A 144179-nucleotide genomic window follows, 5' to 3' on the forward strand; every position below is an offset into this window, starting at 1 on the left:
TATTGGCTAGTTTTGAAATTTCTCCCGTGGAAACTTGGTTTAGAAGTAAAAGCAGATGACCTTAAATATTTTTCCATACAATATAATATAAATAGTATAAAGGTAGACATTGTATAACCAGCCTGATTAAACCATCTATTGAGCTCTAGTTTCAACCATTTGGTACACAAGCTGTCTGATCGAGCAGCTTCCTTTTCTGTACATCTCCACACTCCGAAACACAAAGTGGATAATTAATTTTCCATAGCCAAAAGGGTATTGCCTTAAAATATCCCAATGAGACTCACATAAAGTGACAACTTGTTCAGTAATAAAACTAAAGAAGCTGAAAGAAATCGGATCCCGAGATTTTTAGAGTCTCGAAAAAAGCAATAATGTTTAGTGTCCTCTCTCAAATTTAATTGCCCACTTGTTTTGTCTTACACAAAAGCTAGTAGTTGTCACAGAATGGATCACATTTGATGGAATTTTCATGGAACCGATGGTGAATTTAAGAGAGTGTATCTTAAAGGACAAAGAAGAGAAAGAGATGACCAAAGCAATATATTCCTCTCGTCTAATGGGTTGGAGATCACATGTGAGACACACACTACATGGTAAGTAGTGTGAGGCTTTTGAGTGTCTATGACTTACAAGGAGGGGCATGGAATCATGGTGTTTGTAGCGTGAACCAAAGGTAATGTCCACATTATGCATAAAAAGAATACCAAAATATCAATAAAATACTTGAGCAAAAAGGGGTTTCACAAAGGAAGAAGAAGAAGAAGAAGGAAAAAAAAAAAAAAATACATAAATTGTTTGGAATAAGAATGCAAATCCCAAAAGAAGAAGGTAGTTGGATAAAGCTTTTTATTATCATTATTACTATTATTATTCTAATTTCCTTCAATGCCAAAATTGTAGTCATTTGGTTAACTCACAAGTTGAGCATTGAGGCTCTAACTCCCTGTTTGGTTGGTGTGATAATGGACCAGCAGAAGAGAAAAAAGAAATTCCTTACCAAGAAAACATGGCACCCATTTGCTTATTACTGAAATTCTAGTTTGGCTTTGCTAAGCTCTATGTTATTTTTTTTCCCTTTCATTTCTGGTGGTTGTAAAGTTGCTCACATGTTAGGTAACACATATCTGCCTGCTAGACAAATAATAAATCTTTTTCTCCAGCGGTAGTATATGGTCGCATAGCTACCATTTGTTTGGATCATGGACTATTAATATTCCAGCACGTAGTAACAGAACCTCTTTGACTTTTCTTTTTTAAAAATAAAGTAAAATGAGACAGAAAGATAAACTAACTTCCTAAAATCCAAAGTGATCGGTCTGGGTCTTGTTTTTTCTTATGGGGTTTAAATAAACTACGATGACTTTTGTGAGAAAATCCTGCAAAAACGCATTGGCCTAATTTGCGCCACTACCCAATTGATTTTTCTGCCGATTCCTTGGTTGGAACTTGAAGTTGTCGAATGTGGAATTGAAATTTACTTTAGCTGAGGTAATTAGTGAAAGGTATTTCAAGCCCCGCTTGGCTGACTTAAAGATCTTTGTAATGAAACGAGGTAGACTTGACAGACTCATAGTTAATAAGTTGAGGCAGTTGAAGTAGGGCTGGGTATGTTGGAGTGAATTGATGGCTCTACTTGATATTTGGTCATTTTGCTGATATAACATTTATTGAAGTTATATATATATATATATTAGTGGATCTACTATAACATTTCATTTTAGTGTATAATCCAAGCACAAAGTAGATACCCTCTTGGAGGAAAGTCTTACCGTGAACTCGAAGTTAGAAAGTGATTCGTAGAAGGGGCTGAAAACTTATTCTTTTTCCATTCTTAAAAGTGATTAGTAGGACAATTGAGAGTCTTCTAACTTTTCCCTCAAGAATTTTAAGTCACTGGGGACAAGAAGGGAAAGAAACTTGACTCTGGCATTTTAATCCTTAAGCCATTCTGGTATACTTCCAACTACAAATACTTTCAAAATAGACTGGTTAGCTTGACTTAGAATTCCAAAATTAAAGGGTAATTAAAGCATCAATTTACTAGAACATGATCGTTTATTAATTTGTTTAATTAGTTCCCATCCCCGTTATTGAAAGTTTGATGGGAAAGCTCCCCAACTTCATTATAGGACAAGACCCAAAATTTCTCATCCAAACTTTTCAACGTTAATTGCTTTATAAGCTAGAAATAAAACAAGTCAGCTAGTTTGCGTCTCATAGCCGTAGATTCTTAAGATTGAGCTTTTAAAATTTAAGAGCTCTTTGGAGTCCACGGTTAAGATATTTCTTCGTATTTGTATGAACAATAATATAAGCTTAAGGCAAGAAAATCACTCCAAGATTGAAGACTAAAAGTGAAAAGAAGATGTTTGTCAATGATGATAATGATGATGATGTTAGTGTTGGTTAGAAGTTCGAAGAAAGAAAAGGAGTGGAAAAGGATCACATTGTTGACTCATTCTTTTTGATGGCCTTTCGAAAGTCATAAGACGGCAAAATTAAGGAGTGGAATTTTTATTTTCATTTTTTATGTTATTTATTTATTTATTTCGGTGTTTGTATTTTTCTTTTATGTATTTCAAAACTTCCACAACACCAAGCCCACCACCGCATTTGGGAGTATATGTGAACATGAAGTGGCACTCGCTCTCTCACAAACAAAAGAATAAAATAAAATAAAAAAAACCTTGCACTTTACCTTCTACTAGTACTAGTCCCCTCCCCCTTTTCGTCTTCCTTTTTTAATCCTTTTCAATGGAACCAAAACCGACCCACCGACTCATTTGGCCCTCTCAATTTCTCAACTGTAAAAGCCAGCCAAGCCAGCCCCAACCCCAACCTGTCCTCCCATTCCTATTATCCTACAGTTTTTGTAATGCGTTTGGCTGATTAGGTCAGCATTAAAGATAAGCACCAAAATATAAATAGTGGACAATAGTAGATACATCATGGGTAGTCTTCAATTTACCAAAAAAGAAAAATCATAGGTAGTCTTTTAGTTTATCTTCAAACTTTTTTTTTTCTTTCTTTCTTTTTCTTTTTTCACAGTTGGGAACACCCAGTGAAAATATTAGTCATGAATAGGACATTTACCTTTTTAAAATGGCATTGGAATTCAGAGGACTACTTAATTGAAGCGCATAATCCACTTAATCACTTTAGTGGAAAAACCAAAGAAAAAGAAGGTTAGTGTAAATAGATATATTCTTCGATTTGCATAGTTCTAGTTGTTGCTGTTTTTTTTTTACTTACATAAACCCACCTATTCTTTTTCTTTTCTCTCAATAAGAGAAAATAAATGGGAAATTGTTTTGGAGATGATAGGAAAGGGTCGGTTCTAGGAATATATTTTGGACATTATTCAGGGAATATTAGTATAATATAAGATCAACTGAATACAGTGGGAAATTCACGGTTCACATGAATCAAACAAAAAGTAGAATCTAACATTTGTTTACAAGGTTACTTAAACTAGTCAATATTGCTACAATTTTATTATTAAAATTTTTTGATGAATTATAGGGAGGTATATTCTATGGCGTTTTTGTCAACACCAAAGTAATTTTCGTAGCTTGTCAAAGCAAAAGTAGCGCTTATTGCTCTAAAAAGCAACAAAACCACTTTTTGGGAGCTATAGTACCGTGTGTTATAACAAAATTAGAGTCTTTTCTAGTCAATTTAATAAAAGAATTTTACTCTTTCAATCGCAACTATATTCTTATTCGATTCTTTTTTTAAAAAAAACAGAAAATTCTTTTTTCTTTACCTTCTTCTACTTCTTTTTTTTTTTTTTTTTTTTTTTTTTTTGTGGTTGGCAATAGGCAAATTAGTTGACAAATTGGATTTAACACCCCCCCTAACCAAAGGTTGTACTAATCAAAATTATATGTTACAGAGTCAATTTAGCATGTCCTACTATAATCAAAAGGTGCATGCACATAATTTTCCAATTTATTTGAATATATATGTTAATGAAATAAATATTTTTAATATTTTTTTTTTTAAATAATTTAGCTAGCCCTTGTAAAATATTTTTAATATTTTTAAAAAAATAATTTAGCTATCCCTTCTAATTAGTGAATTTCATTGTCATTGTTTACTATAGAGTATAAATAGTAATAAATAGCATGTATTTTTTCATTTTTTAAAATACATTTCAAGTACTCAACTTAATTTATTCCCCTAAACATATTCCTCGAATGACTTATTTCCGATACAATTTACACTATGAATTGAGAAAACGCAAATTTTGGTTTTATCTAACCAAAAAAAAAAAAAAAAAAAGGAGGCAAAAAATTTCAACTATTTGTTGGAGGAGTTGAAAGGAGTTTCAAGGACCTTCTAATCTTTAATGTGGAAACCATTTCATGAAACTTCACTGAAAAACAATGAGTTTTAAGTTTCTACCACAATAGAAAAGTCATGGAGCACATGGCTTGGGACAAATCTCATTATATTTAATTTGACATCTATTTAATGTTTTACACATGGTAAATCTAAATCTACTGATTTAACTATAAATAATAATAATAATAAATTATGTGGAGCAACTATAGAAGATCGTTTTGGCTATATTATCTAATTACAGCTTTATCAATTAATCATTTTTCTGTTTTTCTTTTTCTTTTTTTAATTCCCTTGGACAGTCCTTTTTGTGCTTTAATTTGCTATTAAGAAGGAAATCCAGTGTCAGAGGTAACTTTAAAAAAAAAAAAAAAAAAACTTGAAAACCTAAAACAGAAAAAAAGGAAAAATGTTGGAAAAGAAATCCTAGCATGACAGGTATTTGTCATCCTAATAAATGACAACCTCAAAGAAGATCTTGATCAAGAAGAAAAGTGTCTCATTCTTTTTATTAGAAATCGTTTAGTGATCAAACGCTAGCGATAATATTTACTCAATGACACTGATTTGGCTGTTACCTATTAAAATGATGACCACCAGTTATGCATTCTCCACCTAAACGACAGCACATTGACATGCTAGCTCTACATACTTTGTTCTTTAGCAAATTATCACTTTTTTTTTTTCTTTTTTTTCCAACCAACTAATATTTTAGCCAATTAAGCACCAATTATTAAATTGCTTGTAATAAATGGAAATTTAATCTTTTTTATTTTTGGTTTTATGGGAAAAATAACTGACTTTGAGATACTCAATATCCTAAGGAAACTTTAATTAAATGACAAAAACACCCTCATGGATATAAAAACCCAGAAATTTTTTTTTTTTTGTAAAAACTGGAATTTTTATGTTATTTAATATAAAATTAAATGAACGTGACTGAAAGTTTCCAAATATTTCCACTAGTTCTGCCCCAGCAGATACTTTGATTCACGCCAGACCCAAAAATTATATTCTCTCAGTAAAACAAGGGATTTTGCCTTTACTCGTTATCAACTTTTTCTGATTTTCCCACATATGGAAAATAAAAATTTAATGAAAAATAAGGCTCACATTCAAGGCTATTATAGTAATTCAATAAAACTTTTTTTTATTTTATTTTTTCTCTCTCTAATCTCCCACTGGTTACGCAGATCTGCAAGTATAAAGCTTTTGTAGTAGTTTCAGACAGAGACAGAATGGTACAGTAGCAGATAAGAAAGAATTAGCTTCCTCTTCATGACTGTACAATGTCCGTAATAAGGGGTGGAAGTTACTTTTCTAATAATAAAAACAATTAGGTCGATCAACTTCTTTGAGAACGACTTTTTCAAATACCGAAAGAACCTCAAAAAAAAAAAAAAAAAAAAAAAAAAAAGAAAAAAAAAATGGTGGAACAGTCAGCTAAAGACGATGTGAGGGGTAAGACAGAACCCACTAACCAGAATGCCAGTTTTTCATATTTAACAGCAAATTGCAACTAAGAAAGGAAGCAAAACTAAATAAAATATATAAAATTTGAAGTTCCTTCTTCCATTGTTGTTGAATGTTTCAGAATTAGTTTGTTACAGAAACAAAACAGAGTTTTTTTTAAAGAAAATGAATTACAGTTAGAACATGAAAGAAGAGCGACTTATAAATATAGAGTAAAATAACTTTTGAAAAAAAAAAAAAAAAAAAAAAAAAACCTCTCTGGCAGAACAATTTTGACATAATATCAGATCCAAGCATCACCGAAAAGTGTGACCAAAAATTTGTACCTTTTGAATCGAGCTAATCTGTGGGAGAAAAACCGAATGTGAAAAGCTTCATTGCCTAATGGGTTTTCACAAATTCTGCATCAGACACTGCTGAGAGCTCGATTTGGCTAATTTCATCATCATCCATAGGAGCAGGAAGATTAAGATCTATCAAACTGTCTCCTCCGAACTTAATTAAGCTTTTCACAGAATTAGTTGCTGATGAACCAGTAACATGGGATCTCTTATGCCCACCAAGAGCTTGCCCAGATGAGAAAACTCTGAAACAAACTGGGCATTCATGGATTTTCTTATCCTGGATAAAGCTCGAAGTTCCTGCATTCTCTTGCACCAATTCAGCCTCGTAAGTAGGATTTGAGAGTTTGATCTTCTTGTGGCTTGCTCTGTGCCCACCAAGTGCTTGATAAGATCGAAACACTTTCTTGCATGTTTCACACTTATACTTCCCTCGTGTTCTATTCTTAGAAGATTTGAGCTCCTCGGATTCATCAGTGTCCTCCAAGGATCTCTCACCTTCATCTTCTTGTTCTTCTTCTTGGTCTTCTTTTTCGTCCTGTTGTTGTTCTTGTTTTTTCCATTTGTCCCTTGATAGCATCATGAGACAAAAAGCAACATCTTCTTCCGTGGTTGTATCAGAAACCGAACTCACCGGTTCTGGCTCAGCCCATGACTCGGTCTTACTCAGTTTGTTGAATTTAATCTTATTGTTATTATTCATAACACCCTCTTCTTGCTCTTCAATTTTCTGGTGGTGGTGGTGGTGGTGGTATTGAAGTTCTGACATACCCGATTTTCGAGTCCTCTTGGATCGTCTCCGAGTTGGGTTCTTCGACGACTCGGTCTCACTCTCTCTGTCCTGAAGCACCACAGACCCAGCATCCACAGCAAAAGAGAACTCAGGATCTCCCAAACGAATGCTTCTCTTTGGATTCTCTCTCAGCCCATAATACGCACCAAGCTTCTCTTCATCTCCATCCTCTGTTCCTTCTTCATCGGAAGAAGATGAAGAAGATGAAGCTGACTCGGCCTCTTCAGTGAGTTGGATGGGATGTGGTTGAGGTTGTAGTGATTGTGTTTGTTGTGGTTGTGGTGGTGGTGGTGGTGGTGGTGGTGGTGATTCTTCTTCATCTTCAGGTTTTGGAGGAACAGGCAGGTTCATCATGTGAGACCTCATATGACCTCCCAAAGCTCTTCCATTAGAGAAGCTCCTCAAGCAGAGCTTACACTTATGCTTCTCCATTTACAAATACCCAAATCCCAGAAAACAGAGCAAAAACAGAGAGCACACAGAATAAGAAAAAAAAAAAAAAATACTGCCTATTTCTCTCTCTCAAAGAGCTTGTGTGAAGCTCTTTGCTTTCTCTTTCTCTCTTTCTATGAGAGAGAGAGTGGGAACTAAAAAGGAGTAGGTGACAAGCATTCCTCCACCAAGAGTGATATATACAAAGTTACAGAGGAGGAAAAAAAAAATGGTAATTAATTGGAAAACGAAAATGGTCTTTTTATTTTTATTTTTTATTTGGTGGTATTAAAACAATTTCTTTCTCTTAAAACGGCAGGAAAATAATAAAAAAATTTAAAAAATAACAATCAATTAAATTTTAATTAATAAAAAGCGTATGCATGAAGAGAGGAAGAGCGACATGTAACATGCGAACCTTGCCCGTTTCTGTATTTATTCCCACCATCCCTCCTTTATTTTTCACCTCTTTTTGTAATTTCCACAATTACCCTCCTTCCCCCGTCAATATCTTTTAATGAAATAACATTGATAATAATAATAAAGTTCATACCAAAGAGAAGATTATCTGTTTTTACTGTTAGAAAATGCTGGGTCTTTATTTAACTTGTAAAAGTTACTGTTTTAGATTATGAATGTCTTTATTATTATTCTTTTCTAGAATTTATTGTGACTAATTCTAATTTTGAAAAATTCTTGCGGGATATTTTGGTAATTAAAGGCGAGGTTACCAGAATAAACCGGTGGCTTGCTTGTCCAAGTCAAGGAAACTGCTGGGGTTTGTTGTAACGACGAAGCAGAATAAAAACACCCAAGGCGTCCAAAGGAGAAACGAACCCCACCATTACTTAAATTCACACCGCTGTGACCTGAAAATCAGTGACAGGCACAGTATATATTATATGAAAGCAGCACAAGTAACCACCGAATCAACGTGTCATCACCAAACCAGATCATCATGTGGACCCCACATGATCTACAATCAGTTCATGGGGTACGGTTACTTTTGGAGGAAAAAAAAAGCTTGCACCTCAATAAAAACGGAATCCGATTGATTTATATTTTTCAGATTCTGTGTTGCTACCTTTATACCGGTTGGTGACTTTAGCATTCGGGCTAATCTTCTCCCATTTTTATAAAATATTAAAAATAGTTTTTTTTTTTGATAATTATAGAATTAAATGGTAATTAAAAAGATAAATTAGGTATTAAATATTAGTTAGGCAGGGTGTTAATGGTATTCCTTTAAACTTGGATCTTTGGTTGAAATGTGTGATTGGAAATAAAGGGTGGGGAAAGGAGAGGGAAACTAACCTCCCCCATTGAGAACGGAGTTTTCTATGGGGAAGTAAATGCCGTTTTGTTAGGGGTTGGTAGACCCAATCCTAATCCTATGTGCCCCCCACATTTTCATTCTAAACAAGTCCGGTCCATCATCCATGTGGGTTTTTCCATTTACACATTGTTGAGTAAAGCCCTTGGACAAAAGTAAAGAAACACCCACAAAAAATTTTAAATTAAAAATTAAAAAAATATAAATTTATTAATTGGTCAATTATTGCTTAAGTACTTCTAATTGTCTTTGGAATTGCCATTGTCAACATGCCACATTTGTGACTTAATTGGTCTTTTCTTCCTATTCACTCGTTTTCTCTCCCTTGTTAAAAATCAAACCCCCAATATCCGTTTTTTCTTTTCAATTCATATCTATGTCATTGTCACTCTGTTTTTATTACAGCATTAGCATTTTAGCTAGCTAGACTAAGCATGCTAAATACTTTTTGTTATTATTAATATTCCTCAACATTAATGTATCCAACAATGGTTGTAGATTGGGTCAGTATTATGAAGACAGATTAAAAAATTTAGGTGTTCATGATCCATGTGACATGTTCATGAGACTTGCATAAAACAATGTTAGATGGTATCTTCTATGGAAATTCTCTTCAACATGTGAGATTCACCCATCACTATATGATTCTTTTTTTTTTTTTTTTGGGGTAATTTTTTATTTGTTACTCTTATTATTTTCGGTTAGAATGAGGAGGGTTATTTATATGGAAATTCAATGGAAGCTAATTACAATAATGGTGTACTATTTGATGGTAGAAGTTAAGTTACATAATTTGTACTGCTTTATAATTTCTTCTTTTTATTTCCTTTTTTATCACAGTAAGAAGCTTCCTAACATGTTGTCAAATCCCCTGTTTTTCCCCTGTTTTTCTCTCTTTGTTGTTTTCTTTTTGTAGAGTGGACTATGTATAACCTACTAATTTTTTGGTAAATAGACTATAACCTACTAAATCTCGATTCATATAAGCATTCTCGCACCAAAATCTTATAGAAAGAATAAAGTGATTCTAATAAGAAACACTGTAGTTTCTGATTGATTTCATTTTGATATACATTCTTTCTTTCTTTTTTCTTTTTTTTTTTTTTAAATTTTAAGTTGAATACAGATGGGAAAGCAATATTATTTTAATGCATTTTAACTTTTATTTTTGTTTAGCTTGTTGGCAGACGTACTACATGTAAACAGTTTAAAACCTTGTAAAAAATAAAAACGAAAGTACTAGTACAGAAAACCATGGTAGGGGGAAATTTCATGAAAAAGTGCAAAGTTAGCATCGCAATGTATGTACTAGTGCTGTTGCTAATGATGACAATAATTATTTGTTGTTATTTGTTGGTTTTGTTTTGTTTTGTTTTTGTTTTTAATTTTTAATTTTTAATTTTTTTCCATCTTCGGTCCAAAATTTCGTAGCCAATAAGATTTTTAATAATTCTCTATTTTTTTCTTTTTTTAAGAGCGATATATTCAATTTAGAATTTGATGGATTTAAAATAAATTATAGACTTTAAAGGATTTGATGGATTGTTATGGAATTCTACAGATTCCGGTAAAAATTTTGTAAGAATCCAATGAAATCTTTAAATTTATAGGTGGATTTCATATTGACAATTTTCTTCACAATTTCCCTGTTAAAATCCTTTCAAATCTATTAAAATCCATCATTTTTTAAAATCTTTTAAAATCAATGACTTTTTGAATACCACCAGATTTTAAAAGAATTCTATAAAGTCCTAATTGAATACATCTAGATTTTAATGGACTTTTATAAAATCCATTAAAATCTGAATCGAATATCATTAGATTTGTATGGACTCCTTTAAAATCTAAATCGAATACCTCAAAACTTTAAAAGACTTTTAAAATTTTTCAAATTCTAAATTGAATACCTCCCCCTAAATATCTATGGTCCGACCGTAATAAGTCAATCCCAAGATCCACTTTATAAGATTTTTTTCGTTTCTTTTATCAAATAACAAAGTTCCATTAGTGGTAATGCCTCGTAAGTTATGCATCTAAACATTACTTTGGATTTTTCTGGTGATTGTAGTACAAGATAAATCTGACAAAAGTGAAAAAAAGAAAAGAAAAAAAGTTGGTAAAAATTTTAGTTTTAGGTAACTGTTAGGTCGAACTATTCATATACATTTTGATTCATTACTTACTAATTCTAGTTCTAGTTAGATCTCATTCGAATACACAATTCTTTTCTATATAGTGTCTGGTTCTATTCCATTGGACTTGTGGCTGATAAGAATTGTGATTTTGAATAACAATCAAAATTCAGAGTCAATATTAATTAGAACTTAGTGACATGTTTTTTCTTTCTTTGCCATGTTCTGCTTTTTCTCCTCTCTGACAAGGAGGATTGTCGGGGTATTAAAGAAATGTTTTCAACCATTCAAGATGATAATAAACAAAAGCTTGAAGAGAAATTTGTATCCATGAATTGGGATTGAAAAATCGTCGACTATTTAGACAAATAATTCTATGCTTGTTCTGATTACACTTATTCTTGCTCTTTTTCTTGAAAATTTTCAAGAAGAAAAACTTGGGTAAACCTCTTGAGTAATTTCTATATATATAATCAACCCAACCCAATGAGATTAATTATGTGGAGTTGAAGAATTCCACGGCTGGAGCTTTCATAGATGTAGGAAAAATCTAAAACGTTAGCTGCAGAGAACATTAATAAGCTATACGACCCATTTGAATGCAGAAGTCAGAGAAATAATAAAGTGGGTTTTTAGACAATTGGCTAATTGTTCTGGTGCTGAACCAGAGGTCATGGCAAAGCTCGCATGAACATGTAAGGGCTGGGCTCCATTCCTGAGTATGTCCTTTTAAACGCATCGATATTCGATTTCTACACTTTATTATTATACTCTTATCAGATTTTTTGAAGCAATTTTATTTTTCATAACAGTTCTCCAAAATATGTATCATTTCTAGTGCCTCAGGAAGTGGAAGATCTTTAGTTTGTATCTGTGAGCTTTTTTGGTATGAAGCATGCCACGAAAACAACAAAATATTGCTCTCCACTGAACAACTATCGTTTACTTTATATATAATTATTTAATGCTAGTTGTTAAAAGAAGTATTAGTCTATTTCTTCTACACTGAAAAAAATAATAAACTTTAAATGGGACAAAAAATAATTTTAAAAGGGGAAAGGAGATGTGTTTGGATGGCTGAGAGGTAGAGGCGTATCATAAGGAATTATAAAAAATTCAAGACGAGAGGAGACGGTAATTTTAATTGTTGAGCATTTTATCTGTGTTTATCATAAAAATTTAGTAATTTTTATGTTGAGCACTTTATCTGTACTTATGAATATGCGAGTTTGAATTTCATAGATTTTTAAAAAAAAAAAAAAAATGAGGAGAAATTATAGGAAGGATGGATCTTGTAGTGTACTTTGCGTATCTGAATTGGTGGGTGATTGGTGAGCTTTTGACATGATGCATATGATGATGCTTTTTTTTGGGTTTCCATGTTCCAATAAAAACAGACTATCATGCTTAAACTTGGTAGTGCCTTCAGATGAAAAAATGCACTAAATTAATAATCACACTGCAAAGTTTTCAACTATAAGATTCTATATTATTACTTCATTATCTCAATTTGCAGATGGCTTCTTCCCCTAAGGACACGGGGCAGAAAATGCCCATGGTAAACTTATACCTAATAAAGATTAAAAGTTCTCAATATTGCATGATTAATCTCGATCCTAGCCTCTCAATCATCTTTAGTACTAGATGGTAGATTAAGATATCACATCCATACATATAAATCTTTTTTTTTTTGGGAGAAATCCACACCCATTATACATTTAGAGAAAGTTGGATTCGTAGAAAAAATAAAATTTGCTTCATCTTTTCAAACTTTTCTATTGGCAGGTGGGCAACATTTAAAAGAGAAGAGGAGCTTGTTGCGTAGTCGGACTTCTGCTCAAAATTTTGCATACTTGGAATTGTAGGTGGTTTATTGTTTAAAAAAATATGGAAAAACAACCTATAAAAAAAGATAATGATTTAATGTTGGGTATACAGGATATTTGATAACATTATGACGCAAAATGAAAAATATACGTATTGATAAATTATGAAATATCTTTTTGGTTGATATAAACATCACATGAATTTTTCTTGAAAAGAAAGCAAGCTAATTAATCGTCATAGAAGGCTAAACGAACGAACTTTCCTCTAATAAAGGGTCGATTCACGAGAGGAAGTCATGGAATGCCCTTGACAGTTGACAAGTTGGGCGGCTTGATGGTAATTTGGGTCAAGAATTGCCAACCTTTCATAATTTTAGATAAATTTTGACACATGCATACAAATACATATATACACACCAATATTAAAAGGACATTATAGTAAATTAATCATCATATCACATGCTCTGTATGATTATACGTATTTTTATTGCACAAGTCAAATATGTACATACGTATTACTTATCATAAACCAAGCCTTAAATTATTAATTATCTTGTAATTAACACATGAAACATAATTTATTGGCAACCAAAGACTTTATAATAAATTCATACTCTGGAAATTTGAAATAGACAAATAAAATAAGAAAAAGGAAAACGAATCAGAGAGTTTTCATTAATTAAAATGGTTTTCCCTGCCACTCTCTTAATTATATATAATATTTTACCCAAAACACAATGCACAAGAAAACTTCTTCATCTGCCACAACAGCTTCAAAAAATATTGATTAATTTTCTAATCTTAATTGTTCTGTTTTAAAAGGAAAAAAGGTAATATACGTACTTTTGGATTACCACCTTGAAATTATATTTATATATCGAAGAAGCATGAGCATCCCATATAACCTTAGAAAGAATATTAATATATATATATATATATATAAAATATATGTCTGCATTTTTCTTGGTGAAGCTCATAGGTCAATGGCTCAAACCAATAGCTAGGAGGAGAGACTACTTGAACTAGTCAACCCTCAAGAGCATATAGTTTTTCGCCTATAACATCATAAATTAATCTTTTCTATGTTTTTTTTTAATCTTTTTGTACTTTGGGTTATAAGATCAGGTCCTATAGCTTAGCTTGTTGTTGCTTGGAGGGTTTTTAGGAATAAGAAGTTTTTCCTCCAAGTAAGATAAAAAATCTAAATTCATCGGAAAATGAAAGGTGGATTAATTAAGAAAAGAAAAGTAAACAGTTTCAAAGGCTTTTGCATTAAGGTAGCCAATAGAATCGACTACAAAGCTGATGAACTTCAAGTCCACGATTGATAGTAAAAAGCAGAGTAGCACCCTCCTCTGTTAAAAACTCAAATTAAAGTTCAATCAGAAAATGAAATATGGTGAGTGGCCACAATATATCATATAACTCGCATCGTGAATGTAATTAAGGTGGTTGAGTTGTTGGCGGCCAATATAAAAAATAAAAAAATACAAAAATACAAAAATAAAAAATAAAAAAATAATCACAAGCAAGCCCTTGATAGGAACTATGTCGCTGATACACAACATTTTATTAATACTGCCAATGACGTGAACTTAATTGGTTAGTAACAGATTCTCCAATTTTTAAATGGGTTTGGAAAACAAATATTAATGAAAAATACTAATATTATGAACTTCATTTAACTAAACTGTGAGTTTAGGTACATGATGGCAATGAATAAATATATAGGAGAAGGCAAATGGGATTGCTTCATAGCGTTAGCTTTAAAAGAAGAGAAGTGGACAAGTTGCATAGTCATGGGGTTTTAATGGCAGGCAGTTTGTAGGAAGATTCTAATTAAAGATTAGGACCCTTTCTTTGCCTTTTGCCTTTAAAAAATGGAGGATGGGAAATCCTTTCATCTCTCTCTCTCTCTCTCTCTCTCTCTCTCTCTCTCTCTCAAAATGATTAAGCTCTAGAAATTAAAGTTAAAAGCATAAAACTAAAATACAAAAACTCCACGCTATATATGATCTTAAAGTGAATGAGTAGTTTGGTTGGGTTGGAATGTGATTGGATTCTGTTACCAATTGCATTTTTCTAGTTCAGTCGGTGGTAGAAGATTGATCTTCATTCATAAAGCAGCTGGTACTGTAGGAAATGGAGCTTAAAGACACATGCATATTAATTTGTAACTTTTTTATGCAAAATGTGCTCCACAAAGTCAAAAATATGGGGCGCTGGTTTTGCTATTCATCTGTATAATTTCAAAGATATTATGCAAACTTTTGTGTGTTTAATTCTGTATTATCGATTAAAGGCAAAATATAATTTTCACTTTTTATTCATGAATAAAAATGTGAAATATTTTGAATATTTGTCGTGCAACAACTATGTATAGATTCTCTATAGCTTTGCTTCCTTTGCTTTTTAGCACTGGGTATATTTCTGGCCCATCTGTCAACTCCACAAGAACTTAAGAAGTAAGTTTTCCCATAACCACAAAAGTTTTTGCAGTATCACTTATTCAGTGAATTTCTATCTAGTTTAAATTCTATCACTCATTTTTCTTTATTTTGGTTTTGATTTCTCAATTCTTGATTTTAAAAATTTAATCAATAATCACCTTGATTAAGAAAACTTTTAAAATACTTTATTTACAACATTAAAACTCTAAAGCTCAAAATGGTTTAGAACAAAGGTTTTAGAAAATTGTAAACATTTTGAGAAATTTGAACTTACAAATATAAGTTTTAACAATATAACTATTTGTGAACATTAATTTGAAAATCAAACCTTTAGAATTTTGAAATTTGATAAAAATGGTTTAGAACCAAGGTTTTAGAAAATTGTAAAGATTTGGAGAAATTATAAACATTTTAAAAAATCTGAACTTACAAATATAAGTTTTAACAATATTAAATATTTCTAAACACTAATTTCAAAATTAAACCTTTAGAATTCTTCTTTTAGCATCAAGTGTCACGCTGTTATCAATTATCCAAAATATTATGCAATCAAGTTAGAATTATACATATATATATTTTTCATATAAAGACTCATTATATGTCCTTTGCACGTCATGTTGAGGAAAGTGCTAACAAGTTTTCAGAAAGGCAATTTATAAATATATATATATATATATATATATATATATATGTAAAGTTTTCAGAAAGGCAAATTCCAATTTTTAATCGTACACTTTTTTAGTCAAACTTTTGACTAATTGTCGTTAGTCAATGCCAGCTTCTGATTCATGAACTCTCTACGAGCCTGAACTCATTCTGAAATTGCTATGCTGGGCAGCCCCTGCTCCACAAAGATTCAGAAATATATAAGCAAATATTCTGTCTTAGGTCTGTATCCTGCCAATTTACCCACTAAAAAAAATAATAGTATATGTATATATAAGAAAATAATCAATGAGAGCCTAAAAGATTCAAAACTCAGTTTGCCATGGACAACTACTCAAATTTACTTAATTCAACTTAATTAGTTTCAAATACTAATTAATTAAACTATGTCTCTTTAATTCAAATTTGTTTGGATGCCTCTGCTTTCAAGACGATATTGAAACTTCAATTTATATCAAATTAATTAATAATTTAATATCAAGTTAAATTAATATCTGAAATTCCTCATGGTTTTGAGACTAAACTATAAATATTATATCCTCATATTGTTAGGGAAAAGCTGGCTAAATAACGTTTTAGCCAAAAAAAAAAAAAAAAAAAAAAAGAAGCTGGCCAAATAACGTAGTTCACCATTCGACCAATGACTGGTACCCACGTAGTCATTTTTTTTTTTTTAAAGATAGAAGTAGTTTGGGATTGAATCAATAGGATCTTAAAACGTGGCAAGATCTAACCCACGGCTGAGAACGCCCTTTGATTGTTACTACCACCAATGCCAACCTGGTGCATGCTGGTCCCACATAACCTGTTGAATCGCCGTACATTTCTCTTTTTTATTTGAAACTAAATCATGATATTAAAAAAAAAGTGTCAGATAAAATTTATACTAAAATGGCGACACTACTCATTTATGTTGTGGCAGTTTAATAAGCTCCTAATTTAATTGTCAATGGAGGATTTGCTCGTAGGTGGCACTAAACAACTTAATTAATTGTTTCTTGTTATTTATCTTGTCAATATTAATGGAATTAATATATCACTTAATGCAGTACATGCATAAAAGAAATGAATCAGTTTAAGCAGATTCACGTCATACGAAGTAAACTGACTTGATTTATGATAATTATGTAAGGTAGGAGTGTTGTTTCATGTCATTTATTAGATTGCTGTAAAAAGACGAAATGAATTTTCTAATTCGTGAAGGACAATAGCGTCTTTTCAGTTACAGCCACAGACCAAGTTTGGTTGTACAGTCAACAGTGTTTATACCTCCGACCGAAGTTGGCCATTAAAAGCTAGGCAGCAGACGACACGTGTCAGACTTTTTGGACTGCATTGTTCTGTATTTTGTCTGTCAGTTTGCTCTGATAAATCAGGAAAGCAATAAGAGTTCAAGGAATTGGGTCGGTCCCTCATTTAAGTCTCGGCATACTGGAGACAAAAAATGCCTCAGATATCACGCTTGATGTTCTACTCTTAAGACAGATTTTCCTTGTTTCTAGCTTTTTTTTTTATTATTATTTTTTAATAATTATTATAGCAAGAGTTCGATGCTTAAGGGAACTGAACATTATAATATTGGTTTAATTTATCTGCATTTTAAGAGAAATTCACACTTACAGTTTTTAAAGATAGTAACTCAAAACCACACTTTGACCATGAGTTATGGCAATCAGTCAGTACCATGTTATATTCTCTATCTTGATGCAACATTTAAAGTTGATTGTTAGCTCTTTAATAATTTAAAATTTCATTTTGAAAAAAACTTAAAATATTAACAATAATTAACTAATTCATTTTTAATTTTGTTTTGCTTTTTTAGGTTATGTTTCCTTAATAGTTGAGATTTCAACAATAGTAGTGGGTCATGGAATTGCACTCTTACTCACTATTTCAAATATTAGTCAGCAAATTCTTGGTTAAGCAAGGACATTGCTTCTGTCAGTAAAGTGGGATTAGTCCGTAATTCAATCATTTCTTCATTCTTGCTTTCGTTCAAAGCATTCGCAAAAGGAACTACTGGCTTTGAGTAGCTAGAGAGAGTGAAGAGTGTAAACAAGCTAGCATCTCACTTTGTGAAGCAACCCCAGTGTACTGAAACCGCTAAATTAAACTCCTAATTTAAAAAGTTGGATCGTCCATTAATCATTATTTGAATGATAAACCCACCCTACATTTTTATTTTATTTTATTATTGAAGCTCAAATTATCTAATCATTTCTCTGATATTTCTTGAGCGTGACAATATTAATCAATAATTTTGTTTGCTAAGTTTGAAGTTGGTCCACTACTTAAACTAGATATATATTTTTTATTAGTTTGCAAATTAGGCAGTTCTTAATTAATTTATGATTGTTTTATAGGAATATGCTCTTAATTAATTATATTACCAATCCAATATACATGCATGCTCTGCTGGTCATTTCTTATTTCAGAAGCTGGTTTGTGATATATAGAATTAATCATAATAATTGAGGATCAAATCATTTTAATTTTTCTATTAGACCCGTTTTAAAAAAGTTATTCTCAATTATATGGTTGATCATCAATATTTAAATAGAGTAAATGGTGGAAAACTTAGAATCTAATTAAATTTAGCCCACAATAAATTAACTTTCAGCTGAATTCAGTAAACTCATGAAGCCTTCTCGACGATTAAACATACATAAAAATTGATGATGGACCTCTCCACATCTATATGATATATAGTGATATATATATTGGAACAACTTGATTAAAATATATTATATATAAATTGGAGCCCATTGATTTCCTAACCCATATTTCGGATACCTAGTTTGCTATTGAAACAAAATAAATGAATGTTATTGCTGTTTGCAAGAAACAAGGACAAATAAAATCAACATCGAGTTATCAAGGCAATGGTCCAACAACTCCTAATTAATCAATATTTAAGGTCTAAAAGCAAATTGTATTCATATGTTTAATATAGTGATTAAAGTCCTTAAGGATACTTATAGATCCAAGTTCAAATTGTGATATGGATGGAATGTCCTCTACCCCAATATCGGCTTTAAGTGTTCGTTAACTATGATGCTTCTTCAACATAAGAATTTATCAGAATTAACATATATGTTTCTTTCTAGATCTGGATCACCATCAAATTTGAACCTTATATTCTTACAAACCCAAGTCACACCCAAATAACTTACATGCGGTTGCACCTAATAACAAATTTATATTGAAATATCATATGATTGGGCTCAAATTTGAAAAATCTAAAAGAAAATTAAAATAAATTTTGTGATATTATAATAATTTTTAATTTAAACACTATGATTTGGTACAATTTTAATCAATGAATCTATCGCGTATAGATGGCATAGAATGATTTATTAAAATTTAGTTTTTTCCTCCCCATAGAATTACATACAAAAAAGTATCATTATATTAGTTTAGTGGTGAGAAAAAAATATAACTTCTAATTATAAAAAAAAAAAGAGAAGAAAGAAAAATCTAAAATAAATTTGGAATTACTTTAGTACATAACAATAATATTTACTTGAGACCATATATAAAAACTAAAAAGATAAACAAAAATAATAATAATAATAATTCATCTAACATTAGTAATAGCAATAACAATGCATCAATCGAAATCGATTCTTTGCAATCACAATCCTTTGAGGATGAGCACACTGCAACGAAACCAAAGCAAAGCCAGAAAATTGATAAGCTTATGTGGGACAACAAATGTTAAACCTCTAAGTTGCCAACTTGCTTAAAGTGGAAATGTTTGAGTAGCAAATATGTGGGGTTTGTGCTCCCTCATCCCATAAAGAAGTGAGACACTAGACGTGCAGCTCACCTCTTTGTGAATGAAGGGAGTATAGCTCTCAGAAATACTTGAAAATGTTTTCCAATTTGAAATAGGCCCAGTGTCCCTCAGTCTTTCCCTTTTGAATAATTTAATACTATATGTTTTAGTTATTTGTTTTTTTCCACTACCAGTGTAACAGTCCATTCCATCTGCATGAGATATTATCCGCTTTGACACTGAGGAATCCTCTTACATCCTAGCCCTCACGGGTTGAAAATGCATCTCAAGGGAAAGATATCCATAGCCCTTTATAAGGTATGCTTCGTTACCCTTTCCAATCGATATGAGACTTCACAATCCACCTGCATGAGATACTATCCGCTTTGACATTGAGGAATCCTCTTATACCCCAGCCCTCACGGGTTTCCACTACCAGTGTAACAGTCCATTCCACCTGCATGAGATATTATCCGCTTTGACACTGAGGAATCCTCTTACACCCCAGCCCTCATGGGTTTAAAATGCATCTCAAGGGAAAGATATCCATAGCCCTTTATAAGGTATGCTTCGTTCCCCTTTCCAATTGATATGAGACTTCACAATCCACCCCACTTGGGGCCGAGCATCCTCGCTGGCATACCGATCCGGATACTGGCTCTGATACCAACTATAACAACCCAGTCCACCCGCATGAGATATTGTCCGCTTTGGCACTGAGCAATCCTCTTACAACCCAGCCCTCACGGGTTTAAAACGCGTATCAAGTGAAAGGTGTAACACCCTGTCCCGAACCATGTCGGAAATTTTTGCACGTTGACCGAGGTTGACTGTTGACCGTTGACCAAGGGGTCAAAAGTTGACTTTTTGATCCGGTTGGAATTCTAGGTTGACTGAGGTACCGTTACGGAGTACACGTTGGCACGAGTTCGTAGACTGGTAGCACGTTGAAAACGGAGCTACGGTTTGAAAGTTATGAGCAAAACAAGTTGAGGTCCAAACTGTCCAAGGGGTGCCGGAGTTGACTTTTTATTCATGCAAGGTTGAGCTTTGACTCATGCATGGTTGTGAAGTGCTCGTCGATACGAGTTCGTAGACTAGCGGCACGTCCGATTTGGACATGTGGTTTGAAAGTTATGGACCTGTAAAGTTTTTCAAATACTGTATTATTTTAATATTATTTCTACACGCATAACGAGGTGCCACGTGTGACTCAATGAAGTTGGCCATGTGTCACCATGGTGAAATGCCACATGTCAACCATGTGAAAAAATCAAATTATTTTATTATTTTTGAATAATAATATTATTATTAATATTATTTAATTATTTCTTTTTTATTTCTTTTTCTTTTTTTTTCTTTTTTCCTTCTTCTTCCCCGAAATACACACACACACGCAGCTTTTCTTTCTTCTCTCCCGACCGTCCCTCTCTCTCCTGTATTTCAAATTCCGGCCACCCATAGCCCTCACGCGCCAGCCACCAAGGAAGCCCGCCACCTCGCGAGCTTGGCCGCCAAGTTTCACGGCCAGCCACCGCCGGACGCGCGCCGATCGGGCCGGAGAAGCCGCCGGCCGGCCAAGTTTCTCTCTCCTCTTTTCTTGTGTTTTCCGGCCAGCCCAGTCCCAATTGAGCCTCCTATCCCCCTATTTTGGGTCCTCTGAATCCAAAAATGGCCTACAATCCCAGAAATTCGAAGCGGTTTGCGAGATATGGGGAAGTGAACACCGGCCGAAACTTTCCGACCAAATTCCGGCCACCTCCGGCGGAATTGGGGTCGACGGAGACCGGATTGGTGATCCTCGTTCCACGAGCTTCGATTCGGTATATCATTCGACCATTTTGGTTAAAGTTTGTGTTTGAGCCCCCGGGTACCGGGTATTATTTACCCGAATAAAATATTAATTTATTTGACTGTCTGTGAATTTTGTTCTAGGAGCACCGGTGAGTCGTAGAATTGATCCCGTAGTAGATCGTGGGTTAATTACGTGCTCCAGGTGAGTGACCCACCTTTAAAAATATTTTTGGGATAATTAATTGTATTTATGTGGTATTAATTTGATATTTGTAATTTCTGCTTATGTGGTGTACTTTAAATATAATCGGGAAAAAATATTATTTTATATATATTTATCCATTGGTAATAAATGGAAATTTTGGGGTCATTAAGAAATTCCCGATTATTATTTTATTGTGGTTTAATTTATTACTATGCATGAGCGAAGTGGATTTCGGTATTAATTGTACATGATTTTAAGTAATAATTTCCGGGCATAATTGGGTTAAATATTTTACGAAAATATTTGGTTTAATTTTATAAATTATGCCCGCGGTATTTCAATTGTTGAATCTCGTATTACGAGAAAAGGTATGGTTTTATCTGTTATCGATGTTTTCGTACCGGGTTGTTGAATAAAAATATGTGGGATGGTGTTTTGTGAAAATTTGGTATACTTCCCACGGTAATTTTGTAAAACGGTACGGTTGGTTATTATTGTTTATTTTTAGACGCACTCATACAGTATTGGTGTTCTGGTGTATGGTGTATGGACACGTGGTAGTGCGCGGTTATTATCTGGTTTAGCGCACGGTTATTACTTCACCCGTGAGTTGCCATTGGACCGTGGGCAGGCAAGGTTATTGTTGTGCACAGCCGCCCCCCTCCTTGGCCGGGTTGATGGTTTTTAGCAGTTGGTACTGTCGGGACGCCGAAGTGACCGCTGCAGGTTTCTCTCTTTAACCTCCCGCCAGTCGGTGCTCGGGACGCTGGGTATCGGAGGGCATCACCGGTATATGGTGTGGTGCGTCAGGTGTAATTGTCGGTGTAAATTGCAAATAATGTTTAAACCCCAAAGGTGTTCAAAAAATTATTTACTATAATTTATTATAGTTTATTTATATTTGGGGTATTTATTTATTTATTTGTTGTTTGTTAAATTATTTGGTCCCTTGGTTTTCGGGAAGTACGTATATCGGGTTTTGTGAAAATGTTTTAAAAATGGGAACTTTTCCAACGGAGTGACTAGTGAGGATTTTGAGAGAAAGTATTACTTCAATTGTTTATTTATTTATTTATTTAATTGTTCGGTATTGCTTAATTAAATTCCCTTATTTTTATATTATTATTATTAAAGGTGTTCAGTAGTTAGGGTCACTCACTGAGATGATTAGCATCTCACACTCTTAAATTCCGTTCCCCTAGGTTCAGGTTGGAGACGTTGATTGTCCGGGGCGAGCCCGACGTCTCAGTTCGTTGCCGAAGGTTCAAGAAGTTTTTCTTCCCTTTTTCCTCTCTATCTTGTATTACATTCTTATCTGTTATTTTTATAAATTCCACATTTGTTGTATAATGCTCTGTGTACTGTATTGGACGTGTGGTTGTTCTTTATGCACTGGGTTGCTGCTGTTATTTTATTTTTGAAGTGCTGCAATTTGTGGAAACAATTTGTAGTTTGTGAGAGGAATAAGGGGATGTTGTTAGAAGTATGTTTTCAGTGCAGGTAATTTGTGGTAAGTAAATCCCTTAGGGGAGGCTCTGCCGGATTTTCCGTTGGAGGGTTCGGTAGGGTTTCCCTGGGATCAGGGCTGTCTAGGGTTCCGGGGAAGGAATTCTGGACGGGTCCTGACAAAAGGTATCTATAGTCCCTTATAAGGCATGCTTCATTCCCCTTTCCAACCGATGTGGGACTTCACAATCTACCTCCCTTGGGACCCAGCGTTCTCGCTAGCACACCGATCCAGGTATTGGCTCTGATACCAACTGTAACAGCTCAGTTCATCCGCATGAGATATTGTCTGTTTTGATATTGAGGAATCATCTTACAACATAGCCCTCACAGGTTTAAAACACGTCTCAAGGGAAATGTATCCACGGCCCCTTATAAGGTATACTTCGTTCCTTTTTCCAACCGATGTGGGACTTCACATATATTTGTATGAAAGCCATATGTTGAATTCTAAGAAATAGAGAGTATAATTTTATTAAATTATTGTTGATGTTAATTGCGGGTTATTCATGATTATTTCAAATGTATTATATGAGTTTATGCACTTGTGGATTTCTATGCGGATTTCAATACGGTTTTATTTGTATTAAATTTGGAGGATGTGAAGAAAATATTTATTTGAATGTTATCACGCATTGAAACAATGGTTGGAAAATTATTTTATGGTATTGAAAAATATTGGATATATATATACCATTGGATATTAAGATGATGGATTATTTGATGAATTGAAGTTGTGGGTGTTATCCCTTATTTTATAAAAATTGGAAATTGGTATATATATATATATGGTTTTTTTTAGACGCACCCATACAATACTGGTGTTCTGTAGTTGTGGATGTGATTAGAGCGCTAGTGGAGTGTGATGAGCACGTAGGTTTATACTCTCCCGTGGTTGTCATCGGATCGAGATCAGGCAAGTTAGATATTGGCCATAGCTACCCCCTTCCGTGGCTGGGATTGAGTTTTTAGCATTAGTGCTGCTGGAACACCGGGGCGGCCTAGATGCAGGTTTTCTCTTTATAACCTCCTCGCCAGACAGTGCCTTGGGACGCTGGGCACTGTAAGGCAGTACTGGTATATAGTATAGTGCATTAAGTTATTTTTCTCCCACCTGATTATCAAAGTTAAATGTTTTTTCAAAATGGTAATTGAAATAAAGAATGTATATTGTGTTAAATCCTGCTTGGTTAATTTGATTGTGCTGAATTCTTCTAATATGAAATTTGTTATTTATTTATTCATTTATTTAGATGCGATCTCATTTATCTTGTGGTAATTTATTACAAATTCAATTAATTGTTATTAATATATTCTTAAGGTAAATTTCAATTCTTAATATTTGTTGCTGTTCGCATTTATTCATTTATGATGTCCTTACTTTTCGGGGTATATAAATGTTGCGTTTTGTGAAATGCTTTAAAAAGGAAACTTTTCCAACTGAGTGGGTTGTGAGAATTTTGAGAGCAAGATCATCTTCAAATAATTACTATTATTATTATTCTAGCATTATTAATATTATGGTATAGTAGATCGGATCACTCACTGAGATAATTAGCATATCACGTTTTTAAATTCGTTCCCCTAGGCCCAGGTTAGTAGACGTTGATGTCCAAGGCGAGATCGACATCTTTCCGTTGTGGATAGTTCGAGGAGTTCTGTCTTTCTTCATTTTTCTATTTCCTGTCCTATAATATTTCTTTCTTTCTCTGTTGTCACAACTTTTATTTTCGTGTTATAACTCAAATGTTCTGTATACTATATTGGACATTATTAAATATTGTATTGCATGGATCCCTTGTTTATTATTTATGAAGTGCTGTAAATTGGTGGAATGAATTGTACTAAGGTGGGAGGAATAAGGGGACATCTTTAGAAGTTCGCTTTTCGTATAGGGAATTTTGGAGTAAGTTCAACCTTTAAGGGAGATGCTGTTGGATTTTCTTGGAAGGTTCGGTAGGGTTTTCCTGGAATTAAGATTTGTTTAGAATTCCTGTGAAGAATTTTGGACGGATCCTGACAACCAGAATATTAATATACAAATTTGTGCCTCTAAAACTTTTTTATTTTAAAATAATTTAATATTTTGTATTTTTAATTATTGTTTTTTTAGTCCCTTTATAATTTAAATTATACAAATGTTTTCCCTCTCTTCTTTCACCTTGTCCAAAGTTATTTATTTTTTCCATTTATTTTGTTGGTTTAATACTTTTTTTTTTTTTACTTATTTATATAATTTTTTGGTTTATCTATCACTGCTCTCCAATTAAATTATTTTATCTAATAGTAATGCTTATCTACAATTTCATACTAGTATAATAATTATTTTTTATATGATATAAATTATATAATTGTTGCTTAATTATTATTTGTATAATATATATTTATATATAATTATAATCATTACAATTAGTTAATAAAAAGGAGTAATATAATTAAAACAAAAATATAATTATTTGTTTTTTTTAATAATTTTTAATTTATTTTGGTTGATTACTTCCTAACAAAACTAAGAAATTTATATATATTTTTTAGAGTAATTTGAAATGAATTTTTGTGACTATCCTAATTAGCTACCCTATGATATATATATATATATATATAAAGCATTTTTGTGTATTTTTATACATATAGCATACACAAGGATGCCGGCCTCACTGTGGATGCAATAATACAAACGATCAAATCCATGATCAAACGATCAAAAATAGTATGTCTTTGAAGTGAAGTGACATGTCCATAGGCTTGTTCTTTTATAATTTTCATCAACTGAACTACAAACACACACAATCTTCCTTTTTTTAAGGAAACTGAATTTTCATTGGTTAAAAATATATAATGGATCCAATTAGGTTCATTTGAAGCCAAAATCCAATATGCTCTCTTAAACGATCATCGTTTTAATTGTCCGCTAATCGTGATACTTATTAGGTATAGAAATTGATTAAAATCAACATTTTATGTGTCTTTTTGCTGGATATCTGGACCACCCTAGCTCACTATTTGAACCCCAAATAGTATATCAACATTCTTGATTATTTGCTGGAGTAAATTTATGTAATTATTATATTCAATATTGATTTCAATTTTATTTATATAATATTTAATCTAAACAATAGAAAAAACATATAAAATTTAATCATATATCTTTTTCATTTATGTGCTTCGTATGGTAATGCATTCATAAGAGGGTTTAAAATATGATATTGCATTCTTGCTATATTCTAATATTTTATAATAAATTAAAATATTCTAGTCTTTAAAATATTATTCTTTTTTTATTTTGCTTTGATATTATATTTTCTTTTAATATAATTAAGCTTGTCATATATATATATATATCTATTTATACCGTTATTTTTAATTTTTATGATTCTAATTTTTTTCTTTATGATATTTAATTATAGTGCTGAAGATCATGGATAATGATAGTTATGTGAGTAAAGATATTAATATGTCATTGGAAGATGAAGATAAAAAAGATGAAGGAAACCTAACTGGTCAAGAAAAAATAGAAGCGATTCATTCTAAAATTTTGGATGAAATGATACCAAAAGTTGGAATGGAATTTAAAAGTGAAGATGAAGCTTATAACTTTTATAATGCTTATGCTTACAAGGTTGGTTTTGGCATTCGAAGGAGTAAGGGACATAAAGATCAAAGTGGAAAGATGAAAAATAGAACTTTTTGTTGTTGTTGTGAAGGCTTTCGGGAAAAGGATAAACGAAATATTAATGTTAAATCTCATCGTGCTGAAACAAGATTTGGTTGTTTAGCTAGAATGAAAATAAATTTGGATCAGACTGGTAAATATCGTATTACCGATTTCATTGCCCAACATACACATGTGACATCAACTCCCAGTAAAAGTCATTTGCATAGGTCTTAGAGGAAGTTAACTTTTGTCCAAGCAGCTGAAATAGATATAGCTGATAGTTCAGGAATTGCTCCTAAAGCAAGTTTGGAGTTAATGGCTAAGCGAGTAGGTGGATATGAAAATCTTGGATTTATTCGTGATGATTACAAGAATTACTTGAAAACGAAAAGAACAATTCAAATGAAGGTAGGAGAGACAGGTGGTGTTTTGGAATACTTACAATCTATGCAATTGGAAGATCCTTACTTTTTTTATGCAATACAAGTGGATCAAGATGATTTGATAAGTAATATTTTTTGGGCAGATGCAAAAATGATGATTGCGTACTCTCATTTTGGTGATGTAGTTAGCTTTGATACAACTTATAGGAAAAATCAAAGTGGTCGACCTTTTGCTATGTTTCTAGGGGTGAATCACCATAAGCAAACTACTATATTTGGAGCTGCATTATTATACGATGAAAGTGCTGAAACATTTATCTGGTTGTTTGATACTTTTGTAAAAGCAATGTCAGGTAAAAAACCAAAAACTATTCTTACTGACCAAGATCCAGCAATGGCAAAAGCATTAACTTCTCAATGGCCAGTAACATGTCATCGGTTGTGTATATGGCACTTGTATCAAAATGCAGCAAAACATCTTAGTGGAGTTTTTGCCAAATTTCGAGAGTTTGCCAAAGATTTTAGTAGCTGCATATATGATTACGAAGAAGAACAAGAATTTTTTCTAGCTTGGAATGCAATGCTTGAGAAATATGTCTTAAAGATAATGATTGGCTTATACGAATGTTTGATTTGAGAAAGAAATGGGCATTGGTTTATGGAAGAGAGACTTTTTGTGCAGATATGACTACTACTCAACGGAGTGAGAGTATGAATAATGTGATTAAAAATTATGTCAGCTATCAACATAATTTATTGAGGTTCTTTGAGCATTTTCAGAGGTTAATTGAAGATCGTCGTTATGAAGAACTAAAGGCTGATTTCAAAGCGACTCAAAGTACTCCATCGTTATCATTTCCAGTTGAAATTCTAAAAGATGCAGCAAGTATTTACACCCCAACAGTATTCAAGGTGTTCCAAGATGAGTTATGTAAGGCTTATGATTGTGCTATGCAAATATTTGATCATATTGGGACAGTGACGGAGTACAAACTTACCAATCATAAAAAACAATTTCAGCATACTGTTAGATATGATTTTTCTGATAACACAGTGATTTGTAGTTGTAGAAAGTTTGAGTTTACAGGAATTTTATGCTCCCATGCTCTTAAAGTTCTTTCTTCAAAGGATATAAAGAAAATTCCTATACAATATATATTGAAACGATGGACAAAATCTGCAAAGTTAGGAAATTCTGAATTTGTATTTGCAAATACAATAAATGAAGACCCTAAAGTAAGTTTGGCAAGACATTATAAAGATCTGTGTAGATTGCAAACTCAAGTGGCAACGAAGGCAGCAGAAACAGAAGAAACATATAAAATTGCAAGAACTGCTCTTGCTAAGATTTTAGAAGATGTGGATGCATATTTAAAAGACAATAATATTGGAAAATCCATTTCTAAAATCGTAGAGACTACAACCGTACCAAGTGCTAGTGAGAAGATTAAAGGAATTAAAAATAAGAAAAGAGTACGGGGAAAATCTACAAGGCCAAGAAATGCTCTTGAAAGGGTGCGAAAGAAGAAAAATGTTGCACTTGGAGAACCATCTCAGCAACAGTCACATGCTAGTGAAATAGCAGATAATGATGTAAGAATTCACGTTCAATTCAACAAACTTAGTTATTTCAATATTCCATTCAATGCGGTTATAATTATTATTAACCAAAATTTTATCTGCGTTATTTATATTAATATTTAATATATTGGCATATATTTTCACTTGCAGGTTTCTTCTAATTTTAATAGTCAAGATCTATTAAACTTGCCATTCAACATTGTGCCTGGATACCATGATGATCAAGTAATACTATATTTTTAATTACATTTCATCTTTGTGGTTCATGTTTTATTTTTTTTATGGTAAAAATTATTAATATTATTTTATTTTCTTGTTTTTTATATATATTAAAATATTAAATATACTAGGTTCGTAGTCATGTTGCTTCAACAAATTTGATTCAGAATACAAGTATGTTGAATCTATTAGAACAGGTATTTCAAAAGATTATCAAATATATATATATATAATTTTTATTTTTTATTTTAAAGTTTGCATTATTTTTATAGGAAATGACATGTATTTGTGTGTCTTTCTGTAGGTGCATGCAATCCCCCAAGAGCACTAATGTTTCGGATTCAATGACAATTATATCATTGATAATAACAAGAATATATAGAAGTTTGACACAGGGATATAGAAACATTGAAAATAAGTTTTATATTATTTGTTTTTACTATTGAGAATAAGTTTTATATCATTTGTTTTTACTATTTAAAGCACTTTAGAAACATCTATTACATTTTTTAAGAGTTAAAAATAATATTCTTTTATATATATATATATATATATATTTTTTGATGAATAAAGTATTCTTTTATATTCGATGATAGATGTGTTTTGTTAAAATTGTAAATTGATATTTTTTTATATATAACATAACAGAAAGAAATTGCTGCAGTGCCTGGTAGAAAGAAAAATAGAGAAAGAAGCCTTAATGGCTGCTGCTGCTGCACGGTAGAAAAAAAAAAAAATAATTAAAAAAAGTATAATAGTTAGAGTGAAGACTAGCAGGGGATTGCACAAAAAATAAATAAAAAATAAAAAATCAGAAAAAAAGAAGAATGATTTAGGGCTTTTTTGAAACTTTAATGAGTGGGATTCTTTTGGTATAATAATAATTAAAAAATATACAAGTTATAGTTAAAGGGGAGAAGAACGGCAAGAATGGCACAATAATAATAATAAAAAAAAAGAACAGAAACAAAAAGAAAAAGAATGGTAGAGGATTTTATTTTTAAATTTTAATAAAGTGGGCCCAATTGGAGTTTTGCAGCCACAAGAAAACTTCTGTTAGTATAACTTAACGGTGAATAACGTGAAAATAAAAGAAAATATATGATAATATTTTAAATGAAGTGTAACATCCCACATCGGTTGGAGAGGGGCACGAAGCGGTCTTTATAAGGCTGTTGATACCTCTTCCTTTAGGACGCGTTTTGTGAGCAAAACCTTGAGGTCAGGGGGGAGAGAGGGTGTGAACCCTGGGCCAAAGAGGACAATATCCTGATGCGGATGGTCTGGGCTGTTACAGTGGTATCAGAGCCAGTACTCGGATTGGTGTGCCAGCGAGGATGCTGGGCCCCAAGGGGGGAGGATTGTAACATCCCACATCGGTTGGAAAGGGGCACGAAGCGGTCTTTATAAGGCTGTGGATACCTCTCCCTTCAGGACGCGTTTTGTGAGCAAAACCTTGAGGCCAGGGGGGAGAGAGGGTGTGAACCCTGGACCAAAGAGGACAATATCCTGATGCGGGTGGTCTGGGCTGTTACATGAAGTGTCAATTTTTTATTAGTGGGACAGAATTGGGGACAGAGTTTTGGAGACAGAAGATCTGTATCCTATATATATATATATGTATATATCGCGTACCCGATAACAAGCTCCACAACCATTGCCGTTATTGTATAAAGAAGGGCCTCTGCTGATAGCATTTTGTAGAAAAGGGGATTCTCTACGGCATAACTAAACCCACAAGCTCCTCCTACACAACATTTATAAAATTAATAATATATACTTTCAGATTTATTAAAAAGAAAAAAAAGAAAGAAAAAAAAAGGTTAATTACCATCACTAGGAAAAAAAAGGTTAATTACCATCACTCCCTCCACCACTTGGGCTTCCATACCACGTAGCTCCGCCCTACAACCACTGCCTAAACGCTTGATCAGCATTTGAGATATTAAGAAGCTTGGGATTGAAGCCTTTGCACGATCCAAATAAAGAAAAAATAAATGTTGCAAAAATAATAAAAGAGAATGGAGATTGAAGAAGACGAGCCATATGACGACCACAGTCCTCAAAATATCGATAATTAATTACTTGTGGAATATATGTGTGCTAGTACTGTGTGATATTTATAGAGTGAGAGATATGGCAGTTTGTACTGCTGATTAATTGGTTTCAAGAATGGCATTTGTCATTAGATATTTTGAGATCGATTTTAATGAGGAAACCAACCTATATTTCTAGAATTTTCAATTCGATAATTAAAATTAACCCAAAATAATATGAGAGAAACATTCTCGATCATATATATATATATAGAGAGAGAGAGAGAGAGAGAGAGAAGCTTTGACAAAATGCATCACATTTAAGACTTACCATGCATAGGTATAAAGGAAATGTATTCAATGCGAAGTTTAAAGAATTTAAAAAAAAATTTAGATTTTAGAAGAATTTATAAATCTTTATAAAATTCAATAGGTTTTATATTGTATTTGTGAATATCTAATGAAATCTATTATATATTTCTAAGATTTTTCAAAGAATTTAAGAATTTTTTTTTTATTTTAACAAATATTTAAGATTTTTTTATTTTTATTTTTAACATGGTTACAATGTATTTTAATTTAAAAAGGACAGGATCGTACCAAAATCTAATCTAACCAAAGATGTTAAAAAATACTTGGTGATGTATTATTGGTGGTTTTACAACTAAATCAAGCCAATGAATGCATCAAAGTATCTAAGATTTGATGTCCCATATATATTTATTATCATCGTCCATTTTTAGTTAATATTAGTAATAAATTCAACTGGAATATTGCTTTGTATTAATTAATTAATGTAAGCACAACAGCTATAATCCCATAGCCATATTCATAGTCATAATACATGCTCCTTTTTTTCTACTTTTTTGGCTGAGGAACATTGTATATACTTGCAAACAGAGTTTAACTTTGGCCGCACTAGTAATTTTTTGCCATTTTAAGTATTTTTTTAATGGACAACCACATCACAGTCCTTCCTCAAACTCGGATCCATGTAACTCAAATCTTTTTCTGTGAAAAGGGCTTCTACTTTTGGCAGAGACGTGAGTTTCTATGAACGCCAATATATCAGCTTTTCATTTCATGAAGCTAATGCTTTAAGCTGGTTTTGGGTTTTGACAATTCAGGATAAATGCATCGATGAATAAGAAATGGATAGAGAAGAAAGTGAGGGCTAAGGGCAAAATTGAAATTGCAATGCTTAATAGCCGTGGCAAAATTGAAACTCTGCGTGGCAACAACGCTATTTACGGTATATTTTCATATTCGATCGGGGCCCACATGCTCAGTTCCATTGGATCCATTTGCATAGCCGCATGTGTGTTATATGACTATATCCTTTTGCGTGGACATCATATTCTCCAAATTAAAATAAGGTTTTGGAATGTTTAATTGGCAAGGTAAAAAATAAAAAAAAATAAAAAAAAATTAATGAGCAAAACTGTCTAGAATTTTATTCTTTTTAATCTAATTAGGAATTTAGGAGTAGTGAGAGAGATTTTAAACTAAGTATTAAAACTTTATTAGATAAAGAATAATTCATTTATTTCTCAATTTCATTATTATGATATTATGTCATTTAATAATTTTAGTTAATTTGAATTTGTCTTCTAATATCTCATTCAGTCCATGTTACGTGTTAACAATTTTCCCAAATTAATAAATAATGATTAGATAATGTACAAAGGGAAGAAAAAAAGAGGCATGTTAGGACTCGTCCAAAATTACTCACCGGAACTCTAGATAAACCCTGATCCCAGAGAAACCCTACCGGACTTTCCAATGGAAAATCCGGCAGAACCTCCCTTAAGGGTTGGACTTACCACAAATTTCTTGCACTGAAAATACACTTCTATATACATTCCCTTATTCCTCCCACATTACTACAATATAATTCCACAAATTTGCAGCACTTCAAAATAAATAACAGTAAATTAGTGCATAATTAATAACTAAATGTCCAATACAGTATACAGAGCATTATACAAATAAATATAAAATTAATACAATGTCAGATCAGGAAGCAATACAAGATGAAGAGGAAAAAGGGAAGAAATGCTTCTTAGACTTTCGGCAACGAACTGAGACGTCGAGTTCGCCCCGGATGATCAACGTCTCCCAACCTGGACCTAGGGGAACGGAATTTAAAAATATGAGATGCTAATTATCTCAGTGAGTGATTCTATCTACTGTACAATTATAATATTAATAACATAACAATAAAAGAAACTTAATTAATCGATATCAAACAATAAAAAAAAAATAATAATAATAAATAATAATTAATTGAAAATAATATTTTATCTCAAAACCCTCACGATTCACTTGGTTGGAAAAGTTCCCCATTTGAAACATTTTCGTAAAACCCAATCTTTTATGCCCCACAAATCAAGTAATAATTAATTTAATAAATAATTAAATAATCCAAATACCAATAAAATATAATGAAATATAATAAAATAAATTTGGAATACTTGCATGAAAGAAATATAACATAACGGAAAAACTTTCAATATATCTAATTCATAAAATTTGATTTAACAAACTAAAATAAACAGTATCAGAAATATAATTTAGATAATCATAAATAAATGATAAAATTAAATGCACTTAATTTAATACAATTTTTAAAACCTTTAGGATTTGAAATTTTTATCTGAAAATTTATACTTGACGCACCACACCATATACCAGTATGCCCTCCGATACCCAGCGTCCCGAGCACCGTCCGGCAGGAGGTTAAAGAGAGAAACTTGCATACGGTCACTTCGGCGTCCCGACAGCGCCGCTGCTTAAACCGTCATCCCGGCCATGGAGGGGGGAGGCTTATGTGCACCATATAAAACTTGCCTGGCTTCGGTCCAATGGCAACTCACGGAAGACATTATAACTTGCGCGTTCATCAACATATACAGTACAGAACACCAATACTGTATGAGTGCGTCTAAAATAAATAATCAAATTTTATTATAAAAAAATACGTAATTTTTCCAAAATTCACCGTGGGAATTATACCATTTTTCCGAACTCAACCTCCCACATTTTTCTTTAACATTTCCAGCATAAATCCACCGATAATAATATACAAACAATTTTCTTCCAAAATCATAAAATCAATCAAATAATATTCCAAGGCATAATTATACAATTTGAAACCACCAAACTTAAACCAATATTTCCTTGAAATATTTAAAATCAAATCATGCCCAAAAATAATATTAAAATCCAAATACAATTAATTAAATGAAAACACCTTGCTCATGCGTAATAAATACAATTAAATCACAATTTCTTTTAAATCCCAAATATATTTTTGACACCCAAATATATATTAAAACAACATACATTGGCAATATAATTTAGATGGAAATTTCTCTTAATATCAAATACATAAATATATTTACCAAATATTTAATTATGAAATATTTCGACAATGAAATTTGATAATAATTACCAAAATCTCAAATTCCTTAAAACCAAAATATTTTATAATGCATAAATATTTAATTCCATTCAATTTTGGCACCAAAATTCAAAATATAAATTTACTAAATATTCAACACATCAAACATATTTTTCAAACAACCAATTTACACAAAATATATATATTTTAACATCCCAAAATAATTTTGAAGGTGGGTCACTCACCTGGAGCACGCAATTAACCTAAAATCCTCCATGGGATCAATTCCACGACACACACGTGCTCCTAGAACAACAATTCACACACAGTCAAATAAAATAATATTTTATTCGGGTAAATAATACCCGGTACCCGGGGGGTTAAATACAAACGTTAACCAAAATTAACGAATAATATACCAAATCGAAGCTTGAGTGACGAGGATTACAAATCTGGTCTTACTTCCCGGAGATCAGACCGATGGTGGCCGAAATTTTGCCAGAAAACTCTCGGCCTTTAGAGCCTCGATTCTCCCAAACCGTCGCAAATTGGAGGAAAAGGACTCCGGATCTGAGTTCAAGGGGTCAGAATTAGTGGGGAGCGACCGGAGACGTGACTGGATACTCGCCGGAATTGGATTTTCCGACGAGCCGCAGAGACCTACAGGAAACCATTGCCTCCGGCGGCGCGTCCGATGGCTGATGGTTGAGATTTTCGAGAGTTTTGTAGGTTGAAGAGAGAGGGTCTCAATGGGACTGACGATGACAAGAATGGAGGCTGGAATGAGAAGATTTTGGCGGTTGAAGAAATCGGCATCGCCGCCGAAAAAAGCCCCGATCCGGGCGCGTCGCCGGTCGGTTGGCCGTGAGATTTGGGTGGCCGGTCGGAATTGAGGAGGCGGAGGCAGTGGGGTGGCGCGTGTGGCCCTCCGGTGGCCGGACGATGGCCAACCGGTGGTGGTCGATTTTTCTCCCCCGCTCTTGTATTAAATCCACATTTATTTGTATAATTCTCTGTATACTGTATTGGACATTTAGTTATTAATTATGCACTGATTTACTGTTATTCATTTGGAGTACTGCAAATTTGTGGAATTATATTGTAGTAACGTGGGAGGAATAAGGGGATGTATATAGAAGTGTGTTTTCAGTGTAGAAAATTTGTGGTAAGTCCAACCTTAGGGGAGGTTCTGCCCGATTTTCCATTGGAGGGTTCGGTAAGGTTTCCCTAGGATCAGGGCTTGTCTATGGTTCCGGTGAGGAACTTTGGATGAGTCCTGACAGATTGTAACATCCCGTCCCGAAGTACAACGGAAATTTTCCAACTTTGGTCGAGGTTGACCGTTAACCGTTGATAGTTGACCGAAGGGGGCAAAAGTTGACTTTTGACTCGGATGAAATTCTAGGTTGATTGAGGTACCATTACAAAGTACACATTGGCATGAGTTCATAGACTAGTAGCACATTGAAAACGGAGCTACGGTTTAAAAGTTATGAGCAAAACAAGTTGAGGTCCAAACTGTCCAAGGGGTGCCGAAGTTGACTTTTTATTCATGCAAAGGTGAGCTTTGACTCATGTATGGTTGTGAAGTACTCATCGATACGAGTCCGTAGACTAGTGGCACGTACGATTTGGACATGTAGTTTGAAAGTTATGGACATGCGAAGTTTTCCAATTACCGCAATATTTTATTCTATTTTCGAATTATGCATAGTACATGAACAGTGATGCCACATGTTGACATCTTAGAAGTCCACGTGGGTGAACAGTGCCACCCATGATGGCCTTAATCCGGTGTGAAAAGAGGGGAGGAGAGAGAAAGAGAGAGGAGAGAGAGAGAGAGAGAACCACCGTCCGCCGGAGTTGCAAACTTTTCCGGCCGAATCTTGCCACACGCGCTGGCCAGGCAGGAGCGCCTCTCCATTTTCGGCCAAACCCCAAAATTTCACGGCCAACAGACCGGTGATGCGCCCGGATCGGGGCTTTTTCCAGCGGCGACGCCGATTTCTTCAACCGCCGAGATCTCCTCATTCCAGCCTCCATTCTTGTCACCGCCAGTCCCGTTGAGACCCTCTCCCTTCAATCTACAAAACCCTCGAAAATCTCAGCCATCAGCCACCGGAGGCGCCGCCGGAGACGACAGTTTTCGGAGAGTCTCCGCAGTTCGCCGGAAAATCCAATTCCGACGAGTACCCAGTCACGTCTCCGGTCCCTCCCCACTAATTCCAACCCCCTGAACTCAGATCTGGGGTCCTTTTCCTCCAATTCGCGACGGTTTGGGAGAATCGAGCTCTAAAGGCCGAGAGCTTTCCGGCGAGATTCCGGCCACCACCGGTCCGATTTCTGGGAAGTAAGACTAGATTCATAATCCTCGTCACTCAGGCAGCTCACCAAAAACTCCACAAAGGAAAAAGCCCTATTTTTTATTTATATTTAATATCATATTGCGTGAAGACAAATCCAAGTCATGCTAATAATTTGACTTTTTTAAAGTTAACCATGAAGAGCAGACTGTAATTACCTACAAATATATATAGCAGAACGACGTAATTTATGTAGCAAAGTTGATAAATGTATTACATAATCCAGTGGGGGAATATCTAAACAACGCTAATGCGTGATCCACTGCAATTTGAACAGGCTACATTTTATTTAATTTGTTAGTTTATTTATTTGTTGTTATTTACATTTGATGATTTTATATATATATATATATATGTGCTTTAAGAGCATACTGTAATTACCTACAAATATGTGTGTGTATATATATATATATATATGTAAAATAGAGAGACATAATTTAGGTAGCAAAGGTGACATCAGATGTATAAGTTTCACCAGGCTTCCAACCATCGGGAATCACGTTGTTGGCCACAATGGTGTTGCCGGAGTCTAACCCCGTAAGGCGAATCGAGTAGGGGGCCTGTAAAGCGAAACCAGCGTCAAGTTTCCAAACTTCACCCCATTACTGCTGCAAGGGAAGCCATGAGTCTGAGTCACCGGCTTGTTTCAACTCCACTGAACCAAGGACACCGTCTCCGTCTACATATTTTATGAAAGCAGCAACGTAGTATGGGTTAGACCCTGCGTCCACTTGAAAGGTTATCTTCTTATCGGGATAGCTGCATTTTGCTCTGGACATATTTATATATATACGTGTATCGTTAGACACACCATAAATTTTAATTTTTAATTGGGCAAAATGAGATAGAAAATTCTGAAGATATAAAAATCAAATCAATAACTCTTTGTTGGAGAATGAAACAGTGAAAAAATCAAAATTAAGCATAATAATAATAATAATAATAATAATAATAATAATAATATTCATGCATTCCAATTAAAAAAAAAAAATGACAATTGGCATCTTAAGGTTGAAATATTTGATAATAGGGTACAGTAATTACATGGGCTCACTCTGGTAAACGCCCCATGTATGTGAAACATCTTCTTGTTAAAAGGTGTTAATTAATCATTAATAAAAAGAAATCATTTTTTCATCTCCCTATCTACAAACAAAAAAATACTTGCATATAATGGTGGCGTTATGTTATCCCTTACCATTTGTATTAATCACGTAGATACCAAATTAACTTATTTATCTATAATCATAAATAAAATATAATAATAAAATGAAACAAATAAGCTATATAAAATATTTATTAAATATTCATTTATAAATAGTATGTTATACCACATCATTTACATAATATGATAATTATATATAAATTTTTGCCCAATGTATAAATTACCTTTGGTACTGAATCTCCAGGACTCCAGCATTGCGTAGTTGATCAGCCTGGCCAGGAAGCGCCATGGCTCCAAAGGCAGTACCGCTTAAATCAAAATGAACAGCCCCCGAAACGCAACCTGGGCACTCATCGGTTATAATCACTATCACCGGTAGCTCCAAGCATGCTGCGTTAACACTTGCTGTGCATTTCACCTGAAATTCGGGCCGCACACCCATATATATATATATGTATGTGTATATATAGTTATATATATATATATATATATAACACCAAGTTAATTACTCTTGCCTTTCTCATTTGAAACTAACAGAGTTTATGTTACAAAATTAATGAAGTATTGCACCTGGTAACAAGCTCCACATTCTTTGCCAGATTTGAACAACGACGGACCTCCACCCGTTGTGAATGAAGAGAACGGTGCTTGCTCTACAGCATCTCCATATCCACAAGCACCCTATATTTACAAATAATTAATAATATATACAAATAATTAATAATTTAATTAATTAAAAATTATAATAGAACAAGTATATATAGGCACATATATATATATATATATATATATATATGAGGCTGGTTAACAGTTGAAGAATATGGATAAGTATATTTTGTGTCCATTATGGAATTACCGTTACTTCCAGCACCGTTGGCGCTTCCATACCAGGTTGCCCCGGCTGGGGACCAAGTGGATTGAGACTCATTTAAGACATTATAAAAGAGCTTGCGTTTGAAGCAAGAACCAGGGTTATAAGAAGAAAAGACAAAGCTAGTAGCGTAAGGATAGACCACGAATGTGAACGCGCAAGAGCCATAACTAGTCAATCACTAGTGCTAATTCGGAGACAACTGTAACTGGAGCCTGTGGCAATTGTCTTGCTGCAGGCTATTTTTGTTGATGAACTTGTGGATAAACAGGTTGGTATTTATAGAAGGGAGAACGTGAGACTTCATTACAATGCCTCCAATCATTTAAAGCCACGTTCCTTTTTCCATATCTCAAGCCAATCGATATTTAGGTCTTTTTTATTATTATTATAATATCGAAAAGAGAATTTTAGTTTCAATTTCCAATTATAAGCATTCCCCTTAAAGGATTTTAATATCTTAGCTGAATCGATGGTAAATTTGCAGATATTCTTTCCTTATGTTCATTAAATTCCCTCACTAAGCGTGCCTTATAGATTCACATCTTTAAAATCAATAATGCTAGATTGATTAAAATATGAACCAAATTTATTTAAACAAATAATATAGTAATATTTAATTGTTTATATGTTTTAATTAATTTATCTATCTAAAAGTTTATTTATTAATGTCTAAATTATATTAAAACGTCCAACAACAATATTATGTGTCATTTAATAAATATTTTGATGTTAGTAGCATTACTATCTCAATATTAGCTAAGGCCGAGGGTTAAATATGTGGACCTATAGTAAAATACATTCATTGACATTAGATAAGCAGTCCTAGATCTCTCTCTTCTTTTTTTTTTTTTTTTTTTTTTTAAAAGAAAAATCGTATATATAATATCATGAATATTACTTTTTTATCTTTGAAAATAAATTTGTGACCCCTTTCAGGTTGTAAATTCCTTATACAGCTTTCTCCATTTTTGACTTTATTTTATCATTTAGATAGGTTGTGGTTTCCTTTTAGATTAAAAATTGTTGTGATTAAAAAAAAAAAAAAACTTAAGTGATTCTATCCAATCCAATAGCCCAAATAATCTCTACTAAAAATGGTATAATTATTTTTATCATTGATTGGTAAACTTTCATACTTTAATTTTCATTTTTGTTTAAATTTTCACTTCTATATTTGTATTTTGAATTAAAATTGTGGTTAATAAATATAGTTAACTAAAATCTAAAATTTGAAAATGTTTTAGTTGAATAAGAAAAGAATTATTAATAGCCTTTACATGTCATGTAAGTAGTTAGATTTTGTGTCTATCATGTGTATATAATGGCTGTCTTCTCGATATGTTTTCTAGATCTATTATAAATTAGTACATATTCTTTCCTTATGTTTAGGAAAATATTTTAGGAATGTAAATCAGGTTAGATTTAAATGATTTACAACAGACCATGTGAGCAAATGTAAATTAGGTTAGATTTAAATGATTTACAACAGACCATGTGAGTGTCCACAACATAAGGAAAGAATATATACTGATTTATGCAAATGAATTAGTACATAAGGATACTTACATGGACATGTTCATTTAAATCAAACATGGTTTGTTGTATATGAACTAATCTAAATCTAACATGATCTATTATAGATTTAAGAATATGGACACGAAAAAAGAATATACTAACAAATCTGTTATAGATTTAAGAATATGGACATGAGAAATGAATATGTACTGATTTGTTATATTTAAATCAGTACATATGACAATAGAATAAACTGTCTACTAAATTCAAAAGCTGTGATAGTTTTTTAGTTAAGTTATATTATGCACAGCCTATCAATGGAAATATGCTTGTTTTTTACAAGATCTCAACTCTTAACATCGTTGACGTATTCTTCACCAGGATGTAATGGATGAGTATAATTATGTGTGGTACTGTAACATTTTTTTTTTTCAAAAAGAAAAAGAAAGAAAAAATTAGTTCAATACTTAACCAAATTTCTGGAATGTTTTACATACATAAAATATCTTTTTAATATATAAGACCAAATTTCAGGAGCTCAAAGTACAAAATTTATTTTTCATATAAATTGAAATTGCATGAAATGCTCATTGGTAGCATGGCATGCTATGTATATATCAAGTTAGATATTGTGAAAATTTATAGAGATAAACTGTGAATGAAACTTTATGGAGATAAACTGTGAATGATTGTTTTATAGTTCCTCTTTATAAATTTTTATATTATATTAAAAATGTACAACAGATACATACATATATATATATATATATATATATATTTATATATATATGTAATATCCTGTCCCGAAGTACGCCGGAAATTTCTTAAGTTGACCAAAGTTGACCGGGTTTGATCGTCGTTGACTGAGAGGAGTCAAACTTTGACTTTTTGACTCTGCAAGAATTCTTGGTTGACCGAGGAACCGTTGCGAAGTACGCATTAACCCGAGTTTGTAGACTAGTAGTATGATGAAAAAGAGTTACAGTTTGAAAGTTATGAGCAAAACAAATTGAGGTCCGAACTGTCCGAGGATGTCGGATTTGACTTTTTATTTTTGTAAAATTCAGCTTTGACTCATGCATGGTTGTGAAGTACTCATTGATATGAGTTCATAGACTATCAGCACGCCTAATTTGGACATTTCGTTGAAAAGTTATGGACCTGCAAAATTTTTCTAACACTGTAATATTTTATATTATTTTATGCTTGTATAAAACGTATGCATAGTATGTGCCACGTGTCAAAATCTGGCCACCCTATGAGTGCACAATGACACCCACGGGAGGCATTTTGATTGGGCAAATGGTTGTGTGGGGCGTGTGAGGAGTGAGGTGGAGGAGAAAGAAAGAGGAGGGAGAAAGAGATGAGAGAGTGTCACCACCGGCCACCACTGATCCATTTTTTTTTTGCCACCCCCGATCTACACGCGCTGGACCACCTTGAATTCAACATAAAAACAGGCCGGCTAGCCAAAATCACGGCTAACCGACTGCCGATGCGCCCAGATCAAGGTGATTTCCGGCGGTGGCATCAATTCTTTCTCCAGTCTATTTCTCCCAAACCAGATCTCTATTTGCCTCATCGCCGTTCCTGTTGAGTCACTTGTCCTTCGATCTATCTTTCCACCAAAAATCATGGCTAGTGGCACCCACCGGATGCATCGACGGAAGTGATTGTTTCCGATGACCATGGCGGCTTGTAGAGAAACTAATTTTTGGCGAGTTCCTGATCACACAGCCCACCTTTTCCCACTAATCCAAACCCCCTAAACCCAAATGTGAGGACAGTTTCCTCCAATTCGGGCGGTTTGTGAGATCCGAGGACCTAAAGACTGAAACATTCCCAGCTAGAATCCGGCCACCTTGGGTCAGATCTCCCGAAGGTAAGGGTCAATCCTTAATCCTCATGTTGTAAGCTTCATTTCGATACATTATTTACAAATTTTGGTTAACATTTGTATTAGATTCTCCAGATAACCGTGTATAATTTATCCGATTAAAATATTATTTTAATTGGTTTGTGTATTGTCAATGTTCTAGGAACAAGTGTGAACTGTAGAATCAATCCTATGGAGGATCTTGGTTGAATTGCATGCTCGAGGTGAGTGATCCGCCTTCAAACTTAATTTTAGGTGTTTAATTATATGTATTTCATTATAATTGATTATTTGAAGATGTAATATTTCATGTGTTAATTGTTTAGAAAATTATAATTGAAATTTTATGCCAAAATTGAAGGAAATTAAATTATTGGTGTATTATACGTATTTTGGGTTTTAAGAATTTTCTTGAATTTGAGGTTTAATTTAATAATTATTGAATTTTGTTATTGGAATATTTTATAATTATATATTCAAAAAATATGTTTTACATAATTAATATTAAGAGAATTTCCATCTAAATTATAGTGCCAATTTATGTTATTTTAATAAATGTTTGAGTGCCAAAAATATATTTGGGAATTAAAAGAAATTGTGATTTAATTATATTTTGAATTTTGAGAAATCGAAAGAATATTTATTTTAAATTATTGTTAATTTCATTGATGGATTTATGATGAGGATTTAAGAGAATGTGGGTTTGAAAAATGGTATCATTCTCATGGTGAATTTTTGGAAAAACTTGGTATTTTAATAATAAATTTAGTAATTGATTTTAGATGCACTCATACAATATTGATGTTCTGTACTGTATATGTAGATAAGCATGCAGGTTGTAATATCTCCCATAAGTTGCCATCAGACAGAGGATAGGCAAGTTTGATATTGGCCATAGCCATCCCCCTTCATGGCCGGATGACTGTTTAAGCAGCAGTGCTATTGGGACGTTGAAGCGACCATATGCAAGTTTTTCTCTTTAACCTCCCGACAGATGATGCTCAGGATACTGGGTATCGTAGGACATTACTGGTATATACTGTGGTGCGTCAAATATTTTTCAGATATAAATTTCAATTCGTAAGTCTTATTTAAATTAAGTGTATTTAATTTGTTGTATCACCTATTTCCAATTAGTATTTTTTTAAAATGTGTTTATTCATATTTTATGTCAATTATTTTAAATCAATGTTTCTAAAATGCATTTTACCTTGATTTTTACTATTTAAATGGATTTGGTGTTTAAATGTATTTTACCACGTTTTTATTATTTGTTTTAATTCGAGATTGTAACATGAATTTTATTTATATTTCATAATCTATTTCAAGTTGAAGTTTAAAATTAATTAAAAGTTTTCTTTGATTATTCCATGGATTTAACTAATAAATTTTATAATTTATATTTTGAGTTTATTTTTGTTTTATGCCAAATTCCTTCAATCCAAGTTTATTTATGCTTTTATTTATTTTATCTAATGATATCTTATTCTAAATTTAATAATTGGATTTTTAAAATGTTTTCAATGTATATATTGAGTGCTAAATTAATATTTGTATTTTATGTGCATTTTAAATTATTGCATTCCATTTAATTTGATATTTCTTTGATTATTTTTTATGTAAATTTATTATGATTTTGCTTATTTTACTTATGACATTTTGTGTACAATTTAATAATTGTTATTAAAATTATTCTTGTTTCTTATTATATATTCTAGATCTTTAATTTAATGTATTTTATTTCTAATTTATTTAATTAATTATTCCTTGATTTTTGGGGTACAATTATTGGGTTTTGTGAAAATGTTTTAAAAGGGAAACTTTTCCAACTGAGTGAACTGTGAGGGTTTTGAGAGAAAACAATATTTCAACTACTTATTATTTATTTGATTATTTTGTATTAATTAATAAAGTTCATCTTTTCGTTATATTGTTATTATTATTATTATTATTATTATAATTTTGTCGTAGTTAGAGTCACTCACTAAGATGATTAGCATTTCATGTTTTTAAATTCTGTTCCCCTAGACCTAGGTTAGTAGATGTTGATCGTCCGGAGGCGAGTTCGATGTCTTGTTCGTTGCTGAAAGTTCAAGGAGCCTTACTTACTTCTCTTCACTATCTTGTATTGTTCCTTTTATCCTTTGTTGTATTAAATTTCAAATTTAATTGTATCTTGACAAAGCTTTATATATTGTTTTGGACGTTTATATATTAAATTATGCACTGATTCTCTGGTATTTATTGAAGTGCTGCCACTTGTGGAAATAAATTGTAGTAAGGTGGAAGGAATAAGGTGGTGTATTTAGAAATATGTTTTCAGTGCAAGAAATTTGTGGTAAGTCCTATTGTAACATCCCGTCCCGAAGTACACCGAAAATTTCTCAAGTTGACCGTCGTTGACCGAGAAGGGTCAAATTTTGACTTTTTGACTCGGTAAGAATTCTAGGTTGACCGAGGCACCATTGCGAAGTATGCATCGACTCGAGTCCCCAGACTAGTAGCACGTAAAAAATGGAGCTACGGTTTGAAAGTTATGAGTAAAACAAGTTGAGGTCCGAACTGTCTGAGGGGGCCAGAGTTGAGTTTTTATTCTTGTAAAATTGAGCTTTGAATTATGTATGGTTGTAAAGTACTCGTCGACATGAGCTCGTAGACTAGCGGCACGCCCGATTTGGACATATGGTTAGAAATTTATGGACCTGTGAAGTTTTTCCGAGACAGCTATTACTGTTTATCGATATGTAAGTGTGCGTGAACAGCGATGTCACATGTAGCATTATAGAGGGTGCCATGTGTCACGACAAAAAAATGCCACATGTCAGACAATTAAATATTACATTATTTTATTATTATTATTATTGTTTTATTATATTATATTATTATTATTTTATATATTTATTTATTTATTTTCTTTTGGTTTTTCTTTTTTTTTCTTCTTCCCCACGTGGGAAGAAAAAACACACCCCCCCTCCCCCAACCCACCGATTCCTTCTTCTTCCTTCTTCTTTCTTCCTTCCCTCTCACTCTCGCCAGTCCCTCTCTCTCTCTGCTGCACCTCTATCGGCTGTCGCACAGCCACATGTTTTTGACGATGTGGTGGCCCACGGCTGGATGAGCTCGGGCATCGAGTCCCCTTCGGCTGGCCAGCAGACGCGCCGAGATCGATGCCAAAGCCGACGATCGGCGAGGTGGTGGGTGGCCAATTTTTTGGTGGCCACCAGTCCCGAGGTTGGTCCCTCCCCCTAGTTTTTGATCCCCTGATTCCAAAAATGACATCCATTTGCCTAAATTCCAAGCCATTGGTGAGATGAGTGGAGGGGGAGTCCGGCCGAAACTTCCTGGCCATTTTCCGGCCAACTCCTATGGTTCCGAGTCGAACGAAGGTTAGCTTTACACTCATCGTCTCCTTAGCTTTCATTTGGCACCTTATTTGTGAATTGTGATTGAGTATTTTGAAAGATGCCATTTTTGGATAAAATAATATTATTTTAATATGGTAATCTGAAAAATGAATGTTTGATGTTTAAATAATTGCTATTTATATTGATGATGTCCAATTGTGTTGAATTGCATAAATATGGGTTGAATTAATGTTTCTTAAATTTGGAAAGCTGTACATTTTAAACTGCTGTTAAATTATTGTTAACTTTACTGTGAGGTTACTATGAAGTTATGACAGCTAATAGAATGTATCTTTATATGCTTAATTATTTGTGGAATTGTATGTGGTTCTATTGACATTTAGTATGAATTAATTTCAAGGTTTGCGGAATTGATTATATTGAAATATTGTGATCGAAAATATACTTATGTGTTTAATTATTTATTTATGCATGAAATTTTGTGAATTTGATAAAAGTGCAAAAATTTAAGTGTATCATATAAAAATTCAAATTTTATAATATTATATTATATTTAAAAAATATATAATATTATAAAATATTTTTATCGGTTTTCGATGCACCATACACGTATCGGTGTTCTGTAGTTGTGGATGTGATTAGCGCGCAGATTGTAATGTCTTCCTTGAGTTGCCATCAGATTGAGGGCAGACAAGTTTGATATTAGCCATAGCCGCCCCCCTCCATGGCTGGGATAATGGTTTAAGCAGCGGCGCGGTGGGATGCCACGCGTTCGTATGCCGGTTTCTCTCTTTAACCTCCTCGTCAGACGGTGCTTTGGGACGCTAGTGTTAGGACCCGTCTAAAATTCCTCACTGGAACCCTGACAAGCCCTGATCCCAGGGAAACACCACCGAACTTTCCAACGAAAAATTCGGCAGTATCTCCCCTAAGGGTAGGACTTACCACAAAATTCCCTGCACATAAAACACACTCCAATAAACACCACCTTATTCCTCCTACCTTACTACAATTTGTTTCCACAAATTTACAGCACTCGAAAATAATAACAGGGAATCAGTAAGCAAAACCAATGTCTGTCCAATCGTACACAGAGCATTGTACAAATAAATATGAAATTAATACAATGACAGATGAAGCAATACAAGATGGAGAGGAAAAAGGGAGGAAATGCTTCTTGGACTTTCGGCAATGAACTGAGACATCGGGCTCGCCTCAAACGATCAACGTCTCCCAACTTGGGCCTAGGGGAACGAAATTTAAAAATATGATATGTTAATTATCTCAGTGAGTGACCCTATCTACTGTACAATTATAATAATAACGACAATTATAGTCATTTGATTAATTAAGAATAACTAAGAAAAATAAATAATAATTAATTGAAAATAATATTTTCTCTCAAAATTCTCACCATTCACTTCGTTGGAAAGGTTTTCCTTTTTAAAACATTTTCGTAAAGCCCAATCTTCTATGCCCCAAAAATCAAGGAATAATTAATTTAATAAATAATTAAATAATCCAAATACGAATAAAATATAATGAAATATAATAAAAATAAATTTAGAATACTTGCATTAAAGGAATATAACATAAAAGAGAAATTCAATATATAATGCATAAAATTTGATTTAATAAACTAAAATCAACAGTTTCAAAAATATAATTTAAATAATTATAAACAATCCTGTAAAATAAGTGGTAGAAAAACACTATAATATTCATTTTGAAATATTCAACTAAACCATATAATATTTTTATGGCAAGATGCATTTTAAAAACATTAATTTAAAATAAGTGACATAAAATATGAATAAATACATTTTAGAAAATACTAATTGGAAATAGGTGATAAAACAAATTAAATACATTTAATTTAAATACGGCTTTAAAACTTTAGGATTTGAAATTTATATCTGAAAAATAATACTTGACGCACCACACTATATACCAGTGATGCCCTATGATAACCAGAGTCCCGAGCACCATCTGGCGGGAGGTTACAGAGAGAAACTTGCATACAGTCGCTTCGGCGTCCCGACAGCGCCACTGCTTATACCGTCAACTCGGTGATGGAAGGGGGCGGCTTATGGCCAATATCAAACTTGCCTGCCTTGGTCCGATGGCAACTCACGGGAGACATTATAACTTGCGTGCTCATCCACATACACAGTACAAAACACCAGTACTGTCTGAGTGCGTTTAAAACAAATAACCAAGTTTATTATTAAAATATCCAATTTTTCCAAAATTCACCGTGGGAATTATACCATTTTTCAAATTCACAATCCCACATTTTTTCTTTAATCCTTATCATAAATCCATCACTTTAAAATCCATCAATTTCACCATAAATAAATCAATTCCATAATATTTAAATGCATAAAAATATTTTTGAAGCATAATACTTTTAAAATAAATATTTTTCTTCAAATCCCTAAAATCAAGTTGTGCCAAAAATGATATTACAAACTATATCAAATTCGAATGCAATTAAATTCACATAAATCACCATCATAACGCCAACATTAAACTTAACAATAATTTAAATCAAACTTTAACCCATGAATCTTAAGTCCCAAAATATATTTTTGCACCAAAACACATATTAAAAAAATTATCACAAATTGGCAATATAATTCTATACAGAGATTCTCTTAATATCAAATACATAAACATGTTTTTGAAATATTCAATTATGAAATATTCTCTTAATATATAAATATTTTGATTCACTCAATTGAGCATCAAATTTTCAAATATAAATCTACTAAATATTTATCACGTAGAATATCAATTTCAAATATTCTAATACAAAATATTCATAAATTTTATTCCCGAAATTAATTTGAAGGTGGGTCACTTACCTCGAGCACGCAATCCAACCAAGATCCTTTATAGGATCCATTCCACGACTCACACGTGCTCCTAGAATAACAATATTATACAACTCAAATAAATTAATATTTTATTCGGATAAATAATACCCGGTACCCAGGGGTTTAACACAAACGTTAATTAAAATTTGTGAGTAATATACTGAAATGAAGCTTATGGAACGAGGATCGCATTACCGGCCTCCATTGACCCCAATTCCATCAATGGTGGGCGGAATTTGCCCAGGAAGTACCGGCCGAACTTCACCTCCTCATAACTCGCGAACCACTTCGAATTTAAATAATTGGAGACCATATTTGAACTCAAAAGATCCAAAATAGGGGACAAGGGGTGGAAGATCGGACTGGACTGGCCGGAAACGCCGAGAATCGTCGAAAAACTCAAATGCACCGCCACCGACTTCACTGGCCCTATCTGGGCGCTTCCAGCGGCGTTGGTGGGCAAAATTGGAGGTTGGCAGTGCTGGGGAATGGGCTCCTTCCCTGGCCGGCGCGTGTTGCCATCCGGCCACTGAAATCCGACCAAAACGATCGGTCAAAGAGAGAGGGGGAGAGAGTCAAAGGAGAGAGAAAATCCCTGTGTGTGTTTTGCTGTGCTTGACGGGCTCGGGGAAGAGGGAGAAGGGAAAGAAAGGAAAAGAAAAGAAAAGAAAAGTGTTTTCCCACGTGGGGAAAAGGAAAGAAAAAAAGAAAAAAGAAAAAAAAAAGACAAAAACAAAAAGAATAAATAAATAAATATTAAAATCATAAAATAATAATATATAAAATAAAGATAAAATAATATAATATAGTATTTTCTTATTGCTAACATGTGTCACTTCTAAAATATTACACATGGTGCATCCTACTTGGTGACACGTGGCATAACTATTCACATTTTTAAAAATAATATTAAAATAATACTGTATTTGAAAAATTTTGCAGGTCCATAACTTTTCAACAAAATGTCCAAATCAGGTGTACCACTAGTCTACGGACTTGTATTGATAAGTACTTCACATATGTACATGAGTGAAAGCTCATATCCCTAAAAATAAAAAGTCAACCTTGGTACCCTTGGACAAATTGGACCTCAACTTGTTTTACTCATAACTTTCAAACCGTAGCTTCGTTTTCGACGTACTACTAGTCTATGAACTTGTGCCAACGTGTACTTCGTAATGGTGCTTTATTCAATGTAGAATTCTATCCGAATCAAAAAGTCAACATTTGAACCCTTCAATCAACAGTCAATGGTCAAACTCGGTTAACCTCGATCAAATTTGAGAAATTTCCGATGTACTTAGGGACGGGGTGTTACAGCTGAGCATCGTAGGACACCACTGGTATATAGTATGTGCATCAAGTATCTTTTGTATATATATATATATATATTATATTTGTATGTATCACACCGTACGAGGACAGCGATTCGATATGGTCCATAAAGAGTTAGCCTCGTAACTATATTGCCTACTAGTTTAGGGGATTGGACAGTTAATCTAGGTAACCACCCCGGATTGTATTGGTAGAAAGGTGCTGGCGACAGCTGGAATCATGGATTGCGCAACATGTTGGAGGGTATCGTTTGTACCACTGATACGAGTGTATATTTGATAATATCTTTTTGAATTTTAAATTATTATTTGATCTCGTATTATTCTATCTATTTATAACCTGATTTTCTAGAATTATACTTAATTGCTTTCATTGTCATTATTATTATTAATATTATTCTCGTTATTAATATTACAATTATTATTTATCAGAATTATGTTTACAATTATTTTCATTATTACTAATATTATCATCATCATTATGATTATTATTATTGCCATTATTTATTTTTATTTTTATTATTTTTATTATTATTATTAGCATATGATATATCCGGACAAGTATCATAGCCTACGGGCAAGAAAGATAACCATTGGACGAATATAATAGTCCTTGACCAAGTGGTAGCCTTTGGATAGGTGAGATAGTCCTTGGGACAGCTGTGATAATGTGATAGTTCTTAGACAAGTGATTACCTTTGAGTAAATATGATAGATGATATTAGTACTATTGTTATCATGAAAATGATTGCTATAATTATTATTATTGTTGTTGATGTGATGATTGTTTTACTTTTCTTCTTATATTATGCATCGATAGATTTTGTAACACAATATTTGAAATGTACGGCAATCAGTGGGTGGTGTGGGTGGACGTGAATGATTAAAGGTATAATTGGTTGTTTATTTAGTTGATTATTTCTATTGCATATATATATATATATATTATATAATATATATATATATATACCAATGTGTTTTATATATAAATTGTTATCGAAGTGCTGCCACTGTGGAAATTATTGTAGTAAGGTGGGAGGAATAAGGTGGTACCATATAGAAGTGTATCTTTGTGCAAGTAAATTTTGTGGTAAGTCCTTCCCTTAGGGGAGATGCTGTCGGATTTTCCATTGGAAGGTTCGGTAGTATTTTCCTGGGATCAGGGATTGTCCAGGGTTTCGGTGAGGGGTTTTGGACAGATCCTGACATCTATCTTTAGGGGAGATGCTGTCGGATTTTCCGTTGACAGATTCAGTAGTATTTCCCTGAGATTAAGACTTGTTTAGGATTCCAATGAAGAATTTTGAATGGATCCTGACATATATATATATATATATATTATTTGGTCGCTTCCACAGAATATATGCTGTGTTAGTGTGTTAGGTTACATTTAAGGCAGATAGTTAACATGGGGTCCAATCGTAGGCCATATGTGTTAATACCCTTTTATTTAGTCATCATATGTCATCATATTCTAGAAATTAAAAATAAAGTTTTAGAATGTCTCATTTGCAAAGTAAAAATCAATAACTGATAAAAAAAAAAAGAAGTAAAAATTAATAAGCAAATTTACAATTTTTTTTTTTTTTTTTGGTTGGAATAAGGTTACACTCTTATTGGTAATATATTTGTACTCTTTATTTTTCTTTTTTTTTCTTTTTTTCTCTTACATACTTAATTCATGAACAAGAATTATAATTTAAATAATGACTGATTTGTTATTCTTTAGATATATGAAATTAATATTCGTAGGCTTAATCTAATCGTAAAAATCATTAATAATACACTTTTAAATCCAAAACGTAAACTTTAAATTATAGAAAAATAATAATAAAATGGACATTGTCATTAAATTGATCCTGCAAAGACAATAGTGAGAGATTCAAATTAAAAATTATTTGATTGTAATACTTTATTAGGTGAAGTGAAGAATTTATTTATTTAAAGGTTTCTTTTTCTTTCTTTTTTGCTAAAATTATTTAAAGGTTTCATTATTATGATATCACCTCATTTAATATTTGGTGTTAATTTGAATTGGTCATACAATACCTCATTTGGTCCATGTTACACCTTACTAATGTTGCCAAAATAAATAAAAATATATATTTATATATCTATATATTATGATTATATAATGTACGAAGGGTAGAAAAAAACACGAAGAGTAAAAGAGGCAATGCACACATATCTTTTTTTTTTTTTTTTTTTTTTTTTTTTTTTTTTTTTTTATTCCCTGGAAAAGAAGGTTTATAAAAAACCAAAAGAACCCAAATACACAACTAAGCACAAGGAGATGGCTATCCGCCAAAAATCTCCTCCTGGGCAATGCACACATATCTTTCCACAAAGGAGAGCCCTACTTTTTATTTATATGTAATTTTATATTGCATGAAGACAAAGCGCAAGTCATGCTAATAAGTGGACTTTTGTAATTAAGGATAGCCTTCAACAGCATAATTCCATATAGAGTTTAGGTAGCAAAATTGACAACAGATCTATAAGTTTGACCAGGCTTCCAACCAGCCGGGATCACATTGTTTGCTACGATGGTGTTGCTGGACTCTAACGCCGTCAGGCGAATCGAGAAGGGGGCATGTAAGGTAGAACCAGCGTCAAGTTTCCAGACCGCACCCCATGACTGCTGCATGGGAAGCCATGAGTCCGAGTCAACTGCTTGTTTCAGGTCCACTGAAGCAAGGTCACCATCTCCATCTTCGTATTCGATTAGAGTTGCAAAGTAGTTCGGATTAGACCCTGCGTCCACCTTGAAGGTTATCGTCTTACCAGGGTAGTTGCATTTTGCTCTGCATATGTTTATACAAGACAAAATCAATATTAAACAAAAACTATTTTTATTCTGATGGTAATTAATAGATACTAATTAATAATAAAACTATTATTAATTATAGCATGGTTAATAATAATTAATTATTATTAATTCGATTCAGGTATTGACTTTGATATCAACTGTAATAGATTAATCCATTCGCATGAGGTGGTGAGTCCAATCCTACCCCTCACGATTTTAGGTTTTCTGTCGGCTTCTTTGGGCTCTTTTGGGAAAGATCTCTAAAAAAAAAGGTATTTATACTTTCTTATAAAATATGTTTCATTCTCATTTTCAATTGATGTGGGATCTCACTCAAAATATCTGAAAATAGAGTAATAATTACATGTGCTCCTTCTGATAAAACCACAATATATTAATTAATAATAACATTATTATTAATTATAGCATGGTTAATAATAATTAATTATTATTTATTTTACCATGTGTTAAAATATCTGAAAATAGAGTAATAATTACATTTGCTCCTTCTGATAAAACCACAGGCATGGGAACATAAATTATGAAATCTCATGACTCTTCTAGTTAATGGGTATTAATCATGCTTAGTCTGTGCTTTTTTTTGTTTTCTTCTTTTTTCTTTTTTTTTTTTTTTTTTTTTTTTTTTTCACTTTCTGGATAGTGAAGATTAAGTACCTTTGATATTTAACCTGCAGGACTCCAGCATTGCGTAGCTTATCAGCTTGGCCAGGAAGCGCCATGGCTCCGAAAGCGGTGCCGCTTAAATCAAAATGAACAGACTCCGAAACACAACCAGGGCACGCATCGGTTATAATCACTGTCACCGGCTTCCCCGAGCACGCTGCGTCAGCACTCGATGTGCATTTTACCTAAAATTCAGGCCCATGTTTACAAATATCACCCACCAAGTTAATTGTTTGTGCAATTTACTCTTCTGAAACTAACAAAGTTTAATTTATGCTGCATAATGAACTGCACCTGATAACAAGCTCCACATTCTTTGCCAGATTTGTACAACGACGGACCCCCAGCCGTGATCATTGAAGAGAATGGTGCTTGCTCTACAGCATTTCCATATCCACAAGCACCCCCTGTATATATATACACAAACAACAATTTAATTAATTAAAAATCTTAATATAACAATAGTGTATACATATATATATATATATATTTCAGTGTGACATTTGAACAATATTGATAGATATATTTTTAGTGTCCATTATGGCATTACCGTCGTTTCCGGCACCGTTTGGGCTTCCAAACCAGGTTGCACCGGCTGGGGACCAATTAGAATGGGATTCATATTTTGAGCCATTGTAAAAGAGCTTGGGTTTGAAACAAGAACCTGGGTTTATAAGAAGACAAGACAAAACTAGTAGAGTAAAGATAGACCACAATTGTGGACGAACAAAAGCCATAACAGTCACGAATGCTTAGAAGACAACCGCAACTGGAATCTGTGGCAGTTTGCCTTTGCTGGAGGGCTATTTTGTGTTGTTGATGAATTTGTGGATAAACCAGTCGTTATTTATAGAGGGAGAACGAGAGGGCTTGCATTCTAATGCGTCCAATTGTTTATAGCCACGTGCCATTTTCCCTATCCCTTGCCAATCGATATTTATGTAGATCTTTTTGCATTTAATATAGAAACATGAGATTTTAGTTTCAGTTTCCAATTATAAGTATTTTCCTTGACGTAGTCGCAAGGTGCGATGGACGGGTACAATTTTATAATTTGGTTTTCAAACTTACAAGTTAAAAAGAAATGGGCTATTTCTTGTAATTATTGATCTCCATGAGTCATCAACAAATATAATAGAAAATGGTAGTAGGCCCAACATATTGTTAATGTCATGTTAGATCTAAATCTAGTTTGATTACTTGAAGTTTACTCTGTATTATATACTGTCCGGAAATGAAAACGAATTATAGTTTGATTCCTCTTGTATTACAAGATTTTTTTATATAAAAAATAATACTAATTGAGAAAAAAATTAATCCAATCCTTAAACAATTTTCGGATTTTAAATTCATAAAAGAACTTGTTGGTGTGTATGACCAAATTAAGGAGCTCAAATTAGAAAATTCTACTTTTCATATAAAATTTGTTGTAGCGAGGAATTGTCGGAATGTGGAAATCTTTTAGAAGTTCCCCCCACCATCAGTGCATGTACAGAAAAATAGATTTGGGGATCATTCAATATATGTTTGTAGGTTGAAGATTAGCCGTAGGCTAGGCCTCCAAGGTCATCTCATTTTCCCTTTTCTTAATAATCAATATTATATTTTTTTTCAAAAGGAAAAAAAAAAAAAAAGTCTCGGATCACAGAGACATTATAATTATGCTTTTACTGGAAAAGCAGACAATTTGCTGCTGATGCAATTGTCTCGTGAAGACTAAAATGTTGTGCAAATTCTTTGCCATATGTGGCGATGGAACTTAGAGATGGAGACCGTGACCGACGTAGAAAAAATTTCAGGGGCACCACTATAAAATAGAATAAATTATGTTTTTGATTTTTGTTTTCGAGCAATTTAAATATATAGTGAAACGAGATATTGTTTGTTATATCATAATCAAACTAATTATAAAATAGTGTAAATTGTTTTCAATTTTTGTTTTGAGCAATATAAATATATAATAAAACGAGAGATTGTTTATTATATCGTAATCAAACTAATTAGAATTTTGACTAAACAGGTAGGCTAAAAAAAAAATACTTTTTTTTTTATTCTTTTTATGTCAAAAATACAAATATATATATATATATATAATTCAAATGCTTTGGCAATCATAAATTGATTAAATTTTAATAAAAAAATTAAACATTCTCCTCGAAGCAAAAGAAGGAGGAAAAAAATTATTAGGAATTAATTAACCAAAGTAATTTGAAACTTAGAAAAAAAAAACAAAAACATAAATAAATAAAATAATCAGCTTTTTTTTTTTCAGTTACAAATAATTTAAGCTAAAAAAGTATTATATTAAAAAACACTAATAGATTAATATTTTAATTATATTAAACAGTTAATATTGAAGAAAAGTAAGAGATAAAAAGTAGATAATTGAAACAAAATATTTTAAAAATATATATATAAAAAATTAGCCAGGAAATAATTAATTAAAAAAATCTATCGTGTATAGATGGCATATCATTAAAAATATTTTTTAATCAATGAATCTATCGTGTATAGATGGCATAGAATGATTAATTAAAATTTAGGTTTTTCCTCCCCATAGAATTACATACAAAAAAGTATCATTATATTAGTTCAGTGGCGAGAAAAAAATCTAACTTCTAATTTAAAAAAAAAGAAAAAAGAAAAAAGAAAAATCTAAAATAAATTTAGAATTACTTTAATACATAACAATAATATTTACTTGATACCATATATAAAAACTAAAAAGATAAACAAAAATAATAATAATAATAATTCATCTAACATTAGTAATAGCAATAACAATGCATCAATCGAAATCGATTCTTTGCAATCACAATCCCTTGAGGATGAGCACACTGCATCGAAACCAAAGCAAAGCATGAAAATCGATACGGTTTTGCGGGACAACAAATGTTAAACCTCTAAGTTAGTAATAGCAATAACAATGCATCAATCGAAATCGATTCTTTGCAATCACAATCCCTTGAAGATGAGCACACTGCAAGGAAACCAAAGCAAAGCCAGAAAATTGATAAGCTTATGTGGGACAACAAATGTTAAACCTCTAAGTTGCCAACTTGCTTGAAGTGGAAATGTTTGAGTAGCAAATATGTGGGGTTTGTGCTCCCTCATCCCATAAAGAAGTGAGACACCAGACGTGCAGCCCACCTCTTTGTGAATGAAGGAAGTACAGGTCTCAGAAATACTTGAAAATGTTTTCCGTCTGAAATAGGCCCAGTGCCCCTCAATCTTTCCCTTTTAAATAATTTAATATTATATGTTTTAGTTATTTGTTTTTTTCCACCACCAGAATATTAATATACAAATTTGTGCCTCTAAAACTTTTTTATTTTAAAATAATTTAATATTTTGTATTTTTAATTATTGTTTTTTTAGTTCCTTTATAATTTAAATTATACAAATGTTTTCCCTCTCTTTTTTCGCCTTGTCCAACGTTATTTATTTTTTCCATTTCTTTTGTTGGTTTAATACTTTTTTTTTAAGTTTTTTTATATAATTTTTTGGTTTATCTATCACTGCTCTCCAATTAAATTATTTTATCTAATAGTAATGCTTATCTACAATTTCATACTAATATAATAATTATTTTTTATATGATATAAATTATATAATGGTTGCTTAATTATTATTTGTATAATATATATTTATATATGATTATAATCATTTAATACAATTAGTTAATAAAAAGGAGTAATATAATTAAAACAAAAATATATTTATTTTTTTTTATAATTTTTAATTTATTTTGGTTGGTTACTTCCTAACAAAACCAAGAACTCTATATATATATTTTTAGAGTAATTTGAATTGAATTTTGGTGACTATCCTAATTAGCTACTCTATGATATATATATATATATATATATAAAGCATTTTTGTGTATTTTTATATATGTAGCATACACAATGATGCCGACCTCACTGTGGATGCAATAATACAAACGATCAAATCCATGATCAAAAGATCAAAAATAGTATGCCTTTGAAGTGAAGTGACATGTCCATAGCCTTGTTCTTTTATAATTTTCATCAACTGAAATAAAAAACACCCAATCTTCCTTTTTTTAAGGAAACCGAATTTTCGTTGGTTAAAAATATATAATGGATCCAATTAGGTTCATTTGAAGCCAAAAGCCAATATGCTCATCATCGTTTTAATTGTCTGCTAATCGTGACACTTATTCGGTATAGAAATTGATTAAAATTAACATTGTATGTGTTTGTTTGCTGGATATCTCGATCACCCTCACTATTTGAACCCCAAACATATTCATAAAGCCCAAGCACTCATACATGTCCTATTGTAGGGAAAGAGCAATGACAGTGAATGACAAATTTGTGTTGCTTTAATTAAGCCTTCAACTTCTACTTATAATATTATAGGGAAACTTGTGGCGGTGAAATGTAAAAAAAGAGCGAGAAAAAATAAAAATAGAAATAGAAAAAGAAAGAAAAAATGAAACACATTTTTCCAAATTTGGTCTCAAATAGCAACTTTATTTTTGTGTATTATTTTATTTATATGGCAGTAAATCACGTGCAACATTAAATGAGTCAGGTTTTAAAATTAACCCGAGATCGGTAAGTTTGGCCGGGCTGCCAATTGAAGGGAATGACATTGTGAGCCACAAGAGTGTGATGCAATGTGAGAGTGGTTAAGCGGATGGAGAAGGGAGGCTGTAACTGTGAACCTAATTTGAGCATCCAAGTTGCACCCCAACTATGCTGCATGGGATGCCATAACTCCCGATCACCACCGCTCTGTTTGAGTTCAACGGCACCCAGGTCACCGTCACCGTCCTCGTATTCGATTATCATAGCAAAATAGTAGGGGTTGGATCCGGCATCAACAAGGAATGCTATTGTCACACCAGGATGTTTGCATTTAACTCTGCCATATGCATCATTACCTCTTCTTTATTAGGGCACTTAATTTTAGATATATATTATTTTGTTTATTAAAAAACAAAAAGTATCCGCCTAAAAAAAGAAAGGAAATGAAGAAAATGCTCATGATACTAAAATTAAATAAACTTTGCATTAAATGGAAGATATATGTATGTATTATATTTTTATATATATATATATGTAAGGTTTCTCATGAAATTAGAAACAATTAATGTTGTGTGACTTAATTAATTAAATGAAAGGAAAAGTACCTTCTAAACAGAAGTTGCAGGACTCCAGCATTGCGCAAATTATCAGCTTGACCAGGCTTAGCCAGGGCTCCAAAAAGCAGTACCGCTTAGATCAAAATGAAATGGCTCGGCAACACACCCAGGGCATTCGTCTGTTATAGTTATAGTCACGGGTCTCCTGGAGCATGCTTGGTTATTTGTGCATTTCACTTGAAATAATTTGTTATTACTTTATAATATTATCAATTTAATTTTATCTAAGAAAATATTGATGATGGAATTAATTTTGGTCTTTCATGACCAAACAAAAGTCGAATTTCTACTAAGGTTTTTAACAATATAATAAAATAAGCAAGTAATCAATAAAAAGGACAATAAAAACGCACCAATCTTATATGTAATTGGTGAAAATTATGGTACGGTCTTATAATAAAAATCGAAGAGATGTGGCTTAATGTTTTGTTTATCTGGTGCCGTGAGTTATATATATATATATATATATGTCAGGATCCGTCCAAAATTTTTTATTGGAACCCTAGACAAGCTATAATCCCAGGGAAACTCTACCGGACCCTCCAATGGAAAATCCGGCAAAACCTTCCCTAAGGGTTGGATTTACCACAAATTTACAGCACTCCAAATGAATAACAGTAATCCAGTGCATAATTAATACATAAATGTCCAAGACAGTGTACAGAGCTTCATGAAGTACTATTAAGTATAGAAATTATACAACAAGGATGAAAGAAATATTACAATTGAAATAAATGAAGACAAAGGTAACTTCTCAAACTTTGACAGCGACGGAGATTAGGTTCGCTCCGGAAGAACGTCTACCACCCCTTGCACCTAAGGGAACGGAATTTAAAAATATGAGATGCTAATCATCTCAGTGAGTGACCCTATCTACTATACACTCTTAATATTAATAATATAACAATAAAAGGAGTTTAATTAATCAATACCAAACAATTAAATAAATAAATAAATAATAATCATTTGAAAGTAATATTTTCTCTCAAAATCCTCACTAATCACTCCGTTGGAAATGTTCCCCTTTTAAAACATTTTCACAAAACCCGATTGTTCTTATGCCCAAAAATCAAGGAATCGTTAATTTAATAAATAATAATTAAATGATCCAAATATAAATAAAATGTAATAAAATATAATAAATAGCTTTAGAACACTCTGGGGTTTGAAATTTCTATCTGAACATTTATACTTAATGCACCACACCATATACCAGTGATGCCCTCCGATACCCAGCGTCCCGAGCACCGACTGGCAGGGAGGTTAAAGAGAAAAACTTGCATACAGTTGCTTCGGCGTCCCGACAGCGCCGCTGCTGAAACCGTCATCCCAGCCACGGAGGGGGACGGCTATTATGACCAATATCAAACTTGCCTTCCCTCGGTCCAATGGCAACTCACGGGAGACATAATAACTTGCACGCTAATCCACATATACAGCCAGAACACCAGTACTGTATGAGTGCGTCTAAAATAAATAACCAAATTTTTCAAAACTTTACCATGGGAATTATACCATTTTTCAAATTCACCATCCCACATTTTCCTTTAACACTTCCGGTACAAAACTATCGATAATAATATACAAATAATTTTTCTCGTATCACAAAGTCCATCAATTAATATTCCACGGGCATAATTATCAAATTTGAAACCACCAATATAAACCAATATTTTCCTTGAAATTTTAAATAAATCAAATCATGCCCAAAATAATCTTAAAATCCAGATACAATTAATTAATGAAAATACCTTGCTCATGCGTAATAAATACAACTAAATCACAATAATAATAATAATCGGGAATTTCTTAATAATCCAAAATTTCCGTTTAGCATCAATGGGTATATATATATTAAATAATATTTTTTTCTACAATTATATTTAAATTCCACCACATGAGCATAATTCCAGATATCAAATTAGCACCAAATAAACATAATTAATCACCCCAAAATAGTTTTAAAGGTGGGTTACTCACCTTAAGCACGTATATCAATTTCGATTCTCTCAAGCCATCACGAATTGGAGGAAAAGGACACCGGATTTGGGTTCAGGGGGTCGGAATTAGTGGGGAGGGACCGGCGGTGCAACTCGGTACTCGCCGAAATAGTGATTTCTTCGGTGAGCCGTCGCGGTCACCGGCAATCGTCGCCTCCGGTGGCGCGTGCGGTGGCTGGTGGCCAAGATTTTTGAGGGTTTTGTAGATCGAAGGGAGAGGGTCTCAACGGGATCGGCGGTGACAAGAATGGAGGCCGGAATGTGGAGATCTCGGCGGTTGAAGAAATTGGAGCCGCGGCGGGAAAAAGTCCCGATCCGGGCACGTCGTCGGTCGGTTGGCCGTGAAATTTTGGGGGTTGGCCGGGAATGGAGAGGCGCTCCTGCCTGGCCGGCACATGTGACAAGATTCGGCCAGAAAAGTTTGCAACTCCGGCGGCCGGTGGTTTTCTCTCTCCCTCTCTCTCTCCTCTCTCTCTTTCTCTCTCCTCCCTCCCCATTTTGCCAAAATAAAAGCCACCGTGGGTGACACTGTTCACCCATGTGGACCTCTCAGATGTCGACACGTGGCATCACTGTTCACTTAAGCCAGATATATTAAAATATTACGGTATTCAGAAAACTTCACATGTCCATAACTTTGTAACCAGATGTCCAATTTAAGCGTGCCGCTAGTCTATGAACTCGTATCGACCAATACTTTACAACCATACAAAAGTCAAAACAAAATTTTACAACCATAAAAAGTCAACTCCCAGCACCTTTTGGACAGTTTGAATCTCGACTTGTTTTGCCCATAACTTTCAAACCGTAGCTCCGTTTTCGACATGCTACTAGTCTATGAACTCGGGGCATCATGTACTTTGCTACAGTACCACGGTCAACTAGAAATTTCAGCTGGAACAAAAAGTCAACTTTTGACCCACTCGGTCAACGGTCAACCTTGGTCAATGTACAAGAATTCCGATGTAGTTTAGGACGGGGTGTTACATATAGATATATATAGCATACCTGATAACAAGCTCCACAACCATTGTCGTTATTGTACAAAGAAGGGCCTCTTGATGATACCATTTTGTAGTATCCCATCCTGAACAACATTGGAATTTTTTTCACGTTGATCGATGTTGATCTGTTTTGATCACTGTTGACCGAGAGGGGTCAAAATTTGACTTTTTGATCCGGATGGAATTTCTCTTTGACTGGGGTATCCCTGCAAAGTATGCATCGATCCGACTCCATAGACTAGTAGCACGTTGAAAATGGAGCTACCGTTTGAAAATTATGGGAAAAACAAGTTAAGGTCTGAACTTCCCAAGGGATGCCAAGTTTGGCGGCTGGCCAACCGGTGACGCGCCCAGATCGGCTGATGAAGCCGGTGGCGGCCCATTTCTATTTTTCGGCGATTTCGTTGTTTTTCGACCAATCCATCCCGATTTCATACCCTATTCCCTCTATTTTATACCTCCTGAGCTCGATTTTGAGGTCCATTCAGCTCAATTCCTTGCTATTTAGGAGACACGACAAGTTGAAGTTCGCTGAAAGCTTCCGTTCACTTTCCAGCTACCTCCGGTCGAGTTGAGTCCAATGGAGATTGGTAACGTATTCCTCATCCCCTTAGCTTTCCGTTGATACCTTATTTGCAAATTTTGGTTACCGTTTGTGTTAGCTCCCCCAGGTACTGGATATTATTTATCCGAATAAAATATTAATTTATTTGACCCTGTGAAATATTGTTGTTTTAGAAGCACGTATGAGTCGTAGAATTGATCCTATGGAGGTTCTTGGTTGGATTGCGTGCTCGATGTGAGTGACCCACCTTCAAACTTAATTTTCGGGTGTTAACTTATATTTATTTTGTGATAATTAAATGTTTGGATTTAATATTTATGTGTTAAATATTTAGTAAAATTATATTTGAAATTTTGATGGCACATTTTGAATAAATTGAAATGTATATGTGCATTTAAGCATATTTGATTTTGATAAATTATGAAGATTTTATTTTTATGAATTCCAATTTTAAAGAAATTGTAAATTTAATTTTATTTGAATTGTTGTTGAATTTAATTGTGAATTTATTTATGTTTTATAAAATGTATTTATATATTGATGAATTGTGGAATTTAAATATATTTTGAATTTTGAGGAATTGAAGGAATATTTGTTTTAAATTATTGTTAGTTTCATTGATGGATTTGAAATTGATGGAATTTATTGGATGGATTTATGACGATGAATTATAAAGGAATTGTGGAAAATTTATGGGTTTAATTGGATGGAATAAACCCGGTGGTATTTATGAGATTTTGAGATTTGGAAATAAATATATTGATTTTATGATTTTTAGATGCGCCATACACGTTCTGGTGTTCTTTATATATGGATATGATTAGTGCGTGGGTGGATGTGGTTAGTGCACAGGTGGGTGTGAGTAGCGCACAAGTGATTATGGGGTTGTCCTGTGGTTGCCATTGGATGAGGGTAGGCCGTGATAGGACCTGCCCCGGGGACCCTCTCAGGACCTCCCGGGTGATCTCGCCTAGTGAAGTCCAACTGAACAATCTTTAGAAAATATCCAATGGAACCTCACCTTAAAACATAGATAGTCAACACCAGCATTAACATTAATACCTCCAATATATAAATATATATATAAATAAGTCCACAACCGGCCTACTGTACTACAGGCCATAACAACACACATGAGTACTATGGTTTCTACTGAATTCCATATTTAAAATCAGAGCATTCTGAGAGTGTCAACAAGGTCTATGAGTACAAATAAGTAATAAATAAGTCCAGAAGATAACAATAGGTAAAGAAAGGATAAATACGGCTGCTGTAGTGGAAGGGAACAAGTGGTAAGCTGTGCACGAGGTAGACTGCTACTAGCCGTCTGGGCCTAGGGGAACGAATTTAAAACAATAAAACATGAGATAAACAATCTCAGTGAGTGGCATAGTATAATAGAAAAATAATGATTTATTTCTGAAATATCTTTCTCTCAAGACCTCTCATTCCACTCTTTTGAAAAGTTCCCCGTTTAAAATCATTTCACCAAAACCCAAACTTGTACCCCAATTAATATCATAAAAATTGATGCTAAAAAATATGAATGAACGATCATTGTAATATTATGAAATATCTCAAATCAAGATATAAACATTTGAGCATACACTATAATAAATACAGTTCCACCAAATAAATATGAAAATGTAGGAATCATACGATATACCAATCTGTAAACCGTGGGATACACCCATCTCACGACCCTCAATATATGAACGGTGTCGTGGAAATAATAAATAACGATCGAGATGTACCCAACCTCACGGTCCGTGGCAATAATAAACCGTCGGATAAACTCGACCTCACAGTCTGTGGTAATAATAGATAACCGCTGGATGCAACCAACCTCACGACACCGTGGTAAACCCAGCGCGCGATAATATAATATAATGTAATACTGATCCAAGGTATTGGCATTACATGGTACATCAATTTAAAAATAACCAATATAGTATATATGAAACAATCTTGTAAGATTATAAATATACTTTTCCAAAGGATACTGTATCATAAATCATAATTTAACATTTAAACTTCCACCGCTTAATTAAATACTTTAACATCTCAAAACATCATTTCATACGAAAACCAGAAATACCACAGTGAAATATATTCACCATAAACCAATTTTAAGTACATAAAATTATAAAATATTTGATCGTGCTTAAAATTATATGATTTTCAATTTGGTTTCTCAAACCAAATAGTTTCCAAAATGATTTAAAATCTCAATTTAATTACCAAGATATTTACCACAAGTCCATTTATGGACCCATTAAAATTGAAAATCACTTAAAATATTATCAAAAGTCATATAAAATGATAACACATATATGTGAAAACAAATATTTATATATGCATAAAACAACATTTCAATCAAATGATATATACGTAAAATATTTAAACCACATATATATATATTATACTATATGCCCAAAACATTTAAAAATAACATAACCACTCACAGTACTGTAGATGCTCATGCCTGCTCCTTTACAGGATTGCCTCCAGGCTCAACTCGAATGCCTGTAATATAATAAAATATTACTCAGGCTCCAAACAACTAAACCAGAGACACTTGTATAACCCAAATGTCTCAAAATGATTTACAGTACTACAAAATTGCATAAATTGGACACCGGGCAGTCCAATTATACTACGTGTCATTAGGACCCGGTATCCAAAATTGAGGATTTTAACCCGAAGCCTAATATTTCAAAATTGAACCACCTAATGGGTCCTAATAATATCCAATTTTTCTAATTCAACTCCAATTTTAACTAATTTGACCAATTTTGTCCAAACACAGTCCCCAACTTATCTGAAAATTAACTAATTGATCCAAAAACGGAAAAATTATCAAACGACCTTCAAAATTTACAAACTTTATATTGGCGGAAAGCCCAAGAGACAAGAAGTTCACCAGTGGTCTTACCTTGGTCCGGTGACTCCTCCGGTGACTGAATAATTGACGTAAAGGTTCGGCCGAACTTGAATTTGAGAGATCTCTCAAATGGTGGGGATTTTGGGCAATCTAACCATGGAAATGGACTCAAAGGGGTCAAAAATGGTGGGAGAGAGGTATGGGTTAAGTTGGGTTGGCCCAACAACACAAGAAAAGAGGAGAGAGAAAATTTCTGGCCGTTAGGCTTCTCCGGCCCGATTTGGGTGCGTCCGGCGACCCGTGGCCGTGAAATTTTGCTGCCAAGCTCGCCTCCATCCCCCGCTCCTCTCTGACCAACGAGTGTAGCAAGGTGGTGGCTGGAGATGGGTCAAACGGCGTAAACCCGGTTGGAGGTAAAAAAGGTCGGTTCGGGCCCGTGGGTCTGGGGTGTTTTTCTCGGGTTTTGGAGAGGAAAATGGGTATTTTTGGGCTTTTCTTCCTATTTGGCACACTTACCGAGGCTTATATTGAGTCTAAATCACTAACAGATAAAAATTGGGGACTAGTTTGGACACTGATATAAAATTTATGTTTAAAACTTCTCAGGACCATAACTTTTTATCCGTAACTCGGAATTTGGCGTGCCGTCAGTCTGTGAACTCGTATCGACGAGATCTATAAAATGGTACCTCAGTTAAACCAAAAATATTGGCTATTGAAAAAGTAAACTTGAACCCATATATTATTCACTTGGTCAAATTTAGTCAATTTGGTCAAACTTGTTTAATCATGTATATTTTTTTGTATGGGGTGTTACAGGCCACCCTTCCATGGCCGGGATGCCTGTTTGCAGCGGCTCGGTGGGATGCCATGCGATTGTATGTTGGTTTCTCTCTTTAACCTCTAGTGGGTGTATCAAATGGTTTTCACGATGTGATTTTAATAATAAAATATTCTAGAAATTTATTTAAATTAAAATGTTTTTAATAGTGTTTTATAAATTAAATTATTTTGGTATTTTAAATTGAGTTTTATTGTTAATTATTTGGTTTTATTTTATTTATTTAAATATTTCTTGTATCATTTTTGTTAATGTAAATTTTATTGTGTTTTCGTATTAATTGTTTACAATACTTTATTTCCAATTTAATATTTGTCATTAGTCTTATTTTTTATAATTATTTCTCACTAAAATTTTTGAATTATTAATTTTTTGTCTTTTATTTGCAAATTATTAGTTAAATGTTTTTCTAGATTTTTGGGGCATAAAATGTTGGGTTTTACGAAAATATTTTAAAAAGGGAACTTTTCCAACTGATTGAATTGTGAGGGTTTTGAGGGAAAATATTAATTTTTTTTAACTACCTATTATTTATTTACTTATTTCTTATTAATCAATTAACTAAGTTATTTACCCTTTTATTATTATTATTATATAGTTGATTGGGTCACTCACTGAGATGATTAGCATCTCACGTTTTTAAATTCCGTTCCCTTAGGCTTAGGTTAGTCGACATTGATCGTCCGGGAGTGAGCTCGACGTCTTGGTTCGTTGCTGAAAGTCCAAGAGGCTTTTCCTTTCCTTTCTGTCTTGTATTATTTCTTTTTATCTTATATTGTATTAAATTTCATATTCAATTGTACTAATAATGCTCTGTATACTATTTGGATGTTTATTTATTTAATTTTGCACTGGTTCCTTGTTAATTATTGAAGTGCTGCAAACTTGTGGAAGTAAATTGTAGTAAGGTGAAAGGAATAAGGTGGTGTATATAGAAATGTGTTTTCTGTGTAGGGAAATTGTGGTAAGTCATACCCTTAGGGGAGATACTGTCGGATTTTCCGTTGGGAGATTCGGTGGTGTTTTCCTGGGCTTAGGACTTGTCTAGGGTTTCGATGAGGAATTTTGGACGGGTCCTAACAATTTTGTAGAAAGGGGGATTCATTACAGCATAACTAAACCCACAAGCTCCTCCTACACAACATTTATAAAATTAATAATATATACTTTCAGATTTATTTTTTAAAAAAAAAGGAAAAAGAAAGAAAGAAAGAAAAAAAATAGTTAATTACCATCACTTCCTCCACCACTTGGGCTTCCATACCACGTAGCTCCGCTCTGTAACCACTACCTAAACGTTTGATCAGCACTTAAGATATTAAGAAGGTTGGGATTGAAGCCTTTGCATGATCGAAATAAAGAAAAAATAAATGTTGCAAAAGTAATGAAAGAGACTGGAGATTGAAGAAGACGAGCCATATGATGACCAAAGTCCTCAAAACATCGATAATTAATTACTCGTGGAATATATGTGTACTAGTACTGTGTGATATTTATAGAGTGAGAAATATGGCAGTTTGTACAGTTGATTAATTGGTTTCAAGAATGGCATTTGTCATTAGATATTTTGAGATTGATTTTAATGAGGAAACCAACCTATATTTCTGGAATTTTCAATTGATAATTAAAATTAACCCAAAATAATATGAGAGAAAAATTCTCGATTTAATATATATATATATAGAGAGAGAGCGAGAGAGAGAGAGAGAAGCTTTGACAAAATGCATCACATTTAAGACTTACCATACATAGGTATAAAGGAAATGTATTCAATGCGGAGTTTAAAGAATTTAAAAAAAAATTTAGATTTTAGAAGAATTTATGAATCTTTATAAAATTTCATAGGTTTTATATTGTATTTGTGAATATCTAATCAAATCTAACGAGACTCATTTTAGACATTATAAAAGAGCTTGCGTTTGAAGCAGGAACCAAGGTTATAAAAAGAAAAGACAAAGCTAGTAGCGTAAGGATAGACCACGAATGTGAACGCGCAAGAGGCATAACTAGTCAATCACTAGTGCTAATTCGAAGCCAACTGTAACTGGAGCCTGTGGCAATTGTCTTGCTACAGGCTATTTTTGTTGATGAACTTGTGGGTAAACAGGTCGGTATTTATAGAAGGGAGAACGTGAGACTTCATTACAATGCCTCCAATCATTTAAAGCCACGTTCCTTTTTCCATATCTCAAGCCAATCGATATTTAGGTCTTTTTTTGTATTATTATAATATCGAAAAGAGAATTTTAGTTTCGATTTCCAATTATAAGCATTCCATTTAAAGGATTTTAATATCTTAGCTGAATCTATGGTAAATTTGCAGATATTCTTTCCTTATGTTCATTAAATTCCCTCACTAAGCGTGCCTTATAGATTCACATCTTTAAAATCAATATTGCTAGATTGATTAAAATATGAACCAAATTTATTTAAACAAATAATATAGTAATATTTAATTGTTTATATATTTTAATTAATTTATCTATTTAAAAGTTTATTTATTAATGTCTAAATTATATTAAAACGTCCACCAACAATATTATGTGTCATTTAATAAATATTTTTGTTAAATATTTTGATATTAGTAGCATTACTATCTCAACATTAGCTAAGGCCGAGGGTTAAATATGTGGACCTATAGTAAAATACATTCGTTGTTATTAGTAGCATTACTATCTCAACATTAGCTAAGGCTGAGGGTTAAATATGTGGACCTATAGTAAAATACATTCATTGACATTAGATAGGCAATCCTAGATCTCTCTCTCTCTCTTTTTTTTTTTTTAAAGAAAAATCACATATATAATATCATGAATATTACTTTTTTATCTTTTAAAATAAATTTGTGACCCCTTTCAGGTTGTAAATTCCTTATATAGTTTTCTCCATTTTTCACTTTATTTTATCATTTAGATAGGTTGTGGTTTCCTTTTAGATTAAAAATTATTGTAATTAAAAAAAAAGAAAAGTTTAAGTGATTCTTATCCAATCCAATAGCCCAAATAATCTCTGCTAAAAATGGTATAATTATTTTTATCATTGATTGGTAAACTTTCCTACTTTAATAGAACTTTCATTTTTGTTTAAATTTTCACTTCTATATTTGTATTTTGAATTAAAATTGTGGTTAATAAATAACAGTTAACTAAAATCTTAAATTTTAAAATGTATTAGTTGAATAAGAAAAGAATTATTAATAGCCTTTGTGAGATCCCACATCGGTTAGAAAGGGGAATAAAGCATAGCTTATAAGTGTGTGGATACCTTTCCCTTGTAGACGCGTTTTAAACCCGTGAAGGCTGGGTTGTAATAGTATTCCCCAGGCCGAAAGCGGACAATATCTACATGCGGGTGGTCTAGGCTGTTACAGATGGTATCAGAGCGGGACTCGAATCGGTGTGCCAGCGAGGATGCTAAGCCTTAAGGGGAGAGGATTGTGAGATCCCACATCAGTTGGAAAGGGAAATGAAGCATGGCTTATAAGCGTGTGGATACCTTTCCTTTGTAGACGCGTTTTAAACCCTTGAGGGCTGGGTTGTAAGAGGATTTTCTAGGCCCAAAGAGGACAATATCGCATGCGGATGATCTGGGCTGTCACAACTTTTATGTCAAAACTCGTCCAAAATTGCTCACCGGAACCCTAGACAAGTCCTGATCCCAGGAAAACTCCACCGAATCTCCCAACGGAAAATCCAACAGTATCTCCCCTAAGGATAGGACTTACCACAACTTCCCTGCATTGAAAACACACTTCTAAATGCACCACCTTATTCCTCCCACTTTACTACAAAATATTACCACAAATTTCAGCACTTAAAAAATTAACAGGGAACCATTGCACAATTAAATAAATAAATGTCTAAATAGTATGCAGAGCGTTATCCACTACAATAGAATATGAAATTTAATACAATACAAGATAAAAAGAAATAATACAAGATAGAAAAGAAAGGAAAAGCCTCTTGGACTTTCGGCAATGAACCAAGACGTCGAGCTCGCCCTGATCGAACAATGTCTACCACCTGAGCCTAAGGGAACGAAATTTAAAAATATGAGATGCTAATCATCTCAGTGAATGACCTAATCTACTAATCAGGAAAATAAATAATAATATTATAAACTTGATTAATGAATAATAAATAAGTAAGTAATTATTTATTAAGTATTTGAAAATAATATTTTCTCTCAAAACCCTTACGCTTCACTCAGTTTGAAACGTTCATTTTTTAAAACGTTTCACAAAACCAGATATTTTAAGCCCCAAAACCCAGAACTTATTTAATTAAAAGGCAATAAATTAACAATCCAAAATTTATAGTGAGAGGTAAAAATATAAAAATAATGCTAATAACAAATATTAAATTATAAATAAGGTATCATAACAAATAATACAAAATCACAATAAAGTTTATACTAAAATGATCCAAGGAATATTTAAATAAATAAAGTAAATCAATTTATTACTAAAAGAAATGTTTAAAATAAATCTAAAATATCTGTTTAAAATATAGGGTAAAAATAAAATAAGCCGATAAATTTTATAGAATTTAATTTAAAATACCAAAATAATTTAATTTATAAAGCACTATTAAATACACTTTAATTTAAATAAATTTCTAAAACATGTTATGATTGAAATCATGTCGTGAAAACCATTTGATGCACCCACTATATACCAGTGGCGCCAACGATACTCAGCTTCCCAAGCACCGCCAGACAGGAGGTTAAAGAGAGAAATCGGCATACGGTCGTGTGGTGTCCCACTACGCCTCTGCAAACAGGCGTCCCGACCATGGAGGGGCGGCCTACCCTCATCCAATGGCAACCACAGGACAATCCCATAAATCACCTGTGTGCTACTCACATCCACCTACGCACTAACAACATCCACCTGTGCGCTAATCATATCCATATATAAAGAACACCAGTATGTGTATGGTGCATCTAAAAATCATAAAATTCATACATCTTCAAAATTTCAAAAATTTCATAAGTACCACCGGGTTTATTCCATCCAATTAAACCCGTAAATTTTGCACAACTCCTTTATAAATCATTCTCATAAATCTATCGCATAAATTCCATCAATTTCAAATCCATCAATGAAATTAACAATAATTTAAAATAAATATTCCTTCAATTCCTCAAAATTCAAAATATAATTAAATCACATAATAAACATAACAATTATAAAAGGAAATTGAAATCACAATTTCTTTTAATTCCCAAATAAATTTTTGGCACCCAAACATTTAATAAAATAACACAAATTGGCAATATAATTTAGATGGACATTCTCTTAATATCAAATACATAAAACATATTTTTTCAAATATCTAATTGTAAAATAGTCCAACAACAAAATTCAATAATTAATAAATTAAACCTCAAATTCAAGAAAATTCTTAAAACCCAAAAATATTCATAATACACAAATAATTTAATTTCCTTCAACTTTGGCATAAAATTTCAATTATAATTTACTAAACAATCAACACATGAAATATTACATTTTCAAATAATCAATTATCACAAAATACATATAATTAAACACCCAAAATTAAGTTTGAAGGTGGGTCACTCACATCGAGCACGCAATCCAACCAAGATCCTCCATAGGATCAATTCTACGACTCACACGTGCTCCTAGAATAACAATATTACACAGGATCAAACAAATTAATATTTTATTCAGGTAAATAATACCCGATAGGGGGTTTTAACACAAACAATGTCCAAAATTCGTAAATAAGGTATCAATGGAAAGCTAAGGGTACGAGGATCACATTATCGATCTCCGTTGGACTTAACTCAACTGGAGGTGGCCGAAAAGTGGACGGAAGGTTTCGACCGAACTTCCCCTTCTTCTATCTCACAAACGGCTTGGAACTTGGGCAAATGGAGGTTATTTTTGAAATTAGGAGGTCAAAATCTACGACGAAGGACCAACCACAGACCGGTGGTGGCCAGAAAACCGGCCAACCACCACCTCACCAACTGCCGGCTTTGGGCACCGATCCCGGTGCATCCACCGGCCAACCGACCGGCGACTTGGTGCCCGAGCTAGCCCAGTAGTGGGCCACCATGCCATCCAGCTGGTGTAGCCATGTGGCGGCCGAAAGAGATGCAGCAGGGAGAGAGATTGACGGGAAGGAGAAATGAAGATAGAAGGAGAAGAAGGAAGAAGAAGAAGAAAGGAAGAAGAAGCCCGTGGGGGCATTTTTCCATGTGGGGGAAAAAGGAAAAAAAAGAAAAAGAAAAAGAAAATATATATATATATATATAATAATATTAAATAATACTATATTAAAAAAAAACTTTGCAGATCTATAACTTGTAAACCACATATTCGTTTTGGGTGTGCCACTAATCTATAAACTCGCATCGACGAGTACTTCATAACCATGAATGAGTCAAAGCTTGACTTTGCACGAACAAAAAGTCAACTCTGGCACTCCTTTGACAGTTCGGATCTCAACTTGTTTTACCCATATCTTTCAAACTACAGCTCTATTTTCAACGTGCTACCAGTCTATGAACTTGGGTTGATGCATACTTTGTAACGATATCCCGGTCAAAGAGAAATTCCATCCGGATCAAAAAATCAAAATTTAACCCACTCGGTCAACGTGCAAAAATTCTGATGTACTTTGGGATGGGGTGTTACACTTTACATGTCATGTGAGTAGTTAGATTTTAGGTCTATCATGGGCATGTAATGGTTCCCGTCTCGATACATTTTCTAGATCTATTATAAATTAGTACATATTCTTTCCTTATGTTTAGGAAAATATTTTAGGAATGTAAATTAGGTTAGATTTAAATGATTTACAACAGACCATCTGAGTGAATGTAAATTAGGTTAGATTTAAATGATTTACAACAGACCATGCGAGTGTCCACAACATAAGGAAAAAATATGGACATAAGGAAAGAATATACACTGATTTATGCAAATGAATTAGTACATAAGGACACTCACATGGACATGTTCATTTAAATCAAACGTGGTTTGTTGTATATGAACTGATCTAAATCTAACATGATCTATTTTAGATTTAAGAATATGGACACGAGAAAAGAATATACTAACAAATCTGTTATAGATTTAAGAATATGGACATGAGAAAAGAATATGTACTGATTTGTTATATTTAAATCAGTATATATGACAATAGAATAAACTGTCTGCTAAATTCAAAAGCTGTGATAATTATTTAGTTAAGTTATATTATGCATAGCCTATCAAATCAATGGAAATATGCTTATTTTTTAGAAGATCTCTTCTCTTAAAAATGTTGACGTATTCTTCACCAGGGTGTAACAGACGAGTATAATTATGTGTGGTACTATAACATTTTTTTTTTCAAAAAGAAAAAGAAAGAAAAAATTAGTACAATACTCAACCAAATTTCTGTAATGTTTTAAATACATAAAACAGCTTTTTAATATATACGACCAAATTTCAGGAGCTCAAATTACAAAATTTATTTTTAATATAAACTGAAATTCCACGGAATGCTCGGTGGTAGGGTGGCATGCTATGTATATATCAAGTTAGATATTGTGAAAATTTTATAGAGATAAACTGTTAATGAAATTTTATGGAGATAAACTGTGAATGATTGTTGATAGTCTTTTATAGTTCCTCTTTATAAATTTTTTTTATTATATTAAAAATGTACAATAGATACATACATATACATATATATATATATATAAATATATATTATTTGGTCGCTTCCACAAAGTATATGCTGTGTTAGTGAGTTAGGTTACATTTAAGGCAGATAGTTAACATTGGACATTGTCATTAGATTGATCCTGCAAAGACAATAGTGAGAGATTCAAATTAAAATTTATTTCATTGTAATAATTTATTAGTTGAAGCGAAGAATTTATTTATTTAAAGGTTTCTTTTTTTCTTTTTTTACTAAAATTATTTAAAGGTTTCATTATTATGATATTACCTCATTTAATATTTGGTGTTAATTTGAATTGGTCATACAATACCTCATTTGGTCCATGTTACACGTTAATAATGTTGCCAAAATAAATATATATATCTATATATTATGATTATATAATGTACGAAGGGTAGAAAAAAAACGAAGAATAAACGAGGCAATGCCCACATATCTTCTTTTTTTTTTTTTTTTTTTTTGGCTGCAAAATAAGGTTTATAAAAAACCAAAAGAACACAAATACACAACTAAGCACAAGGAGATGGCTATCGGCCAAATATCTCCTCCTGGGCAATGCACACATATCTTTCCACAAAGGAGAGCCCTACTTTTTATTTATATCTAATTTTATATTGCATGAAGACAAACCGCAAGTCATGCTAATAAGTTGACTTTTGTAATTAAGGACAGCCTTCAAGAGCATAATTCCATATAGAGTTTAGGTAGCAAAATTGACAACAGATCTATAAGTTTGACCAGGCTTCCAACCAGCCGGGATCACATTGTTTGCTACGATGGTGTTGCTGGACTCTAACGCCGTCAGGCGAATCGAGAAGGGGGCATGTAAGGTAGAACCAGCGTCAAGTTTCCAGACCGCACCCCATGACTGCTGCATGGGAAGCCATGAGTGCGAGTCAACTGCTTGTTTAAGGTCCACTGAAGCAAGGTCACCATCTCCGTCTTCGTATTCGATTAGAGTTGCAAAGTAGCTCGGATTAGACCCTGCGTCCACCTTGAAGGTTATCGTCTTACCAGGGTAGTTGCATTTTGCTCTGGATACGTTTATACAAGACAAAATCAATATTGAACAAAAACTATTTTTAGTCTGATGGTGATTAATCAATATATATTAATTAATAATAAAATTATTATTAATTATAGCATGGATAATAATAATTAATTATTATTAATTATACCATGTGTCAAAATATCTGAAAATAGAGTAATAATTACATGTGCTTCTTCTGATAAAACCACAATATATTAATTAATAATAAAATTATTATTAATTATAGCATGGTTAATAATAATTAATTATGATTAATTATACCATGTGTCAAAATATCTGAAAATAGAGTAATGATTACATGTGCTCCTTCTGATAAAACGACAGACATGGGAACATAAATTATGAAATCTCATGACTCTTCTAGTTAATGGGTATTAATCATGCTTATTGAAAATTGAGAAAGGAAAAAAAAAAAAAAAAAAAAAAGCTTGACTTTTCTGTGCTTTTTTTCTTTTCTTTTTTTCACTTTCCGGATAGTGAAGATTAAGTACCTTCGATATTTAACCTGCAGGACTCCAGCATTGCGTAGCTTATCAGCTTGGCCAGGAAGCGCCATGGCTCCGAAAGCGGTGCCGCTTAAATCAAAATGAACACAACCAGGGCACGCATCGGTTATAATCACTCTCACCGGCTTCCCCGAGCACGCCGCGTTAGCCCTCGATGTGCATTTTACCTAAAATTCAGGCCCACATTTACAAATAACACACACCAAGTTAATTATTTATGGAATTTACTCTTCTGAAACTAACAAAGTTTAATTTATGCTGCATATAATGAACTGCACCTTATAACAAGCTCCACATTCTTTGCCAGATTTGTACAACGACGGACCCGCAGCCGCGATCATCGAAGAGAATGGTGCTTGCGCTACAGCATTTCCATATCCACAAGCACCCCCTATATATATATATATATATATGCACAAACAACAATTTAATTAATTAAAAATCTTAATATAACAATAGTGTATACATATATATATATATATATATATGTTAGTGTGACATTTGAACAATATTGATAGATATATTTTTAGTGTCCATTATGGCATTACCGTCGTTTCCGGCACCGTTGGGGCTTCCATACCAGGTTGCACCGGCTGGGGACCAATTAGAATGGGATTCATATTTTGAGACATTGTAAAAGAGCTTGGGTTTGAAACAAGAACCTGGGTTTATAAGAAGACAAGACAAAACTAGTAGAGTAAAGATAGACCACGAATGTGGACGAACAAAAGCCATAACTAGTCACGAATGCTTAGAAGACAACCGCAACTGGAATCTGTGGCAGCTGCCTTTGCTGAAGGGCTCTTTTGTGTTGTTGATGAATTTGTGGATAAACGAGTCGTTATTTATAGAGGGAGAACGAGAGGGCTTGCATTCTAATGCGTCCAATTGTTTAAAGCCACGCGCCATTTTCCCTATCCCTTGCCAATCGATATTTATTTATATCTTTTTGCATTATTATAATATAGAAATATGAGAATTTTAGTTTCAGTTTCCAATTATAAGTATTTTCCTTGACGTAGTCGCAAGGTGCGATGGGCGGGTACAATTTTATAACTTTCAAACCTTAGTACAACTTTATAAATTATTTTAAAATAAAAAAGTTTTAGAGGCACAAATTTGTATATTAATATTCTGGTGGTGGAAAAAAAAACAAATAACTAAAACATATAATATTAAATTATTTAAAAGGGAAAGACTGAGGGGCACCGGGCCTATTTCAGACCGAAAACATTTTCAAGTATTTCTGAGACCTATACTCCCTTCATTCACAAAGAGGTGGGCTGCGCGTCTGGTGTCTCACTTCTTTATGGGATGAGGGAGCACAAACCCCACATATTTGCTACTTAAACATTTCCACTTCAAGCAAGTTGGCAACTTAGAGGTTTAACATTTGTTGTCCCACATAAGCTTATCAATTTTCTGGCTTTGCTTTAGTTTCGTTGCAGTGTGCTCATCCTCAAGGGATTGTGATTGCAAAGAATCGATTTCGATTGATGCATTGTTATTGCTATTACTATTGTTAGATGAATTATTATTATTATGATTTTTGTTTATTTTTTTAGTTTTTATATATGGTCTCAAGTAAATATTATTGTTATGTATTAAAGTAATTCTAAATTTATTTTAGATTTTTTTTTAATTAGAAGTTAGATTTTTTTCTCACCACTAAACTAATATAATGATACTTTTTTGTATGTAATTCTATGGGGAGGAAAAAACTAAATTTTAATTAATCATTCTATGCCATCTATACACGATAGATTCATTGATTAAAAAATATTTTTAATTATATGCCATCTATACACGATAGATTTTTTTAATTAATTATTTCCTAGTTAATTTTTTTTATATATATTTTTAAAATATTTTGTTTCAATTATCTACTTTTTATCTTTTACTTTTCTTCAATATTAACTGTCTAATATAATTAAAATATTTATCTATCAATATTGTTCAAATGTCACACTAACATATATATATATATATATATGTGTACACTATTGTTATATTAGGATTTTTAATTAATTAAATTGTTGTTTATGTATATATATATATATATATATATATAGGGGGTGCTTGTGGATATGGAAATGCTGTAGCGCAAGCACCATTCTCTTCGATGATCACGGCTGCGGGTCCGTCGTTGTACAAATCTGGCAAAGAATGTGGAGCTTGTTATCAGGTGCAGTTCATTATGTAGCATAAGTTAAACTTTGTTAGTTTCAGAAGAGTAAATTGCACAAATAATTAACTTGGTGGGTGTTATTTGTAAATGTGGGCCTGAATTTTAGGTAAAATGCACATCGAGTGCTAACGCAGCGTGCTCGGGGAAGCCAGTGACAGTGATTATAACCGATGCGTACCCTGGTTGTGTTTCGGAGTCTGTTCATTTTGATTTAAGCGGCACCGCTTTCGGAGCCATGGCGCTTCCTGGCCAAGCTGATAAGCTACGCAATGCTGGAGTCCTGCAGGTTAAATATCAAAGGTACTTAATCTTCACTATCCGGAAAGTGAAAAAAAAAAAAAAAAAAAAAAAAAGCTTGAAAAGTCTGCGCTTTTTTTTTTTTTTTTTTTTCTTTCTCAATAAGCATGATTAATACCCGTTAACTAGAAGAGTCATGAGATTTCATAATTTATGTTCCCATGCCTGTGGTTTTATCAGAAGGAGCACGTGTAATTATTACTCTATTTTCAGATATTTTGACAGATGATATAGTTAATAATAATTAATTATTATTAACCATGCTATAATTAATAATAGTTTTATTATTAATTAGTATATATTAATTACCATCAGAATAAAAATAGTTTTTGTTTAATATTGATTTTGTCTTGTATAAACATACGCAGAGCAAAATGCAACTACCCTGGTAAGACGATAACCTTCAAGGTGGACGCAGGGTCTAATCCGAACTACTTTGCAACTCTAATCGAATACGAAGATGGAGATGGTGACCTTGCTTCAGTGGACCTGAAACAAGCAGTTGACTCGGACTCATGGCTTCCCATGCAGCAGTCATGGGGTGCGGTCTGGAAACTTGATTCGCCTTCTCGATTCGCCTGACGGCGTTAGAGTCCAGCAACACCATCGTAGCAAACAATGTGATCCCGGCTGGTTGGAAGCCTGGTCAAACTTATAGATCTGTTGTCAATTTTGCTACCTAAACTCTATATGGAATTATGCTGTTGAAGGCTATCCTTAATTACAAAAGTCAACTTATTAGCATGACTTGCGGTTTGTCTTCATGCAATATAAAATTACATATAAATAAAAAGTAGGGCTCCCCTTTGTGGAAAGATATGTGTGCATTGCCCAGGAGGAGATTTTTGGCGGATAGCCATCTTCTTATGCTTAGTTGTGTATTTGGGTTCTTTTGGTTTTCTATAAACCTTCTTTTCCAGGCAAAAAAAAAAAAAAAAAAAGATATTGTATGACCAATTCAAATTAACACCAAATATTAAATGAGGTAATATCATAATAATGAAACCTTTAAATAATTTTAGTAAAAAAAGAAAAAAAAAACCTTTAAATAAATAAATTCTTCACATCACCTAATAAAGTATTACAATCAAATAATTTTTAATTTGAATCTCTCAGTATTGTCTTTGCAGGATCAATTTAATGACAATGTCCATTTTATTATTATTTTTCTATAATTTAAAGTTTACGTTTTGGATTTGAAAGTGTATTGTTAATGATTTTTACTATTAGATTAAGCCTATGAATATTAATTTTGTATATCTAAAGAATAACAAATCAGTCATTATTTAAATTATAATTCTTTTTCATGAATTAAGTATGTAAGAGAAAAAAAAGAAGAAGAAAGAATACAAATATATTACCAATAAGAGTGTAAGCTTATTAATTTTTACTTCTTTTTTTTTATCATTTATTGATTTTTACTTTGCCAATGAAACCTTATTTTTAATTTCTAGAATACGATGACATATGATGACTAAATAAAAGGGTATTAACACAGCCTACGATTGGACCCCATGTTAACTATTGGACCCCATGTTAACTATCTGCCTTAAGTGTAACCTAACACACTAACACAGCATATACTAATATATATATATATATATATATATATCAAGACCCGTTAAAAATTTCTCATCGGAATCCTCAACAAGTTCTGATCTCAAGGAAACACCATCGAATCTTCCAACGGAAAATCCGACAGCATCTCCCCTAAAGGTAGGACTTACAACAAATTTCTTGTATTGAAAACATACTTCTAAATACACCACCTTATTCCTCCCACTTTACTACAATGTATTTTCACAAATGGTAGCACTTTAATAAATAACAGAGAATCAGTGCATAATTAAATATATAAACGTCCAAAACAGTATACAGAGTTTTATCAAGATACAATTAAATTTGAAATTTAATACAACAAAGGATAAAAGAAACAATACAAGATAGCAAAGAAAAGTAAGTAAGGCTCCTTCAACTTTCAACAACGAACAAGACATCGAACTTGCCTCCAGACGATCAACATCTACTAACCTTGGTCTAGGGGAACGGAATTTAAAAATATGAGATGCTAATCATCTCAATGAGTGATCCTAACTACGATACAATTATAATAATAATAAAAATAAAAATAAGAAACAAGAATAATTTTAATAACAATTATTAAATTGTACACAAAATGTCATAAATAAAATAAGCAAAATCATAATAAATTTACATTAAAAATAGTCAAGGAAATATCAAATTAAATGGAATGCAATAATTTAGCATGCACATAAAATACAAATATTAATTTACAACTCAATATATATATTGAAAAAATTTTAAAAATCCAATTATTAAATTTAGAATAAGATATCATTAGATAAAATAAATAAAGTCATAAATAAACTTGGATTGAAGGACTTTGGCATAAAACAAAAATAAACTCAAAATATAAATTTTTATTAGTTAATCCATGGAATAATCAAAGAAAACTTTTAATTAATTTTAAACTTCAACTTGAAATATATTATGAAATATAAATAAAATTCATGTTAATATCTCGAATTAAAACAAATAATAAAAACATGGTAAAATACATTTAAACACCAAATGTAACACCCCGTCCCAAAATACATCAGAAATTTTCACGTTGATCGAGGGTTAACCAAGTAGGTCAAAATGTTGACTTTTCTGTTCAAAGAGAATTTTGCATTGACCAAGGTACCATTGCAGAGTACGCATCAACCCGAGTCCATAAACTAGTAGCACGTTGAAAACGGAGCTGCGGTTTGAAAGTTATGAGTGAAACAAAATACTATCTGGACTGGTCAACGAGCTTGGAGTTGACCTTTTATTTACATGGATTTCGATGTTGGCCCATAGATTATATGAAAGTGCTTGTCAATACGAGTCTGTGGACTGGTAGCACGCTTAAATCAAACCTACAGTTGGAAAGTTATGGGTTTGTAAAGTTGTGATTGTGTTTTCCAAGACTGGTTTTACTGAGTAGCAAAATACTTGAAGGAGTCCTTAAAGTTGCACCATGTGTCACCATTTGAAAGTTGCCATGTATCATAGTTAAAAAGAACCACGTGTCACGATGGAATATTATTTATATTATTATATTATTATTTTAGTATTATTTTATTTATTTATTTTTCTATTCTTTTCTTCTCCCCACGTGGGGAAAACACACCCACATGCCTTCTTCCTTCTTCTTCCTTTCCTTCCCTTCTTCCTCCTTTCTTCTCTCCCTCAGGTCCATCGGCTTTCATCATTTCTGGCCACCCACTGCTCAGATGCACTGGCCATCGGCATAGCTCAGTCACCGGCGAGCTTGGCTGCCAAATTTGGTGGCCGATCGGCTGGCGACGCGCCTAAATCGGGCGGTGGAAGCGGCGGCAGCTGTGTCTCTCTCCGGCCAAATTCGCCGTGTTTCGGTGCACCCAAGCTGCATCGACTACACCATCTGGCAGCCCATCATGTGAGCTTCATCGAAGTTTGCTCTGATTGCCGGGGAAGCTATTGATGGGCCGGGAAACAGCCATGGAAGCCAGGGACGGCACCCTGTCTGGTCACCAGATTTCCATCATTTTCGACTATGTTCTCGGTCCTTTCCCTTTAATTTGGTTCCTCTGAAGCTAATGGTGACCTTCGTTTGCTCCAATTCGAGCTCCTTCATGGCGTACAAAGGAGGGGTAAGTTGATAGTGGCTTCCAACGAAATTTCCGACCACCGTCGGTAGTTTCAAGTTAATCGAAGGTTAGAATTGTATTCTCCATATCTTTAGCTTCGCATTGATATCTCATTTGTAAATTATGGATATGTATTTGAGAATTTGTTATTTTTGATTAAATTATTAAATTAAATGTGAAAAAAAAATGAAAATTTAAATTAAATTGTATATATATATGTGTGTGCTTTTCTATATACATGTGTATGGGAATGTTGGTAAATACATGCATTTTATATATATATATATATATATATATATGTTTAAATATGTATTGTTGAAGCCTTTGTTTATGCATACCAAAAGAAATGTATACATACGTATGTGGACATTGCGCTTGTTAAATTGTTTGTTAAAGGTTTTACATGTATATATATATATATATATCTAAATGTATGAACATATAGATATGTGAATATGCATAGATATCTATGGATGGCATCTAATAAAATGTATTTCTATATCTTTAATTATATGTGAAATTGTATGTGGCCTTGATGATAATTTTGGTATAAATTGATTTAAATGTTTGAGGAATTTACTATATTAAATTATTGTGATCAAAATTTTATTTATGTATTCAATTATTTATTTAAGCATGGAATTTTATATATTTGATAAAGCATATTTATTCGACTATATTTTATCAAAATTAATTATTTTATAATATTACAAATTTATAGTTTTTGAGATGCACCCATACATGTACTAGTGTTCTGTAGTTGTAGATGTGATTAACGCGCAGGTGGAGTGTGATGAGCGCGCAAGTTGTAATGTTTCCCGTGGGTTGCTATGGACCTGAGGGCAGGCAAGTTTGATATAGTGGGCCATAAGCCGTCCCCTTTCATGGCCAGGATGACGGTTTTAAGCAGCGGCACTGTCGGGACGCCGAAGCGACCGTATGCAAGTTTGTCTCTTTAACCTCCCGTCAGTCGGTGCTTGGGATGCTGGGTACCTTCGGACACAACTGGTATATGGTGCATCAAGTATCTTTTATATGTACGTATATATATTTATATGTTATATTATTTGATATTATATTGTATATACCATACCATACGGAGGTGGCAAACCAATGTGGTCCATGTATAGCTAACCTCATAACTATGTTGCCTACGAGTCCAGAGGATTGGACGGCCAATATGGGCAACGACCCTGGTCTGTATTGGTAGCAGAGTACCGGCGACAGCTGGAATTATGGATCACGTACAATACGAACCTAGGACGACCTGCTCCTAAATCCGTATTATATTAGCCCGGATCTCAATTAAGTTCAAGTTCTAATGGAATGGACCTCAACCCCTAACCAACCTGTGGTTAGAAACCTTGGTATAATGTAGACGCCACAATAGGGGATGGAAAACCTATTGATAAGTTAAGCTAAAACAACAAATTCTCTAATGGTGTTTTAGGTGTTCTCAAAGAACAAAGAGATAATTAATCTCACAAGTATTTTCTTTATCAAATCAAAGTTGTATTCATATTGAAAACTAAGCCTTTAAATAGGCTACAAGGCCAGGAAATAAAACCCTAAAAACAAAGGGAAAACCGGCCATACAAAGTAGTTTCCTAGGATGGCCGAAATTCTCACTCCTTTCCTAATCTAATTTGGATTAATTAATTCCTTTATTTCGAGTTAGGAATTAATTAATTTACAATGAAAATAATAAAATAATAAATTTCCTAAACTTATTGTTCCAGAAACTAAATAAATAAAAACTAAAAAGTAATGGTAATTTCCTAAAACAAACGGTAGAATCAAATTAGGAAACTATAATACTAGCTTTTTGACTAAGTTGATTTTGACCATTCTTTGACCAATTTGAGCTCCAAATAAGCTGAATATGAAGTCCCACACGTTTCCCATGCTTAGAAGAGGAAGAAAAAGCCAACTCAGCAAAATACAGTAAAGCCTGCACAAAATACAGTAAAAAACAGGCCAAATTTGAAGCTGTCCGTACAACCCCTTTTTGAATGCCTTTGAAGCTGGATTGACTTGATTCCATATCCTCTTAGACATATGTATTGAATCCATAAAGAGTTGGAACCATTTCATGCTGCCCGTTGTCCATATTTGCACCAAAACTGCTACCCGGCTTCCACCACTTGGATGCTTAGAATAGGCTTTGTATCTTCAAGTATGGACAAACTCTGTTGAGATTGATTACCCCCTGTATAAATTCTCCCAGTTTGTCCTTAAATCTCTTAATTTGAGCTCTTGTGATTGGCCTAGTCTTCATCTGTGTCGGATCAGCACCCCAACGGGTTATCGGTTGAGCGGGCTTGGGCGAAATCACATCAACGTAGCATGTTAGAGGGTATCGTATGTATCTCTGTTATGAGCATGCATATTTCATTATATGCTATGGATTTTAAGATATTATTTTATGTATTTATGTTATGTTATCTATTTGTGATTTAATTTCTTACTAATATTCTTAATCGATGTTATTATTTTCTTATTACTATTAATTGTAGTTAACTATTTATTTAATCATTATTGTCACTGTTATCGAGATTGTTGTTATTATTTATTATGATTATTTATAATTTTTGATCCCTTTCTTTATTATTATTATTATCATATGGTACCTTAGAACAAGTATCACAGCCTACGGGCAAAAAAGATAGCCATCGGGCAAGTATAATAGTCCTTGGGCAAGTGGTAGCCTTTGGACAGGTGAGATAGCCCTTGGGCAGGTGTGGTTATGTGATAACCCTTGGACAGGTGATCGCCTTCGAATGAGTATGATAGCTTTCGGGCATATATGTTAATATGTTAGCCCTTGGGCAAGTTACTGTAATACTATCATCATTAAAACGATTGTTATTGTTTATTATTGTTAATGTGATGTTGTTTTCCCTTTCTTTCTATATTACAAATTGGTATGTTGGTCAAACGATATTTGAAGTGTATTTGAAAATGTATGGCATTAAGTGGGTGGTGCGGGCGGACGTGAATTTTTAAAAGGTATATTTTGGTTATTTAGTAAATTATATCTATTGTATATGTGTGTGTGTGTTTCATATGATTTGTTATCAAAGTTTTTTCATTTGTGAAATTTAATTGTAGTAAGGTGGGAGGGATAAGGTGGTACAATATAGGAGTGCATTTTTGTGCAAATAAATTTTTGGGCATACTTTACCCTTAAGGAAGATGCTGTCGGATTTTCCTCAGGACGGTCCAGTAGGGTTTCCCTTGGGATCATGGTTTATCTAGGGTTCCAAGGAAGGATCCTGGATGGGTTCTGACACCAAACCCATTTAAATAGTAAAAATCAAGGTAAAATGCATTTTAGAAACATTGATTTAAAATAATTGACATAAAATATGAATAAAAACATTTTAGAAAAATACCAATTAAATACACTTAATTTAAATACGACTTTAAAACTTTAGCATTTAAAATTTATATGTGAAAAATACTTGACGCACCACACTATATACCAGTGATGCCCTATTATACCCAGAGTCCCGAGTACCGTCTGGCAGGAGGTTAAAGAGAAAAACTTGCATGCATTCGCTTCAGCGTCCCAACAGCACCGCTGCTTAAATCGTCATCCCGGCCATGGAGGGTGGTGGCTATGGTCAATATCAAACTTGCCTGCCCTCCATCCAATGGCAACTCAATGGAGACATGACAACCTGCGCGCTTATTCACATATACAATACAGAACACCAGTACTGTATGAGTGTGTCTAAAATCAATTACTAAATTTGTTATTAAAATACCTAGTTTTTCAAAAATTCACTGTGGGAATTATACCACTTTTCAAACCCACATTCTTTTAAGTCCTCATCATAAATCCATCGATATAAATTCCATCAATTTCAAATCCATCAATGAAATTAACAATAATTTCAAATAAATATTGCTTCAATTCCTCAAAATTCAAAATATAATTCAATCACAATTTCTTTTAATTCTCAAATATATTTTTGGCACCCAAACATTTATTAAAATAACATAAATTGGCAATAAAATTTAGATGGAAATTATCATAATATTAATTACATAAAACATATTTTTTGAATATCTAATTATAAAATATTCCAACAACAAAATTCAATAATTATTAAATTAAACCTCAAATTCAAGAAAATTCTTAAAACCCAAAATATGTATAATACACCAATAATTTAATTTCCTTCAATTTTGGTATAAAATTTCAATTATAATTTTCTAAACGATTAACACATGAAATATTACATTTTCAAATAATCAATTATCACAAAATACATATAATTAAACACCCAAAATTAAGTTTGAAGGTGGATCACTCACCTCGAGCACGTAATTCAACCAAGATCCTCTATAGGATCAATTATACAATTCACACGTGTTCCTAGAACATTGACAATACACAAATCGATTAAATTAATATTTTAATCGGATAAATTATACATAGTTATCTAGAGGATCTAACACAAATGCTAACCAAAATTTGCAAATAATATGTTGAAACGAAGCTTACAACACGAGGATTAAGGATTGACCTTTACTTTACCTTCCGGAGATCGGATCCGAGGTGGCCGGAATCTCACCGGAAAGATTTCGGTATTTAAGTCCTCGGATCTAACAAACCGCAGTGAATTGGAGGAAACTGTCCTCTGATTTGGGTTCAGTGGGTTTGGATTAGTGGGAGAAGGTGGGCAGTGTGATCGGGAACTCGCCGAAAACCAGTTTCCCAATGAGCCGCCATGGTCACCTGAAACCATTACTGCCGGTGGCGTGTTCAGTGACCCGGTAGCCATTGGTCGTGATTTTTTGTGGGAAGATAAATCGGGGGATAGGTGACTCAATGGGAACAATGGTGAGGCAAACAGAGGTCTGGTTTGGGAGAAATCGACCGGGGAAGGAATCGACACCGCCGCCGAAAATCACCTTGATCTGGGTGCGTCGGCGATCAGTTGGCCGTGATTTTTGAATGGCCGGTTGGTTTTTAGGTTGGCTTCACGATGGTTCGGTGCATGTAGATCGGGGGTGGCCGAGAAAGGATGCATCAGTGGTGGCCGGTGGTGATGCTTTCTCATCTCTTTCTCCCTCTCTTGCTCTCTCCTCTATCTCACTCCTCACACGCCCCACACAACCATTTGCCCAATCAAAATGCCTCTTATGGGTGACACTGTGCACTCACAGGGTGGCCAGATTTCGACACGTGGCATGTAGTGTAAAATAATATAAAATATTACAGTGTTAGAAAAACTTTGCAGGTCCATAACTTTTCAACGAAATGCTTAAATTAGGCGTGTCACTAGTCTATGAACTCGTATCGACGAGTACTTCATAACCATGCATGAGATAAAGCTCAATTTTACAAAAATAAAAGTCAACTTCGGCACCCTCAGATTGTTCGGACCTCAACTTGTTTTGCCCATAACTTTCAAACTGTAACTCCGTTTTCATCGTGCTACTAGTTTACAAACTCGGGTCGATGCACCTTGCGACTATTTTATAAATTGTACTAGTCTACGAACTTCATTCGATGACCAAATAAAACTCTAATTTTTACTAAGGTTTTTAACAATATAAATAAAAAAAGCAAGTAATCAATAAAAAGGACAAAAAAAACGCATTAATCTTACATGAACCATATAAAAAAGAAGAAAATTGTAAGAATCACACAAAATATTATATGTAATTGGTGAAAATTATGGTATGATCTTACAATAATAATCGAAGAGTTGTGGTTCGATGTTTTGTTTATCTAGTGCCATGAGTTATATATATAAACATATATATATATATATATATAGCATACCCAATAACAAGCTCCACAACCATTGCCTTTATTGTATAAAGAAGGGCCTCCTGCTGATACCATTTTGTAGAAAGGGTTCTCTACGGCATAACTAAACCCACAAGGTCCTCCTATACAACATTTATAAAATTAAAATATATACTTTCAGATTTATTAAAAAAAAAAGAAAAAGAAAAAAATAGTTAATTACCATCACCTCCTCCACCACTTGGGCTTCCATACCACGTAACTCTGCCCTGTAACCACTGCCTAAACCTTTGATCAGCACTTGAGATATTAAGAAGCTTGGGATTGAAGCCTGAGCATGATCGAAATAAAGAAAAAAAAATGTTGCAAAAATAATAAAAGATAATGGAGATTGAAGAAGACGAGCCATATGAAGACCAAAGTCCTCAAAATATCAATAATTAATTACTCGTGGAATATATGTGTACTAGTACTGTGTGATATTTATAGAGTGAGAAATATGGCAATTTATATAGCTGATTAATTGGTTTCAAGAATGGCATTTGTCATTACATATTCTGAGACTGATTTTAATGAGGAAACCAACCTATATTTCTGAAATTTTCAATCGATAATTAAAATTAACCCAAAATAATATGAGAGAAACATTCTCGATTATATATATATATATATATATATAGAGAGAGAGAGAGAGAGAGAAGCTGTGACAAAATGCATCACATTTAAGACTTACCATGCATAGGTATAAAAGAAATGTATTCAATGCGAAGTATAAAAAATTCAAAAGTAATTTTAGATTTTAAAAGAATTTATGAATTTTTATAGAATTCCATAAGTTTTATATTGTAATTTTGAAAATCTAATGAAATCTATTATATATTTCTAAGATTTTTTCAAAGAATTTAAGAAATTTTTTTTAATACAAATATCTAAGATTTTTTTCTTTTTAACATGGTTACAATATATTTTGATTTAAAAAGGACAGGATCGTACCAAAATCCAACCAAAGATGGTGAGAATACTTGATGATGTATTGTTGGTGGTTTTACAAGTAAATCAAGCCAATGAATGCATCAAAGTATCTAAGATTTGCTGAAAATAAATAAATTTTGATAATCGATCTCATTGTGTACAAACATATTGTGCATAAAATCAATAATTATTCCTAGATATTATTTTTATATATGAATGGTTTCATAATCATGTATAGGTGTCCAATTATGCTGCAATGACCTAGCAAATATCAAGCATAATAAACTATGATTTATTTGTTCACACTCAAAAATTTATATATTGATTTGTAAAAGTGATTCCACGCAATATTCCAAACGATTTTATTTGGAAATGCTATATTTGAACTATAAATGCTGATATCAACTGTAGTACGAAACTTTCAATTTATATCAATATGTGAACCACAATTTCATCCTAGCTAGAGTTAGCATGAAATTCACAATTCCTATATATATAATAAAAACATAGATAGCAATGGATAAGCTTATAGACATGCTCAAAAACAATGTACAAATTTATCCAGTTAAAAAAGGAGCACAAAGATACCTTTAATTATTCACGTCTGACCACATCACCCACTTATTACCGTACATTTCAAATACCGTGTTACGAAATCTACCAATGCATAATATAGGAAGAAAAGTAAAACAATCATCACATCATCAACAATAATAATAATTGCAGTCGTTTTCATGATAAAAATAGTACTAATATCATCCATCATATTTACTCGAAGATAATTACTTGTCCAAGGACTATCTCACTTGCGCGAAGGCTACCACTTGTTCCAAGGATTATTATACTTGTCCAATAGCTATCTTTCTTGTCCATAGGCTGTGATACTTGTCCGGATGTACCATATGATAATAATAATAATAATAATATAAATAATACTAATAATAAAAAAAATGAAAAAAAATAAATAATGGCAATAATAAAAAAAATAATAATAATCATAATGATGATGATAATATTAGTAATAATGAAAATAATTATAATATTAATAACAAAAATAATATTAATAATAATAATGACAATAAAAGTAATTAAGTATAATGTTAGAAAATCAGGTTATGAATAGATAGAATAGTACGAGGTCAAATAATATTTTAAAATTAAAAATATATTATGAAATATACATTTGTATCAAGGGTACAAATGATACCCTTTAACATGCTGCGCAATCTATGATTCCAGCTGTCACCGACACCCTGCTACCAATACAGTTCGGGATAGTTGCCTAGATTGGCCATCCAATCCTCTGGACTCGTAGGCAACATAGTTACAAGGCTAGCACTTCATGGACTACATCGGATCTCTGTCCCTGTATGATATGATACATACAAATATATAAATATATATATATATATATATATACAAAAGATACTTTATGCACATACTATATACCAATGGTGTCCTACGATGCCCAGCGTTCCAAAACACCATCTGACGGGGAGATTAAAGAGATAAACCAACATACAGTCACGTGGCGTCCCACCGCGCCGCTTCTAACAGGTGTCCTGGCCATGGAGGGGGATGGCTGATGCTTATTGTGCATTATACCCTGCCTACCCTTGATCCGATGGCAACCACAGGACAATCCTATAAATCAACCTGCACGCTAATCACATCCAAATCTACATCCACATATGCGCTAATCACATCCACAACTACAAAACACCAGTACATGTATGGTGCATCGAAAACTGATAAAAATATTTTATAATATTATATTTTTTTAATAATATAATATAATATTATAAAATTTGAATTTTTATAAGATACACTTAAATTTATGCACTTTTATCAAATTCACAAAATTCCATAAATATAATTTTGATCACAACAAGTCAATATAATCAATTCCTCAAACCTTCAATTCAATTTATATCGAAAATATTATCAGTGAAGCCATATAAAAAGTTATATATAGTTAAATACATAAGATTAAATACTATCCAATAAATCATATATTTTCAAATATCAAAATCTCATAGACACCGCTGGATTAAATACTTTCTTTCAAATTTATATAATCCACATATATATAATTATATATTTTCATATAAAAATCACACACCTCCATATATATATATATATATTATATATATACCCAAAGCTTTAACGATATATATACACACACATATATATATATATATATATGAATATACATACATATATGCATCACATGTTCACAGTACATGTATATATGTATCAATCTATACACATGCTAACTATAATTTTCGTATAATAATTCCAATCAACCACAAGTAAACTCACAAAAATCTATAACGATCCTTTCACACCTTCTGCTTAATAATATCAACATTGTCCATGCTAATTTGATAAAATACAAGATGAACCCGTATGGCCTAAACTGCAAATTTGGGATTTTTCAGTATCTTGACAATTAATTCAAATTGATCATTTCTTTAACTCCCAACAATCATCAATAACTTAATTATAGTAACAATTAGTAAAAACTTGCTCAATTTCTGTCCAATTTCAGCATAAACATAACTTAGCTTCAGCAGTGGCAACTTTCTAAATACTCAACTATAATTCACATTCTAGCTACCAATTCGAAGCTTATGGTGAGAGCAGCAAGAATATACCTTCAATTGGTTCAACATACGCCGGAGGTCGTAGGAATCCTACCGTGAAGTTACTACCAAAATGGGCTCTTGTCATATCTTGTGAATGAGCAAGATTTGAGCCAATTCAACATTTGTGGGAAAGGACCCATCACATGGCCTATAGTTTTCATAAAACCAGCCAACAGGGAGGACACAGTTCGCCGGTGTTGGGCGCCGATCATAGCGTGTCCATCGGCCAACTGACTGGAGATTCGACGGTCGGGCTCGCCTAGCCGTGGGCCATCCTGTCGCCTGGTGCGTGTGGCTGTCCGATGGCCTGAAGAGATGCAGACAGAGAGAGAGGGACCGACGGGAGGGAGAGAGGAAGAAAGAAGAAGAAAGAAGAAGAAGAAGAAAGGAAGGAGAAAGTCCTGTGGGTATTTTGTCAGGACCCATCTAAAATTCCTCACCGGAACCCTAGACAAGCCCTGATCCCAGGGAAACCCTACCAGACCTTCCAATGGAAAATCCGGCAGAACCTCCCCTAAGGGTTGGACTTACCATAAATTTCCTGCACTGAAAATACACTTCTATATACACCACCTTATTCCTACCACATTACTACAATTTAATTCCATAAATTTACAGCACTCCAAAATAATAACAGGGAATCAATATATGATTCAATAAATATGTGTCCAATCAGTATATAGAGCATTATATAAATGATTGTAAAATTAATACAATGACAGATGAAGCAATACAAGATGGAGAGGAAAAAGGGAGGAAAAGCTTCTCTTGGACTTTCGGCAATGAACTGAGACGTTGGGTTCGCCCCGGACAATTAATGTCGACTAACTTGGACCTAAGGGAACAGAATTTAAAAATATGAGATCTAATCATCTCAGTGAGTAACCCAGTCTAATATACAATTATAATAGTAATAATAATTATAGTACACTTGATTAATTAATAATTAATAATTAATTGGAAATAATATTTTCTCTCAAAACCCTCACCATTCACTCCGTTGGAAAAGTTTCCCTTTTAAAACATTTTACAAAACCCGCTATTTGTATGCCCCGAAAACCAAGGAAAACAATTAGTCAATAATTTTCTAATAAAATATGATAATTCAAGAATCCAATTTATAATGAAATAAATTGAAATAAAAATAACTTATAACAATTACTAAATAATTAATCCATGTCATAATCTCATAAATATCACTGGGTTTATTCCATCCAATTAAACCCGTAAATTTTCCACAATTCCTTTATAAATCATCGTCATAAATCCATCAACTCTCAGTTCCATCAATTTAAATATCCAAATTTTCCAATGGCACAAATATTTTTGAAACATAATAAATTAAATCAATATTTCTTTCTCAAATATTTAAAAACCAATTGGAATCAAATATGTCATTTAATTCTCGTAAAATCCACAATAATCAAAATTCTCATAAATATACATTTCAAACACATAATAAATCCATCAATGAAATTATCAATAATTTAAAATAAATATTCCTTCAATTTATCAAAATCAAAATATGCTTTAATGCACATATACATTTCAATTTATTCTAATTGTGCCATCAAAATTTCAAATATAATTTTGCTAAATATTTAACACATAAATATTAAATCCAAACATTTAATTATCACAAAATAAATATAATTTAATACCCGAAAATAATTTTGAAGGTGGGTCACTCACCTCGAGCACGCAATCAACCCAAGATACTCCATGGGATAAATTCCACGACGCATACGTGCTCCTAGAACAACAATATTACACAACTCAAATAAAAATTAATATTTTATTCAGGTAAATAATACCCGGTACCGGGGGATTTAACACAAACGTTAACCAAAATTTATGAGTAATATACCAAATCAAAGCTTGTGAAACGAGGATTACGAATCTGATCTTACTTCCCAGAGATCGGACCCGAGGTGGCCGGATTCTCGTCGGAAAGTTCTCGGATTTCAAGTCCTCAATTCTCTCAATCCGTCACGAATTGGAGGAAAACGACCTCAGATTTGGGTTTAGAGAGGTCGAATTAATGGGGAAGGATAGGTGGGGTGATCGGAAACTCACAGGAATTGGGTTTTCCGGTGAGCCGCCGTGGTCATCGGAATCCGCCACCACCGGCGGCGCGTCCGGTGGCCACTGGTTGTGATTTTTGGTGGGAAGGTAGATCGAGGAATGGGTGACTCAACGAGACCGGCGGTGACGCAACCGGAGGTCGGAATGGAGAGAAATCTAGGTTTGAAGTAATCGGCACCGCCGCCGGAAAAAGTCTCGATGCAAGCCCTTCGGCGGTCGGTTGGCCGGCCAGTTTTCAGGTGGGCTTCAAGCTAGGATGGCGCGTGTACTGTTCTGGTGGCCGGAAATGGGTGAACGACAGTTGGCCGGTTGGGTTCCTCTCTCTAGCTCGCTCTCTCTCTCTCTCTCTCTCTCTCTCTCTCCTCCTTCTCCTTCTCTCTCCTCCTTCCCCTTCTCAGCCAATCAAAATGCCCGTGGGTGCCACTGTGCACTCACGGGTGGGTCCACTTTTTTGACACGTGGCACCACTGTTCACACACATATAGATCCATGAATAGTAAATACTGTCTCGGAAAAACTTCACAGTTCCGCAACTTTCAAACCACATGTCCAAATCGAACGTGCCGCTAATCTATAAACTCATATCGATGAGTACTTCACAACTATGCATGAGTCAAAGCTCAACTTTGCATGAATAAAAAGTCAACTGGGGCACCACTTGGACAGTTTGAACTTCAATTTGTTTTGCTCATAACTTTCAAACCGTAGCTCCGTTTTTGACGTACTACTTATCTATGAACTCGTGATAACGTGTACTTTTTAACGGTACCTCGGTCGATGTAAAATTCCATTAAGAACAAAAAGTCAACATTTGATCCCTTCTCGATCACCGACGGTCAAACCCGGTCAACCTTGGTCAAATTTTAGAAATTTTCGATGTACTTCGGGTCGGGGTGTTATATATTTTCCCACGTGGGAGAGAATAAAAGAAAAAGAAAATAAATAAGTAAATATATAAAATAATATTAAAATAATAATAAAACAATGTAATATTTAATTGTCTGAAATGTGGCATTTCCTTGTCGTGACACATGGCATCCTTTATAATGCTACACATGGCATCCCTGTTCACGTATACTCACAGATCGATGAATAGTAATAGCTGTCTCGGAAAAACTTCACAGGTCCGTAACTTTTCCACCACATATCCAAATCAAGCGTGCTGCTAGTCTACGAGCTCGTATCGACACATACTTCATAACCATACATAAGTCAATGCTCAATTTTAGAAGAATAAAAAGTCAACTCTGACACCCTCGGACAGTTCGGACCTCATCTTGTTTTACTCATAACTTTCAAACTGTAGCTCCTTTTTTTACGAGTTACTAGTCTACGGATTCAAGTAGATGCGTACTTCGCAATGGTACCTTGGTCAACCTAGAATTCTTACTGAGTCAAAAAGTCAAAATTTGACCATTCTCAGTCAACGATAGAAATTTCCAGTGTATTTCGGGATGGGGTGTTACATATGTGCTTTTCTCCAACTGGAGTATACAACTAGACTTCCACTTCACGTATGTCCCATATATATTTATTACCATCGTCCATTTTTAGTTAATATTAGTAATAAATTCAACTGGAATGTTGCTTTGTATTAATTAATTAATGTAAGCACAAAGGCATACTTATAATCCCATAGTCATAATACATGCTCCTTTTTTTCTACTTTTTTGGCTGAGGAACATTGTATATACTTGCATACAATTAGACCTTGGTAAATACTTTGCTCATTCACCGCAAACGTACAATAGTAAGTTGATAATGCCACGCAGAGTTTAACTTTGGCCACATTAGTAATTTTTGCCATTTTTGCCATGTTAAGTATTCTTTTAATGGACAACCACATCACAGTCCTTCCTCAAACTCGGATCCATGTAACTCAAAGCTTTTTGCTGTGAAAGGGCTTCTACTTTTGGCAGAGACGTGAGTTTCTATGAACGCCAATATATCAGCTTCTCATGAAGCTAATGCTTTAAGCTGGTTTTGGGTTTTTCACATTTCAGGCTAAATGCATCGATGAATAAGAAATGGATAGAGAAGAAAGTGAGGGCTAAGGGCAAAATTGAAATTGCAATGCTTAATAGCCGTGGCAAAATTGAAACTGCGTGGCAACAACGCTATTTACGGTATATTTTCATATTCGATCGGGGCCCACATGCTCAGTTCCATTGGGTCCATTTGCATAGCCGCATGTGTGTTATATGACTATATCCTTTTGCGTGGACATCATATTCTCGAAATTAAAATAAGGTTTTGGAATGTTTAATTGGCGAGGTGAAAAAATATATATATATATATATATGAATGAGCAAAACTGTCTAGAATTTTAGTCTTTTTAATCTAATTAGGAATTTAGGAGTAGTGAGAGAGATTTTAAACTAAGTATTAAAACTTTATTAGATAAAGAATAATTTACTTATTTCTCAATTTCATTATTATGATATTATGTCATTTAATAATTGTAGTTAATTTGAATTTGTCTTCTAATATCTCATTTAGTCCATGTGACGTGTTTTAACAATTTTCCCAAATTAATAAATAATGAGTAGATAATGTACGAAGGGAAGAAAAAAAGAGGCAGCTCACCAAAAACTCCACAAAGGAAAAAGCCCTACTTTTTATTTATATTTAATATCATATTGCGTGAAGACAAATCCAAGTCATGCTAATAATTTGACTTTTTTAAAGTTACCATGAAGAGCATATAGCAGAACGACGTAATTTATGTAGCAAAGTTGATAAATGTATTACATAATCCAGTGGGGGAATATCTAAACAATGCTAATGCGTGATCCGCTGCAATTTGAACAGGCTACATTTTATTTAATTTGTTAATTTATTTATTTGTTGTTATTTACATTTGATGATTTTATATATATATATATATGTGCTTTAACAAATATTTATGTTCTCTTTGAAGTAATTTTTTCCAACATAACCCTTAAGAGCATACTGTAATTACCTACAAATATGTGGGTGTATATATATATATATATATATGTAAAATAGAGAGACATAATTTAGGTAGCAAAGGTGACATCAGATGTATAAGTTTCACCAGGCTTCCAACCATCGGGAATCACGTTGTTGGCCACAATGGTGTTGCCGAAGTCTAACCCGGTAAGGCGAATCGAGAAGGGGGCCTGTAAAGCAAAACCAGCGTCAAGTTTCCAAACTGCACCCCATGATTGCTGCAAGGGAAGCCATGAGTCTGAGTCACCGGCTTGTTTCAGCTCCACTGAACCAAGGACACCGTCTCCGTCTACATATTTTATTAAAGCAGCAAAGTAGTATGGGTTAGACCCTGTGTCCACTTGAAAGGTTATCTTCTTATCGGGATAGCTGCATTTTGCTCTGGACATATTTATATATATATACGTGTATTGTTAGACACACCATAAATTTTAATTTTTAATTGGGCAAAATGAGATAGAAACTTCTGAAGATATAAAAATCAAATCAATAACTCTTTGTTGGAGAATGAAACAGTGAAAAAATCAAAATTAAGCATCATAATAATAATAATAATATGCATGCATTCCAATAAAAAAAAAAAAATGACAATTGGCATCTTAAGGTTGAAATATTTGATAATATGGTACAGTAATTACATGGGTTCACTCTGATAAACGCCCTATGTATGTGAAACATCTTCTTGTTAACAGGTGCTAATTAATCATTAATAAAAAGAAGTCATTTTTTCATCTCCCTGTCTATAAACAAAAAAATACTTGTATATAATGGTGGCGTTATGTTATCCCTTACCATTTGTATTAATCACGTACATACCAAATTAACTTAATTATCTATAATCATAAGCAAAATATAATAATAAAATGAAACAAATAAGCTATATAAAATATTTATTAAATATCCATTTATAAATAGTCTGTTATACCACATCATTTACATAATATGATAATTATATATAAATTTTTGCCCATTGTATAAATTACCTTTGGTACTGAATCTCCAGGACTCCAGCATTGCGTAGTTGATGAGCCTGGCCAGGAAGCGCCATGGCTCCAAAGGCAGTACCGCTTAAATCAAAATGAACAGACTCCGAAGCGCAACCAGGGCACTCATCGGTTATAACCACTGTCACCAGTTGCTCCGAGCATGCTGGGTTAACACTTGCTGTGCATTTCACCTGTGTGTGTGTATCTATATATATATATATAACACCAAGTTAATTACCCTTGCCTTTTCTCATTTGAAACTAACAGAGTTTATGTTACAAATTAATGAAGTATTGCACCTGATAACAAGCTCCACATTCTTTGCCAGATTTGAACAACGACGGACCTCCAGCCGTTGTGAATGAAGAGAATGGTGCTTGCTCTACAGCATCTCCATATCCACAAGCACCCTCTATTTACAAATAAGTAATAATATATACAAATAATTAATAATTCAATTAATTAAAAAGTATAATAGATATATATATATATATATATATATGAGGCTGGTTAACAGTTGAAGAATATGGATAAGTATATTTTGTGTCCATTATGGATTTACCGTTACTTCCAGCACCGTTGGCGCTTCCGTACCAGGTAGCCCCGGCTGGGGACCAAGTGGATTGAGACTCATTTAAGACATTATAAAAGAGCTTGCGTTTGAAGCAAGAACCAGTGTTTATAAGAAGAAAAGACAAAGCTAGTAGCGTAAGGATAGACCACGAATGTGAACGCGCAAGAGCCATAACAACTCAATCACTAGTGCTAATTCGGAGACAACTGTAACCGGAGCCTGTGGCAATTGTCTTGCTGCAGGCTATTTTTGTTGATGAACTTGTGGATAAACAGGTCGGTATTTATAGAAGGGAGAACGTGAGACTTCATTACAATGCCTTCAATCATTTAAAGCCACGTGCCTTTTTCCACATCTCAAGCCAATCGATATTTAGGTCTTTTTTTGTATTATTATAATATTGAAAAGAATTTTAGTTTCAATTTCCAATTATAAGCATTCCCTTTAAAGGATTTTAATATCTTAGCTGAATCTATGGTTAATTTGCAGATATTCTTTCCTTATGTTCATTAAATTCCCTCACTAAGCGTGTGCCTTATTGATTCACATCTTTAAAATCAATAATGCTAGATTGATTAAAATATGAACCAAATTTATTTAAACAAATAATATAGTAATATTTAATTGTTTATATGTTTTAATTAATTTATCTATCTAAAAGTTTATTTAGTAATGTCTAAATTATATTAAAACGTCCACCAACAATATTATGTGTCATTTAATAAATATTTTTGTTAAATATTTTGATATTAGTAGCATTACTATCTCAACATTAGCTAAGGCCAAGGGTTAGTAGAATACATTCATTGACATTACATAGGCAGTCCTAGATCTCTCTTCGTTTTTTTAAAGAAAAATCATATATATAATATCATGAATATTACTTTTTTATCTTTTAAAATAAATTTGTGACCCCTTTAAGGTTGTAAATTCCTTATACAGTTTTCTCCATTTTTGACTTTATTTTATCATTTAGATAGGTTGTGGTTTCCTTTTAGATTAAAAATTGTTGTAATTAAAAAAAAAAAAAAAAAAAAACTTAAGTGATTCTATCCAATCCAATAGCCCAAATAATCTCTACTAAAAATGGTATAATTATTTTTATCATTGATGGGTAAACTTTCCTACTTTAATAGAACTTTCATTTTTGTTTAAATTTTCACTTCTATATTTGTATTTTGAATTAAAATTGTGGTTAATAAATAACAGTTAACTAAAATCTTAAATTTTAAAATGTTTTAGTTGAAAAAGAAAAGAATTATTAATAGCCTTTACATGTCATGTAAGTAGTTAGATTTTGTGTCTATCATGTGTATGTAATGGTTCCCCTCTCGATATATTTTCTAGATCTATTATAAATTAGTACATATTCTTTCCTTATGTTTAGGAAAATATTTTAGGAATGTAAATTAGGTTAGATTTAAATGATTTACAACAGACCATGTAAGTGTCCACAACTTAAGGAAGGAATATGGACATAAGGAAAGAATATTTACTAATTTATGCAAATGAATTAGTACATAAGGATACTCACATGGACATGTTCATTTAGATCAAACATGGTTTGTTGTATATGAACTGATCTAAATCTAACATGATCTATTATAGATTTAAGAATATGAACATGAGAAAAGAATATACTAACAAATCTGTTATAGATTTAAGAATATGGACATGAGAAAAGAATATGTACTGATTTGTTATATTTAAATCAGTACATATGACAATAGAATAAACTGTCTACTAAATTCAAAAGCTGTGATAATTTTTTAGTTAAGTTATATTATGCTTAGCCTATCAATGGAAATATACTTGTTTTTTAGAAGATCTCTACTCTTAACATCGTTGACATATCTTCACCAGGGTGTAACGGATGAGTATAATTATGTGTGGTACTATAACATCATTTTTTTCAAAAAGAAAAAGAAAGAAAAAATTAGTTCAATACTTAACCAAATTTCTAGAATGTTTTAAATACATAAAACTGCTTTTTAATATATACGACCAAATTTCAAGAGCTCAAATTACAAAATTTATTTTTCACATAAATTGAAATTGCATGAAATGCTCGATGCTAGCATGGCATGCTATGTATATATCAAGTTAGATATTATGAAAATTTTATAGAGATAAACTGTGAATGAAATTTTATGGAGATAAACTGTGAATGATTGTTGATATTATCTTTTATAGTTCCTCTTTATTACTTTTTTTATTATATTAAAAATTTACAATAGATACATACATATATATATGTAACATCCCGTCCCGAAGTACGCCAGAAATTTCTCAAGCTGACCGGGTTTGATCGTCGTTGACCGAGAAGGGTCAAACTTTGACTTTTTGACTCGACAAGAATCCTAGGTTGACCAAGGAACCATTGCAAAGTACACATCAACCCGAGTTCGTAGACTAGGAGCATGATGAAAACGGAGTACGGTTTGAAAGTTATGGGCAAAACAAGTTGAGGTCCGAATTGTCCGAGGGTGTCGGAGTTGACTTTTTATTTTTGTAAAATTGAGCTTTGACTCATGCATAATTATGAAGTACTCGTCGATACGAGTTCATAGACTAGTAGCACGCCTAATTTGGACATTTCGTTGAAAAGTTATGGACCTGCCAAATTTTTCTAACACTGTAATATTTTATATTATTTTATGCTTGTATAAAACGTATTGTAACATCCCGTCCTGAAGTATGCTGGAATTTTCTCATGTTGACCAAGGTTGACTGGGTTTGACCGTCGTTGATCGAGAAGGGTCAAACTTTGACTTTTTGACTCGGCAAGAATTCTAGGTTGATCGAGGCACCATTATACAGTACGCATTGACACGAGTCCGTAGACTAGTAGCACGTCGAAAACGGAGCTATGGTTTGAAAGTTATGAGCAAAACAAGATTGATGTTCGAACTGTCCGAGCATGCCGGAGTTGACTTTCTATTTTTTTGAAATTTAGTTTTGACTCATATATGGTTGTAAAGTACTCGTCGATACGACTTTGTAAACTAGTGGCACATCCGATTCGGACATATGGTTTTAAAGTTATAGACCTACAAAGTTTTTTCAAATACCGTATTATTTTAATATTATTTTTAAACGTGTGAACAGTATATGCCACGTGTAACTTGGTTAATGGTGCCGTGTGTCACAATAAGAAAATGCCACCTGTAAGCCACAAGTAAATATTATATCATATTATTTTTTTATTATTTTATATATTATATTATTATGATAAAATTTTATTATTTTAATATTATTTATTTATTTATTTTTAATTCTCTTTTTTTTCTTTTTCTTTATTTTTCTTTCTTTCCCCACGTGGGAAAACACCACGGTGGCCCCTCGTTCTTTCTTCTTCTTCTTCTTCCTCTCCTTCCTTCCCCTTCGTCGAACCTCTCTGTCACTACCTATTTAAATTTTTTCAGGTACCATTAAGAGACACGCACAGGCATCGGTGAATCCCAATCACCGGTGAGCTCGGCCACCAAATTTGGCAGCCAGTCAGCCGGTGATGAGCCTAGATCGGGCCTCCGTCATTGGCGACGGTAAATTTGGTTTTTCTGGCGATCCAATCATCATCCGGTCAAATTGATACTCCTTTCTAATATTTTTGGACCCTCTGAGCTCAATTTTGAGGTCCATTCAGCTCAATTCCTTATTGTTTGAGAGATATGAGATGTTTAACTTTGACCAAAAATTTCAGTTCATTTTCCGATCACTGCCGATCGATTTGAACCCAACGGAAGTTGGTAACGTATTTCTCGCCTCTTTAGCTTTTTATTGGTATCTCATTTGCAAATTATGGTAGAGTATTTTGAAAGATGCCATTTTTGAATAAAATATTATTATTTTAATAGAGTAGTCTGAAAAAGGTCTATTTAATATTTAAATAATTATTATTTATATTGTAGATGTCAAATTGTGCTGAATTGAATAAATGTGGTTTGAACCATATTTAGTATGAATTGATTTGTAGGTTGAGGAATCAATTATATTAAATTACTGGGATAATATATATATATATATATCTGTGTGTGTTTAATTATTTAATTATTTATGAAATTGAATTGTTGTGGAAGAGATTAATTTTATGAGATTATAGTTTAATATTTACTAAATCTATTGTTGATTTAAATGTTGAGATTTTAATATGTATGAATTTTTATGCATCTTTTATTATTAATTTGGTGTAAATCAATTTTATGGATTTGAAGGAAATATTTAATTAAAAGATATTTAAAATGTATTTATGTGTTAATAATTATGTATGCTAGGACTTGGTATTCTTGTGATAGGAATTGAAATATCTAATCTGATGTATTTGATGATGGATTACAAGAGAGCATGAAATTTTATGAAATTGGTAAGGGTGTATGATTTGATTATATTTTATCAAAATTTTATATTTTATAATATTATAAAATATTTTTATCGGTTTTCGATGCACCATACACGTACCGGGTGTTCTATAGTTGTGGATGTGATTAGTGCACAGGTGGATGTGGATGTGATTAGCGCGCAGGTTGTAATGTCTCCTGTGAGTTGCCATCGGTCCGAGAGCAGGCAAGTTTGATATTGGCCATAGCCGCCCCCCTCCATGGCCGAGATGACGGTTTAAGCAGCAGCACGGTAGGACACCACGCGACCGTATACCTGTTTCTCTCTTTAACCTCCCCGTTAAACGGTGCTTTGGGACGCTGGGCACCGTAGGACACCATTGGTATATAGTATGAGCATCAAGTAACTTTTGTATATATATATATATGTTATATTTGTATGTATCACACCTTACGGGGACAGCGATCCGGTGTAGTCTATGAAGAGCTAGCCTTGTCACTATGTTGCCTACAAGTCCAGGGAATTGGACGGCCAATCTAGGCAACCACCCCGGACTGTATTGGTAGCAGGGTGCTAGCGACAGCTGAAATCATGGATTGTGCAACATGTTGGAGGGTATCGTTTGTACCCCTGGTACGAGTGTATATTTGATAATATTTTTTTTTTGAATTTTAAATTATTATTTGACCTTGTACTATTCTATCTATTCATAACCTGATTTTCTAACATTATATTTAATTGCTTTTATTGCCATTACTATTATTAATATTATTCTCGTTATTAATAGTACAATTATTATTTATCAGAATTATGTTTACAATTATCTTCATTGTTACTAATATTATCATCATCATCATCATCATGATTATTATTCTTATTATTATTATTATTATTATTTTTATTATTGTCATTATTTATGTGAAATCCCACATCGGTTGGAAAAGGGAACGAAACACTCCATATAAGTGGGTGTGGATACCTTTCCCTTACGAGGCCTTCCCATGAGGGAACGTAAAACAGTGCAGGCTGGGCCCAAACCGGATAATATCATGATTGGACCTGGAAGCCCGTGCCAATGGGACTAGTAGGTAGGGGTTGGAAGAGGATTTCCCAGGCCCAAAGAGGACAATATCGCATGGGGGTGGTCTGGGCTGTCACAGATGGTATCAGAGCCGAACCCGGATCGGTGTGCCAGGGAGGGCGTTGGGCCCCAAGGGGGGAGGATTGTGAAGTCCCACATCGGTTGGAAAGGAGAACGAAACACTCCATATAAGTGGGTGTGGATACATTTCCCTTGAGAGGCTTTCCCATGAGGGAACGTAAAACTGTGCGGGCTGGGCCCAAAGCGGACAATATCATGATTAGGTTTGGAAGCCCGTGCCAGTGGGACTGGTAGGTAGGGGTTGGAAGAGGATTCCCCCTAACCATTGCGAGGCTTTTTAAAACCTTAAGGGCGGGGTTGGAAGAGGATTCCCCAAGCCCAAAGAGGACAATATCTTATGCGGGTGGTCTGGGCTGTCACAATTTATTTTTATTTTATTATTATTATCGTGATTTTCATATTGTAACGTTGAACAAGTATCACAACCAACGGGTGAGAAATATGGCCATCGAGCAAGTATGATAGTCCTTGGGCAAGTGACAGCCATCGGGCGAGTATGACAGCCCTTGGACAGGTGTGGTTATATGATAGCCTTTGGGCATGTGGGACGCCTGTTGATAGCCTCGGACTAGTTATATTAATATCATTATTAGCATTAAGTGGTTGGTATTATTATTATTGTTGATATAGCGGTTAATTTATCTTTCTTTCTATATTACACATTGGTATATTTTTAAAACGATATGAAATGTATTTTAGATTTGTAGCACTAAGTGGGTGGTATGGGCAGTCATGAACCTATGATGGTATATTTTGGTTGATTATTTAGTAAATTATTTCCATTGTATATATATATATATATTTTATATCTAATTTGTTATCGAAATACTACCATTTGTGGAATTTATTTGTAGTAAGGTGGGAGGGATAAAGTGGTAATATATAGGAGTGCATTTTAGTGCAGGTAAATTTTGGGCATGTTTTACCTTTAGGGGAGATGCTGTCGAATTTTCCATAGGACGATTCGGTAGGGTCTCCCTAGGATCAGGATTTGTCTAGGGTTTCGAGAAGGGATTTTGGACGAGTCCTGACACGTATGCACAATACGTGCCACGTGTCAAAATTTGGCCACCCTGTGAGTGCACAGTGATACCCACAGGAGGCATTTTGATTGGGCAAATGGTTGTGTGGGGCATGTGAGGAGTGAGGTTGAGGAGAGAGAAACAGGAGGGAGAAAGAGATGAGAGAGCTTCACCATCGGCAACCATTGATCCTTCCTTTTCTAGCCACCCCTAATCTACACGCGCTGGACCAGCATGAAGCCAACCTAAAAATCGGCCGGCCAGCCAAAAATCACGGCCAACCGACTGTCAACGTGCCCAAATCAAGGTGATTTCCGACGGCGGCATCGATTCTTTCTCCAATCTATTTCTCCAAAACCAGACCTCTGTTTGCCTCATCGCCATTCCCGTTGAGTCACCTGTCCCCTGATCTACCTTCCCACCAAAAATCATGGCCAATGAACGCCACCAGACATGCCGACGGAAGTGACGGTTTCAGATGACCATGGCGGCTTGTCGGGAAACTGATTTCCGGCTAGTTCCCGATCACACCGCCCACCTTTTCCCACTAATCCAAACCCCCTGAACCCAAATCCGAAGATAGTTTCCTCCAATTCAAGGCAGTTTGTGAGATCCAAGGACCTAAAGACTGAAGCCTTCCTGGCGAGATTCCGACCACCTCGGATCCGATATCTGGAAGGTAAGGGTCAATCTTTAATTCTCATGTTGTAAGCTTCATTTTGATATATTATTTACAAATTTTGGTTAACGTTTGTCTTAAATCCTCCAGGTAACCGTGTATATTTTATCCAATTAAAATATTAATTTAATCGGTTTGTGTATTGTCAATGTTCTAGGAACATGTGTGAATTGTAGAATCAATCTTATGGAGGATCTTGGTTGAATTGCGTGCTCGAGATGAGTGATCCACCTTCAAACTTAATTTTGGGCGTTTAATTATATGTATTTTGTGATAATTGATTATTTGAAGATGTAATATTTCATGTGTTAATCGTTTAGAAAATTATAATTGAAATTTTATGCAAAAATTGAAGGAAATTAAATTATTGGTGTATTATACATATTTTGGGTTTCAAGAATTTTCTTGAATTTGAGGTTTAATTTAATAATTATTGAATTTTTTTGTTGGAATATTTTATAATTAGATATTTGAAAAACATGTTTTACGTAATTAATATTAAGAGATTTTCCATCTAAATTATATTGCCAATTTATGTTATTTTAATAAATATTTGGGTGCCAAAAATATGTTTGTGAATTAAAAGAAATTGTGATTTAATTATATTTTGAATTTTGAGGAATTGAAGGAATATTTATTTTAAATTATTGTTAATTTCATTTATGGATTTATGATGAGGATTTAAGAGAATGTGGGTTTGAAAAATGGTATCATTCTCATGATGAATTTTTGGAAAAACATGGTATTTTAATAATAAATGTAGTAATTGATTTTAGACGCACTCATACAATACTGATGTTCTATATTGTATATGTGGATAAGTGCGCAGATTGTAATATCTCCCCTAAGTTGCCATCGGACCGAGGGCAGGCAAGTTTGATATTGGCCATAGCCACCCCCCTCCATGCCCGGGATGACGGTTTAAGCAGCGGCACTGTTGGGACGCTAAAGCAACCGTATGCAAGTTTTTCTCTTTAACCTCCCACCAAATGATGCTCGGGATGCTGGATATCATAGGGCATCACTAGTATATAGTGTGATATGTCAAGTATTTTTCGTATTTAAATTAAATGCATTTAATTTGTTTTATCACCTATTTCCAATTAGTATTTTTCTATAATGTGTTTATTCATATTTTATGTCAATTATTTTAAATCAATGTTTCTAAAATACACTTTACCTTGATTTTTACTATTTAAATGGATTTGGTGTTTAAATGTATTTTACCATGTTTTTATTATTTGTTTTAATTCGAGATTTTAACATGAATTTTATTTGTATTTCGTAATCTATTTCAAGTTCAAGTTTAAGATTAATTAAAAGTTTTCTTTGATTATTCCATGGATTTAACTAATAAATTTTATAATTTATATTTTGAGTTTATTTTTGTTTTATGCCGAATCCCTTCAATCCAAGTTTATTTATGATTTTATTTATTTTATCTAATGATATCTTATTCTAAATTTAATAATTGGATTTTTAAAATGTTTTCAATGTATATATTGAGTTCTAAATTAATATATGTATTTTATGTGTATTCTAAATTATTGCATTCCATTTAATTTGATATTTCCTTAATTATTTTTTTATGTAAATTTATTATGATTTTGCTTATTTTGTTTATGACATTTTGTGTACAATTTAATAATTGTTATTAAAATTATTCTTATTTCTTATTATACACTCTACATCTTTACTTTAATATATTTTATTTCTAATTTATTTAATTAATTATTTTTTTATTTTTGGGGTACAATTATTGGGTTTTGTGAAAATGTTTTAAAAGGGGAACTTTTCTAACTGAGTGAACTGTAAAGGTTTTGAGAGAAAACAATATTTCAACTACTTATTATTTATTTGATTATTTATATTAATTAACAAAGTTCATCTTATCGTTATATTATTATTATTATTATTATTATTATTATCGGCCGGTGGTTCTCTCTCTCTCTCTCTCTCTCTCTCCCTCTCTCCCTCTCCTCTCCCTCTTTCTCTCTTCTCCCCCCTCTTTTCACACCGATTTAAGGCCACCGTGGGTGGCACTGCTCACCCAGGTGGACATCTAAGATGTCGACACGTGGAATCACTGTTCATACACTGTGCATAATTCGAAAATAGAATAAAATATTACGGTAATTGGAAAACTTCACATGTCCATAACTTTCACACCACATGTCCAAATCGGACGTGCCGCTAGTCTACGGACTCATATCGACGAGTACTTCATAACCATGCATAAGTCAAAGCTCAACTTTGCATGAATAAAAAGTCAACTTTGGCACCCCTTGGACAGTTTGGACCTCAACTTGTTTTGCTCATAACTTTCAAACCGTAGCTCTGTTTTCAACATGCTACTAGTCTATGAACTCATGCCAACGTGTACTTCGTAACGGTACCTCAGTCAACCTAGAATTTCATCCAAGCAAAAAGTCAACTTTTAACCCCTTCGGTCAACGGTCAAAGTCAATGGTCAACGGTCAACCTCGGTCAAAGTTGGAAAATTTCCGATGTACTTCAGGACGGGGTGTTACAATCTTCCCCCCTTACAAAAATTTCATCCTTGAAATTTTATACGTCACAGAAACGCATAAGAATATTGGTTGCGGATTTATGCCTCGAGCTTCCACGTCGCTTTCTCGACTAGATTTATTCACCACGAGACTTTTAACTTGAGAAAATAGTCTTATTGACCCATACGCATTCTTCATGACTTAAAAATCTGCACTGGTCGCTCCTTACATGACAGGTCTTCGATGTCCTTTCGTAGCAACAATACGTGAATTACGCTACATACCCATGTCTGCTTTCCCAAAAATACTAACTTGCATGCCACAAAACCAATTCTTCCAATAACCTCGTAGAAACTAAGGTAACAAGAACTCCCGAAAATACTAACTTGCATTCCACAAAACCAATTCTTCCAATAACCTCGTAGAAACTAAGGTAATGAGAACTTAACTTTCCTTATCAGCCAAAGCTTACGACTCTCTCCTACGGAGGTAATTTCAAAAAAAAAAAAAAAAAAAAAAACTCAATCTCGGACTTCAAATTCAAGATCTTTTCCATGCATGTCGGCTTAACTCATTGTTGATCCTGAGCGGTCTTCAAACTCTCTCAGATGACCTTCACCTTATTCATAGTCATCCGTAGGTGTTCGCATCCAATTGAGGTTGGTCATCGTGTGGTGCTTCTCCTTACCTACTTCACTCCAATATAGTGGGGTTCGGCGTTGTCCCCTATATAGAGCTTCGTACGAAGACATTTCAATACTCGCTTGGTAGTTAATATTACAATGGACCTTATCAACGGCAATTGCTTATTCCCACTTCATTTGACATTACATAATGCACGGTCTTAGCATAACTTCCAAAGTATAAATTCTACACTTCGCTTGTCCAATACCTGTGATAGAAGGCTATACAGTAGTTAAGTCTCACTCCAAATGTATCTGTTAATCTTCGTCATAGTCTTGAAGTAAAGCTCTAATCTCAATTAGACTTAATGGCGATTGATGCTCTATGCAGACTCATAATACGCTTTACGAACAGCTTGGCCGACTTGTCTCAGTGAGAACCACTCTCGTACCAGTAAAAAGTTTGCTAACATTTCTACTTCCCACTTCCACTGGTCGGCACTTTACGTACCTTGATTCCAATTTGGCAACTTCCTTTATCGTGCCAATCCACCAATAATACTGAGTGAGCATTCGATATATCTTTATACCTTTAGGGTGTATCACATACATCGAATCACGTACTTCCTTTAGGATATCCTACTTTGGACTCTCGATTGGCGATACTTAAACCTTAAGCCGATCTTGGAAAAACCATAACATAAAACAAATAATAAATATATTTTTCAAATATACCATCAACATAAAATATATACAATTCATCAACCCAACTTAAATTTCCAAATTTCCTCAACAATCAAAATATAATTTATGAAATTTACTTAACTAAATCAATGAAATAATAATTAATAAGAAAATTATTTTAATTAGTTTAAAATACCTTAACTTGCATAGGCAATTGTTAAAATTCCACATTGGAACAATGATAAAAACATGAATAAATGCATTTTAATAATCATTTTAAAATAACTAAAATGAATCGATTAAATAATAAAAGAAATATTTAAAACATGGATTTAAAATAAGAGTAACAATCTAATAAAATTCATTTTAAGTCATCCAATCAATTTAAATAATAAGATCATAGTGAAATGCACTTTAAAACATTAACTGAATAAATAATAAAAACACATATTATGTAACCTCTCATAATTAAGGTAAATTGTAAAACCATGTCAAAGTATATTTTAAATCACAACTTTAAATAAAACATTAAAATCAATGTAAATGAATTTCATGCTAAAACATCCATTTAAATAAATAATAAAAACATGAATAAAATACCTTTAATTTCAAATATCACTTTGAAAAGCATTTAGTTTTTGATAATCGATCGGAAAAAATATCTTGACACCTTGAGGTTGATCGACACGCATTTATACTCGACAACAAGTATCGATTATGGGTGGTGACTTGTTAAGTCGTTGGTAGCTGATACACACCCTTAGGCAATCATCCTTCTTCTTCATGAACGAAACAAATGCCATTCACGATGATAAGCTTGATCTAGTGAAACCTTTATTCACCAAATCTTGCAGCTAAGCCTTTAAGTCCTTTAACTTTGATAGAGTTGCACGGTATAGCGATACTGAAATAGATCAATGTCCAAAGCCAATTCAATGGTGATTTGATATCTGTTTTACGATCGTAATCCAGATAACTTGTGGGGAAAACGATTTCGAATTGCTTCCCACTATGAGCAGTTTAAACGCTCACCATCTACTCAGGCATCAACCACATGGGTCAAATACCCTTGACAACCATTCTGCGATAGCTCATTGGAAACGAGAATAGAAATTAACCACGGTAAAAAAACTCTTAACTCCTCCACGGAGCATGTAACACCCCGTCCCAAATCGCACCGGAATCCGTGCACGTTGACCGAGGTTGACCGTTGACCAAGGGGGTCAAAAGTTGACTTTTTGACTCGGTGAGAATTTTGAGTTGACTAGGGTACCGTGGCGAAGTGCATGACGCCCTGAGTTCGTAGACTAGTAGCACGTCGGAAACGGAGCTACGGTTTGAAAGTTATGGGCAAAACAAGTTGAAGTGTAAATTGTCTAAAAGGTGCCGGGAGTTGACTTTTTCTTGTGATGTAATTGTGAGTTGACTCTTGTATGGTTGTAAAGTACTCGTCGATACGAGTTCATAGACTAGCGGCACGCTTAAATCGGACATGTGGTTAAAAGGTTATGGACGTTTGAAGTTTACCGGATACCGTATTATTTTAATGTTTTTGGGTCGTGAACAGTGAAATGCCACGTGTCAGCTTCTGAGTGGTCCACGTGGCATGAACAGTGTCATGCAGGGTTTTAATTTTGAAAAACTCTCGGGGAAGAGAGAGAAAGAGAGAGAAGAGAGAGAGGAGAGAGAAAGAGAGAGAGAGGACCCGCCGGCCGCCGGTCATTTTCACGTTTTTCCGGCCTAGTTACTGTACACGTGCCGGCCAGCCAGATTGCCCACCTCATTTCCGGCAAAACCTCCAAATTTCACGGCGAACGGCCGCCGGACGCGCCCGAATCGGACGTCCGAAGTTTGGCGGCGATTTTTCCCCCTCCACCGCCGGCCACCGCGAATCGGCACTATTCCGGCCGATATACAGTACACGCGCCATACACCCAGCATCCTCTCCTCAAGTCCGGCCTACCCACCAAAAATCACGGCCATCGGACCACCGACGCGCCGGGATCGGAGCGTTTTCCGGCGAGGGGTCGAAAATCTTCAAACGGTGATTTCTCCGCCGTCCGACCTCCGTTTTGCTCACCGTCGGTCCCGTTGGATTGCTCTCCTCACGATCTACAAATCTGCAAAATTTCACAGCAAACGGCCACCGCCGGAAAATACTGTTCCGGCGACGGTTGCCGGTGACGTGGCGGCCCGCCGGAAAATACTGTTCCGGCGAGTACCCGAAAATTCCGGCCAGCTCCAGTCCGCAGTGTTCGACCTCCTGAACCCAAATCCGACTTCCGTTTCCACCAATTCGCGACGGTTTGGGAGAATTGCAGAGCCGAAACCCGAAAAGCTTCCCGATAAAATTTCGACCCCGTCGGGTACGATCATCGGAAATTAAGACCGGATCTGTGATTAGCATCACTCGAGCTTCGATTCGGTATATAATTCGTAAATTTTAGTTATCGTTTGTGTTTTGACCCCCCGGGTACCGGGTATTATTTACCCGAATAAAATATTAATTTATTTGACTGTCTGTGAATTTTGTTCTAGGAGCACCGGTGAGTCGTAGAATTGATCCCGTAGTGGATCATGGGTTAATTGCGTGCTCCAGGTGAGTGACCCACCTTCAAATTAATTTTGGGGAATTTAATTGATGAATATATTATGTGTGAATTAAATATTTGGAATTTAATTTCTATGTGCCAAATATTTATTGGATTTATTGTAGAATTATTTATGAATTTATTGGATTTAAGAAAATGCGAATTCTACAAATTTATGCCGTGTGGAATTATTTTATGGTTTTGAGGATTTTGAAATTGGTGTGGTTTTAATGGTAAATTGGGCACGATTTGATTTTCAAATATTTCAAGGAAAATATTTGGTTATGTTGGTGATTTCAATTTTTATGAAATATGCCCATAAAATATTATGGGATTTGATTATGATATTTCGAGAAATTATTTATGCTTGAAAAAAAAAATGTGGATATTTGAATTGATGGATTTGGGAGTTGGTGGATTTGAAAATCATGGAATTTATGGTATAGATTATAAGGAAATTGTGGAGAATTTCCCGGTTCAAGCGGATGGATTATGCCCGCTATGCTTATGAAAAATGTGAAAATTGTTTTATGATTTAAATTTATGGATTTTATAATTTTTAGATGCACCGTGCACGTACTGGTGTTCTGATTATGTGATATGGTTAGTGTGCACACGGTTGTGATTAGCGCGCAGGTGGGTGTGATTAGCGCGCAGGTGATGTGATTAGCGCGCAGGTGGGTGTGAGTAGCGCGCGGTTGATATTATGAGGGTGTCCTGTGGATGCCATCGGAGAGGGCGGCCACCCCCCTTTGGCCGGGACACCAGGTTAGCAGCGGCGCTGTGGGACGCCACGCGACCGTATGCCGGTTTCTCTCTATAACCTCCTGTCTGGCGGTACCTTGGGACGCTGGGTACTGTTGGCGCCACTGGTATATAGTGGGTGCATCAAATGATTTTCAGAACTGTGTTTTAAAAATAAAATGTTTGGAAACTGAATTGGAATTAAAAATATAATTGTTACCGCTTCTGGTATTTAATTGATGTCTTGGTTTTCGGGGAATATGGATAAAGGGTTTTGTGAAATTGTTTTAAAAAGGGAACCTTTCCAACTGAGTGAATTGTAAGGGTTTTGAGAGAAAATATTATTTCCAAATAATTATTATTTATACTTATTACTGTGATAATATATGGTATAGTAGTAGGGTCGCTCACTGAGATGATTAGCATCTCACACTCTTAAATTCCGTTCCTCTAGGTACCAGGTTGTCGGTGTTCACTCGGAACGGACTTGATCTTCCTCGCTGTTTTAGTTCGGCAGTACCCTGTTATTCTTTTATTGCAGTTGTAATATTTCTTTCACTCTTGTTGTATTTATTTTGCACTGGATTACTGTATTTATTTTTTTTTAAGTACTGCAATTTGTGGAACCAATTTGTAGTTTGTGGGAGGAATAAGGGGATATTTTTGAAGTGTGTTTTCAGTGCAGGTAAATTTGTGGTAAGTAAATCCCTTAGGGGAGGTGCTGCCGGATTTTCCGTTGGAAGGTTCGGTGGTATTTCCCTGGGATCAGGGCTGTCTAGGGTTCCGGAGGAGGAATTCTAGACGGGTCCTGACAGTTGGTATCAGAGCTCTAGGTTCTAGTATTCCTAAGGGACTGTGCATTGTTGTGCATCCTATCCGTGTTTAATCTCTCGTTTTACCCGTGTGAAAGCGTTCTTTCTGTTTGTCTCGAAGTAAATTCGTTGCCCGAGTTTGAATAACTCTAATCTTCGAGGGTGTCAATTAGGATCATCTAGCCTAACGGGAAATTCCTATGGCCTAGTCGATGGTCGAGGATGCCTTTTCTTTTTGAAGGTCAAGCTTATCATCGTGAATGGTATCCGTTTCGTTCATGGAGAAGAAGGATGATTGCCTAAGGATGTGTGTCGATCGATTTCAAGGCGTCAAAATATTTTCCCGATCGATTATCATAATTTAAATGCTTTTCAAAGTGGTATTTGAAATTAAAGGTGTTTTATTCAAGTATTTTTGGTTTGTGTTCGTACATGTATTTGTATGTTATATCGTTTGATATTATACTGCACCATATGGAGGCGGCGAACCAATGTGGTCCATGTAGAGCTAGCCCCATGATCATGTTGCCTACGAGTCCAGGGGATTGGACGGCCAATATAGGCAACCACCCTGGTTTGTATTGGTAGCAAAGTGTCGGCGACAGTTGGAATCATGGATCACGTAGTATGTAGACGGTGTCGTACATACCTCCATTACAAACGTGCATATTTTATTTTATGCTATGGATTTTAAGATATGATTTTCAATGTGGAGTTTTAACAATTGCCTATGCAAGTTAGGTATATTTGAAAATTATATTTTATTATTTGTTTTATGTTATGGTTTTTCCAAGAGCGACTTAAGGGTTAAGTATCGCCAGTCGAGAATCCAAAGCAGGGTATCGTTGAGTTCAAAAAGCAGATCTTAAAGGAAGCACGCGATTCAAAGTATGCGATACACCCCAAGGGTACCAAGACGTATGGAATGCTCACTGGATGACATGGTGGTTTGGCACGATAAAGGAAGTTGCAAGATCTGAATAAAGGTACTTAAGTCACCGACAAGTAAAGTAGGGAGATGTAAATATGGATTTCGTGCTTAAACTATCGTTCACAAAGAGAAGGTACGACAGCGTTTAGAGAATCAAGCAAGCTCCGGATAGCGACTAAAGTTCTATTTGGTGGTTGATGAGGTTAATGAGATGAGGATGATTCCTTAGGCATGGTTGGATGTTTAAGCATGGTTATTTTCATTCTAGAAGCTAAGATCTTGATATCTTATTTCCTTGGAGATTTAAGGTTCGTATTGGTGGTGCTTTATCGATTCAAGGTGGTTGATATTGTTGGTGATAATTTACAATGATAAGGAGTATGATTTTTGGGACGGAGTTAGAATTTAAGAAGTGTGGAATACTTTATTGGGTTAAGGATCTAGTGATTTGTTCATAGTATTGGTGGTGATGCTAGAATTAGGATTTAAATTTCTTATTGCTTGAGGTGTGGATTCATGGAATTTATTTGAAATAAGGGAAACTTAGGGTTTTCAAGAATGATATTTGGATGTTGAGAATTTTATTCATGACCTTGATGAATTTAGTTAAAAGAAAGATTGATGTTTGTCGAGGTTAAGACTATTGGTTAATCAATGAGGAGCAGGGGCTTTATAATTGTAAGTACTAGGAGGGTAATCGAAGATAAGTGAATTAATCTCAACCTTAACTTGGTGATACCAGTATTTGAGGAAATTAGACTTAAGTTCTAATCTAACCTTTTAAAGTGCTGATCGAGTCACGAGAGTTGGTTGTTGGTTTAAGGATGCATGCTTTAGAAGCACCTTATGGTTAGCGTTCGACTATGACCAAGACTTGTAGATCGTGTTCTCGTGGACCAATTTGACTATCCTTAATTAGTGGGCATGAGAAGGAAAGTTGCACAAGAGGGAAGTTAAAGTCACTATTAGGCGAATGTAGTGGCAGATGCTTTGAGTAGGAAGGCTACTGGATCCCTTGCTCACATCCAAGTCATCCAACTACCTCTCATGGTGGAGTTGAAGAAGATGGGGGTGTTAATGCATATGCATCCTTCAGGAGTTCTCATGGCTAGCTTCCAGGTACGACCGGTGTTGGTGGATCGTATAGTAGAGACCCAAATGGAAGATCCTAAGTTGAGGACAATTAAGGGCAAGGTACAAGAAGGTCTTGATCCGGAATTTTCCATAAGGAGGGATGGAGCCCTCGTGTATAAAGGACGACTTTGTGTTCCGGATATTCCAGGACTCAAGAAGGAGATTTTAGAGGAGGCGCATAGCTCGATGTATGCGATGCATCCGGGAAGTACCAAGATGTACCGGACGCTTGTTAAGTATTATTGGTGGATTGGTATGAAGAGAGAAGTGGCAGACTTCGTATTAAAGTGTTTGATTTGTCAACAAGTGAAAGCAGAAAGACAGAAGCCTTCGGGACTACTCCAACCTTTACCGATTCCCGTGTGGAAGTGGGAAGAACTCAATATGGACTTCGTATTCAAGCTTCCTTCCACACCTAGAAGGTACGACGGCATTTGGGTAATCATTGATCGTCTCACCAAGTCGGCACACTTCCTACCAGTACGAGAACATTTTTCACCCGAGAAGTTAGCTTAGTTGTTCGTGCAACGCATTGTAAGTCTTCATGGAGTACCGTTAGCCATCGTCTCCGATCGAGATCCGCGCTTTACTTCACGACTATGGCGGAAATTGGCTGATGCACTAGGAGCAAGACTTAACTACAGCACCGCTTTTCACCCGCAATCTGATGGACAAGCAGAGTGCACAATTCAGACATTAGAAGACCTGCTAAGGTCTTGCATTATGCAGTTTCGTGGTAGCTGGGATGAACAACTGCCATTGATAGAGTTTTGTCCTCCTGCGTACCGTGAGGCGAGAAGGAGAGAGTTCGAGGAACTGCGACAGGGGAACATGACAGTGACCGAGTACGAGAGGAGATTCCGAGAACTATCAGGATTCTGCATGCACCTGATTCCCGACGATCACACGAAGAAGGTGAGGTTCATAGACGGATTGAAAGAGAGCATCGGTTACACCCTTTCTGGATCAGTACATCCCACCTATCAGTCCGCCAGGGATGCAGCGCTCGAGCTAGAGAGACAGGAGGAGATACACAGACCCTCGAGGCGCAGATCATTCGAAGGATCGTATAGCGGAGTACCTCGACAGGGGGCAGCTAAGAAGAGCCATAGCTCAGGCTCAGACAGTGATGGGTTAAGCCCACGAGGCAGATTCCAGAGGAGAGATAGTTATCGCATGCCCCAGCCAGCTCGCCATTCGATCATTGTGGATGCAAGCTCGTATCAGCAGTCACGCATTGGTTCTCCGCGGATTTGTCCACTTTGTAGGGGGAATCATTCTGGGCAGTGTCAGATGGATGGTTTATGCTTTCGGTGTGGGCAGCCAGGCCACATAAGGAGGGATTGCCCTTATGGTAGCGGCAGTGTGCTAGAAGCAGGTCGACGGACACAGCATACGGGGATATTTCTAGGACAGAGTTCCCAGGGAAGTCAGCCAGTAGGAGTTTCTTCGGGATCAGTCCAGCCGTCTGCAGGATCGAGTCGAGGTAGAGGAAGGAGACCCCAGCAGACAAGTCAAGGCCGGGTGTTTGCTATGACGCAGCAGGGAGCCAGGACTACGCCCGACGATTTCACAGATCAAGTGATGGAAGCAGACCTGATCCTGTTGGATCTATCCAGACTTGAAGTAGTGTTGGGCATGGATTAGTTGGCAAGGAACTACTTAGTCGAGGAAGCGACATGGGAGCCTGAAGCGCAGGTGCGTGATCAGAACCCTTGTTTGTTCCAGTGACGCGTGGAAATTTCGAGGACGAAATTTTTGTAAGGGGGGAAGGCTGTAACACCCCGTCCCAAATCGCACCGGAATCCGTGCACGTTGACCGAGGTTGACCGTTGACCGTTGACCGAAAGGGGTCAAAAGTTGACTTTTTGACTCGGTGAGAATTTTGAGTTGACTAGGGTACCGTGGCGAAGTGCATGATGCCCTGAGTTCGTAGACTAGTAGCACGTCGGAAACGGAGCTACGGTTTGAAAGTTATGGGCAAAACAAGTTGAAGTGTAAACTGTCTAAAAGGTGCCGGGAGTTGACTTTTTCTTGTGATGTAATTGTGAGTTGACTCTTGTATGGTTGTAAAGTACTCGTCGATACGAGTTCATAGACTAGCGGCACGCTTAAATCGGACATGTGGTTAAAAGGTTATGGACGTTTGAAGTTTACCGGATACCGTATTATTTTAATGTTTTTGGGTCATGAACAGTGAAATGCCACGTGTCAGCTTCTGAGTGGTCCACGTGGCATGAACAGTGTCATGCAGGGTTTTAATTTTGAAAAACTCTCGGGGAAGAGAGAGAAAGAGAGAGAAGAGAGAGAGGAGAGAGAAAGAGAGAGAGAGGACCCGCCGGCCGCCGGTCATTTTCACGTTTTTCCGGCCTAGTTACTGTACACGTGCCGGCCAGCCAGATTGCCCACCTCATTTCCGGCAAAACCTCCAAATTTCACGGCGAACGGCCGCCGGACGCGCCCGAATCGGACGTCCGAAGTTTGGCGGCGATTTTTCCCCCTCCACCGCCGGCCACCGCGAATCGGCACTATTCCGGCCGATATACAGTACACGCGCCATACACCCAGCATCCTCTCCTCAAGTCCGGCCTACCCACCAAAAATCACGGCCATCGGACCACCGACGCGCCGGGATCGGAGCGTTTTCCGGCGAGGGGTCGAAAATCTTCAAACGGTGATTTCTCCGCCGTCCGACCTCCGTTTTGCTCACCGTCGGTCCCGTTGGATTGCTCTCCTCACGATCTACAAATCTGCAAAATTTCACAGCAAACGGCCACCGCCGGAAAATACTGTTCCGGCGACGGTTGCCGGTGACGTGGCGGCCCGCCGGAAAATACTGTTCCGGCGAGTACCCGAAAATTCCGGCCAGCTCCAGTCCGCAGTGTTCGACCTCCTGAACCCAAATCCGACTTCCGTTTCCACCAATTCGCGACGGTTTGGGAGAATTGCAGAGCCGAAACCCGAAAAGCTTCCCGATAAAATTTCGACCCCGTCGGGTACGATCATCGGAAATTAAGACCGGATCTGTGATTAGCATCACTCGAGCTTCGATTCGGTATATAATTCGTAAATTTTAGTTATCGTTTGTGTTTTGACCCCCCGGGTACCGGGTATTATTTACCCGAATAAAATATTAATTTATTTGACTGTCTGTGAATTTTGTTCTAGGAGCACCGGTGAGTCGTAGAATTGATCCCGTAGTGGATCATGGGTTAATTGCGTGCTCCAGGTGAGTGACCCACCTTCAAATTAATTTTGGGGAATTTAATTGATGAATATATTATGTGTGAATTAAATATTTGGAATTTAATTTCTATGTGCCAAATATTTATTGGATTTATTGTAGAATTATTTATGAATTTATTGGATTTAAGAAAATGCGAATTCTACAAATTTATGCCGTGTGGAATTATTTTATGGTTTTGAGGATTTTGAAATTGGTGTGGTTTTAATGGTAAATTGGGCACGATTTGATTTTCAAATATTTCAAGGAAAATATTTGGTTATGTTGGTGATTTCAATTTTTATGAAATATGCCCATAAAATATTATGGGATTTGATTATGATATTTCGAGAAATTATTTATGCTTGAAAAAAAAAAATGTGGATATTTGAATTGATGGATTTGGGAGTTGGTGGATTTGAAAATCATGGAATTTATGGTATAGATTATAAGGAAATTGTGGAGAATTTCCCGGTTCAAGCGGATGGATTATGCCCGCTATGCTTATGAAAAATGTGAAAATTGTTTTATGATTTAAATTTATGGATTTTATAATTTTTAGATGCACCGTGCACGTACTGGTGTTCTGATTATGTGATATGGTTAGTGTGCACACGGTTGTGATTAGCGCGCAGGTGGGTGTGATTAGCGCGCAGGTGATGTGATTAGCGCGCAGGTGGGTGTGAGTAGCGCGCGGTTGATATTATGAGGGTGTCCTGTGGATGCCATCGGAGAGGGCGGCCACCCCCCTTTGGCCGGGACACCAGGTTAGCAGCGGCGCTGTGGGACGCCACGCGACCGTATGCCGGTTTCTCTCTATAACCTCCTGTCTGGCGGTACCTTGGGACGCTGGGTACTGTTGGCGCCACTGGTATATAGTGGGTGCATCAAATGATTTTCAAAACTGTGTTTTAAAAATAAAATGTTTGGAAACTGAATTGGAATTAAAAATATAATTGTTACCGCTTCTGGTATTTAATTGATGTCTTGGTTTTCGGGGAATATGGATAAAGGGTTTTGTGAAATTGTTTTAAAAGGGGAACCTTTCCAACTGAGTGAATTGTAAGGGTTTTGAGAGAAAATATTATTTCCAAATAATTATTATTTATACTTATTACTGTGATAATATATGGTATAGTAGTAGGGTCGCTCACTGAGATGATTAGCATCTCACACTCTTAAATTCCGTTCCTCTAGGTACCAGGTTGTCGGTGTTCACTCGGAGCGGACTTGATCTTCCTCGCTGTTTTAGTTCGGCAGTACCCTGTTATTCTTTTATTGCAGTTGTAATATTTCTTTCACTCTTGTTGTATTTATTTTGCACTGGATTACTGTATTTATTTTTTTTTAAGTACTGCAATTTGTGGAACCAATTTGTAGTTTGTGGGAGGAATAAGGGGATATTTTTGAAGTGTGTTTTCAGTGCAGGTAAATTTGTGGTAAGTAAATCCCTTAGGGGAGGTGCTGCCGGATTTTCCGTTGGAAGGTTCGGTGGTATTTCCCTGGGATCAGGGCTGTCTAGGGTTCCGGAGGAGGAATTCTGGACGGGTCCTGACAGAGCACCACTTCAGGTAAGCTGAATCACTTTAACTTTACTCCTTTATGCTAACGGTCCATAAACATAAGAACTACTCAATCCATATCTAGGACCACTTCGAATCCCAAAAAGATTCACAAAATTGGATCTGCCCCCATTACTTGACCTTTGATAAAAAAAAAGGCAATCCTCGACCATTAACTAGGCCATAGGAATTCTCCGTTAGGATAGATGATTCTAATTGACACCCTCGAAAATTAGAGTCATTCAAACTCGGGCAACGAATTTGCTTCGAGACAAGAGAAAGAACGCTTTAAGATGGGTAAAACGAGAGATTAGACGCGGATGGGACTCACAACAATGCACAGTCCCTTAGGAATACTTGAACCTAAAGTTTTGATACCAACTGTCAGGACCCGTCCAAAATTCCTCACCGGAACCCTATACAAGCCTTGATCCCAAGGAAACCCTACCGGACCTTCCAACGGAAAATCCGGCAGAACCTCCCCTAAGGGTAGGACTAACCAAAATTTTCCTGCACAGAAAATACACTCCAATAATATCTCATTATTCCTCCCACCTTACTACAATTTGTATCCACAAATTTTCAGCACTTCAAAATAAATTCAGGAAAATAAATGCATAATTTAATAAATACCAATCCAATCAGTATATAGAGCATTTTGATAAATTCAATAAATATGAATTTAATACAATAATAGAATAAGAAATGATACAAAATGGAGAGGAAAGGAGTGAAATGGTTCTTGGGCTTCAGCAACAAATCGAGAAGTCGAGCTCGCCCCGGAAGATAAACGTCGACTAGCTCGAACCTAAGGGAACGGAATTTAAAAACGTGAAATGCTAATCATCTCAGTGAGTGACCCTATCTACTGTACAATTAAAATAGTAATGATAATTATAGTACACTTAATTAATTAAGAATAAGTAAGTAAATAAATAATAATTAATTGAAAATAATATTTTCTCTCAAAACCCTCACGATTCACTCGGTTGGAAAAGTTCTCCTTTTAAAACATTTTCACAAAACCCGTTATTTGTATTCCCCGAAAACCAAGGAAACAATTAGTTAACTAAATATCAAATAAAATATAATAAATCAAGCATCCAAAATTTATAATGAAAATAAAATAGAAATAAAAATAAAAATAATTTCGTAACAATTACTAAATGATTAATAAATGTCATAAACAAATAATACAAAAATATTAATGAAACTTACATTAAGACAATTCAGGAAATAATAAAATAATTAGAATGAATCAATTAATTGAACAATTAAATAAATGAATAATTAAACGAAATTAAAACCTCCATTTAACATAAATGGTAAAAACATAGTAAAATCGCTTTAAAATCATCAAATCAATATAAATAGTGAAATAAATCATTTAATTAATAAAAAAAATACTTAAATCAATTAAATCATATATTTGAAGTAAATGATAAAACTATAAAAGAATTTATTTGAAAACCCCAATCCATTTAAATAGTAAAATAATCAAGGTAAAATGCATTTTAGAAACATTGAATAAATAAATTATAAAAATTCCATGAGATACCTTTTTATTTTAGATACTCTTTAAAAACATTATTATTTGGAAATAATATCGAAAGCTACTTGACGTACCACACTATATACCAGTGATGTCTCACGATACCCAGCGTCCCGAGCACCGTGTAACGGGAGGTTGAAGAGAGAAACTTGCATACGGTCGCTTCGGCGTCCCGACAGCGCCGCTGGTTAAACCGTTATCCCGGCCATGGAGGGGGGCGGCTTATGGAAAATATCAAACTTGCCTACCCTCGGTCCAATGGCAACTCACGGGAGACATTATAACTTGCGCGCTCATCCACATACACAGTACAGAACACCAGTACTGTATGAGTGCGTCTAAAACAAATAACCAATTTTACTATTAAAATACGCAATTTTTTCCAAAATTCACCGTGGGAATTATACCATTTTTCGAACTCAACCTCCCACATTTTTCTTTAATATTTCCAGCATAAATCCACCGGTAATAATATACAAATAATTTTCTTCCCAAATCATAAAATCAATCAAATAATGTTCCATGGGCATAATTATAAAATTTGATACCACCAACTTAAACCAATATTTTTCTTGAAATATTTAAAATCAAATCATGCCCAAAAAATAATATTAAAATTCAAATACAATTAATTAATGAAAACACCTTGCTCATGCGTAATAAATACAATTAAATCACCATAATAATAATCGAGAATTTCTTAATAACCCAAACTTTCATTTAGCATCAATGGGTATATATATATATATATAATAATAATATTTTTTCCACAATTATATTTAAATTCCATCACATGAGCATAATTCTAAATATCAAATTAACACAAAATAAATATAATTAATCACCCCAAAATAGTTTTAAAGGTGGGTCACTCACCTGGAGCACGCAATTAATCCAAGATCCTCCATGGGATCAATTCCACGACGTACACATGCTCCTAGAACAACAATATTATACATCTCAAATAAATTAATATTTTATTCGGGTAAATAATACCCGGTACCCGGGGGGTTTACCACAAACGTTAACCAAAATTGACAAGTAATATACCGAATCGAAGCTTGAGTGACGAGGATTACGAATCTGGTCTTACTTCCCGGAGATCGGACCAGTGGTGGCCGGAATTTCGCCGGAAAGCTCTCGGCCTTTAGAGCCTCGATTCTACCAAACCGTCGCTAATTGGAGGAAAAGGACCCCAGATCTAAGTTTAGGGGGTCAGAATTAGTGGGGAGGGGCTGGAATTGGATTTTCCGGCGAGCCGCGGAGACTCACCGGAAACCGTCGCCTCCGGCGGCGCATCCGGTGGCCGATGGCTGAGATTTTCGGGCGTTTTGTAGGTTGAAGGGAGAGGATCTCAATGGGACCCGCGGTGACAAGAATGGACGCCGGAATGAGGAGATCTCGGCGGTTGAAGAAATTGGCGCCGCCGCCAGAAAAAGCCCCGATCCGGGCACGTCGCCGATCGGTTGGCCGTGAAATTTTGGGGATTGGCCGGAAATGGAGAGGTGCTCCTGCCTGACCGACGCATGTGGCAAGATTCGGCCGGAAAAGTTTGCAACTCTAGCGGCCGGTGGTTCTCTCTCTCTCTCTCTCTCTCCTCTCTCTCTCCCTCCTCCCCCCTCTTTTCACACCGGTTTAAGGCCACCGTGGGTGGCACTGTTCACCCACGTGGACCTCTAAGATGTCGACACATGGTGTCACTGTTCATACACTGTGCATAATTCGAAAATAGAATAAAATATTACGGTAATTGGAAAACTTCACATGTCCATAACTTTCAAACCACATGTCCAAATCGGACGTGCCGCTAGTCTACGGACTCGTATCGACAAGTACTTCATAACCATGCATGAGTCAAAGCTCAACTTTGCATGAATAAAAAGTCAACTTCGGTACCCCTTGGACAGTTTGGACCTCAACTTGTTTTGCTCATAACTTTCAATTCGTAGCTCTGTTTTCAACATGCTACTAGTCTACGAACTCGTGCCAACCTGTACTTCATAACGGTACCTCAGTAAACCTAGAATTCCATCTGAGTCAAAAAGTTAAATTTTGACCCTTTTGGTCAATGGTCAACGGTCAAACTCGGTCAAAGTTGGAAAATTTCCGTTGTACTTCAGGACGGGGTGTTACAAACATATTCTAGAAATTAAAAATAAGGTTTTAGAATGTCTCATTGGCAAAGTAAAAATCAGTAAATAATAATAAAAAGGTAAAAATTAATAAGCAAATTTACAATTTTATTTTTTTTTTGGGTTGAAATAAGGTTACACTCTTATTGGTAATATATTTGTATTCTTTATTTTTCTTTTCTTTTTCTTTTTTTCTCTTACATACTTAATTCATGAACAAGAATTATAATTTAAATAATGACTGATTTGTTAATCTTTAGATATACGAAATTAATATTCATAGGCTTAATCTAATAGTAAAAATCATTAATAATACACTTTCAAATCCAAATCATAAACTTTAAATTATAGAAAAATAATAATAAAATGGACATTGTCATTAAATTGATTCTGCAAAGACAATACTAAGATATTCAAATTAAAAATTATTTGATTGTAATACTTTATTAGGTGAAGTGAAGAATTTATTTATTTAAAGGTTTCTTTATTTTCTTTTTTGCTAAAATTATTTAAAGGTTTCATTATTATGATATTACCTCATTTAATATTTGGTGTTAATTTGAATTGGTCATACAATACCTCATTTGGTCCATGTTACACGTTACTAATGTTGCCAAAATAAATATATATATATATATATCTATATATTATGATTATATAATGTACGAAGGGTAGAAAAAAAACACGAAGAGTAAAAGAGGCAATGCACACATATCTTTTTTTTTTTTTTTCCCTGGAAAAGAAGGTTTATAAAAAACCAAAAGAACCCAAATACACAACTAAGCACAAGGAGATGGCTATCCGCCAAAAATCTCCTCCTGGGCAATGCACACATATCTTTCCACAAAGGAGAGCCCTACTTCTTATTTATATGTAATTTTATATTGCATGAAGACAAACCGCAAGTCATGCTAATAAGTTGACTTTTGTAATTAAGCATAGCCTTCAACAGCATAATTCCATATAGAGTTTAGGTAGCAAAATTTACAACAGATCTATAAGTTTGACCAGGCTTCCAACCAGCCGGGATCACATTGTTTGCTACGATGGTGTTGCTGGACTCTAACGCCGTCAGGCGAATCGAGAAGGGGGCATGTAAGGTAGAACCAGCGTCAAGTTTCCAGACCGCACCCCATGACTGCTGCATGGGAAGCCATGAGTCCGAGTCAACTGCTTGTTTCAGGTCCACTGAAGCAAGGTCACCATCTCCATCTTCGTATTCGATTAGAGTTGCAAAGTAGTTCGGATTAGACCCTGCGTCCACCTTGAAGGTTATCGTCTTACCAGGGTAGTTGCATTTTGCTCTGCATATGTTTATACAAGACAAAATCAATATTAAACAAAAACTATTTTTATTCTGATGGTTATTAATATATACTAATTAATAATAAAACTATTATTAATTATAGCATGGTTAATAATAATTAATTATCATTAATTATACCATGTGTCAAAATATCTGAAAATAGAGTAATAATTACATGTGCTCTTTCTGATAGAAAAACAGGCATGAGAACATAATCAAGGTTTTATTTATTTATTTTTTTTCACTTTCCGGATAGTGAAGATTAAGTACCTTTGATATTTAACCTGCAGGACTCCAGCATTGCGTAGCTTATCAGCTTGGCCAGGAAGCGCCATCGTTCCGAAAGCGGTGCCGCTTAAATCAAAATGAACAGACTCCGAAACACAACCAGGGCACGCATCGGTTATAATCACTGTCACCGGCTTCCCCGAGCACGCTGCGTTAGCACTCGATGTGCATTTTACCTAAAATTCAGGCCCACATTTACAAATAACACCCACCAAGTTAATTATTTGTGCAATTTACTCTTCTGAAACTAACAAAGTTTAATTTATGCTACATAATGAACTGCACCTGATAACAAGCTCCACATTCTTTGCCAGATTTGTACAACGACGGACCCCCAGCCGTAATCATTGAAGAGAATGGTGCTTGCTCTACAGCATTTCCATATCCACAAGCACCCCCTATATATATATATATACAAAACCAACAATGTAATTAATTAACAATCTTAATATAACAATAGTGTATACATATATATATATATATGTTAGTGTGACATTTCAACAATATTGGTAGATATATTTTCAGTGTCCATTATGGCATTACCGTCGCTTCCGGCGCCGCTGGGGCTTCCATACCAGGTTGCACCGGCTGGGGACCAATTAGAATCCGATTCATATTTTGAGACATTGTAAAAGAGCTTGGGTTTGAAACAAGAACCTGGGTTTATAAGAAGACAAGACAAAACTAGTAGAGTAAAGATAGACCACAAATGTGGACGAACAAAAGCCATAACTAGTCACGAATGCTTAGAAGACAACCGCAACTGGAATCTGTGGCAGTTGCCTTTGCTGAAGGGCTCTTTTGTGTTGTTGATGAATTTGTGGATAAACCAGTCGTTATTTATAGAGGGAGAACGAGAGGGCTTGCATTCTAATGCGTCCAATTGTTTAAAGCCACGTGCCATTTTCCCTATCCCTTGCCAATCGATATTTATTTAGGTCTTTTTGCATTATTATAATACAGAAATATGAGAATTTTAGTTTCAGTTTCCAATTATAAGTATTTTCCTTGACGTAGTCGCAAGGTGCGATGGACGGGTACGATTTTATAATTTGGTTTTCAAACTTACAAGTTAAAAAGAAATGGGCTATTTCTTGTAATTATTGATCTCCATGAGTCATCAACAAATAAAGTAGAAAATGGTAGTAGGCCCAACATATTATTAATGTCATGTTAGATCTAATTCTAGTTTGATTACTTGAAGTTTACTCTGTATTATAAACTGTCCGGAAATGAAAACGAATTATAGTTTGATTCCTCTTGTATTACAAGATTTTTTTTATATAAAAAATAATACTAATTGAGAAAAAAATTAATCCAATCCTTAAACAATTTTCGGGCTTTAAATTCATAAAAGAACTTGTTGATGAGTATGACCAAATTAAGGAGCTCAAATTAGAAAATTCTACTTTTCATATAAAATTTGTTGTAGCGAGGAATTGTCGGAATGTGGAAATCTTTTAGAAGTTCCCCACACCATCAGTGCATGCACAGAAAAATAGATTTGGGGATCATTCAATATATGTTTGTAGGTTTGAAGATTAGCCGTAGTCTAGGCCTCCAAGGTCATCTCATTTTCCCTTTTCTTAATAATTAATATTATATTTTTTTTCAAAAGAAAAAAAAAAAATGTCTCGGATCACAGAGACATGATAATTATGCTTTTACTGGAAAAGCAGACAATTTGCTGCTCGTGAAGACTAAAATGTTGTGCAAATTCTTTGCCATATGTGGCGATGGAACTTAGAGATGGAGACCGTGACCGACGTAGAAAAAAATTTCAGGGGCACCACTATAAAATAGAATAAATTATGTTTTTAATTTTTGTTTTCGAGCAATTTAAATATATAGTGAAACGAGATATTGTTTGTTATATCATAATCAAACTAATTATAAAATAGTGTAAATTGTTTTCAATTTTTTGTTTTGAGCAATATAAATATATAATAAAACGAGAGATTGTTTATTATATCGTAATCAAACTAATTAGAATTTTGACTAAACAGGTAGGCTAAAAAAAAATACTTTTTTTTTATTCTTTTTATGCCAAAAATACAAATATATATCTATATATATATATATATATATCTATATAATTCAAATGCTTTGGCAATCATAAATTGATTAACTTTTAATAAAAAAATTAAACATTCTCCTCGAAACAAAAGAAGGAGGAAAAAAATTATTAGGAATTAATTAAACAAAGTAATTTGAAACTTAGAAAAAAGAACAAAAACATAAATAAATATAATAATCAGCGTCTTTTTTTTCAGTTACAAATAATTTAAACTAAAAAAGTATTATATTAAAACTAGTAGATAAATATTTTAATTATACTAAACAGTTAATATCGAAGAAAAGTAAGAGATAAAAAGTAGATAATTGAAACAAAATATTTTTAAAATATATATAAAAAAAATTAGCTAGGAAATAATTAATTAAAAAAATCTATCGTGTATAGATGGCATATAATTAAAAATATTTTTTAATCAATGAATCTATCGTGTATAGATGGCATAGAATGATTAATTAAAATTTATTTTTTTCCTCCCCATAGGATTACATACAAAAAAGTATCATTGTATTAGTTTAGTGGTGAGAAAAAAATCTAACTTCTAATTATAAAAAAAAAAATTAAAAAAAAAAAGAAAAATCTAAAATAAATGTAGAATTACTTTAATACATAACAATAATATTTATTTGAGATCATCTATAAAAACTAAAAAGACACTATGAGAAAATAGCAATTTAGCGACACCAAGCTTGTGACGTAATAAAAAATGTACGATAAAACGTCGCTTAATAAGACAATAAGTGATGCACTTTTCACAGCGTCGCTAGATACAAGAAAATGGAGATCTGGCGACATAAAATTAACGACGCTACGAAACAAAATGAATTGAAGATCGCTGAAAAACAAAAATAAGCAACACTGATTTTTGACGTCGCTGTATATATGACTCAACAACTTCAACTTTAGTTGTTTTATTTATTGTTTTTTTATTTTGTTAGTTCCTTAATTGTGTTTCAACGACAGTTTATTTGATTTTAAAAGTTGCAATCCTCTTCAATTTTTATTATTGTTCTCTAATTATTTTATTTCTCAAGTACAGTTTATTTTTTGTTTAAATTTGCAAATCTTTAAATTTTATTTTAGATTTTTTTTTTTAAAGTGAACAAATTAAAAAAAAAAAATTGGAAAAGACAATGCAATTTCCCCTGATTGTGTCGCCTGTTGACTTTTATGATTATTTTTATTGTTGTTCTCTAATTATTTTGTTTCTCAAGTACACTTTATGTGACAGCCCAGACAACCCGCATGCGATATTGTCCTCTTTAGACCTGGGGAATCCTCTTACAACCCAGCCCTCAAGATTTCAAAAGACCTCTCAGTGGTTTAGGGGTCTCATCCCTTCACCTGCCAGTCCCACTGGCTCGGGCCTCCCAGGCCCAACCAAGATATTGTCCACTTTAGAAGCTAGGTGGTGAGCCTAATCCTACCCCTCACGGTTTTGCTTCCTCACAAGAAGGCCTCTCAAGAGAAAGGTATCCACACCCGCTTATATAGAATGTTTCGTTCCCCTTTCCAACCGATGTGTGATTTCACAATCCTCCCCCCTTGGGGCTTAGCGTCCTCGCCGGCACATCGATATGGGTCTGGCTCTGATACCATCTGTGACAGCCCAGACCATCCGCATGCAATATTATCCTTTTTGGGCCTGGAGAATCCTCTTACAACCCAGCCTTCAAGGTTATAAAAAGCATCTCAGTGGTTTAGGGGTCCCACACCTTCAGCTGCCAGTCCCACTAGTCCAGGCCTCCCAGGCCCAACCGAGATATTGTCCACTTTGGAAGCTAGGTGATGAGTCCAATCGTACCTCTCACGGTTTTGCTTCCTCACAGGAAGGCCTCTCAAGGGAAAGGTATCTACACCCACTTATATGGAATGTTTCGTTCCCCTTTCCGACGGATGTGGGATTTCACACTTTATTTTCTATTTAAATTTGGAAGTCTTTAAATTGTATTTTTGTTTTTTTTTTTAAAAAAGAAACAAATTAAAAAAAAAAAAGAATGGAACAGGTGATGCAATTTCCCTTGAGAGTGTGAGAGGTTTTGGATTCAATTCTTGGTATGGTCCTATATGATTTTATTTTTTTATGGGTTTGTATGAGTGTAAATTGAAAAAAAAAAAAAAGTGTTGAGGGAATAGGTGACACATTGTTCAACAAATGAGTTGCCTATTCCTTCATTTGGCGACCTATTTTATATAATTGCATTGCCTAAATTATATTACCTATTTTTTATGGTATTATCACATCCAAGTCATCTCGTCTAGTGGTGTGATGATTCTTTGAGAGTATGAGAGGTTTTGAGTTCAATTCTTGGTATAGTCCTATATGATTTTATTTTTTTTATGTGTTTGTATGCATGTAAATTGTAAAAAAAAAAAGGTTAGGGGAATAGGGGACGTATTGTTCAACATATGCATTGCCTATTCCTTCATTTGGCGACCTATTTTATAGAATTGTGTCGCCTAAAATATATTACCTAGTTTTTATGGTATATTACGTCCAAGTCATCTAGTCTCGTGGTGTGGTGATTCCTTGAGAGTGTGAGAGGTTTTGGGTTCAATTCTTGGCATGGTCCTATATGATTTTATTTTTTTTTATGGGTTTGTATGCATGCAAATTGAAAAAAAGAAAAAAGAAAAAAAAAAAAGAAAGGTTGGGGGAATAGGCGACGCATTGTTCAACATATCCGTTGCCTATTCCTTCATTTGGCAACCAACTTTAGAGAACTGCGTCGCCTAAACTAGATTACTTATTTTTAGTGGTATTATCACATTCAAGTCATTTGGTGTTGTGGTGTGGTGATTCCTTGAAAGTGTGAGAGGTTCTGGGTTCAATTCTTAGCTTGTCCCTATCTAATTTTACTTTTTTAATGGCTTTGTACAAAGTTCTTTGCTTTTATGTTTGAACTTGCAAATCTCTTAAATTATTATTATTTTTTTAAAAAAAAAAATTGGAGAACAAGTGACGTTGTTATTTCATTTAGCATTGTCTGTTCTTTGTTTTAAGGAACAGGCGACACAATAACTTCTTTTAGCATCGCCTTTTTTTTTTCTTTAAATAATTTTTTTCAAGTATAGTTTATTTTCTGTTTAAACTTGCAAATTTCTTATATTGTATTTTTGGTTTTTTTAAAAGAAGAAAACAAATTAAAAAAAAAATTGGAACAAGCGATGTAATTACCCCGAATTACGTCGCCTGTTGTCTTTTATGATTATTTTTAATGTTGTTCTCTAATTATTTTGTTTCTCAAGTATGCTTTATTTTCTGTTTAAATTTTAAAGTCTTTAATTTGTATTTTTATTTTTTAAAAAAAGGGGAACAAATTAAAAAAAAATATTGGAACAGGCGACGCAATTCCCTTGATTGCGTCCCCTATTGCCTTTTATAATTATGTTTATTGTTATTCTCTAATTATTTTGTTTCTCAAGTACAGTTTATTTTCTGTTTAAATTTATAAGTTTTCAAATTGTATTTTTTTTATAGCAAAAAAGGGAACAAATTAAAGAAAAAAAATGGATTTTGGCGATGTAATTCCCCTGGATTGCCTCACCAGTTGCCTCATATAATAATTTTATAGATAGGAAATAAAATTGTGATAAATTTAATTATTTTGAAAATTTTAATAGAGAGTTAATAAAAATATGAATCAAATATAATAAAATATTAATTAAATATGTTAATTATTTTTGTTGAATTTTTTTGTTTTTCAAGTACAGATTATTTTCTTATTAAATTTTCATGTATTTTAAATAGTATTTTTTTTTTATTAAAAGACGGGAACAGGCAACGCAATATTTTATGTATGCATTGCCTATTCCAATTTTTTTTTTTTATTTGTTCCCCTTTGTTTTAGAAAACAAAAATACAATTTACATACTTGCAAATTTAAAGAGAAAATAAACTTTTCTTGAGAAACAAAATAAGAAGAGAACAACAATAAATATAAATATAAAAAGAAACCGGCGACGTAATTAGGCAGAATTGCGTCGCCTATTCAAATTTTTTTATTTTAATTTGTTCCCTTTTTTTAGTAAAAAATACAATTTATATACTTGTAAGTTTAAACAGAAAATAAAGTGTGCTTGAGAAATAAAATAATTAGAGAATGACGACAAAAATAATCACTGAATGCAATAGGCGACGCAATCAGGGAAAATTGCGTCGCCTGTTCCTTTTTTTTTTCTCTTTTTTTAAAAAAAACCAAAATACAATTTAAAGACTTACATATTTGTAGGAATGCATCTTGTAAAAGCAGATAAACTATCATTGAAACACAAACACCTGATTGAAAGTATAGCTCGTTTAACATACTTATTTAGAGAAATTGATCAATAAGTCATTGTTGTATTAGAATTCTATATTCGGTATACCCTATCTTAGGTCTTAAGATATTTGTGTTTTGTGTATACACATATATGTGAATAATGAAGTAACAAAATAACAGATATTTGCTTCACATTTTTTATAATTATTTTTAGTATTTATTTGCCGATGAAAAAAGAAAAAAAATAATGAAATAAAAAAATAAAAGGAAAAATGGAACAAGTGACTCAGGCAAAGGAAATTGCGTTGCTTGTTCCTTTTTCTTTTTTTTTTTTAATTTGTTCCTTTTTTTGAAAAAAATAAAACTACAATTTAAAAACTCAAAAATTTAAACAGAAAATAAACTGTGTTTGAGAAACAAAATAAGTAGAGAACAATAATAAAAATAATCATAAAAGGAAATAGACAACACAATCGGGGGGTTAATGCGTCACTTGTTCCCTCATTTAAAAAAAAATAAAAAGTTTAAAAGACTTGCAAATTTTAAGAATAACTAAGCTATATTTGAAAAACAGAAAAATTAAACAACTATCTTAGTATTTTTGCTTCACATTTTTTAGAATTATTTTTAGTAGTTATTTGTAGATGACCAAAGAAAAAAATAATTAAATAACAAAAATAAAAAACAAAGGGGGGACAGGCTGTAACAGCACAGACCACCCGCATAAGATATTGTCCACTTTGGGCCCTGCCCACAAGGTTTTAAAAGGCCTCTCACGGGTTAGAGGTCCCACCCCTTCACCTGCTAGTCCCACTGGCCCGGGCAACCAGTTATGTTACCAACTGTAACGGCCCAGACCATCCGCATGCGATATTGTCCTTTTTGGGCCTGGGGAATCCTCTTACAACCCAGCCCTCAAAGCTTTAAAAGGCCTCACATGAGTTAGGGTTCCCACCCACTTAACAACTCAGGATATTGTCCTCTTTGGCTTGGCTCACCACAACCTCAAGGTTTTACATTCCCACATGGGAAGACCTCGCAAAGGAAAGGTATCCATACCCTTTTATAAGGCATGCTTCGTTCCCCTTTCCAACCGATGTAAGATCTCACAATCCACCCCTTTTGGGGCCCAGCGTCCTCGCTGGCACACCGCATGCAATATTATCCTCTTTGGACCTGCGGAATTCTCTTACAACCCAGCCCTCAAGGTTTTAAAAGGCCTCGCATAAGTTAAGGGTCCCACTCACTCAACAACTCGGGATATTGTCCTCTTTGGCTTGGCTTATCACAACCTCAAGGTTTTACGTTCCCACATGTGAAGGCCTTACAAGGGAAAGATATCCATACCCTCTTATAAGACATGCTTCGTTCCTCTTTCCAACCGATGTGGGATCTCACAATAGATATTGTCTGCTTTGGAAGCTAGGTTAGTGAGGCCTTCCTATGAGGAAGCAAAACCATAAAGGGTAAGATTGGACTCACTGTAACACCCCGTCCCAAAGTACATCGGAAATTTCTAAAAATTGACCAAGGTTGACCAGGTTTGATTGTCGTTGACAGAGAAGGGGTCAAATGTTGACTTTTTACTCCTGATGGAATTTCACATTGACTGAGGTACCGTTAAAAATTACACATTAGCACGAGTTCATAGACTAGTAGCACGTCAAAAACGGAGCTACGGTTTGAAAGTTATGAGCAAAACAAGTTGAGGTCCAAACTGTCCAAGGGGTGCCGCAGTTGACTTTTTGTTCGTGCAAAAGTTGAGTTTTGACTCATACATGGTTGTGAAGTACTCATCGATACGAGTTTATAGACTAATGGTACGTCCGATTTGGACATGTGGTTTGAAGTTATGGATCTGTAGAGTTTTTCAAATACAGTATTATTTTAATATTATTTTTTAAATATGTGAACAGTGTGCCACGTGTGACTTAATAAAGGGTGCCATGTGTCACAATGAGGAGATGCCACATGTCAACAATATTAAATACTATATTATCTTAATATTATTTATTATTTTTATTATTTTTATTATTTTATTATTATTAAAAAAAATTCTTTTTTCCTTACGTGGGACGAAAAATGGCTTTCTTTTTCTTTTTCTTTTTCTTTTCTTTTCTTCTTCTTCTTCTTCTTCTTCCTTCTTCCTTCTTCCTTCCTTCCTTCTCCCTCTCGGCTCCACCCCATTTTTCTTTTTTTTCAACCATATGAAGCCACACGCACCTGATGGGGAGGAAGAGGGCGAAGATTCCGACCAGCAGCCGGAAAATTGTGGCCAACCATCGCCAGATGCAGCCGGATCGGGCTTCGTTGCCGGCGACAGCAAGATTGGCTCCATCGGCGATTCGGCCACCACCTGACCAAATTGATACTCCTTTCCACCTATTTTGGACCTCCTGAGTTCGATTTTGAGGTCCATTCAGCTCAATTCCCTATCATTTGAGAGATACGACAAGTTGAAGTTCGGCCGAAACTTCCCGTCCATTCTGCCCATCCTTGCCGATCAAATGAGGTCCAATGAAGGTCAGTAATGTGATCCTCATCTCCTTAGCTTTCCATAGGCACCTTATTTGTGAATTTTGGACGTTTGTGTTAAACCCCCTGGGTACCGGATATTATTTATCCGAATAAAATATTAATTTATTTGATTTGTGTAATATTATTATTCTAGGAGCACGTGTGCATTGTGGAATTGATCCCATAGAGGATCTGGGGTTAACTGCGTGCTCGAGGTGAGTGACTCACCTTCAAAAATTAATTTCAGGTGTCAAATTAATTATATTTCATTATATTTTAATATTTGGATGTTTATATTATATTAATTATGTGATAAATTGCAAATTAAATTTTGATGCTAATATTTGGACAATTTGAAATGTGTATATGTATATGTGCATTAAATCATATATGATTTTTGACAAATTATGGAAATTTAGATTTTATGGAAATTTGATATTTAAAGGAATTGTGATTTTAATATTAATTGATTTATTGTGGAATTTATGAGTGAGTTTAATTTGGTTAATAAAAATGCATTTATATGGATTTATGAATTTTGGAAATTTTATGGGATTTTAATGAAATTATGCCTATCTTGAATTTTAAGGATTTAAGGATATTATTTTAAAAATTATGCTTACGCATTTGAATATTGTGGATTGGGAAATTGATGCATTTGAAAGTTGATGGATTTGAAATTGATGGAAATTGTGCGATGGATTTATGACGATGATTTTTAAAGGAATTGTGGAAAATTTACAGGTTTAATTGGATGGAATAAACCCCGTGGTATGTATGAGATTTTGAGATTTGAAAATAAATATATTGATTTTATGATTCTTAGATGCACCATACACATACTGGTATTCTTTATACATGGATATAATTAGCTCGCAGGTGGATGTGATGAGTGCGCAGGTAGGTGTGAGTAGCGCACAGGTGATTATGAAGTTGTCCTGTGGTTGCCATCGGATGAGAGTAGGCCGCCTCTCCATGGCCGGAACGCCTATTAACAGCGGCGCGGTGGGACGCCACGCGACCGTATGCCGATTTCTCTCTTTAACCTCCTGTCTGGCGGTACCTTAGGACGCTGGATACCGTTGGCGCCACTGGCATATAGTGGGTGCATCAAATGGTTTTCAGAACATGGATTTCAAAATAAATATTTTGAAATTGTATTTAAATTAAGAATATATTTAATGTTGTTTTTATTATTTATTTCAAATGGAGGTTTTAATTTGATTTAATTTTTCCTTTGCTTAATTATTCAATAAATTGATTTATTTTTATTATTTAATTATTTCATGAATTATTTTAATGTGAGTTTTATTAATATTTCAGTATTAATTGTTATGACATGCATTAATTATTTAGTAATTGTTATAAGTTATTGTTTATTTCTATTTGTTCGTTATAAATTTTGGATCCTTGAATTTTCATGTTTTATTGGAAAATTATTGACTAATTGTTTTCCTTGTTTTTCGAGGCATATAAATAGCGGGTTTTGTAAAACGTTTTAAAAATGAGAACTTTTCCAACTGAGTGAATCGTGAGAGTTTTGAGAGAAAATATTATTTTTAATTAATTATTATTTATTTACTTATTTATTCTTATTTAACCAAACGTGATATAATTATCGTTACTATTATAATTGTACAGTAGATAGGATCACTCACTGAGATTATTAGCATCTCATATTTTTAAATTTCGTTCCCCTAGGTACAAGGATTGGGAGACGTTGATCGTTCGGGACGAGCCCGACGTTTCAGTTCATTGCCGAAAGTCCAAGAAGCACTTCCTCCCTCTTTCCTCTCCATCTTATATTGCTTCTTTATCTGACATTGTATTAATTTCATATTTATTTGTATAATACTCTGTATACTGTATTGGACACATTTTATTAAATACTGCATTAATTTCCTGTTATTATTTTAGAGTGCTGTAAATTTGTGGAAACAAATTGTAGTAAAGTGGGAGGAATAAGGTGGTGTTTATTGAAGTGTGTTTTATATGCAGATAATTTTGTGGGAAGTCCTACCCTTAGGGGAGATGCTGCCGGATTTTCCGTTGGAAGGTTCGGTAGTGTTTCCCTGGGATCAAGCTTGTCTAAGGTTCCGGTGAGGAATTTTAGACGGGTCCTAACACTTACCACCTAGCTTCCAAAGCCGACAATAAGCATGCCTTATAAGAGGGTGTGGATACATTTCCCTTGCAAGGCCTTCCCATGTGAGAACATAAAACCATGAGGTTGTGGAAACCAAAGAGGACAATATCCCAAGTTGTTGAGTGGGTAGAACCCCTAACTCGTGCAAGACCTTTTAAAACCTTGAGGGTTGGTTTGTAAAAAGATTTTTCAGGCCCAAAGAGGACAATATCGCATGTGGGTGGTCTAGACTGTTACAGTTGGTATCAGAACCAATACCCGGATAGGTGTGACAGCGAGGACGCTGGGCCCTAAGGGGAGTGGATTGTGAGATCCCACATCGGTTGAAAAGGATAACGAAGCATGCCTTATAAGAGAGTGGGGATACATTTCCCTTGTGAGGCCTTCCCATATGGGAACGTAAAACCTTGAGATTGTGATGAGCCAAGCCAAAAAGGACAATATCTCGAGTTGTTGAGTGGGTGGGACCCCTAACTCGTGCGAGGCCTTTTAAAACCTTGAGGGCTGGGTTGTAAGAGGATTCCTTAGCCCCAAAGAGAATAATATCGCATGCGGGTGGTCTGGGCTATTACACAAGCAACATTATTAGAAATAATTGCGTCGCTTGTTTTCTCTACGTTTAGCGATGTTTAATTGACACATTTCATAAAGCGTCTCTAAATGTGGACTTTTAGTGACACTCGTTTTCAAAAGGGTCACCTTTTTTGCCATTTTTCTGAAAATTTTTAGCGCGTTTTAAAATTTGTACGCTGGCTTTTTGAATCCCTTTTCTTTTCTAAAACTACATCAAGTATACTATCTAATAGATGTTAGATTTGGAAGCAATCTAAGAGGAACTTGAAGAGTGGGATATTTCGGGTTTTATTTTTCATTTGCCTACGTTGCCATCGAAAAGCTGGGTTTCTCTATGTGCCCTCGTTGTTAGTTGGGTTTCTTCTTTCTTCATCTCCATCGTGTAGGTGAGTTTCTTTTTTCTTTGTTGTTGGTGGTGGCATGTGGTGGGTTGGGTTTTTTTTTTAATTTTTTTTTCATATTAACCGCAGGTTAGTTTCGTTAGGTTTTCTTAATCTTGCTGTTATAGGTATTTTGTTTATGATATTGCTTGACATTTTTTTGATTCGAGATGGTCTGTTGTTTTAACTTCACCATAACATCGTACTTTTGTTGAAAAAGAATTAGTTGAAGAATATGTTCTTGGCAATACTACAATGGCTCACAATCCATTTGTCATACAGTTGTCAAGTGTCAGGACCCGTCCAAAATTCCTCACCGGAACCGTAGACAAGCCTTAATCCCAGGGAAACCCTACCGGACCTTCCAATGGAAAATCCGGCAGAACCTCCCCTAAGGGTTGGACTTACCACAAATTTCCTACACTGAAAACACACTTCTATATACATCCCCTTATTCCTCCCACATTACTACAATTTAATTCCACAAATTGCATCACTCCAAATGAATAACAGTAAATCAGTGCATAATTAATAACTAAATGTCCAATACAGTATACAGAGTATTATACAAATAAATATGAAATTGATTCAATGTCAAATAAGGAAGCAATACAAGATGAAGAGGAAAAAGGGAAGAAATGTTTCTTAGACTTTCGGCAAAGAACTGAGACGTTGGGCTCGCCCCGGACGATCAACATCTCCTAAACCTGGTATCTAGGGGAACGGAATTCAGAAATATGAGATGCTAATCATCTCAGTGAGTGACCTTATCTACTGTACAATTATAACCGTAATAATAATTATAGTACACTTGATTAATTAAGAATAAATAAATGAATAATAATTAATTGAAAATAATATTTTCTCTCAAAACCCTCACCATTCACTCCGTTGGAAAAGTTCCCCTTTTTAAAAATCATTTCACCAAAACCCAAACTTGTACCCCAATTAATATCATAAAAACTGGTGCTCAAAAATATGAATGATCGATCATTGTAATATTATGAAATGTCTCAAATCAAGATGTAAACATTTGAGCATAGACTATAATAAATACAGTTCCACCAAATAAATATTAAAATGCAGGAATCACCCCAAATATTTGTAACTCAACAATATATATACAAACATATACAATGTACCATACGATGTACCAATCTGTAAACCGTGGGATACACCCATCTCACGACCCTCAATATATGAACGGTGTCGTGGAAATAATATATAACCGTCGGGACGTACCCAACCTCACGGTCCGTGGCAATAATAAATCGTTCGATGATACCAACCTCACGGCACCGTGGTAATAATAATAAAACCGTCAGATGAACCCAACCTAACAGTCCGTGGTAATAATAGATAACCGTTGGATGAAACTAACCTCACGGCACCGTGGTAATAATAATAAAACCGTCGGATGAACCCGATCTCACAGTCCGTGGTAATAATAGATAACCGTTGGATGAAACCAACCTCACGGCATCGTGGTAAACCCAGTACGCTGTAATATAATACTGAACCAAACTCTGGAACTATATGGTACATCAATTAAAAATAACCGATACAGTATCCTACTGTATCATAATCATAATTTAATTGTCAAGTTCAACAGCTTGGTTAAATATTTCAAAATTTTCAAATCGTCATTTCATACGAAAATCAGAAATACCACAGTGAAATATATTCACCATAAATCAATTTTTGAACCCATAAAATTCTTAAAATATTTGAACGTGTTTAAAATCATAAAATTTTCCATCTGCTTCTCAAGTAAATCATTTACGAACTAATTTAAAATCCCAATTTAAATACCAAAATATTTAACTACTCCAAGTTCACTTATGAACCCATTAGAATATAAAACCATTTAATATATTGTCAAACCTTATGTAAAATGACAACTCATATTTAATAAGGCAAATATTTTTATATGCATAATCCCAACATTCAATCAAATGGTATATAAGCCAAATTATTCGAGCACATATATATTATATTATACCCCAAAACAATTTTTAAAAATAATAACCATAGCAATAATTAAAATAAATCAAATCACAATTTCTTTAATTTTACAAATATATTCCTTTGACACCAAAACATATATTAAAAACAATATAAATTAGCAATACAATTTATATGGGAATCCTCTTAATATCAGATACATAAAACATATTTATCAAATATTTAATTATGAAATATTTAAAAAATAAAATTTGATAAAATTTACCAAAATCTCAAATTCCTTAGAACCAAAATATTTTATAATGCCCAAGTATTTAATCCCATTGAATTTTGGCATCCAAAATTCCAAATATAAATTTACTAAATATTCAACACATCAAACATATTTTCAAATAACCAATTAACACAAAATATATATATTTTAACATCTCAAAATAATTTTGAAGGTGGGTCACTCACCTCGAGCACGCAATTAATCCAAGATCCTCCATGGGATCAATTTCACGACGTACACGTGCTCCTCCCGGAGATCGGACCCGTGGTGGCCGGAATCTCGCCGGAAAGCTCATGGATTTCAAGTCCTCGATTCTCTCAATCCGTTGAGAATTGAGAAAAGGGGACACCGGATCTGGATATAGAGGGTCGAAATTAGTGGGAAAGGAGGGGCGGTACAGCCGGAAACTCGCCAGAAAGTCAATTTCCCGGCGAGCCGCCATGGTCACCGGAATCCGCCACCAGCGCGTCCGGTGGCCATTGGCCGTGATTTTTGGTGGAAAGGTAGATCTGGTGATGGGTAACTCAATGGAACTGGCGGTGAGGCAAACGGTGGCCTGAAGGTATCGGCACCGCGGCCGGAAAAAGCCTCGATCCGAGCGCGTCGGCTGTCGGTTGGCCGTGATTTTTGGCTGGCTGGGCTGTTTTTAGGTGGGCTTCAAGGTGGGGTGGCGCATGTACTATTCCGATGGCCGAAAGTGGGTGAACGGCGGTTGGCCTGTTGGTTTCTCTCTCTAGCTCTCTCTCTCTCTCTCTCCTCCTATCTTTCTCTCTCCTCTCCCGGTCGGCTCATGCGTTTTGCCAAAATAAAAGCCACCCGTGGGTGACACTGTTCACTCACTGGATTGGCTGAAATTGCAACATGTGGCACACACTGTTCACTTATTTAAAATAATATTGTATTTGAAAAACTTTGCATGCCCATAACTTTTTCACCAGATGTCCAATTTAAGCGTGCCGCTAGTCTATGAACTCATATCGACGAGTGCTTCACAACCATGCATAAGTCAAAGCTCAACTTTGCATGAATAAAAAGTCAACTCTGGCACCCCTTGGACAGTTTGGACCCTAATCTTGTTTTGCTCATATCTTTCAAACCGTAGCTCCGTTTTCAACGTGCTATTAGTCTACGAACTCGTGCCAATGTGTACTTCGTAACGGTACCTCAGTCAACCTAGAATTCCATCCGAGTCAAGAAATCAACTTTTGACCCCTTGGTCAACGATCAACGGTCAACCTCGGTCAAAGTTGGAAAATTTCTGTTGTACTTTGGGACGAGGTGTTACACCAAGTGTCGATGAAAATGATAACGAGGATGAATATGAGAGTGGCTTTGTTTGTAACGAATATGAGGGGATATGGATAAAAAATACCTTCTAAACAAAAGTAGTACGTAGATTTATTAGATTATATGCTTTAAGTAATATTTATGACATTTATTATTATCCATTTAATTAATTTTTTTATTCGCTTTCATAAGAACAACGATAATATTCTTTAAATTTTCATCTACTAAATTACTTTTTAATAATTAATATATATTTATTTTGCATAAGTGTTTATAAATTTATTAATTTTTTCATATGTAGTGTGAGGGTGTGTAATATCGTCAGCAAGGGGATAGCAACTTCCATCTCAATGAATATGCAATTCATGGATATTTAGTTAATATTGCTTTTGCTTTTGCATATACAATAGTTTGCCGAATTGTAAAAATATTTCATAAGATACTATTTAATTTATTTGATAATTATTTTGTTATGAAAATGTTTACTTTCAATTTTTGTATTCTAATTATTTTGAATGAAGCCAATTTTAATTTTTTTTGTATTTTTTATTTTTTAATAAATTTTAACAATTAAAAAAAACCCCGGCGACGTACAAGAAGAAAATTGACGCTAAAAAGACTCGTAGCGACTCATAATAACAACATGGTCGCCATTTTCAACCTTTAGCGACACTCTAGACTTGCATCCCTGTTTTTAGTGATGCTTTTATTTAAATATATAGTGACGCAAAACAACAAGTCGCTAAAGGTTAAACATATATGAAATTAGCGACACATAGTTGTAAGTAAACGGCGACGTATAACTACACAAGTCGCTAAAAATTCTGCAATTTAGCGATGTATATGTTTACATAAAACAGCAATGAATTATAATAAGTCGCTAAAAATTCTAACAATTAGCGACGCATAAAATGTAGAGTCGTTGTTTCTTCCATATTAGCGACGTATGAATTTACATAAAACAGCAACGTAGTATAGGCGTAAAAATTAGCAACGTAGACAGTTAGAGTCACGGATTCCTCTATGTTTAGCGTCGCAAGTCTCTATACATTTAGCAACTTGTTTTTGTACTACGTTGCTGTTTCGTCCACATTAGACGACTTTTATTTCTGTGTCGTTGTTGGTATAAGTTTTTTAGCAACACAATGTTTGGCAGCTTTGTGAAATGCGCCTCTGTTTATTGCATGTAACGCATCTAATTGCGTCCCTGATCAGTGAGTTTTGCATAGTGAAAACATTTTCAAGTATTTCTGAGATGTGTACTCCCTTCATTCACAAAGAGGTGGGCTTCACGTCTGGTGTCTCACTTCTTTATGGGATGAAGGAGCACAAACCCCACATATTTGCCATTCAAACATTTCCATTTCAAGTAAGTTGGCAACTTAAAGGTTTAACATTTGTTGTCCCACATAAGCTTATCAATTTTCTGGCTTTGCTTTGGTATCGTTGCAGTGTGCTCATCCTCAAGGGATTGTGTAACATCCAGTCCCAAAGTACGTCGAAATTTTTACACGTTGACCAAGGTTGACTGTTGATCGAGATGGTCAAAATTTTGAATTTTGTTATGGATGGAATTTTGAGTTGACCGAAGCACCATTTCAAAGTATGTATCGTCCCGAGTTCGTAGACTAGTAGCACATCAAAAACGGAGCTATCGTTTGAAAGTTACGAGCAAGACAAGTTAAGGTCCAAACTGTCCAAAGGGTGTCGAAATTGACTTTTTGTTCGTGTAAAGTTGAGCTTTGACTCATGTATTGTAACACCCCGTCCCAAATCGCACCGGAATCCGTGCACATTGACCGAGGTTGACCATTGACCGAAGAGGGTCAAAAGTTGACTTTTTGACTCGGTGAGAATTTCGAGTTGAACAGGGTACCGTGGCGAAGTGCACGATGCCACGAGTTCGTAGACTGGTAGCACGTCGAAAACGGAGCTACGGTTTGAAAGTTATGGACGAAACAAGTTGCGGTCCAAATTGTCCAAGGGGTGCCGGAGTTGACTTTTTGTTTATGGGGAAATGAGCTTTGACTCATGCATGGTTGTGAAGTGCTCGTCGATACGAGTTCACAGACTAGCGGCACGCTCAAAACGAACATCCGGTTAAAAAGTTATGGACGTTTGAAGTTTACCGGATACCGTAATATTTTAATGTTTTTGAGTCGGTAAACATTGAAACACCACGTGTCAGCTTCTGATTGGTCCACGTGGCATGAACAGTGTCACACAGGGGTTTTTATTTGATAAAATTCCCGGGGAAGAGAGAGAAAGAGAGAGAGAGGATCCACCGGCCACCGGAATTTTCCCACTGTTCCGGCCGATCTACAGTACACGCACCGGCAGAAAGTTTCCCCTCCCCATTTCTGGCAAAACCTCCAAATTTCACGGCGAACGGCCGCCGGACGCGCCCGGATCGGACGTCCGAAGATCGGCGGCGAGTTTTTCCCCTCCACCGCCGGCCACCGTAAATCGACCCACTTCCGGCCGTTTTCCAGCCACACGCACCATACACCCTTGATCCTCTCCTCAAGTCCGGCCGACCCACCAAAAATCACGGCCATCGGACCACCGACGCGCCGGGATCGGAGCGTTTTTCGGCGAGAGGCCGGAAATCTTCAAACGGTGATTTCTCCGTCGTCCGGCCTCCGTTTTGCTCACCGCCGGTCCCGTTGGGTTTCTCTCCTCACGATCTACAAGTCTGCAAAATTTCAAGACCAACGGCCACCGCACGCGCCGCCGCCGGCGACGGTTGCTGGTGACCGCGGCGGCTCGCCGGAAAGTACTGTTCCGGCGAGTACCCAGTTTTTCGGCCAGCTCCAGTCCGCTGTGTTCGACCTCCTGAACCCGAATCCAGCTTCCGTTTCCGCCAATTCGCGATGGTTTGGGAGAATTGCGGAGCCGAAACTCGAAAAGCTTTCCGGCGAGATTCCGACCTCGTTGGGGTCCGATCACCGGAAAGTAAGACCGAATCCGTGATCCTCATCACGCGAGCTTCGATTCGGTATATAACTCGTAACCCTTTAGATATCGCTTGGTGTTCGCTCCCCAGGTACCCATTTGGGAATTATCCGAATAAAATATTAATATTTTTGGTTGGTGTACTGTGGTTGTTTAGGTGCACGCGCGAGTAGTGGAGTTGATCCCGAGGAGGATCTTAGTTGATTTGCGTGCTCCAGGTGAGTGACCCACCTTCAAAAATTATTTTGGGCAATTAATTATATTTAATTGGTATTTAAATTGGTATTTAAATTATGCTCATGTGGTGTGATTTAATTATGATTTTATTGTGGTCTAATTTATTTATTATACATGAGCATAGTATGTTTCGGTAGTATTTGTATATGGTTTTGAGTATTAATTTTTCGGGCATAATTGGGTTAAATATTTTATGAAAATATTTGTTTAAATTTTATAAATTATGCCCGTGGTATTTTTTTTTATGGTTGCATTTCGTATTTCGAGAAATTGTGGGTTGTTGGTTATCAATGTTTCGTACCGGGTTGTTGAATAAAAATATGTGGGATGGTGTTTTGTGAAAATTTGGTATACTTCCCACGGTGGTTTTTGGAAAAACGGTACGGTTGGTTGTTAATGTTTATTTTTAGACGCACTCATACAGTATTGGTGTTCTGGTGTATGGTGTATGGACACATGGTAGTGCGCGGTTATTATGTGGTTTAGCGCACGGTTATTACTTTACCCGTGAGTTGCCATTGGACCGTGGGCAGGCAAGGTTATTGTTGCGCACAGCCGCCCCCCTCCTTGGCCGGGTGATGGTTTTTAGCAGTCGGTACTGTCGGGACGCCGAAGTGACCGTTGCAGGTTTCTCTCTTTAACCCCCCCGCCAGTCGGTGTTCGGGATGCTGGGTATCGGACGGCATCACCGGTATATGGTGTGGTGCGTCGGTGTAAATTGCGAATAATGTTTTAAACCCCAAAGGTGTTCAAAATGATTTACTATAATTTATTACATTTTTAATTATATATTTGGGGTATGTATTTATTTAATTATTGTTTACCAAATGGTTTAATCCCTTGGTTTTTGGGAGGTATGTACATTGGGTTTTACGAAAAGATTTTAAAAAGGGAACATTTCAAACGGAGCGTTTGGTGAGAGTTTTGAGGGAAATTATTATTTTCCAACAGTTATTATTATTTATTTATTAATTGTTGGTATTTGTTTTATTCCTTAATTGCTATTACTATTATTTTTATTATCACAAAAGGTGTTCAGTAGTTCGGGTTACTCACGGAGATGATTAGCATCTCACACTCTTAAATTCCGTTCCCTTAGGTGCAA

At 34.3% G+C, this 144179-nt stretch overlaps 7 protein-coding genes, 1 long non-coding RNA gene and 2 pseudogenes across 8 annotated transcripts; 4 read left to right on the forward strand and 6 right to left on the reverse strand.

Moving 5' to 3' along the window:
• Positions 1 to 5522: 5522 nt before the first annotated feature.
• Positions 5523 to 7737, reverse strand: LOC107424180 (zinc finger protein ZAT9). The gene has a single exon (XM_048478434.2). It carries the CDS (start codon positions 7384 to 7386, stop codon positions 6202 to 6204), a length of 1185 nt encoding a protein of 394 aa, XP_048334391.2. The 5' UTR covers positions 7387 to 7737; the 3' UTR covers positions 5523 to 6201.
• Positions 7738 to 20938: 13201 nt separating this feature from the next.
• Positions 20939 to 22921, forward strand: LOC132804540 (uncharacterized). Its single transcript, XR_009639733.1, has 3 exons — positions 20939 to 21394; positions 21507 to 21567; positions 22773 to 22921. It is a non-coding gene; the product is annotated as an uncharacterized LOC132804540 (long non-coding RNA).
• Positions 22922 to 26494: 3573 nt separating this feature from the next.
• On the forward strand, positions 26495 to 27751 carry LOC125423684 (protein FAR1-RELATED SEQUENCE 5-like). Its single transcript, XM_048478539.1, has 2 exons — positions 26495 to 26882; positions 26991 to 27751. The coding sequence occupies exons 1-2, from the start codon at positions 26495 to 26497 to the stop codon at positions 27749 to 27751; spliced, it is 1149 nt and encodes a 382-aa protein (XP_048334496.1).
• Positions 27752 to 27798: 47 nt separating this feature from the next.
• On the forward strand, positions 27799 to 29245 carry LOC125423685 (protein FAR-RED IMPAIRED RESPONSE 1-like). Its single transcript, XM_048478541.2, has 4 exons — positions 27799 to 28707; positions 28846 to 28920; positions 29046 to 29111; positions 29219 to 29245. The coding sequence occupies exons 1-4, from the start codon at positions 27799 to 27801 to the stop codon at positions 29243 to 29245; spliced, it is 1077 nt and encodes a 358-aa protein (XP_048334498.1).
• A 6775-nt stretch (positions 29246 to 36020) lies between these two features.
• Positions 36021 to 38981, reverse strand: LOC125423917 (putative expansin-B2; annotated as a pseudogene).
• Positions 38982 to 51948: 12967 nt separating this feature from the next.
• Positions 51949 to 54021, reverse strand: LOC107424173 (putative expansin-B2). Its single transcript, XM_048479702.2, has 4 exons — positions 53768 to 54021; positions 53512 to 53624; positions 53209 to 53402; positions 51949 to 52528 (listed from the first exon to the last, which is right to left on the reverse strand). Exons 1-4 carry the CDS (start codon positions 53952 to 53954, stop codon positions 52195 to 52197), a joined length of 828 nt encoding a protein of 275 aa, XP_048335659.1. The 5' UTR covers positions 53955 to 54021; the 3' UTR covers positions 51949 to 52194.
• A 19816-nt stretch (positions 54022 to 73837) lies between these two features.
• Positions 73838 to 75749, reverse strand: LOC125423898 (putative expansin-B2). The gene is made up of 4 exons (XM_048479736.2): positions 75493 to 75749; positions 75223 to 75335; positions 74930 to 75111; positions 73838 to 74421 (listed from the first exon to the last, which is right to left on the reverse strand). Exons 1-4 carry the CDS (start codon positions 75677 to 75679, stop codon positions 74088 to 74090), a joined length of 816 nt encoding a protein of 271 aa, XP_048335693.2. The 5' UTR covers positions 75680 to 75749; the 3' UTR covers positions 73838 to 74087.
• Positions 75750 to 76518: 769 nt separating this feature from the next.
• LOC125423687 (putative expansin-B2) lies at positions 76519 to 78258 on the forward strand (annotated as a pseudogene).
• A 17340-nt stretch (positions 78259 to 95598) lies between these two features.
• Positions 95599 to 97283, reverse strand: LOC107424172 (putative expansin-B2). The gene is made up of 4 exons (XM_048478428.2): positions 97100 to 97283; positions 96837 to 96949; positions 96535 to 96728; positions 95599 to 95932 (listed from the first exon to the last, which is right to left on the reverse strand). Exons 1-4 carry the CDS (start codon positions 97281 to 97283, stop codon positions 95599 to 95601), a joined length of 825 nt encoding a protein of 274 aa, XP_048334385.1.
• Positions 97284 to 123528: 26245 nt separating this feature from the next.
• LOC107424174 (putative expansin-B2) lies at positions 123529 to 125202 on the reverse strand. Its single transcript, XM_048479735.2, has 4 exons — positions 124948 to 125202; positions 124690 to 124802; positions 124387 to 124580; positions 123529 to 124114 (listed from the first exon to the last, which is right to left on the reverse strand). Exons 1-4 carry the CDS (start codon positions 125132 to 125134, stop codon positions 123781 to 123783), a joined length of 828 nt encoding a protein of 275 aa, XP_048335692.1. The 5' UTR covers positions 125135 to 125202; the 3' UTR covers positions 123529 to 123780.
• Between the last annotated feature and the right edge of the window lie 18977 nt (positions 125203 to 144179).

Source organism: Ziziphus jujuba, chromosome 7, assembly GCF_031755915.1.
Source record: "Ziziphus jujuba cultivar Dongzao chromosome 7, ASM3175591v1".
NCBI classification, from domain to species: Eukaryota; Viridiplantae; Streptophyta; class Magnoliopsida; order Rosales; family Rhamnaceae; genus Ziziphus; species Ziziphus jujuba.

Excerpts from the sequence above, each read along its gene's own strand:
- LOC107424180 (XM_048478434.2), bottom strand. The coding sequence starts at position 7,386 with ATGGAGAAGCATAAGTGTAAGCTCTGCTTGAGGAGCTTCTCTAATGGA.
- LOC125423684 (XM_048478539.1), top strand. The coding sequence starts at position 26,495 with ATGGATAATGATAGTTATGTGAGTAAAGATATTAATATGTCATTGGAA. Across the intron at positions 26,883-26,990 it reads AATAAATTTGGATCAGACTG|CTGAAATAGATATAGCTGAT; the intron begins GTAAATATCGTA and ends TTGTCCAAGCAG.
- LOC125423685 (XM_048478541.2), top strand. The coding sequence starts at position 27,799 with ATGACTACTACTCAACGGAGTGAGAGTATGAATAATGTGATTAAAAAT. Across the intron at positions 28,708-28,845 it reads GTGAAATAGCAGATAATGAT|GTTTCTTCTAATTTTAATAG; the intron begins GTAAGAATTCAC and ends TTTCACTTGCAG. Across the intron at positions 29,112-29,218 it reads TGTTGAATCTATTAGAACAG|GTGCATGCAATCCCCCAAGA; the intron begins GTATTTCAAAAG and ends GTCTTTCTGTAG.
- LOC107424173 (XM_048479702.2), bottom strand. The coding sequence starts at position 53,954 with ATGGCTTTTGTTCGTCCACAATTGTGGTCTATCTTTACTCTACTAGTT. Across the intron at positions 53,625-53,767 it reads AAACGGTGCCGGAAACGACG|GGGGTGCTTGTGGATATGGA; the intron begins GTAATGCCATAA and ends ATATATATACAG. Across the intron at positions 53,403-53,511 it reads AATGTGGAGCTTGTTATCAG|GTAAAATGCACATCGAGTGC; the intron begins GTGCAGTTCATT and ends CCTGAATTTTAG.
- LOC125423898 (XM_048479736.2), bottom strand. The coding sequence starts at position 75,679 with ATGGCTTTTGTTCGTCCACATTCGTGGTCTATCTTTACTCTACTAGTT. Across the intron at positions 75,336-75,492 it reads CAACGGTGCCGGAAACGACG|GGGGTGCTTGTGGATATGGA; the intron begins GTAATGCCATAA and ends ATATATATATAG. Across the intron at positions 74,422-74,929 it reads CTGCAGGTTAAATATCGAAG|AGCAAAATGCAACTACCCTG; the intron begins GTACTTAATCTT and ends AAACGTATCCAG.
- LOC107424172 (XM_048478428.2), bottom strand. The coding sequence starts at position 97,283 with ATGGCTCTTGCGCGTTCACATTCGTGGTCTATCCTTACGCTACTAGCT. Across the intron at positions 96,950-97,099 it reads CAACGGTGCTGGAAGTAACG|AGGGTGCTTGTGGATATGGA; the intron begins GTAAATCCATAA and ends ATTTGTAAATAG. Across the intron at positions 96,729-96,836 it reads AATGTGGAGCTTGTTATCAG|GTGAAATGCACAGCAAGTGT; the intron begins GTGCAATACTTC and ends ACACACACACAG.
- LOC107424174 (XM_048479735.2), bottom strand. The coding sequence starts at position 125,134 with ATGGCTTTTGTTCGTCCACATTTGTGGTCTATCTTTACTCTACTAGTT. Across the intron at positions 124,803-124,947 it reads CAGCGGCGCCGGAAGCGACG|GGGGTGCTTGTGGATATGGA; the intron begins GTAATGCCATAA and ends ATATATATATAG. Across the intron at positions 124,115-124,386 it reads CTGCAGGTTAAATATCAAAG|AGCAAAATGCAACTACCCTG; the intron begins GTACTTAATCTT and ends AAACATATGCAG.